The sequence below is a fragment of the Falco punctatus genome, assembly GCF_963210335.1.
Source record: "Falco punctatus genome assembly, chromosome: 2".
Classification (NCBI taxonomy): Eukaryota; Metazoa; Chordata; class Aves; order Falconiformes; family Falconidae; genus Falco; species Falco punctatus.
This window is the reverse complement of record NC_137581.1, coordinates 92707101-92851279: the sequence shown is the minus strand read 5'-3', so window position 1 is coordinate 92851279 and position 144179 is coordinate 92707101. Positions and strand designations below refer to the sequence as shown.

Below are 144179 nucleotides of genomic sequence, written 5' to 3'. Positions count from 1 at the left end.
CAGTTACATGTTCCTTCATACTGAAGGAAACCCATATATTCTCTTAGCAGAAAACTCAAAGTGTTTCTGATAATTTGCATGGTGAAAAATACTTATTAACATGCAGAAACTGCAATGTATAAAATTACTACTTTTAATTGAAAGCTGGCATTGATACAACTATGTTTCTGGAAAGAGAAATATGGTTTGTGATACTAGCAGTGCTGAAACCCGCAGTGGGCTGTTATTTGTTAATGTTTTTGTACATACAAAGAATACACCCATTAGCAAACCACTTCAGTGAATAAGTGGGGTACAACTGTAGTTAACAATTATTGCAGCTGAGCTCATACTGAATACAGGCTCTTCTCATCTGCACACAGACATACACTTTCCCCTTTAGGCTTGATGCTTACACTTACATGTGAAAAAATGGGTGCTCTCTTTTTTATGTGAGTTGCCTTTCTACATTATCTGCAGAATACAAGAATAGCAGCAGGGCTGAAACCCTCTGACATGACTCAGAGTAGCTAAGAAAAGCCACCAGCCACCCTTGCTAATGCAATGAGAACTGGTGTGCAGAGCTACTAACTGCTTCCCTGCAAAAAGCTTCCCCCATGCTAATCTATCTCTGCTCGCCGTCGCGATATCATTACTTCCATACATACGCGCACATGGTGGGGGTGAGCATGGTGCAAAACAAGTGGCCTCGGTGAAGTCAACCGTAATACTCCTGCCGAGTTAAACAGGGACAAGAGTTTGCCTCAGGTCTTGAAGTCAATGAGCCTGTGTAAAATTACATCTAAACTGTGGGCTTGATCATAGTGTGGGTCATTTGCAATTTGGTTTACCCTGGAGGAAACCCCAGGAAAGTCAGTGTGTCAAAAGTTTGACAGTCTCCATACATCACCAGTCTCCCGGCTGAGGCATGAAGGATGTGCCCCCACCACACTGCTGTGATGTATGGCCAGCCTGCACTCCCTGAGTACTGCATCCCAGCCTTTAACGCAGCACCCCCCAGCATCAGCTCACCTTCTAACCCCAATTACTGCTAGACCCCTCTTAAGGGAAAAGTAAAATCATATTTATTGTTACAGAAGACAGGGGTAATGTAATGTATTTATGGAATTGGGAACAAAATTATATAAAAAAAGAAAAACTAATGATAACAGACACCTGAAGTGTTTCTCTGTCCTCATCTGCTCTGTCAGGATTTGCTTGCAGATGTTACTGCCATGGATAAATTCTCACAAGCTAATACCCATCAGGGTGTTATTTTGGAGACCCTGCCTCCTCCTCTGCTCACAGTACCCTGTTTATCTTCTTTCTTAAAAAAAAGTCTCAAAATATTTATGAACCTTCAAAATTTGTTCTCTCTCTCCAGTATTCCCCTTTTCAGCTATTGTCAGTTTACACTGTATTTCGGCTTCATTTCTCTTTTTCCCTTTTACTGGCCAGCGCAGACAGGTCCCTCGAGGGCGGTTTGGTGTGTCACTAGTGCTGTGCCTGCTGCCCAGAGCAGCTAGCCACATCCCAGCTGATGTTTAACCACTGAGGTAAATGCAGCGAAGTAGGTCATTTTACTGAACTGCAACTTTTCCAGTAGTTTCCACTGCTGGTTCAGCCAGTCTCGTGTTTCATTGCAAAACTTCAAACATCATCTCTTTATTGTTCCTTAAGATATAGTAGCAGTTCACCAACTCTTAGTTCAACAGGTTTCCCCCCTGCAGATAGCAACACCCAAACACGTTCCATAACAGGGACAGAAAGCAGAGCGGAGTCGAAAGCTACAAGTCTGTCATCTCAGGCTCAGTGCAATCTGCTCTGGGTAAGCACTTTGCTCCAGGTGAGGCTGAAAAGCAGTAGTAACATCCAGAAAAACTAGGCTTGCACTTGGCTGTGTGTGTTCACGTTCACTACCAGAGTTGCCTGTGCCCTGCGGACCCCCACATGCCCCTGCAAAATCCAGCCCTGAAAATGGGGAGCTCTGGCACAGAAAGTCTTAGTACCCACTTCCCAGTGTCCTGGGTGAAACCTCAGCCTCGAGCACCCAGTGGGACAATGGGAGATCGTGTTGCCCCTCCATGCCCAGGAATAAAACACTGTAATACCGTTTCAGCAGTCCTTCAGGGATGCTTGTGCAGTCCGGCCATTCGGCAGTACCTGATGCCTTCCCCTCCACACTGGTTTTTTGCTCACAGTGTAAAAACAAAACCCGTTACTGACCAGCAAAACACAGCAGATCAAAAGCCAACCCTTACTGCAGGGAGTATGTGTTTGTCTAATTAGGGCACCTTCCCAACATCTCTGGTTTTAAGTGCTATGGTAACAGGCAGTATGAGCATCAACAAATCGAGTGGAATGGGAGGGGAGGCTCTGAAACAAAGAGCAAGACCACATTACATAAGTGGACTGTGCAAAGTGACACAAAAGCCAGCGAGGCTAGAATTGATTTAGTAAGTGCTATGCAACAGGTACAAATTTCTTGTCCATGAAAAACAGAGCAAGAGGTATAAAGACTTCTCAGCTGAATCCTGGTAAATTGTAGCCCCTATAATTATCTTGACATCTTGAAGCGCAGATGCATTGGTTGAAGTAACCAGCATTTTTTATCTACAACAAACCCAAGCAACTACTCTACAGTGTAAAAATGTCCTTAAAGCAAATTCAGGGCAGTGCAGCAGTGGTTTCTGTTTCTCGTGACTGCAGTGCTTTCCTGAAGGAGCTGTAATGTCTGGTTGCATTCATCTACCAGGACTGGCACCTCATGCACCCCAAGGGGTGCAAGAGGGCAAATACGGGCACTGCAGAAGTCGTTCTAAAGCAGGAGAAAATTAAATACCGTTCTTAATCTGCACTTGGAGAGAAACGCAAAAATCAAAATAATGGAAGGCAAGTGTATCTGAAGAGAAAGGGACTGTAATATGAGATACTATACTGGAACAATATACTTAAGACATGACATGTGGTTCCTATTCTCCTTACTTCTCATTTCTATATGGGAATCCAGTTGACCTTTATCCCTCTTTACAGGCAAGCCCTTATTTTTGCACTGTGTTGGGACTACCACAAAATAAGTGAAAACAAGACTTTGTGAAGGGACAAACCCAGTGATTTCTTACATCACCTCATCAACTGCAGAGACATTTCTCTGACTTTTCCAAGTTCTTTTTAACATGTATGTACATTAAATTCATATACATACAGAGCATGATGCAACCAAATCAAGACAAAGCAAAGTTGATTTCTCCTAGAATATAACCGAGAAAATAAACACAGGGTAATTAATACTGAGGATTCTTTAATGCTGGAGTGCTGCTCACCCACTACTATTACTTGCTATGTACCTATTTATAGGTATAGAAATATAGCTAACTAGTTGCACTAGTTACTAGGAGCCATAAACACAGTCATCACGTGAATGGGTATCAAACCCTATCAGACTGTCTGTCCATCAAGCAATCTCTAGGAAAACCTTCAGGGGTCAAACCACATTTATTCCTTAACAGGTGATTATTCCTTCCTCTCAAACCTCGAAAAGAAAATATAAATTAGCAAGGTCTCTGATGCAGGTCTGCATGTTCCTGAGGGTGCACAGCACCTAGCACAGCTGAGCTCAGACCCATTGGAGTTTGCAGACACTAATAATTAGTCAGTTGAAAGCTACCATATTGAAAGAATACATATTAATTTTTAAAAATCCAGAAAGAAAAAAAAAAAAAAAAGACATTAGCTTTGAAGTGAAACAGCCTGCACATCTGGCCAAGAGTGCCAGAGGCTGTCAGGATCTTCCAGGCATTCACCTTTCTCTGGGGGGTCACAGGACCACAGCTAAAAATGAGCTGCCTCCTCCTTCACACCACTGCCAGCTCCCAAGTGCACCTATCACCGGAGCTCCGTCACTGCTCCTTGCTTTCTGCTCGCCAGAGATCCACAAACTCCTCGTAAGCCATCAAAGCAGAACCTTAACTTCAGGAAATTACTTTGCTCTTCGAGCAACTTGTCATATAATTGGCTTGAGTTGGAAATAAGCAGTAAGCAGTGGTTTTGCTAGAAATGTTCTCACAGTACCTGCAAATGTTCACGACAAGGTGAAGATGTCTATGATCTCTTTTATTGGTTTCAACACTGAAATTTGGTCTTCCCTACCAAACATGCTAAGTCCTCACATTGCTGAATAATATTTAGTGTACTGCTCAGAAAAGGAGTTTTGCTCTTTAGAGCTTTAAATTCCTACCACATGTCTGTGAAAGGCAAGGTTTGAATACCTATGGATTCAAATATGTTCCGTTTTCTTTTCCAAGTGTATGAATCCTATGCTCAAGCAGTTCGCTATATATAGTTTTCTAAATCCCTTTTAACAGATATAAATAACCTTATTTTTAGTTCACAGTGTTCCAAGTTTTATCTGTAGAATACTGTCTCTCACACACCTTTCCAAAGTCCAAACACAAACACAGGTTGAAAATAAACTCTGCTTACTTGGCTAGCCCTTCTTACTGGAACATTCTTGCCTACTTTTTTATCTCTAAGCACTGCTGTGTACTTATGGATTAGAGTATATATAGCATGAAAAGGAAGGCACGTGGGTTTTCTAAACACCTTCTGTAAAGACCACTCCCAAAGAAAGCTCGGGGAAAGGCTGGCCTTGCCACAGGTTTGCCTGTTCATCTGCTGTAGCTGCACAGTGGAACCACTTTTTAAAGGTGGAAAAGATATGTTGGACAAGGGGAGCTAACTTCTGCGGGTGGCATGTGGGGTTTCCTTTCCTCATGGGTGAAGTAAGCCAAGCACTCTGCTATGCTTCATCTAGCTTCCTCCAGAAATCTCGGAACTTCTCGAGAAGATGCTGTGAGGTGTGCTAACAAACAAATCAGCATGTGCTGTGCAGGACTGCACATGCAGGTAATCCCAAGGAGGGCTGCTTTTGAATCAGGGCAGAAAGAGGAGCTGCCCCTTTGCCAGGTACCTGCTGCCAGTGCAGCAGATGCAAGGAAGAACCTCCTGTGTCCTGCAGAGTGGGGCTACACGGAGGGGCTGAAATGTTTAAAGACAAAAAAAGCTCGACGTTAGAGTGAGCTACAGCCCTCTGGAGGTCATGAACTTCAGCTCTCCAGAGCTGAGAGATGACTGGAAAATTGTCTTGAGAAACCTGGCCCCCAAAGATGACCACTGAAAGAATCTTCTGTTGAGCAAGTTATACATATAGTTTACCCATTCATACTTTCAGATGCAAAAGTGCGTACTCCCCAGACATAAGGGCTTATAAATGCTCGGGTCCATACAGATCTAGGAGAAAAGCTTGATCTAGCTGAGGAAGCTAGACCTGTGGCTGAAGAGGGAGCAAGGTACAGGAGAAGAACAAGGTCAGAAGAATGACATGGACTTTCTAAATTGTACCTGTACCCTGCAGGGCTTTGCAATGCCCCAGGAGGGGGTATTCTGTGGTTCCCACTTTGCCTCATCCCTTTCCCTAGGGTTTGTTGGATAACTAATCTACAGCAAGCTCTGTTCAGTTCTGCCACGTTTTGGCCCTTAATTCATCCTTCTTATAGCAAACTTTGGCTTTGGTGATTACTGATTTCCTCATGATTCCCAAAACAGTACAGAGGGCTCCTTGGAGTCTTCAGGATACAAAAGCAGCTGGACCAATGATTTAGAAGTGAAATAGGGATAGGCAGTTTCTGGGAGATTGTGAAGAAGTAACAATCTTTGGGCTAAAAAGGGAAAAGCCTTTCTTATTCCACCAGCTGCTTTTCTGATCTCAACAGTTGTTCCTGACTGCCCACAAAGTTAATAAAATTACATTTTGCTCTGCAGTTTACTCACTTCTACTTGGCAAAGCACTTCATTGTGCTGTAGCTGTCCCCACCAAGGGAGTGCAGCCCCACGCTGGTGGTTCGTGACCTGCTCTCCCTGAGCCCCCCCGGTCCTTCTTCAGAGGAGCAAGGGGAAGTCACACCTCTTGCAGCTTTGAGCTAAAAGCAAAACAGGTTTCCAGGCTTTCTCTTCCACACTTCCCACTTCAGGCGAAACTTCCCATTTAACACACCTCAGCCTTCATTCTCCTGAAACAACCCATTTTCCCCAGGCAGTGGCTGAATGAGTGGGCAAAGATGGTTCCACACTGCAAGCTTGCTTTCATGCTGAGGGCCACAGGCTCCTGGCGATCGCTGGAGTGTTTGCTGGCTGCTTGCAGACAGATAACTCTTCCCATGGGAGTGCCTCCTCATTTCCATTTTCAAACAGTTTCAAGTGATGAAAACAAATGCCCAAAACCAATTTCTGAACACTACTTGAGAAGCCAAGCCAGGGCCTCGGGATGGTGGGGTGATCTGGCAGTGTGGGGAAAGGTGGGCTCAGGGCAGCCTCACTGAAAGGTGATGCTGCACAGCAAGGGTGACAAGGAGTCTGGGTCAGAAAAAAGTCAGCTGTTTTATAGAGGCCTGACTCCAGGAAAGGCAGTATAGCTTTAAACATGCCAAACTTGTGGGGAGAAACAGGGCCAGCCTGTAGGAAAGCACTGCCCACAGCTTTGCGGGGCGGGAGGGAGCGCTGGTACAGCGCTGTGCCCCAGGGGAGGGGAGAAGTGCAGGAACCAGAACAGCTGAGAGCCAGGGCATTTGCTAACTTATCTTCCCGCTACAAAAAATCACAATGATGGCAGGTATCATCTTGATAAAACAGACATTCTCCGCAAAAGTCCAAAGGCCTTTCACTGGAAAGAAGCCAAAATGGGCCTAGAGAAGATTTTTTTCACTCTGTTAAATTCTGCACGCTTTATGGTAGTTTCTGTTGAACTTTATTTTCCCTGTAGTTTTAAAACATATCCTCCAGAATTCTGTAGTTGCAGATTGTCTTTCTTTTAAAGAGATAAATTGGTTGGAAAATAATTTTCAAATATGATTTTCTATAAAGATTATTTAGGGACCACCCAGCAAATCTATGCAGACAGAAACTTCAATTACATAAGCAGCAGACATGGATATTTTATGGACATGTATCCATACGTACTAACTCATACTGTGCAGGTTTCCCAAGTCAAACAGTGCATGGGAGGGAACAGAGAAGTTATTTTCTTTATCAAATGTGGTATTTTCATTTCTTTTGGCAAATAGAAAGTAAACATCTTAATACACGTCATTTGTTCTTTGTAAATACAGAAGTGACATATTTTCTACATATTCCGCGTACCATTCATTATCATTAGATCCTGGCACCTCATACCACTTGATTTATTAATTTATAAGCAGCCAAAGGGAATGGATTTAAATAATACCTTGATATATAATTGATGAGCTCATTGTTGCAGATGCCTTTGAATCAAATAGCTGGACCAAGCTACTCCAGCCTGACTTAAGAGGTTTTTAGTGAAATGTCACAAAAATGTGTGGTAAGTTATTGCCCATCAGCACTGTATATTGGTTGGCCCACTGGCTGAACAAAGGCACATTGCCTGCAGCTGTTGCGAGTCCTCCGTACTTCCAGCTTTTAACATGGTGCTATTTCTGTAGGTGCTGATTTTCAATAGATTGCAGTGAATTATGTTGTCCCAGCTGTGACGTTTACAAAGTCACCAAAAAAAAAAATCCATTTTCCATTATTAAGAAATAGGTTGGGCTTTGTTACACTCATTAGATTCATTGCCTAGACTCATGCCTAAGGTTTTTCCAAACTTTCTTTTCAAAAGATCCTGAAGGCCCTGACAGTTTCTTGCACTCTTAAAAGGTATGAAGTCCCCCAGGTTTTTATTATCAAAGAGAGTGAAGGGAAAGAACAGAGGAAAGAAATGGAGAGGGGCTTTTTACAAGAGTGTGTAGTGTTAGGGTAAGGGGTAATGGTTTTAAACTGAAAAAGGGTAGAATTAGATTAGATATAGGAAGGAATTCTTTACTGTGAAGGTGGTGAACCACTGGCACAAGTTGCCCAGAGAAGCTGTGAATGCCCCATGCCTGCAAATGTTCGAGGACAGGTTGGATGGAGATTTCAGCAACCTGGTGTAGCGGAAGGTGTCCCTGTCCATGGCAGAGGGGTGATGATCCTTAAAGGTCCTTCCAACACAAACCATTCTATGATTCTATGATTCTGTGAAATCTTTTCTTCCTACCCCTTCCTCCCTTTCCTCCAAGCTCTCCCTATCTCCCCTGAAGTTTGAAAATCAGATGCAGCTGCTGCAGCTGTGGAGGTGGGTAGGAACAGAGATGGTGTCTGAAGAGGTTTTGATGTCTTCTGACTCTTTATTCCACCTACGCCCTTCAACGCACAGTAGAAGTGGGTGCACATCCTCTAGTCTCTCCAGTGCAGACAAGGAATGGCTGATCATTTATAGGTCCAGCTCATGGCTCCCACTCCCTGTGGTGCTGGCCCCGAGGCAGCAGGACAGGGCACGGACGCTCAAAGTTGCCAGCATGCTGAGCTTCACATGGGCAGAGGAGTTCAGGGGCTTGCCTAGTGGTGGTGGTCCTCACCATCAGTCAAAAATTCTCTATCCTGTCCATTATTGGGAGCAGGAGAAGAGAACTAGCACACCTGAGACATTTCCAGCATCACTGGCCAGACTGTACAGGGAAATATTTTTCCACCGGCAGATCTTGACTGCATTTGCTATAATGTAGCATGGCACAGAATAAATGTTACACCCCTGGATGGCCTAGAAGAGAAAATAAGGTGAAATTTCTGTGTGGACTGTAAGATCTCTCTTGTGGAAATGAAGGCCATGACTGTGGATTCAAGCTGTGCTTAAAAGACCTTTAGCTAGCACATTAGAAACATTTTCCTAATATCAGCAACACCCTTTCCAATTCCTCTGCCAGTTTCCTTCCTATGGAGCCTGACATTTAGCTACCACAGAGCAACATAGACACTCTCCTTCACAGTCGCAAGTTGGGGTTCATTTTTTTATTTATACTTGGGTCCCATTGTCAGTAGTCATACAGAGAAAAAGGCACATTTTATTTTTCCAGGCCACGTGCATCACTGCTGGGTGTAACACAGGCCAGGTGCAGCCCTTTCATAAAGAAACAAATTCAAGTTGAAACAAATGGTGCTAGGGAAAATCACGTAAGACACTCCACACCACTTAAGTTGGTCACTTTTCTTGGGTAGGGAAAAGAAGACACCAAGGGGGGACAGAAAGCTCTACCTTACCCCTGTTGGCTCAGTTTGGCCTGACTAGTGCCATTTAAAGAAATTGCTCTATATTAGCCCAGGGAAAGTCTATTAAGGTTACCAGGAACTGTCGATTTCATGGTGTCGCGGATCATAGCCACATTCATTAAGCTTCAGTGGTCCCCACTTACTCTGTCCTCTCCAAGCAGTGTTTGCTCTCGCCCTGCCCTGCCCCCTAACAGCCAAAAGTCAGTAGAAAGCCTCCTGTGTTTATCCATCTTTAGAACTTTCTCTTACTTCCACTGGCAGAATAAAACATCGTCTGGGAGTTGTTTGCCCTAATATCAGTGTGGAATATGTGAATACGTTTTTGTCAGCACTATAGGAACAAACTCTGACAATGACTTGGCTTTGATTTGGAAGCGTGATGATTGTATCAGTGAGCGTAAATGGATGTTTTAATTTTCATCTGTATCAAGATTTGTTCTGAAGAGTTAAAATACATTCCAACACGTGCACACACATATACATGCACACACACCATATCTACAAAATTTAGTCTGTTTAATTCAAAGCATATTAGAACATTTTGCCCTTGGGTCTACAGACAGTTCGCCCCTGAGGGAATCAATATGCAGTATGTAGTAGAGAGGATTAAATGTGAAAATACCTGTACATTAGACAAGAAGAGGAACCGATACTGTAAACAGCTAAGTAAGAAACTACTTCCCTTTGTAGGAGCATCAGGGACATGATTATTCTTTCTTTGTGATATCTGCCTCTTTTTAGGATCCTATACATTCAGTTCACTTGGAGCTGTTTCATTCCAGCAGTGGGTGTCACACAACTTGTCACACAGCTGTTGTCAATTAATAATAATGGGATAACATAATAAAACAAATAGCCTATTAGTTCATATCCTGGTTTATTTTCACGCCTCACTCTCAAAGAAACCAACAGGCAGCTGCTCTGTGACTTTAAACTGGTCCCTATTCATTTCCTACGGGGTGTGCCTGGACACTGAAATGTATTATGCATACACACCAACACAAAGGAGACTCATTCTTGCTTCGAGCATGTGAAAATAATACATTGGATGTGATGGTTATATAAATAGTAGTAATTATGCAAAAAACAGCCCACGTTCCCTTGGTAATGGCACCTCATTCATTTTGCTGAAACCTCCCTAAATTATAGCAATGAATTCTGCTGTCAGGTTTTGGGTTGGTTTTTTTTGTTTGTTTGTTTTTCCCTTTCATGGGCAAATTGTGCCATAGAAAAGTACGACGGGAACATTTCTGCTGGGTTGCAGTGGACAAATTGCCTATCAGATAAAACAGCAGTGGCAGAGAAGAGCAGCGGTGATGGATAGTATACACTAAAATTGTGCTTGCTAACAACTGTAGAGTAAGTATTACTTTGACAAAAAATTTTAAGAAGTACTTGCAGAAGCCTTAAGAAGTACTTGCAGAATTGGAGTCCAGTTTCCAATGGATTTGTGGCTCATGGGTAGCTGAAATGCATGAAGGCTGCAGTATGAACTCACCATGTCAGGAGACATGAGACAATCCCCTGAGGAGAAAAAAACAACATGAATTTTAAGAAAAAAATGCAATTAGCCAAGGTGGGGGTCTTTATGAGTGAAAATGCAGTAAATCTGGTCAAAACTGAACCACAAGTTCGAAAGTTATTGGGAAGGGAGCTGACGGTGGACATACCTGTGCAGCAGTGGAGAATGAGCTAGTTTCATTGGAAACCAGGTTAATAAAGAGATACACTTTCATTGTTGTCACCTTTGTGCTTCCCAGGTCTAGCTGATAATAGTCACCGAGCTGATGCCCTCTACATGCAAAAGTCTACATGTATGCCTCTCAACCTCTCTGTCTTTGGAGGTCCAGGCCGTTAACACATGTATTTCTTTTCGATGGACAAACACTAGAGACGTAGCCTTCCACTGCCTAAAACTATCACGTAACTTTTCACATGGAAAACTCCTCCAACTCAATGGGTAGAAGGAGTGACCAACATCAGGACAAGACACCGTTGACAGGTACTGAGATCAGTTCGCTTGTGTGCTGAAATAGTCAATGAAAATGCAGCCCTGTGTAGGTGGCCATTGTTCACGGTGCAGCCTGGGAGCAGGAGGTCACAGATTTCTCCTCATGCATGGAGTTGGAGCAAGCAGCTACTGTGCCAGTGATGTTGAACTCGAAGAGCTTTAGCACTTTCCAAAATCAATTATTTCAAAACGTAATTATTTCAGTCTTTATTCCCACTTTCAAAACACTATGAAGAAGGTTCTTCAAAGACTGAGAAGACACTCAAAGCTATTTTGATTCCATTTAGAGAATATTAGCTGGATAACTAACTGCTAACAAATACTCCACATATTACAGGGGCGTGTGACATTTTGTCCCTTATTGCTCTTTGTGAAGTCCCCAAAAGGGTTTCCTTTGGTTTGCATTTGGAAGGAGGGGAATTGTTATTATAGACCCTCCTATACAAAATAACGTTGTCAAGTGAAGTGTTTCTAATGCATTTCATTTTATTCTCTATGCTACTGGATGCAGTAATAGGAACAGCTAATCGGGTTAATTCACCATTGTTGCCCTGTTGCCAGCAGAGAAGCATACAGATTCAACTGCCATTTCTTAAGTTTGCAACTTCGGTTAGTTATCAGTATGCTTCTTATGGTTTTTTTCCCCAGTCCTTTGTTAATTTTACCTCATCTAACCTTATTACTCCTGGTGATCAAAGTTCCCAAAGAATCACAAGAATCGGTTATTTCATGAATTTCCTTCACCCTCAGCTATGTCCCAGCTTTTACCCTGTCTGGTTCTCATAGCTGAAAGTGTTGATGAATGCTTTAGTATTCATGTATGCCGTGTTTTTCCATCTTTTGTCCTCTGCAAGCTGTGGCTACACAGTGTCACTGTTTTATTTCATTCTCGCTTATTCATTCCTTTCATAAGGAAATAATATGTTTTCCCAAACACTTCTCAACCAATATGACTGTGCTAAAGAATCTCGATACACCAAATGGTTAATAAAAATGTAAAAGCAAGTATTAAAATATCATCTGAAAAAATCTGTGTAGATGAAGTAATGGGCATGAGTATGTCGTATTTCTAAAAACGCCAGTGAGAAGGCTGGAGAGCACTAGGGAAACCCCTGGGCTAGTTCTCCTTTCTATTGCATTGCTAGAAGTGTACTCCTTATTATAGCCAACACACCTGCACAACCAGGTCATCCCTTTTAAACTCAGTCTGACATTTAGAAATATTGAGTATATACAGACTGTTGACTAGGTAGGAGTTCTTAGTGACTGTAAAAGATAGTGTTTTCTAAATTAAATCCCCAAGTGGCAAAGATATCAGTCAATGCCTTTCTTACTAGCTGTTTCAAATTATTCTCCTGTTTCATTGTGTTGGGTTTACATGGCAAGGTTTTTGTAGCAGGTGGACTGCAGGGGTGGCTCCTGTGAGAAGACACCAGAGGCTGTCCCCATGTTGAACAGAGACAGTTCCAGATGGTTCCAAGAGGGACCCGCTGCTGGCCAAAGCGGAGCCCATCAGCAACATTGGTGGTGCCCCTGTAATAACATATTTCAGAAAGGGTAAAAAAACAGGAGTGAGTGGGAAAATTTGAGAAAAACAGCCCTGTAGACACACAGTGAAGAAGGAGGGGGAGGAGACGCTGCTGGCACTGGAGCAGAGATCTCCCTGCAGCCCGTGGCGAAGACTGCGGTGAGTCAGGCTGTGCCCCTCAGCCCATGGAGGTCCATGGTGGAGCAAATATCCAGCTGCAGCTCATGGAGGACCCCACGCCAGGGCAAGTGAATGTTCCCTGAAGGAAGCTGCAGCCTGTGGAAAGTCCACACTGGAGAAGGTTCCTGGCAGGACCTCCAGCCTGTGGAGAGCAGCCCACACAGGAGCAGGATTTCTGACAAGACCTGTGAGCCTATGGTGGCCACAGGTGACCCATGCTGGAGCAGTCCATTCCTAAAGGACTGGACACTATGGAAAGGACCCATGCTGGAGCAGTTCATGAAGGACTGTATCCCATGGGAGGAACACCACAATGGAGCCAGGGAAGAGAATCAGTTTGTCCCACATCGCCTCTGCTGTAGCCCCCATTCCCAGTCCCCCTGTGCCGCTCAGGAGGCAGAGTGAGGCGTGAAGCTGAGCCTGGGAAGGAGGTGGGTTTATTTCTCACTATCCTAGTTTTTTACAATTAACTGGCAATAAATTAAATTATTTTTCCCAAGTAGAGTCTGTTTTATCCATGATATCAATAGGTAAGTGATCTCCCTTTATCTTGACCCATGGGTTTTACTCGTATTTTCTCCCCCTGTCCTGTAGATGGAGAGGACTGGTGAGCATCTGGCAGCCAGTCAAGGTAAGCCCACCACATCCATTTATATAACGTTTATTCTTTTTCAAAAGTTCTTCTGTATCTATTTACTCTGTTAGTCTCCTTGTCTGATATGCCTTATTTTCTCTCTCTTCTGTTGTGGTGTTTCTTATGTACATACATAATCACCCATGTTGTTACTAAACTTTAGTTACAAAAACAGCTTTAGTTTTGTTCACAAGTTGTGCTACTTAATAATTTTATTTCATTTTGCTTGGCCTTTTGAAGTTCATGTTCAGTCTTTACTGGTGCAACACATTACTCATTCAGTTCCTGAGGTGCACAGAGTACTTTTGACAAATGCAACAGTAGTCTGTCCTCTAACAAGCTTACAGCTAAAATTATAGATGACAGAAGCCTGAGCTGGGGGCAATCAAGGGATGATAAGATTTGCACAGTATACACTTGAGAATGAATTGACCACAGGATATATAGAGATCATCACAACCTTGATGGCATGTAACAGTGTAATCAGGGTCTGGTAAAGGCTTCAAGACATCAAAGCAATGAGGTTTTAGAACAATCTTCTTGTTAGAGTTGTGGGGACAAAAAAATAAGTCATCCTTAAGCTGGAGCCCGGTGTGTTTCTGGAAAGGACTGTGTGATGCTGGTGCCTGCAGCACCAGAGAGTGGAATCTTTTTTTATTAATTCATTTTACTTTTTTTTTCTACAGTCTTTTTGTATTTGCTTGTTGTGAACAGGGAGGGAAAGGGGATTGTTAGAGTGTAGGTTTGCAGAAGGTGAATGTCAAAGCTGCATGCATGAGGGACAGCACTCAGGGAACAGCACCTTGTGAATGAATGAAGAAGTGCTAGCACAAGATCTAGCAAGAAAGCAGGCTTATTAAATGGCTTTCCAGTGGCTTTACCATCTGCTTCTCCAGTAGCTCCTCTCCATGCCCAAAAGGTGAAAGTATTTGGTTTATTGCACAAAAGATGGACATTATGCATTAGGCAGAGTATTGCTGCAGAGCAGCCAATTGCTGACTGACCCAGCAACAGCTGTCAATGTGCCATGCAGAGCTGTCGGCACATGGCACCAGCCCTGCTGACTTGCCAAACTGCGTGAAAATAAACCAAAAAGTGTTTTCCATGTAAGCAGTTGCTCTAGCTTTTGGAGAGTTAATAAAGGCAGGGAGGAGAAGGAAGGAGGTCTGCTGGGTGAGGAAGAGGAGGGGGGTCATGGCCAGAAAACAACCTCGCAATTGACTGTGATCTGGTTTTACAAAACAGTTTCTACTCCATCTACAAACAACATATGTCATAATAAATGGCACTGCTGGTAGAGTGGCCAGACGTTTTACGAAAAAATTAAATCGTTTATTTGATTATACAAGGATAAAGCATTTGTGCAGGCAAAGTAATTAAATACCAAGCTCTCTACAGCCCGCAGAACATTACTGCAAGGTGAAGGTACTGTCTTTTTCCCTTGTGCACTGGTTGTTTTTTGCCCATACCACGCACTCTCCAATCTGTCAGCTTGCTGGATTTGCTTGTTTTTTTCCTGATTTGAAGTAGCCTTCTACTGGAGAAAATAATTTTATACCACTACTGGTAGCTTCCCGAATACTGGTAGCATTCAGGAAGCAATGACATGGAATGGCTTATTCAGCCTATATTTCCGTCACCAATTGTACCTACAGACCGAATCCTGTTTGAAATACAACTTTATTTCCTAACTGACTGTTTGTCTAGAAAAACAGATGTCTGAATGAAAATGGCTAACTTAGAGGGAAGGTGGGGTGTGATCGCAGCCTTTAAGTTTTTTATTGGATTTCAAGTAGGAATAATTTTTCTACAGTGCTATATGACAGAGAAGTCCAGGAGTTTCTGAACAGCATCTGCTTGGTGGCTTCAAAGCCCCAGGTGCCAGGAGCCATGCTGGCATGCAGTCAGGCTGCTTTCTCCCTGGTTTCTTCCGTGCCTGAGCTATCTCCACTGAATGCTTAATTTTCTGTCACTCCGCAGAAACCAGGCAACGCTGTTTCGCTGGAATTTTTTAAGCATCTCTAGGTGCTCTGGCACATAACTATTTCTACTAAAACCTTCTTTAGCTCATTCATTCTCTGCCTACTTCACTCGCCTCCGCAAGTCCCCTTTTGCTGTGCGGCTGCTGAAACCTTGACGCAGCAAAGGTACGTGCTGTTTCTGCAGTTGCTGTCTGCCTCCCTGGTGTCCGCCCGTGCCTACCCATGGAAGCTCGTCAGCTGATCACATTGCCCAGTGTGGGGCAAGGACGGTCTTTGGCCAGCACCCAGCATGCAGCGATCCTGCTCTGGGCAAGCATTCCTGAGCACACCACCACATATCGACAAAATAGTACTTGGAATAGAAATAGAACTCTGCCACAAACAATTTCAGGAGCTCCTTTCCCCTCTTTGTTGTTGTGAGAACAGGAGTCTGATCTCTCTCCATGCACCATCTTCACAAAATGCCTTTTGCAGCACACCAAGAGGATCAGTGGGCCTGCGTAATTTTAAACCAAAGCAGCTGCCTTTAAGAGCATTCCTCTCGGAATGTGTATCTTGAATGCAGACATAAAAGTAACATCTCCCCCTTGATTTTCTTGAAGTTTTGTTATTGCATTTCATACTGTTCTGACTTGCTCTCTGTTATTTATTCTTAGCTGTCTTTCTGGCAACAAAGATGTATTTTCCTTCATGAAAGAGCAGAGAGTGCTTATTTGCTCAGCTCTATAGATCTGCTTCACCTTACTCCACCTCTTTCAGGACAAGCCATCACTAGCAGGTCTGGGGAACACATAGTGCATTGAACTTTCTGAAGTGAGGCAGGAGCAAAAAAATCTTGGTTGTGATGGTTCATTCATGGGGTGTCACAACACTTTGCCATGGTCCTGTTGAGGGAAAGGAGAATTCAGCAGTCCTCACTGCTGAGGTAGTCAGAGACACTTCTTGACTCAGATCTGGGGGTGGCACCAACAACCTGTTCTCCAGAGGACCACTGATGGTTTCAGGCATGTTGAGCTATGGCATATGCCTCTTAATTCTTGAGGAAAAGTGCCCAAGGCCCTTGTGTAGAGTTGTAACATTCCAAACTCCCTGAAGGGAAGGAGAAATGGGGGTAAAATGCAGGATGGGAGAGGAAGTGAGAGGACCAGGCGGGACACCCATCCTGCCAGCAAGGAGTACGGTCAGTGAAAGGCTCTGCAGAACGTGGGGCTACACCATTGCCCTGGGCAGCAAACCACCTTGTTGTTAACCAGATTTTTTGGCAGTCAGTTCTGTGGGCAGGTTTTGTCCTGGAAACTGCTTACTCATTACCCCACGTCTGGAATAAAAGCAGACAGCCTGAGAGAAGTTTCAGGTTATAACCTGACACCTTCAAAAAGCTTCTCAGAAAGCGTGATTGTAGGTGTCATCAAAGTTCTCCATGTCCAGCCTTTGTCTGGAAACCCAGCTTCTCTCTTGTCACTCCAGTCAACTTCATTTCAGTCACCTAAAATAGATAATGCATTATTCATTCATGTTCATATACGGTTAAAGGCCCAGAAGGTGCAGGCACTGTAATAGCTCCAATTTGTTTCCAGCTCAGATTTCTTTTAAAAATTATTGTGGTTTCAGATTAAGCCAAGCTTCACTTGTCCTGAGTAGGGACTTTGTACCAACCAAAGTTATGTGTAAGCTATTTGTAAGGCTGGTTTTGAACCTTCCTATAAGAAAAAGGCCTGTTTGGATACAGACCTGTGTCACCTACCTTGATATGAACTGAAATGATCACTAATATCTTGAATCTAAATCATATTTTATACTTTTTGAATCTGAAAACAACGGAACAAACAAAGGTTTTGTTGACAGCTGCTGAAGAGATAAGCAAGAAGACATCAAAACATGTGCTAAAACTGAGTTTCTTCAGCACTATCCCAGAGTCTTCAAATCTCTCTTCATTTAGTAAAAATTTGAGATATTAGGAAAACTGATTCACACTGTTACTCTATGCAATTAAAGAAGTATTATCATGTTTTCACACTGCTTAAATTCCTGGCTTTCAGTTACTGAAGCATCTTAAACCATATGTGGTTCACTGTAGTTCTAACAACATTTGTAGTTTCCTTGGGAATACTTCACTTGTCAGAAATTAAAATTCATTATCACTAATGAGATATTCTGATCTCAGATTGTCATTTCCGATTCTAAATATAGAGGTAATTACCAGCACATATGACCCCCCTAATGAAACAATTTTATCATCATTCCCGGGAGTAACATCAATACTTTTATTGCTTCTTGTAAATGAAAAATCTTTACCATAATGACCCCCTGACAGTCAAGTAGAAGCCACTACATAGGTACAAAGGAATTAAATAATTGCATTAGCGATTTAGCAACATTTTCTGCTTACACGATCAAGAAATAAATACAAAAGGGCAGTTCTTTATTATGTACAATTTTATAATGCAGATTTTGGTTTTGTTTCCAAATTCATGGAAAAAATTACCCAAAATATGCAGTTGAGTCTCCGAAAACTGCAGCAACACCAGGCAGCAAAGAGAAGTTGGTGCTACTTGTAAATGCCAATAAAGAAATGACCTTTCATTTCATCATACCAATATGTCACTTGGCAAACTCTACAGCTATTCACAAGAGGCTTTTTAAAATGCAAGTGGCAGATTCATACACAAGTAGGATTTCAGGGATAACTTAGTCAAGTGAAAACATCTGTGTCCTGCAGTACCTCTCCTTTTTCAGCAGAACTTTTGCAGTAGGCAAATCTTGCTGTTAATGTCACTACCTATCTTATGATTTGGCCCTATCAGTTCTGTATGCTTTATACTGGATGTCCTGTGTTTGATATAGAATATCACAAGACGTCTAAGGGAGTCACACAAGTACATACACATTTATAGACTCTCTCTTCACCTAGAACTCATAGTTAAGATCTAAATAATCGCTGCATCCTTATACGTGTTCCTATTCTGTAATTGCATTCAATATCCCTGGGCATGTCTATACATTGTAACACACCTCTATATAGCACCATCCATGTTTTATAAGTTAGATTTTTTGATAAGTAATATTGAATATATTAAGAATGGTGATATGATTCATGTGTTTACCAAGAACATTTCTTCATTGCTTACTACTTGTTACTGAGAAACCGTTCTTTGTACAAACTGTTACGGTTTATTCTAATAGGAAAGTTTTTCCTATTAAGTGCCATACTGCGTATCTGCTGAGATCAGTACTTAGACATTAACTAAGTCCCTTTTTCCCATTCCCATTTCAAGCCCATTTGAAAGACATGATGACTTGGTGGACTTTTACACAAATATTTCTCCTTATCCTGAGGAAAAGACCATAGGAGGAGACTGATGAAGAAAAGAAGAGAGGAAGAATCTTCTTGGATCATCAGATCTAGTCTTCTGTCATCTTGATTAGCCATGTCACACACATTTTTTCGCAAAGAGACAAGTACATAACTTTTTTCTTTTTCCTCCTATCAGAAATCAGCTGTTGGTTAGGAACATGGGTTTCATTTCCACTTTGAAATTTTTCTTGCCCGTGTTTGTTTCCAGTTGTTCTTGTATCAGTATTTAGGTCAGTTAAATGCTGCAAGGTCCTTTGGTTAACGGCCAGAAGATGGGTTTTCCTTTTCTTCTGATCCTCCTCTCCCTCTTGCCCCCATTCTTATTCCTCTTCAGAAAGGATGGATCATCACGACTGTGCTCAGTGTTTTGGGTGGGAACTCACCAGTGGTTTGCACAGGGTAAATCAGACTGTCCTGGTCTCTGCAGGACGTACTCAGCCTGATCCCACCACAGGCCCCTTGCTGGCGCTCCCTCAGTTGCATGTCAAACTGGTCACCCTACAGCTGCTTAGCGTAACAAGGTCTCGTTCCTTCCTCCTTTGTTTCCAGCTGATGAATTCCAGCTTACAGCAGGAATTTTCGCTACTTAGAAACCTTGTAATTTTTACTTTTACAATTTCATTATTTCTCTAATATGTCAAGATTTAAGGTCACCCTCTTGTTTCTGTACTCTGCCTACATCCCAGGTGTTACCATCAAGAGTTCACCAGCGTGTTCCTACTTTTTCTGCCAAATGTCTCTAAGACATTTCTGAGTCCTGCGTCCAGTCCCCGAGTAGTTCAGGTTTTCTCTTTCCTGCTACTGATTAGCTCCACTGCAAGCCTATTGCTATCTGCTTATCGGACATCTCCTTAGCTATCATACACTAACACACAAATCTCCAGATCAATTAATCATTTCCAATAAGGAAATGTTTTACTGAAGTCCAGACAGATTGGAGCTATTTCACTTCCCTAGTATCAGAAATTAATTGACTCATGAGAGATAAATATTAGGTTAGAGTGGCACAATATACTGGCAGGAGATTGTAAATCTGTGTTGTGTTTTAGACCATTCCCCATGTAGTTCCTTACCTTTAATTACTCTCTCACACTTCTGAGATGAATATTGCCTGACTTTCTAGTTTGACTGTATTCAGCACTCTGAATTCAAATTTGGTTGTAGGAATTGTCATGTTTTATCCTCAAGTTCAGAATTACTGCATTCAGTTGAAAATATGGTAACATTTAATTATTCATGAGGACACCTTTCAATTACGAAATATGTCTGTTTGGGCATCTATACCGCTGAAGAAACTTTTCTTATTTGCTTTAAAGTGCATTGCGAAGTCTAAATGAGTGCCATTTGTCTGCAGTTCTGACTTCGGTCATAATCTTGATTTCCAAATTGTCATTTTTTTTTATTGATCTGCCCTTTCTTTTATTTTTTGCTGATCAGTCTGGCAAGCACCTGTCTCTCTATACAGGTTCTAAAGAGATTCTCAGTTGCTCAAATGTACCAAGCCTTCATCAGCATTGCAGATGGGTGAAGCCAGGAAAAATAAAAACCAGCTGAGGAGTCTTTCAAAATAAACTAACTAATTCAGTTACTTTATAACAGAATAGAATATAATAGAATGGAATAGAATAGAATAGAAAGAATAGAATAGAATAGAATAGAATAGAATAGAATAGAATAGAATAGAATAGAATAGAATAGAATAGAATAGAATAGGAGTAACTAATTGTAACTAATTCAGAAGTTATGGACTTGACACATAATGTAAGGTTCAGAGGCCTGTGTTGTGAAAATCACGTATATGATGCTAATAGTCCCGGTGGATTTTTTTGTAGGTAATTAATGATGTGGCTTGTCACTAACCTCATCCAGAAAAATTGTATCCCACTGTTATTACCATGGTTCTTCATTTTTCACCTGAGAAGGTAGTTTCCTCATTCATGTTGCAATTCTTAACATGTTTTCAACATGGAGAAGTACTCAAATATTAATGTATTCAAATGCATTCACACAAGCAAGCACAGAGACAATGGGGAAAAAGTCAAAGATGTGTGTGCAATAATTCTGCAGCACACAGTACAGTAGCACATTTGATTTAGTAAAAGTAGCAGAAAAAACCCTTCTCATTACCATTCTTACTAGCATCTGTAACCACCTGAAGTGTTTAGCTTCACACATATTTCTGGTGTAGTAACAGAACTAGAGGATTTTACATAGCTGTTAGATTTAAGAGAAACAAGATGGACAAAGGAAGAAACTGGAGGTTTTGAAGGGAGGATGTTGCCAGGGTTACAGGAATTCACTCATGCAGTGCTGTCCACCACACTCACACTATCCAAGGGATGTTTCTTGGGCCCACACACTGAATAAAGTGTGTACGCACAGGTCTTAAGAATGTAATTTCTAGATGACAGGAAATAAAAGTGTCCAACATTGCTTTCAGCTCATTTTGTTCCTTATTCCTTATCAAATCAAATACTCGATGTCAAAAAAAAAAACCCAAACAATGAGGTGACCTTGGTTTGAGGAAGTCAGTTGGATTGTCAAGATGTTTCAGTACTGTTCCCAGAGTCACATCATTTAAGTAGACTCTTAACATCTCATAATGGACTTCATGGTAGTACTGAAGAGTTTCAGAAAATCAAACCTACTTTTTAAGTCTGCATTGACTTATTTAGCTTATCAGCATCTGACCAAAACAAAATATTTGTTACAAAACAGTACGCTGCAAAAGCCCCTCAGAGAAAGCTAAGTGTTGAGATTTGAAATGCGTAAACCAGGAGCTTCCCTGGCCCTTGCCCCTGCCTGAGCTATGCTGCAGGTCCCTGTCCCCTGTGGCATCCCTTACCAACTGGGCATCCTGGTCATCGTCGTGTTCCCAGTCCTGCCTGGACCTGCCTCCCGCATGAACCTCAAACCCACATCACAGCAACATCTCTGCTGCTGCCAGCTGGACTCCGGACCTGACTCACAACTTTGCTTCATCTGGGACTGTCAGTGGATCCTGTAACCAACCCCCGGCTCAGATCCTTCAGGACAGCGTCTTATTTGGGAGGGCAAAACAAACCCGAGCTCCAAAGGCCGCAGGGCTGACAACTCAGTGCAAAGAAAGCAGGAGGTGTATGGGAGCTGTGATGAGAATGAGCCTTCCCTGCTCTTTGGTTCTTCTAGACTGCTCTGACTTTCCAGGCCAAGAATCAGTCCCGCTGGGCACAGCCTGGCTGACACCCACCTATGCAGCTGCTACAGCTCTTCTTTTGGACTACACTTTGCACAGAGGATTACAGTAGCTTGTGCATTAGTTAGCTTTGCATGCCAGTGGAGGGTTTTCTTCTGCCTGAGAAGGTCTTTCTCTTGCCATGTTACACCCACCATACCATAGCAGCTACCAACTGCATTCTCTAAGGTCCCCTGGGGAGCCACGGGCACCCAGGAGAAGCCAGCCATATGTGGAGCTGGATTTCATCTCAGAAATACCCAGCTAGCTCTCTGAATGTTGGTTGCCACAGATTCTTACCATGCCACAGGATGTTAGAAACTAATCTTGGTTTCCATGACTGCTCTGTAAAGCCATCCTTTCCTTCTCAGATTGTGCCGCTCGTTCTAGTCCTTGCTTTGTTTTTCATGGTTAGTCACTAATTATCCTGTTGATTGATGCAGAAGGCTTCGAGGTTAGGTTGCTTTTGACATCAAAGAACTTTTTTTAAAAAAAACAAACTTCTTTAAGGAAAGTTGGAGATGAAGTTTGTCTGAGGCCCATATGGGTAGAGTCAAAAGACCTGTTAGATTCATAAATAAAACTGAGGCCAGAATGAACTCATGGGCTATATTTTCATTAATAAAATGTCCCCCCAGCAAAGGGTTAACATCATTCAAGCATGTCTTAGCTGTTTTTTTGTGAAAACACTTAGTGCACTTCTCAGCACGTCTTAGGCTTTGAAGTACTCTGCCTTCATGCAGAAGGGGGGCAGGAACAGGTTCAGCCTGCTAGCGAGCAGTCTGGCATCACGAGTGAATTATGGTGTTACACAAGTGTAATACCAGCAGTCCCAACATTGTTCAGGCACGTACGCATAAATAAAATGCAGCGTGTTCAGAACAGAGGCATTATGCCCTGCCTTGCATCACAGCACGCAGCCCAGCCCAGCCCAGCTACCTTTTGTGCAACCTGGCCCCAGAGCCTCCTAATTCCTGACTCCACAAGCAGCTCCTAGTGCTCAGCAGCAGGGAAGAAGGGCAGAAGGCAAGTTGTGCGTTCCTCACCCGCTCCTAAAGGCAGCTCTCCCGGCTCCCAGCCCTGCCTTAGAGAGGAGCAGCATTCCTGTGGGGTGTAGAGGAGGGTCTCTGAACCTGGAGTGAAGAGCTGGGACAGGAGAAGAGAACTGGTCATACGACCTTGAACAGCAGTGCTCACTGTGGAGACGCATCCCAGGCTTGTCACCTCTCCTTTGTTCCCGCTCCAGCTGAGCACTCAATGTACCAGTTCTCTCCTATCCAGCATCACCCTTTGTGAGCTTCACAGGAAGTTTCCCATTTTCTAGATACAGCAAAATAACACCTTGATTAAATTTCCTCCCTGGAGAGAGGCAGAGGGAGAAAGATCTTCTTCCATCTCTGCCCTTATACTGAGCCTTTTAGTGCAGCGTCATCCACACTACTCAGAAACAAATTTAGCTTGCTGCCTCCAGAACTGAAAAACAGGGCAATCAAGAATAGCACAAGATCTGTGCCGTCTCTGCTTTCAAATGCCCTTTAACTGACAGCTCTTAAACCCGGCATCAGAACAGAGGCATGCCCGGGCAGTGAATGACTTAAGATGCAGTGTGACAAGGTTACAAAACCTAAACTCCTCCATCTCATTTGTTCTAAAGTTCATCTCCATAGCCTTTGACTCGCTTAGTAACTGTAAATGCCCACTGCAGCTCGTTTGTCTTCTTAAAGCGAGGGCCTGGTACTGTGTGACTCTCAGCTCTAGAAGAACAATGGCTAAAATACCTTAGTTGGATAGGGGTCGTATGTGCCTGCAAGACAATAAATACATCTTTACAAGCAACTCCCATTGGGAGTTTTGGAAATCATGCAGCGTGGTTACTTAAACCTGGCTTACCTACTGCAAAGAGATAACATTCAGATAGGAAAAGACAGTATCAGTTCATGGAAACTTTATTCCATAGTTTAATGGTGCTTGGGGCAACATAAGAGAAGCTCTGCATGAAACAAGAAAGCAGGCAAGTGGGCAGTGGTCCTGGCAAAGGGCATATTCTAATTAACAGAATTAAATTACAGGAGTCAGACAAACTGTCTTTCTACAACCAGCCAATAAAATCAATACCAAGGATCAGTCATAGCAGATTTAGTAGTGTTGTCTGTTATGAAGGTGGCTGGACATTTCCTATCAGAAGAACTTCTTTTGAGCTAATTATTCCTTGCAAAACTTCATCTATCTGAACTGAAATTTTCTGTATGTGATATCTAAATTTGACTGATCCTTCTGGAAAATTTTATCAAGAAGAGTCCAACCATTTCCAAGAATGAAAATAGTGAATAGGATGCTGCTTGGCCGTGTTACCCTCCAGGACCTTTCTTTCCACCTTACCCTTTACTTTGAAGGAGGGATTCGAAATGCAGTAGAACTAGCATCAGGGATCGGAATTGTGCCTCTCCATAGGGTCTAACCAAGCTCAGCTAAGCTTCACAGTCTTCAAACACACCACAGATGCTCTGGAGAGTTTGAATAGCTGTGATGCCCAGAGGTCCAGCCCTCCCTGAGGGCACTGTGCCCAGCTCCCTCACTGACACAACCCAGAGGATCACTCGACATGCAGGAGCGGTGGCAAACTCCCCTGAACAACTGCCCGCAGCCATTCTGGCCCTACCTGATAAACAAAGAATCTGTACTTAACTGTACCTTCGGTGACACCCTAGCAACCTGAGGAAAGGACCAGTCCCACTTGGAATAAGGAAGGGATGCAAATCAAAATACCAAGAAAGAAAAAGACTGTTCAGCTACAGCAGATTCAGACCTTATCCTGGGAGAGGAAGAAAATGAGGCTGTGGCAAGAGGAGCAAAAGGACCACAGACTCAAAAAGTGGGCCCATGTGAACCTCATGGTGTTTAACAAGGCCAAGTGCAAGGTCCTGCACCTGAATTGGGGCAACCCTGGTACCAATACAGGCTGGGGGATGAAGCGATCAAAAGCAGCCCTGCAGAGGAGGACTTGGGGGTTCTGGTGGTTGAAGAGCTCAACATGAACCAGCAATGTGTGGTCACAGCCCAGAAAGCCGACTATATCCTGAGCTGCATCAGAAGTGTGGCCAGCAGGTCAAGGGGGGTGATTCTACTCCTCTGCTCTGCTCTGGTGAGACCCCACCCAGAGTACTGCATTCAGCGCTGAAGTCCTCAGCACGGGGAGGACATGGATCGGTCGGAGCAGGTCCAGAGGAGGCCATAAAAATGATCAGAGGTCTGCAACACCTCTCCTATGAAGACAGACTGAAGGAGTTGGGGTTGTTCAGCCTGGAGAAGAGAAGGCTCCAGGCAGATATTATTACAGCCTTTCGGTACTTAAAGGGGGCTTGTAAGAAAGATGGGCACAAACTTTTAGCAAGGCTTGTTGCAACAGGACAAAGTGTAATAGTTTTGAAGTAAAAGAAGGTAGGTTCAGATTAGATATAAGGGAGGAAAATTTTTACACTGAGGGTGGTGAAACACTGGAGCTGGAGCATATTGCCCAGAGAGGTGGTAGGTGCCCCATCCATGGAAACATTCAAGGTCAGGTTGGAAAGAGCTCTCTGTAACCTGATCTAGTTGAAGATGTCCCTGTTTATTGCAGAGGGGGTGAGCTAGATGACCTTTAAAGGTCCCTTCCAACCCAAACTATTCTATGATTCTGTGATTCTGTGTTGAGACAGGCACCCAGGTGATGGCCCAAGTCCATACTCTTTGGAGGCCCTCACACATATCAGCATCCTCTCCAAGGTGGTTTCCATGGGGAGAAAGCTCCCTGGGTGCAAGCCAGACAGAAGCTTCACTGCAGTTGCTGACTCAGTGTGACGAGGAAAGCCAGGACAAGGGGAGGAAGGAGGAACGGAAGGAAGCAGAGGGTAGGGCACATCACTAGGCAGGAGAGAATACTGCTGTGAGTGACAGAAAAAAAGAAAAATCTTTCTTATAAAAGCAAAGTTCTAATCAACAAACATTAAAAAGACAGTAAGGCAAAATTAACACATTAATAGTTATTAATCCTTTTGCTCTTCTAGCAGGTGTACTGATTATTTCTGGCCCACAACACAAGAGGTAACTAAGCATTATCCAACCACACAACAGAGCCATCAATAACTCTGTCACTAGGATGCCTAAGGGAATTCTCTCTTAACCTGTTTAAGTCCCAGTGAGCTTGGGAGTAGCTGTCAGAAAAAACTTTGACGATCTTTTCTAATCATCTCTTCAGGCCACCGGGGAGGAAATAAAACAGAACATTTTATTATCTGACTTGCCATGGGTTTGAGATTTTTTTTTTTTTCATTTCTTATCTGAGAAATTCAACCTTCCAAGGACTGCCTCCAAAAACTTCGTACACACCTCCTTGGGCTGGGGCTTCAGAGGCTAATCTAACTGTGGTCAGATGTGCTCTGCAGAAATGACTGCTGATCCATACGTTATCGTTGCCCTGCTGGAGGTGAACACTTCTCCATCTGAATCAGGAGAATCAGTTGTTGGAGTTCTTCTTAATCGGTCCTGTGCCAGCTGCTAGGTTGATTTAATATTCACAAGCAGTTTACCCTACCCTGGCTTACTTTGCCCTGAGGCGGACAAAGAGACCTTATATTTCCTCCACCTGGGGGAGCAATCACCCCTGAAATCATCACCGGTATTCCAGCAGGAACCATCAGCCTCCAACCCTAAACTTACCTTGTGCAAATGCTCAGCACAAATTTATGTCCCAGAGCATCTGTTTGCTGCCGCAGTTTAGCCCACACAATGCTGAAAAAGAGAAAAGTGAGGACAACCCAAATGCCACTGTATTTCAGCAGTTGACAAACATTTGGGTTGGAGGTGTTGGCAGGGTGGCATACAAACACCTATAGATAAGCAAAGTAATCTCCACTTTTTATTCATATTAGGTTTTCCTGTGGTGTCTCTCTGGCATGGGAGAAGGCTGGCCTATTCCCTGTATCTCCTCTCCTGTGAATCTGAATTCTGAAAATGCGTGCAGAAAAACAAAGGCAATTCAAGTATGCAATAGGTCACGCTTTGTAAAAAAAATGACATAAATTTGCATGGTATTGACAAAAAAGGCCACAGGGAAAGCATTTGAATGCGGCACACAGACGGGAAAATCTCTCTCTGATTTTCCCATCTGATTTCTCGCAAAATAACGTGGCTTCAGTATTCTTAAAAAGCAGGTGTCGTACAATACTGAATCAGACATGCAGAGCTGTGACTGCTGAGATCAGCCAGCAGTCCAGCCTGGCATTTCTGCTCTTTTGCTTCATCAGACAGAGGCACCGATGTGACTGCTACCTGTCTGTAGCATCACGGAGACAGCAGGGTGGTCTTGTATTATGTCATCTCCATTCATCTTCCCTATTCACACTGGTGGGAAAGGAGATATGAAACAAATGGCAACACTCTTAGCTCTTAGGTTTCCAATTCTTTCTTCACTAAATAGGTTGAAAACCTGACATTTTGTTTTAATCTATGCTAGCTATCAGATATCCTGGTTTTTTTCAGGGCAGCTTTTGAACTGACGGGTGTTTTGTGGGAAAACCGTGGTGCAAGAACCATTCCCCAGCCACCTTTAGAAAGCTGTCACTGTGGTTCCAGCCACAGCAAAGGACTAATCCCACTTCAGGCGAATGTAAGGAGAGGGAAAGAAGAATAAAAACCCACTTTCCTCTCTTAATCTCAAGTTGCAGCATTTCATGGTGTCAGCAGAGAAGTTTTCAAGTCTGTCCAGGAACCCTTCACATAGGTTGTTCCATGGAGAAGGAGGAAACTCAGGAGGTAAAAGCCTACATAGGCATCATGCCTGTGATCTCCTTCCCTTGGCAGGCACATCTGGCTTTAGAGAGTGTATGGGTCTCCCTAAGGAGACTACAGCAAGAAGTTTTAAGTGTTAATAACTCTCCTTCCCCTGCACTAATGTATTAAAGAATTGCTGACAATTTTTTTATTTGGGACATTGTTATAATATTTTGATACAAGAAATTAATTACTCATCAGAGCTGGCAATTACCTACTGCAGAGATGACAAAAAAAAAAAAAAAAAAAAAAAGGAAACAATAAAATGCTGGTTATGGTGCAGCCCATTACCTTGATGCCTTCTGGTGCTAAAATTCTCCTCGGCCTTCATTTTGTTTTACTTTAGTTGCTGCAACTTATCTCTGTGTGGCCTTCTATGTTTCCCGCGCCCTTGCATCCAAAAGGCGTATATTAAACCTCAGAACTGTGTTAGGCTATTTTTCCCCATGAACAATTGCCAAAAAAAGGAGAAATACAACAAATTGCCAACTTTTTGATATCTGTGCATAACCTTACCCTCTGGCCTATGATACTTCCAGCCCCAAATGCCTGCTATTCATGTAAGGATCAAACAAATAATATTCTTGTTTTCATACAGTGTGTCTTCTTGGTCTTATTCCAACATGAATTTGTTGTCATCCTTGTAGAAATAAAACATGCAGCTGTTCATAAAAAGAACATGATGTTTTAGCAGAAAAATACCTCATGGGGCTCATATTTCTCTGTTCCCTCCAGTCCTAGTTTCTTCCTTTCATCTATGAGAACAGAGACAATTTGGCCATTTGAAGGATATTACAACCTTATCTTTTTGAACTCCACGTTGTTAAACTTCCCAGTTGATGCCTTAAGCCTTCCTTGCAGCTGCCTTGATGCTGGCTCTCTCCATAGGACTGGTTTGCTGGTGATAAGACAGCCCTGTGCTCTTCACCACCCCCTGGAAAAAAGCAAGCAAAACCAGTGCACGTATTCGGATCTTTAAGCAGCTCATCCTCCCTTACCCTGAACCCTGTCAAGAATGAGGAAGTTTAAATGCCAGGCACTCACAGCCTCATACCTACGGTGTCATGAACTGTATCACTTTGATAAGCTGCATTAGTGCATCTTTGTCTCTCACAGCTACAGCCAGCCTTGATCTAAGGACCCAGCTACTGTTTTGGTGACACCTGTGCCCCGATTTTCACAGTGTGCTAAATTCTTTGAAACACATGGTTCCATTTACATCAAAGAGAAGATCTGGCCTCTTAATGAGTGTATCACAGTGAGACTAGAGGAAGTCTAATGAAATCCATGCTGGGATATTTCATTATCTTGCAGGCAATAAAGCCATCAAAACAAAGCCATTCATTATCTTTCCTATTAGGGAAGAAAACAAGTGATCTATATCATTTAGATTATCTCGTTGTCCTCCCTGGTCAAAAATGATAGTGGTATAACAAACAGTAAGGAAAGCAATGTATATTATTCACTTGTTTGTTTCCACAGTAGGGAAGCAGTGCCTTGGAAGTAAGAATAAGCTTGAGGGCTCAGCTGCATAAAAATTGTCTATTTTACAGCTCATTGCATTAAGTAACATCACAGTGAAATTTGGGGTTAGGGATGTAGTTTTACATAGGGTAGGCTAGCACTTGCAGATTTTCCTTTAATGTCCCATTTCCCCAAATATGTTACACATAACAAAATTCAATATTTTGATTTTTAAATCTGCACTAAATGGAAATGACTATGAGCATACATGACAGCAGGCAGCTTTTGGACTCCAATTCTGAAAACGTAACTGTTTCTAAAGTGATATATTAAACACGTTGGAATTGCTTGTCTCTGTTGTCTATCTTGTTAAAAGAGATTATAAGGTCTTTATGGTAAGAGCTCTGTCACATCAACATGACATAAGGCTGTGATTGTAATAAGAGATTTAGGATGTTTTAAAAATACAATTATAATAATAATTTTTGTCCTGTTTCACAAGAGAGACTTCTGTGACCGCACAATTTTTCCCCATCTCTTCCTCAGTCTGTCAGTGAGCTTCTCATAACTTTTGGGAAATTTTCAGTCAAGTGCAACAAGAAATAAGGGTGTCGGAAATGTTAAGTTCCTCCAAGCTTTGTGGAAACAGAAATAGCTCGGTAACAGGCAGTTACTACTGCCAAAAAGCACCAGGGAGGCAGGCAAATGCATCAGCTGGGTGCAGGCTGGGCTGACCTGCATTGCTACCAAGGCAAACCCTACCAGGAGCTCTTCTGGTCTGGAGCCACAGCCAACTGCTCTTGCTCTGGGGCTTACCCTCTCATCTCTGATGGTAACAAGCATGGTCAAACATGGTACACTGTGCTCCAAAATACACGTCTTTCAAAGCTGTCTAGAACATGGGGGGCAAATAAACATGGCACCTCAGCTGTTCCAATGCTTATTAGCCAAGTTCTGCTTAAGCAGCAGAAGAAAATATACTAGAGAGGCATTCTCCCAGTTTATACCTTTCCCTGACACTTACTGCAAGACAAAATTACATGTATGGAACTTTTATTCTTGCTTTATTCATCCATATAAATATCTGATCAGATAACACTGTATTGTGCTAAAAAGCCATACTACTTTAAAAAGACCTGTTTTTCAGGTCACCCTCTAAAAAAGGCCTGGCCATGTCCAAAGTAGTACCTCTAGCCAACCACTAGATCCCAACATGCAAAATACGTCTAGGCTGAGACAAATAGCTCTCAGCTTTCTAAGCTTAAAACAGAAGGAACAGGGGGATCTTCACCACAGCAGAATCCCCACTGGTTGCATGCAGAAGACACTCAGTATAGACAGTGTATTTAATGATGATTACAACCAGAAGCAGACCAGGCCAACTGTGCAGTAGGTTTATCCTGTATTGTGATTTGACAAGACTAGGACTTTACATGTAGGGACTGCTTCTGCACAGTTTCCATGGCATTTTTATTTCAGTTAAGCCACAATGAGATTCTAGTCTCCTTGGCTGTGGGAAGTAATGTGAAGCCAAAATATATGGCTTGGAGGCAGTAACTGAAATCAAAGGGAAATGCAAAAGAATCTGTCATTATGATATTGCCCATCTCTCCATGACTAAAGAAAACACCATCTAAATGAGCAGCAGCACATATTTCACTTTCAGACTGGAGTCTTCTGCAAATAAATGGCAAAAAAAAGCCCTGTTAGTAGTAAAGACAATCAAACTGTGTGAAAGCAAGAATGCTCTTTCTTCCCCCTAATAAGGAATTTCCCTACAAAGAATATGACTAGCATACATCATTTCTTAAAAGTTCATTTGTAATAAGATTTTTTTAAATTTAGTAGAATAAATTAAAACTAGGAAGAAAGTAGTGATATTTCATTTCATGAGGGGAGGGGAAATTTGGTATTATGTTCTGGAATTGGATTCTTAATAAAAAAACTCATTATTAAATGACTATTCATTCAGGCAACTAAAGTCGTTGTCCTGTGCTAGTGCCTCAGTTCTGTACTATTAAATATATAGAATAAATAGATAGAAGGCTATTTTTCAAAGTTGGACTTTCATTTTCAGACTCACCATAATGCACAAATCTTTAATTATAGGTCGGCACCGGAATATCCTTTGCAGTAATTTAGCTTTAAAGCAATGAAGTTCTTAATGTCACTGTAACATAATTTTTTCCTATCATTTTCAGCTTAGCTGAAAGGAGAGGGCCAAATGTTGCCTTTGGGCACATTAATATAAGTTACATAGAGAGATGAATGAACTGCATTTGGTATTTGAAGTTATAAATTCTCATTCGAATCCAGAAGAGCTAGATCTGGCTCCGAAGCCATTATCTAAAATATATCCCAGCTTAGGTCATAATGTATGAAACCATAATCTTTTTTAAATTAATTTTCATCTCAACAAATATTACATATTTGCTTCCACCCACAATGCTTTCCAAAGGACATCCATTTGGGTAAGCTGAGGCATGCATTAACAAATCCGTTTACCCAAGGTCGTGTTGTGAGGAATAAACCCCCTTCTCTCAGTCCTCACTTCTGGACTCCAGCAAGAAGGCATCTTCTCCAGATCCTAAACTAGATATGATCATATATGAACATATATCTACTCTCCAAACTACAATACAGGTCAGAGATACTAAAGCTACCTTTGAAAAAGACATCTCAGAAACTGCTTAGTCATGGCAATAAGAAGCAGAATATAGAGTTCAGCTGAATTACCAGTTTCACAGAACTATGAATAAAAAGGTATCATTTTCTTCACTGTAGGTTGCAGTTTCATAAATACAGCTAAGAAGAGATGGGGCCCCTCTGAGAAACATGGAACAAAGCATACTAGACATCCTGCTGCTGATTCATCAAAGAGGACTTCAAATTCATTGTGGAGGGAATTACAGCTAAAAGCCCCTGGGTATGAGAAATGAGAAACAACATATAAATAACTAAGCCCCCAGAATGAGCCGGTCAAAAGTCTGCAATGAGGAGTGAGGAAAGCCAGCAAGAATATTTTGCCAAAAGCAATTTTTATCTGTCCAAACACAAAGGCTTCTTTCTTTAAAGTTCTCCTTGGGACTCTCACTTATCCAGTGATGGTGAGAGCTGAGATACCTGAAGTGCATGACGTGTGGCAAAATAAGGAAAGGATGGCATAAATAGGCTGCATTACAGTGCAGCCTTCTGGGAAGTAAAGGCCCTCCAAGTCAAAAATTTGAAAACTCTGTGGGGAAGGACATAAAGTAAAAGAATGTTTTGTCTAATATTGGGTTATTTTTAATCTTCATAAAAGGTAGCCCGGGAGACTCTGTAGAGTGCCCTTCTCTGTTCTGTTGTGAGTCAAAAGATGAAGAAGAGCGTGGCAAGCCTCAGGGTGAAAAAAGCACCCATAGAGTTGGACTTCACATCACTGAGGCAGTTCTTAAAATCTAACCTGAGCAGCAGCAAAAAACTCAGCTTAATTACAAGGCAAAAATTCTGTTTCAGACATGAAAAATGTCTGTGCCTTTCAGGGTAAAGTATCACGCCACCTTGTTGTTCCAAACCCAGAACATCCATTCTGTTGAAAATAATTATGGACATTTACTGGGAGGTGCTTAGCAGTCCTTGAGTTAAGGATTCATTTTCAGTGATTATTTTGTGGCAATAATAATTCAAATCATTTTCTGGCCAAAAACCTGTAATATTCAACTGCAACAACAAGTGCAAATATTTAGCTTATTAAGGGAGTGTCGCAGAAATATGATGTCCTGGTTTGCCCCTGGCTGGATGCCAAGTGCCCACCAAAGCCACTCTATTACTCCCTTCCTCAGCTGGACAGGGGCAAAAATATATAACAAAAGGTTCATGGGACAGGATAAGGACAGGGAGATCACTCAGCAATCATGCTCACGGGCAAGACAGACTCAGAACTTGGGGAAAAAAATATTAATTTATTACCTATCAATTCAGAGTAGGATAATAAGAAATAAAAACAGATCTTAAAAAAAACTACCTTCCTCCCACCCCTCCCTTCTTCCTGGGATCAACTTTATTCCTGAACTCTCTGCCTCCTTCCCACGGTGGTGGAGGGGGACGGGAATGGGGCCGTGGTCAGTTCATCACACACTGTCTCTGCTGCTCCTTCCTCCTCAGGGGGAAGCTCCTCACACTCTTCCCCTGCTCTGGTGTGGGGTCCTTCATATGGGAAGTCCTCCATGAACTTCTCCAATGTCACTGCTTCCCGTGGGCTGCAGTTCTTCATGAACTGTTCCAGCATGGGTCCCTTCCGCAGGGTGCAGTCTGGCCAGCAAACCTGCTCCAGCGTGGGCTCCTCTCTCCATGGGGCCACAGGTCCTGCCAGGAGCCTGCTGCAGCATGACAGGGTCACAGTCACCTCCTTTGGGCATCCACCTGCTCTGGTGTGGAGTTCTTCACAGGCTGCAGGTGGGTATCTGCTCCACCATGGGCCTCCATGGGCTGAGGGGCACCGCCTGACTCACCATGGTCATTGCCACGGGCTGCAGGGAGATCTCTGCTCCAGCGCCTGGAGCCCCTCCTGCCGCCTTCTGCACTGACCCTGGTGTCTGCAGACAGTTGCTGCTCTCACATAGTCTCACGTCCCTCGCCAGCTGCAGTTGGTCTTGCAGTCTTTTTCCCCTTCTTAAATATGCTATCCCAGAGGTGCTGCCACTGCTGCTGGTGGGCTCGGCCTTGGCCAGTGGTGGGTCCATCTGGGAGCCGGCTGGCATTGGCTCTATCAAACACAAGGGAAGCTTCTGGCAGCTTCTCACAGAAGCCACCCCTGTAGCCCCCCACTACCAAGACCTTTCCATGCAAACCCAGTACCTGAATGAGAAACTGATGATAGTCTTTTTATACTTAAGTATCTAAAAACCTTTAAAAATCTGATTACTTCTTTAAAGCATAAAAAATAGGTGACAGCATCACAAACCACCCTAGAGTAGAGAGAGAGAAATACAGTGGGAAAATCCTGCGAAATTGTTACCAGATTGTTGTCACAGCAATGATGGACCAAGGATAAAGTGAGGCACAATATTAGATCAAGTTTTATTGTTGGGAAGAACCAAACTAAATTTCAGGTACACGAGCTCTCCCACAGATGACCCAAAAGCTTGTCAAAACTCTTCTAGATAAATCTTCTCATTTCATAAAGCTTGTTGTTACATCTGCCTTCAAGTCTGCTTCTCCTCTCCAACTTCACAGTCAAAGTGTTAACCAACGTGTCAAAGAAGTCAGCAAAGCACGAGGTATTAGCCCAGGCAGCCGTAGCCACCTGTTCTTTTATCAGGCTCACGCTGCTGAACACTGCAGTAAATATGTGTAATTCTGTAGATGGTTTAGTGATGGCCTTGGCCGTCTTGGGTTAACAGCTGGACTTGATGATCTCAAAGGTCTTTCAGACCCTAATTGATTCTATGAGATTCTATGACATCAATTAGCACCCTTGTAAATTAAGGCCTTTTACTGTTAAAGAACAAAGGAAGCAAGCAAGCTGACTGGGTAACAGTCTTCTACCCCTTTCGCACTCGCATATTCCTCTGCCTCGCACAACCAGATGACAACAGATGTTGACATCTTTGAAAAAGCAGTTTCAGACAACTGCCATTGACACATTTGATTTTGCACCTAGATTTTTACTTTACACAGTTGTATTTTAAGCTATGCATAGGCTTTTGGTTGAACTTTTACATTTGCATCACTGCAATATTAAATTTAAAAGCACATAAACTTAAACTTTTTGTGATTAATCTAACTGCTCTAGTAAGCCTTCTGTCAAGTCTCAACTAAAACAATCCCAGGACTTCTACACACCTCTCAATTTAACAAGCAATCACATCTTTGCTCCCCAGTGAACTCAGAGTTGCATTTACCCTGGGTAAAAAGCAGATCATTACATGTATAATCTCATCCTTAATTCACTTAGTTATGCAAGTAGCAAGTCTCCTAATCTGTGCCCCTCAGGAGGTCTGATTCTCTCCTGCTCACAATATCGTGCTACCATCTAACTTCACACAGCCAGGAGAGCTTTCTATCTTCAATTAGTTGGAGAGAACTGTTCGTTGGTCAAAACCTTTCTTTCTTAAACGTTGTTTAAAGATGATGTTTCTGATAGTGGTACCCTTGTCAGTCTGTATACACAAGTCTGGCAATAATAATGATGTCAGCAGTAAGACAGCATACACAGATGTAACTCTAAATTGGAAACCTGCTTTATACTCCACTACAAACTAGCACTGACCAAACTTTGTAAAAGATGTCACATTATGCTCCCAAGACTAAACACAGGGAAAGTACATTAGCCAGCCAGAAGCCTTAGAAGTAAATGTTTTGGTTGTTCAAAATTTTGGATGCTTATTCAATTTCTCAAACCTTGAGACTCAACCAAGGCATATTATTAGACAGGTATGTTAACAGAAGTTCAAGTTCTTCCAGGTAGTGCCTGCATTGGAACTATGCTGAGACATTTTCTTTTATGTTTACAAGCTTCCTTCTACTCCTTTTGGAATAAACTAATTAAAATCCTGGGTATGACAGATGAATGAGTAGCACATCCAGCAGAGGAAAAGATAGTAAGCATTCCCCAGCCTGAGGCTGGCACTAGCAGAAGCAGAATCTGGCACAGGCTCTTATGAACCAGCAGGGATAATAACTGGATGGACAGAGCAGCGATGCAGCAAGTTCCAGCCATTAGGGAGAAAAAAAGAGGTGCTGTCACTTCTTTCTGCTGAATCTATGCCACTCCAGAGAACAGGGTTCAAGACTTAGTTGGCCAAAACGAGAAAGCAAGGCAGGTCTTTAAGCTATTTATTATGGCACTGGTTTAGCAAACAGGAGCCCTGTGTTCTGGCTCCTTTGCCAACCACTGTTTCTGTCTTTTGTTCAATAACTACTTAAACCACATAGTCTGAAGACCTGGGCTCAGGTGCTCTCCCTGCCTCCCAAGGAACCTCCCGTTGCCTCACCTACAGAAGCATATATTTGTTGTTTCTCCAACATAGGACCAGTGGGGTGGTTTTGCAGATTGCCATTGTTAGGACAGCAACAAACACTGGCACTGAGAACTCACTTTAATCTTGTTGAGCGGGCAGGCCCCAAAGGAGAGGGGACCTGGCCACCTCTGAAACTCAGGAGGAAATTGGCCACACATCCTTAAATCCCAGGGGAAGTTGCTCTGGAAAACAGATTATTATTCAGCACAGGAGGGAGGCACACTACACAATAACACAGGACCGTAGATGCTGCTGGTGTTGCATATTGCATGGAGCTGCACCCAGCAAGGTCACCCAGAGCATGCTCACCTGAGCCCCTGTGCTGGGGAGACCCTGGTACAGGGTCCTGGCTGGGCTTCGGTAAGAAAGGGTTGCCATACTTGAGGCCTTGACAAACACAGAAACGGTTTGAGGACCATGGGAAGGATGAATGTGCTGCAACACAAACAATCAGGCTGCAACAAGGCTTTTACTTTTTACAGTCATATCCTACTTTCCATACTGTTACTCCTTCCTCCAGAAATCTAATCTAATCTAATCTAATCTAATCTAATCTAATCTAATCTAATCTAATCTAATCTAATATCCCCCTCCCCCACCATCATCCCATAACCCTCAGGGCTATTTAACCACGTATTGGGAACGAGCTGCAGCTGCACATGGTCCATGTCAATCAACTCACTGCCTCTGAGGCAAGGCCACAGCTGTACGTTATCAATGCTGATCAACCCACTGCCTTCAGTCCTCCACATGGATGTTGCATTCGGGGGGGGGGGGGTGGGGAAGCTTAAGCTACCCAGGGGTGAGTCTACTTACATGAGTCCCCGAAAACAGGGGATCCAGTTCAATCTAGCTGATTAGAAACAATGAGCTGATGGTAGCAACTAATCCCCACTCCAGCACCTACACATCAGGAATAGGATCATCCAAACATAGATAGCTGAGCCATTTGGGCCAGGCTCTTCTTTAAGGTTCATGATGAGAAAGCAGCAATACGGACAGGGGATTCACCTGATCTGCTAAGGATAACTGAAAAGCACCCGTTTATTCTGCTGATTATAAAAGGAGTCTGTGGTGAGTAGCTCACATAGAGGCATTAACATTTTGCTAAACCGATACTGTGCAGCTGCTTAGATGAGCACAGATCACCTATTTTAGAACAAGGACTGTGGTGCTGCATTTGCATGATGTCCCACCACTCAAGTAGGGCACATATCTACTTTCCTACCTACTATCAAAGAGGACCCAGATCAGGCCACCCAGGGTGGCCCAGGCACTGTGCTGCCTGGTTTCTGGTCTCATGTGGGAATACAGCCCCAGCAAATTCAGAGCAGGGTGCCTGTGTGGAAGTTTGAGGAAGCTTCCAGAAAAAAAAAAGGCCAACAGGAAGGTGAACACAACACCCATATAGGATAGGAGACATTTGTGGGTGTCATGGGAGCACTTGTTGGTTTGAGAGCCTTCTATTGGCACACACTCATTAGATGCACATTGGAGGCACCCACGGCAGTGTGTAGGTGGGTTCAGAACTGAATCACACCAGCATTTGGAGTAGATCTTCAGCTTTATTTCCTCCAAAAGGAAATGAGGTCTGGTGCACAACAATTGCTGTGGGAAACCAATTACATGTAGTAAATGGAGATGGTTTGCTTCAAAACCGCGCTATTTCTCCAAATTGCTATTTTAGATTTAGACAATGAGGAGCATGATCCAAAGGTAGTAAAAGTGATACTCAAACTAAAAGGCACCTAAGGTCATGTTTTTATTTCCCAGATTGACTCTGTGAAATCATGAGCTTATTGAAGCTGTTATTGGGTGAGTTTATGTTAGGCAGAAGCTCGGAGCAGACCACCCTAACTATTCCTTTAAATACGGGGAATTTGGGATTATGCTTTACTCCAAGACTTGAGCCAGGTTATCCAGACTATGCTACTGTTAACTTCACTAGCAGCTTCTGACTATTAAATTTCTTAAATTATTAACAGAGAGCCCACAGAGGTGGAAGAGAGAGACTAGCTTTCCAGGAGCACTCCTGAAACATGGAATGTTGTCTACACCGCAGGCAAAGCTGGTTTTCTAGGCTCTGATCCAAATCTGTGAGAGCATCTTACCAGGAGTCCTATAAGGTGACCAATTTCCTCAGCTGAACTAGGATGTTACAAGCAGAGAAAATATTTCATATACAAACAAATCATCAAAGTGCAAAGATTCAAGTACACAGTTTTAGCAAGATGAAAGTTTAACAGACATTATTCTAGCAGTAGGCCAGCAAGGTCAAACCAGGATGTTAGATCCCGCAATCCATAAGGAATTTTAAGGAACAAGGAACCAGACAGTCCCGAAGATGGCTCACTTGTATAGGAATAAAGAACAACAGAACTGGTCCACCTCTGTGGTCCATGAAAAGTTAATTCACATTAAAAAACATACATAGCTTAAAAATAAAAATTAAAAATTAAAAAAAAAAAAAAAAAAGCAGCTTAAATTTAAAAGCAAGAGGATCAACCAGAGACTGGAAAATCAGCATTTCTGGAATTGCTATTCAGAATGAACTTGCAACTGAAGCAACATAGACATTTTCTTTGGACATCTAATAGATGCTTAAGTAAATATTCTGAGTCATTTTAGGGAAATTACACAAATATGAACCTCCTACACAGTAGAAAATACATAGATTCTTTTCATATCTTATTTTAGATGAGTCCTTAATTCATTTCATCATGTCAGCACATGGTAGTTAACAATTCAGATATAGCTGAATACCTGAAAAATCTAGACAGTACTGAGAACCCGTTATAGAAAGAAATATCTGAGACACGAAGTTAATTGCCATCAAAAATATAAAGGCTGCTAAATGGGAAAATGAGTGATTTCCTTGAACAAAGCACTGATCATGTCAGCCATGAACTGGCAAAGTTCATGGGACCGGGTGAACTGGCAAGAGGAAGGGTTTGTCTGGAAGTTACACAGAGCTAACAGCTACCAATTCACTATGCTAGCAGGGAAAAACTAAGCACTATGTAGGATAAAATACTGAGGCACAGAAATACGACTTTGATGCAGATGCCCAAGTGAAGGAGTCTCCTCCTGCTTGTGTGCAAGGATAAGGTGTTATTCAGTCCTAGGTACAGAGAGGATTATATTGTTTGTTTGCTTGTTGGTACATTTAGATCAGCTATTAGGAAGGAATTTTTTACTGTGAGGGTAGTGAGGCACTAGAACAGGTTGCCCAGAGAAGCTGTGGATGCCCCATCCCTGGAAGTGTTCAACATCAGGTTAGATGGGGCTTGGAGCAACCTGGTCCAGTGGAAGGTGCCCCTGCCCATGGTGGGGGGGTTGGAACTAGCTGATCTTTTAAGGTCCCTTCCAACCCAAACCACGCTGTGATTCTATGAGTCCCTGGCACGTTGCAGTGAGTGAGTTCCCCAGGATGCTGGCGGAGGCCACGTGCTATCCCAAGGGCAGTATTATTCTGATTCCCTCCTTGATCCACCTTACTCCCTTTCTCAGCAAATTGTAGTCACGTCACATATACAGACAGTGAATTTGGGGGGAAATGAGCTTCAGACAGCCCCTGTTCACTTCCACGCTGATCTGGCTTCACTGCCAGCTGTAGCCAAGCTGACTCAGAAGTCATCTGTGCTGTAATTACATTCCTTACTGTCCCTAAGACACACATAGAGTTTGGGGAGAACCTTTCATTTGCATTGCTATGGCAACTGCAACATAGCTCCCATGAGGAGGTCAGCTCAGGTTGGTAAGTCATTTGTTGCTTGATCCTCCCGTAACCTCTTCCGCACCCATCTGGGCAGCCAGCCCATGCCGCTGCGGTCATTGCCAATCTGCCTTTTCTTTACTGAACACTTCCTTTCGCTCGGGGCTGCAGTTCCTCCTAACGCAGGTTCTTGCAGAGAACTCAGCCTTCGCTTTCAGGCTGTTGTCAAAACCTCCAGTGTCTTCCTGGCAAGCTAGGGCTTAGATGCCTGCAGAGGAATTTAGGAGAACCATGCCTGAGTTCCACGAATCCCAGGTGACAGTAAGACCTTTGGCACCACCCTGTAACCAACAAAGTCACATTTTATGTGACACAAATGTGGCATCACTTCAGTGGCGTCAGAAAAACAGCAAGCTAGTGCAGGACATGGCCCACCCTTCCACAAGTACTCCCTAATGAGAGTCCGGTAAGCCAAGCAAACCCTCCTCAGTGTCTCAGGAAAACTTAAGATACATGACTCAGAATGTGGCCCCCTTCTTTGGAGGTGAGTTTCACAGAATCACAGAATAGTTAAGGTTGGCAGGGACCTCTGGAGATTGTCCAGTTCCACCACTGGCTGAGAGCAGGGCCAGCTACAGCATTTTTTTCAGGGCTGTGCACGGTTGGGTTTTCAGCATCTCCAGTGACAGAGACTCCATCACTTTTCTGGGCAACCTGTTCCAGTGTTCAAGCACCTGCACCATAAAAAAGTTCTCTCTTACCTTTAAGTAGAATTTCCTGTGTTTCAGTTCCTTCCCAGTGCCCCTTCTGTCAGTAGGCACCGCTGAGAAGAGTCTGGCTCTGTCTTCTTTAATCCTCTCATATCAGCTATTAATAAACATCGATAAGAGCCCCCTTGAGCCGTTTCTTCTCCAGACTAAACACCACTAGGTCTCTCAGCCTTTCACCATATGATGGATGCTCTGTCTCCGTGGTCCTTCACTGGACTCACTCCAGTATACCCATGAAAGCTTAGCTGTGTGGAAGCAACTCAACCACTGTAGTTGGGTTCAAAAGAGACTATTGCCCCTGCCCTAACTTACTATTACAAACACGGTCCTTGAACCTAAGCAACAGCCATCTGAGCTAACGCAGGACGGAAAATACAGATTTCATATCTTGCTGTGCTCCAAATATATGCTATGCTAAAGAGGAGTTGTAACCAGCGGTACTGTCCTGGACAGTTTAATACGTTAGGCTACCTGCTCAGCAGTTCATGCTTCCCACGGAGGACAAATAAGTCCAAGTCTACCAAGACACGATCATTCAACATATAGATGCAGATCAATGATGTGAGAGTAAATACATCTTTCTTTCTGTATCTTTTTCACTACATACCCAGTTTCTGAATGGAAACCCACAACGGCTTTATTTCATTGTTATCCCTCACAAGAATCCAAATTCCATTATCCACACGCGAATGAAAAACATACAAGCAAGCTCACTTTGTTTAAAATTTGGCGTGTATTTCTGCATTAGCAGGCAGCCTTTCTTGTCCTGCCACAGCCCCAACAAAATACTGCTCTCTGCTAGATTGCTGTGTCAGGTGTAAATATAAAAATGGAAATGAATACATTTCCACTGAAGGTCCTTACTCGAACAGGATGAGAGGTCTGAAATAATGCAAAAGCATGCTTCCAAACATTTTGTTTCAGAAGGCTGAGTCAACCTTGCAACTTTGCGCTCTGTCCATGCTTAGGAATTATGTCTTCAGATTTTAGACAGTGTATGTAAGTTTGGCTTTTTCACATCCTCCTCTCTTCAGTGAGACTGCTCAAGCAGGGCCACTTAGAGCCAGTTGCCCAGGACCATTATTCAGGCAGCTTTTGAGTATCTCCAAGGACGGAGACTCCACAGCTTCCCTGAGCAAGCTGTGCTAGTGCACGGCCACCCTCACAGCGGGGAAAGATTTTCCTGCTGTTCAGATGGAGCCTCCTGTGTTTCAGTTTGTGCCCACTACCTCTGCTCCAGTCACTGGGCACCTCTGAGAAGAGCCTGGCTCCATCCAGTTTGTACTCTCCCTTCAGCTATTTATACACATGGATGAGACTTCCCCCATCCCCCCTCGAGCCTTCTCTTCCCTAGGCTGAACAGCCCCAGCTCTGGCAGGCAGCTGTTCCGCCACTTCCAGGAGAGCAGGGCTTCCTCACATGTAACTGCGGCTTGGGAAGACAAATGCCGTATCTCCAAACATCCCCCTCTTCCTCCTTCTTCCCCAGGCTTTTGTTGCTGAGCATGATGCCATACGGTACGGAATATCCCTTTGGTCAGTCGGGGTCAGCTGTCCCCGCTGTGCCCCCTCCCAGCTCCCTGTGCACCCCCAGCCTGCTCGCTGGTGGGGTGGGGTGAGGGGCAGAAAGGCCCTGGCTCTGTGTAAGATGTGTATCAATGCTGTTTTCAGCACAAATCCAAAATGTAGCCCCATACGAGCTACTATGAAGAAAACTAACTCTATTCCAGCCAAAACCGGTACACTCTCAGCCTTTCCTCACAGGAGGGATGCTCCAGTCCTCTAATCACTTTAGTGGCCCTTCACTGCACTCCCTACAGTATGCCTATGTCTCTGTTGTACTGGGCAGCCCAGAGCTGGACACAGCACTCCAGGGGTGGCCTCAGCAGGACTGAATAGAGGAGAAGGATCACCTCAGCCCGCTGCCAACGCTCCTAACGAAGCCCAGGATTTGGCTGGAAAAGGCTTGTTTTCTGCCTTCCATTTTGGAAATGGCATGCTGCTGCTTCTGTCAGCTCAAATAGCAGATGGATCCCTTGTGGCAGTGGTGTTTGTCCCCAGGATACTGCTTTGTATAGCACAATTAGCAGAAAGAGGACTGGTAAGGGTGCTGGGAGGTTAAGGTGCTGTTTCCAGCTTCACTCCAGGTTGTATGTCTTTTTGTCCCCCCATTTTTGGGGGTAAATCACAGCATCTCACCCACAGTACAACTGGGACATGACTAAATGAAAAATTCCTTCGGTGACCCCACAGTTCACAACTGGCATTCTTTAACACAGCATCTACACATTTCTGACAATTTAATATATTTGAAAACACATTTGTACATTACAGACAATCTTGGGAAATGCTTCACCCCTCACAAACCAGTGGCCAGTGTCTCTCATTGGGGAAGACATACAGTGACACCGACTCTGTCAAGCTGTTTGAGGCACACATTTGCAAACCACTCTAGAAAAACACTGCCATAGGAATACATTTTATTTGTCATTACCATTAAAGCTTCTTTTACTGAAGAGATCAATTGGCTGTGTAACCTGAGATTTTCTAAAGCAATGTAAAGCTCTCAAACTTAGTTTTACAAAGCTGTAATAAGGGACACAGTGCTTTTTATTTTTGTACATTTTTTTACAAATTTGAACAGATATTTACCTTTTGATGAATTAAAAAAGTCACTTTGCCCAAAACAAAACAAAAAACCAACCCAAAGCTCAAAATTTGGAAGATTTCTTTATAGGAAAGGGTGCCCCAGGCATGTGGAGCCCATCAGTTACATGGTGCAGGTCCAACTTCTGTGACAGGTCTGGTGATGTCACATTGCTAATGGGATCCAGCCTTATACACAGTACAGGACCCCTCGCCTTCCCCTTCTGTCTCAGCGATGCAGGCTGCATTCCTGGCTTTGCAGGGCTGCCTCAATTGTCATGCAGTGGAATAACTTGTGATTCATAATTTAAAATATAACTTTCTATACTATTGCGAAAAGAGTGCCATGACCGTGGATTGGTCACTGGATAAAGGAAAACAAGGGTGAACCTTAATTCACCTTTGTACTCATTTACTGAAATTAACTGAGTGTTGCACGGCTGGAGCCCAGATAATGCTCCAGATTTATTACCGGTTCTTCTACAACTTTCATACAGGTGTTAAATTACATTTTAACAGGTAAGCGTATTTCCTCACTCTCTTACAAAATACAAATACAAAACCACCTTCTAATATCGCTTCTGTAATTTTGTAGGTCAGAATTACGTTCAGTATTACCAGACTTTCAGGAGAAATAGAGCAAATAAATTTGAAGTTTTGTAAAAGTGAAATCACTTATAAAAGCAAAGTGAAAAGATGTGCATTAAACATCAATTATTATAATCACAAAGAGTTGAAATACAGCAACAATTTCTCATTTGTACATATTGAGCAGCAAAAAAGTAAAAATAAAATAAAATACAACAAGCTTCATAGGGAAACAGACCTGAAACAGTTCTCTGCTGCTCATGGATAAGACAACTTTACCTTAAATTCTTTAGTGCATTCCCTCTCATTCACAAGAACTAATGATTATATCTTCCTGTTCTAAGACAAATCGAAAACAATCAAATCTTCAAATCAAGAACAGCTGTGAACTGGTGAATTAATACATATTCACTTGAGATCACTCTGAAATGTAGGACAAGGTCAATCATGACAAACAGCTAAGGTGCACAACCATTCCGCCATTTTTAAGAGGAAACACCATTTACACAGAACAGTTTTTGCTACAGAACAGTAAAACTGCCACCTGTAAAGAGCATTACTGAAAACAGTATAGGAGCAGACACTGTGAGGACTGTAAGCAGCTTACTCTTCTTTCTTCTATTCAGTATTGTTCCGTTCCTGACTTTCTGTAACATAAAAAGAGGGAGGGGAAGGAAGAATAAATGGGAAAAAATGATTAAAAATACTTCTTCTGTAACTCAGTTTTTTTCATGCTTATGTCAGTTTCTCTCAAACCTGTTGACTGACTTCAAAGTAGTTTTATGGTAAATACTACAAGTAGATGCATTTCATTTAGGTCAAGCAGCATAAAGCAAAACCACAAAGCTAAATATAGACTACATGTGTATCCAGCTCTGATTAATGGGCAGAATTAACCCTGAGATAAAATAAATGAGCCAGTACTTCTATCTTCCTTTTGTATCTGGAATTAGTTATTTAATCCATTCTAGAGTAATTCTGTTGAATACAATTGGTATCCGCTAGTGACACGTCCAAACAAAATCAGCTTGACTACCGGGAACTACTTCAAAGCACCACAAAAGTCCACTCATGCAAGCACTGAAACAGTTACATCTGCAAGGGTAAACAGAATCACCGTTCATAAATGTCATTGAGGAAAGCAAGGCCAAGCTAAAGGGGCTGTCCTGTACTATGTGTTGGTCTCGAGAAACAGAGCCATAGTGATGTTTCCAAGTGTGAAGGCTCCAGGTGAGACTGAAAAGGAATATTTTGGTCACTCTAGGACATGCATCAGTACTGTATCTGCATGCACCAGATCATTAAATCATTTAACATTCTGTTCTCCACTCACATGACTTGGGGGTGTATTATTATCTTTAAAGTGGTACATGAGAAGGAAAAAGAAATTTATTAGAAATCACAGAAGAAACGCATGCTGCAGCTAAGGACTAAACTCCTTCTAGCATCTCATGCCAGTATTTTTATCAGGAGACCATCAGGCAGAAATGCATCATTCATATGCACAGCTGCTTTGTGAGCACAGCATGTGAAAGGAATAAAATCGGAGGGGAAAGTTGTGTCCTGCTTACAGAATTGCTCAGAAATACTGGAAAGCATGAATGTACACACGTATCAGAGTACCATACCAGCTGCAACTCTAACGAATCAGTGTAGGGAAAATGAAGAGAGACTAAGATTCAGACCCAGATCTGCAGAGATCAGGTGTCTCAGGAAATACAACCTCCAAATTGAAAGGAAATCTATGGCTACCATGTTTACAGGTGAAAAAACAACAATCCAACATCTCTTTGGCAAAGCCTAAGGCAAGCAAATATTAATGCAAAATAAAAAGTCATGTCAACATAGTGTACTCAAAGTGATCCAACCTTGCAAACAGAAGTAACAAAAAAATCTCGACATAATTTTAAAACGTATTTGTATTGTATCTTCCAACACTAAACTCAATTTTGTACAGCATCCTACATGTAAGCTGTGCCCAAAACACTTAGCAGACTTTAATAAATTGCAGAGTTAGGCAGCAGAAGAGGAAAACAATTAAGTGCTGCAGGCAAGGAAGAAAATAGAAGCTCTCAGATGGGATTTGAAACAAAAGGGAGAATCCAGATAACTTTGTCTCCTGTTTTAAGTCTCGAAGAAATAAATGTCATAAAGCAACATCAAAATTATTTACCTTAATAGCATCATCCGTTTCTGTGCTCTCACACAATCATTTCAGCCTGTTTCTGAATCAGGAAACTCTTTTTCTGGAGAGCTGTCATCACTGAGGTCACTATAGCTGTCACTATTAGAAGCAATGCACAGTCAGAAGGATCTAAACCAAATACTTTATTCAAACCCTCCAACCCAGACGATGCATATGACCAACACTTTCCTCAAATGCAACCCATTTCCAGAAAACTACTTTAAGCCCATGCTCAATTTTAGTATTTTAGAACACCTTCCTCTACAGGAATGGGTTTAAGTTTGAGTCTAAGATCTGATGAGAAAAAATATCCTACCTGATAAACAGTATGTTCAATTTCTTTTTGCTTGGCCCCTGGTACCTTCATTCTACAGTTTGCTGGTGCTGTGTGCCTATTACTGCGATTAACAACATGGAGTGCAACAGCTATTCAGAGCAAGACTAAAAGGAATTTCTCCTTTGTGATAAAGAAAATTATTGTTTTAACCAAAGAGAAAATTAGGACAACTTCATTTACTCAGAATGCTACAATTTATACTTAAATTACAATTCTTGCTCTTCGAGTCAGAACACAAGTCATCTTCAGTGCACCAAGCAATATCCTGACTTTTTTCCTGAGGTTTTATCCCCTTCTGCAGTTTCCCGAGAGAAGCAGACTGGTTTTTACTGAACAAACTGCCATGCAAATGATGGTTTTATAAAGTGGCCAGAACAAGGAAACAGTGAAGAACAGGAATCACCACAGTGACCGAGAGAAAGAAGTGTCCACAAATCACATTTTCAGTCAGCTGTGATCTCTACTGGGTCTCCAGTTTTATCTTAACTCTAAATACACGTCTTCAGAAGAACCTCCAGCCTTAACCTCTCCCTACTACACTTCACTTCTACAGTCTGATTTCTGGATGCTTGAATTTCCCCAAGATCAGAAACCAGCAAAGGAAGCGCAGGGAACTGACAAGTGCATTTCAGCAGCAATAATTCTGGTCAGTTCCGTGATACTTCGGAGCACATGTTGCGGTTAACATGGTGGGGGATCTCAGACCTCATTTATGCGAGTACAGCAGCGTCAGCCTTGGGTACCAACTCTACTCCAGCCACTGTACACGTCACATCTCGCTCTTACCACATACACCTTCACCCTCCAGCCAACAGGACCCCAGTCACGTCACACTCCCCACCTCTGGCAGTGATCCCTTACTGAGACATCAAGCGCATAACCAGCCCATGACCCACCTAGACACAGCTTTACCAGCTGGCCCACAGTGACTGCCTGCTGTGTAATGATTTAAGGGGAACTATGTAACCCCGCAGCTGGAGATCTTTCATCTAGACTGCAATGTGGAACAGTGAACAAACTGCACTCTGCTATATTGGTGCTTCTTACTGAGCACTGCTTTGTAGCCTGATTTTCACCCTCTCTTCTTTGCAAAAATAAAATAGTAATCAAAGATTAGATATAAACACAGTCATTTTAATAGAGTCGGACAGGAGGAATGGCACCAACAGTCGTCTCGTTTAATTTCTACCTCTGACTGTTAGGAAAGCCTCCCACAGTTCCAGCAAATCACTGTACCAAATTCTTTACAAAACCAGCTTAGATATTCCGACTGTTCTAACATTAAGACTTTGCCTACAGCATGTTGTTGATGCAGTTCTTATAAAGACTGTGTCATATTGGGCTAGTGAGAAATGCTCAATTTGATCATTTCACCAGCTGGCAAACAATTACACAGTTCAAGTGAGGAAAGTATTGTTAACAGTATGATCAAGCATGCCAGATGCACACAGACAAACACATCACCAACATTGTACTTACTTCTTTCTGAAAGTACCCATGGAAACATGGAATAAAAATTCAGTATTATTAAAACAGTTTTGCATATTCACATCACAGCAAAATAGCACAAACTGTCCACAGAACAGAGGGTAAAACTGTGATGGCAGAGAGCTGCATAATCTTACGATAGTCCTGGTTTAAATCCAGCATCTTCAGAGAACTTTTTTTTTCTTTTTTTTTTCAATAGGCTCTGCTGCCCAGTGGCAGTCACAGCCAAAAAACATATGCCAGAGCATCGTATACAACACAGTATGGGAGACAGATGCTTAAGTAAAAATGCTCAGTGACCAATGAGGTGAGAGAACTGCCCAGCTTCATCTCTTGAAGAACAGTTAGGTGCTGATCCCCACCCAGCACTCTCATAATAGGTCCTCCCTCACTCAATGGGTCTCAAAAGCTGTAACAATCGTTCGTTTCAAACAGCCACAGCCTGTACTAACGTAAGTACATTTGTCTTTCATTTGCATTGAGGAAGAAATGCACTTAGCTTGGCTCCTGCCTTTGCAGGGAATAGCATTACTGTAACAACTGTTTAAATTGCATACATTTCTGGAAAAGGACCTTTTTGTCAATTATATGTTAAAAAAGGATGAAAAAAAAACCCCTCTGAAACTGTGTCAAACACTTCATTTCTAAAGAATGTTGATCTGAATTTTCCAAACGAAACCAACAGAACATTCAAGGAACACCCATTTTACAGTTGCCTATATTTCTTAATAAAAACATTAAAAGCGGGTGTTTTGGTCCTTTTGAGAGGCTGTTTGAGAAACACAGGTTTAAAATTGGTCTGCAGTCTTAATTCCAATGACTATACAACTGAGATTGGCTGCTGAGGAGGTGCACTGCAACTTCATGCCGTGTTTCCCCAGCTATCGGCTGCATTCCACACCATACCGATAGAGAACCTTCTCAGCTTGCCTCCTTTTGTGCTTTAGACAAATATAGCAGAGTTATGATGATGCCTTTGTCAGCAGAACAGAGACATCTGAAACTGGCATGAATTTGGTAATAATGGAGCACATGCAAGGGGGAAGATCTTTTCATTACTTACATCTTGAGAAAACAGGGATCTGAAGATGACTGGACATTAAAGCAAAACAAAATCCCATAATGTGATTTCTCAACAGAGGATGTTTTCCTTGCTCGCGAAAATGTGTTGCAGTTCATTGCAAAGTGAAACGCCAGACAGGTGCTGTTAGGTTCAGGTTGCAGCTAACTGCGAAGTGAAATACCAGGTACTGGTTGATATTTCACTTTGCAGTGAGCATATTTCCATTAACTACAGGTAGATTAGATGCAAGGATCAAAGTGACCAAAATTCTTTATCTTGCAGACTGAAGTGACTGCCCAGATGCAGTGACACTGCATACTCTGAGTTTAGTCCTGCTTTTATCTTGGCCACATCTTTATACTCCAGCTACCATTAAAAAAAAAAGATGGAATAGAACTGTGGTGGCCTTGGATTTGCTCACTAGCTCCTTTTTGTTGGAGTCCACGTTGTAAGAATCATTACAAACAAGATTAAGTGGGTGTCAGGTTCTTGCCTTATTCTTATTTATCCCCACCCCCCAAAAAAGGCGGATGATTGAAATTATTATAGTCATTAAGAAAATATTTAAAATATTTTATTTCTTGTGCAGTGGTTATAATTGCAGTCACTCATACTTCTCAATGTGGATTTTTATGATTTTTATAATTAAAATGATCATATACCATTTATTATGATCGCCATCATTACATGATCCTACGCTTCCTTGAAACATCATTTCATTAAAGAATCCTTCAGCACTACCCAAGACTCCCCAAGTCCAAGCTGCCAGACATTTGCACTCCATAAGTGGACCTAGGGTAACAGTTTTATTAGGAGCCAGCACTACAAAAATCACAACCAAGATGGCAGAACATATCTGGGTGTTACAAAAACTCTCTGCCAAGTCTCATGCATGGGATTCAATTAATTCAGCTTTGACATCTTCATCTGAGACAGCTGGCATCAGCTTCTTGCAATCAATGGAGAGAAACAGGCACTTGTAGGGTACAATGCTTCTGAGCCACTTAACCATTATCATGAGCTGTCTGGCTCCCTTAAAGTGCATATTCACTTAGCAACTACAGAAAAAGACTTGGGGTGATTAGCTCAGAAGTGTCTTCACTGTAAACATCTAACATTAAAATATCAAAGTAACTGTCATAACCACCATTACTCAGTTCACTACTAAATACCACTAATGGTTGAGAAAGGATTTCCTTTAAAACTTTTTCTCTAGTTTTCTGTAAGAGCTCTGAGGGTACCAACAAGTCTTAGCTGCCCTGGCCATCCTCACCTGGGGCCTCCACTGACGGAGCCAGGAGCCTTGGCTCCCAATCCTTGCCTGCACTATGTTGCAGACATGCCTGTACCCATCTCTGAGTTCTGTAGTCACCAGCTGACTGGACTACCTGGATTGACCTCAGACCTAACTCATCACTTTGCGCTTCTGCACTGGACTGTCTGTAAGACACGGTAACTGTCACTGCAGCCAGCCTGCTTGCCACCTTTGGCAACAGCGGTACCGACTGCTGCTGGTGAGGACACTACCCCTACCAGTACAGATGCCACCCCTGGCTCCTGGATTGTTTTCTTTGGTGGAGCAGCCCCTACCTCTCTTGCCACTGCCTTGACGGTTTTCAAATCTCAAGATCGCCCTCACTTTCCTCTGAAATGTCTGGATTTGGCCAATGGCAGAAATATGATGCTGTGCCAGACGTGTTTTGGTTGAGACAATGTACAGGGGATTATCAGAGATAGCCCTGATCATACCTTCTTTGTCCCTCATACATCAGAACATGTTTCATAGGCTGTTTCCTGTTCTGCTTATAGGTGCTTGCCCAAGTCTTCCTACAAGGCTGATTTGGGAGATAGCTGGACCATGTTAGTGCAGTAAGCACCCTATGGGCAAAACTCCTGAGATTTTTTTTCTTTATGCACAACTCCTCCTGTCCTCTGGCCATTTTTGTTCCTTGTCTCTGAATGCAACTCATAAGTCATCTGCTATTAATAATCTGCCCAGAACTTAACATAGTACTCTGTGACTGGATGGCATTGGATTAGTGCCTCACATCAGCATATTCACTAACGCTTTGCAAAAATATATTTTGGCAGTAGTCCTAGTTACCCACACTTTCTCACCTATGAACATCTCTCACTTCCTACATTTCCTCCCATCTACTGGACATTTCTGTTTATTTATGTTTAGCTTGTGACCTTTAGCTTCCTCAAAAAAACCCAAAACCAAACCAACGCACAGTCATAGAATGGTTTGGGTTGGAAGGGACCTTAAAGATCACTTAGTTTCACCCCCCCTATCATGGGCAAGGACACCTTCCACTAGACCAGGATGCAGATCTCATTATTTCCAGCACAGGTTTCTCAATTGCCTATATATTTTCACGTTATTTCTTTGTTCTGAACAGTGCTTTCAGCTCTTATTTAAATGACATTACTTGCAAATATCATTAATGCACTGTGACCGACTCTTGCAGGCTATTAATAAAAGATGTTAACTGAGGGAAAGAAGAAATAAAGCCTGCTGATGCTAAACTTGCTATGGGGAAAAAAGAAACCAGCAACATGGCTTTATGGTACATCAGTGGTTTTGCAATCCATATGACACTGTTCCCAAAGATAAGCCAGTTTTTATTACTTTTCCCAAATGAAACTGTAAGACTCTGTCAAAGGCAACAACATTACAAGTGAAGTTCCCCTCTTCATCCACTAGTTTTCTATTAAACAATTTTGTTTTCTTTCAAAAAGCAGTGTATTTGTGGGTATTGTACACATTCTGAGAGTCTCCTGTGGTTCTGGTTTTCTCTGTCCTTTAAAATGAGACATTTAAACCGGCAGCTTCTCACCTTCCTCAGCTCCGTGTGAAATGGTAACCTCAGTATTTCCAAGGAAAGATTTAGAAAAAATCATGATTTAAAAGCATTCACAAGGACGTGCATCACTTTGTCTGATGGTTAGGCACTCATGCCATAAAGCACGAGAGGCTGAAACCACAAGGGCAATTTAGATGCCCAAGTACCACTTCAGGTAACTAATGATTCATCAGTGAGTTACTCTCATCCTTTGCTCAGTTCTTGACTGTCTCTGTACGCATCAAAGCTTCTGGAAACTAAGTTTACCCCAGAGGATGCATTTCAGTCTCAAGCTGGGTATGCTCCTGCCTATGTGTAAGCATTCTCAGACTGTCTATCATACTATGCCTCACAAAAATTTAAGGGAAGTTTATTCACTTTGATTTATTTAAAGCACTCTCCTGGGAGGTGTGATACATCTTTAAATTTACTATTTGTTCTGCTTAGAAGCTAGGGCTTCCGCCCAGATACCAGATGTTCTAAAATCACATTCTAATTTATGGGGCTGTTAAATATTCTGTGGTAATAATTTCCTGTTAAGAATCTCATACTGAAATATCTATTTCCTTTTGTCTCAGAACTTCATCATTAACTCTCTTTTTAGTGTTTTTAACAGCCTAGTTTAGGTAATCTGCTCAACTTGCTGGCCTCCACAAATTCTCTTTCAGGTTACATCTTTGTTCTAGTCAACAGTATGGCTACAGTTCATAGAATCACAGAATGGGGGGGTTGGAAGGGACCTTAAAGATCATCTCATTCCAACCCCCTTGCCACAGGCAGGGACACCTTCCACTAGACCAGGTTGCTCAAAGCCCCTTCCAGCCTGGCCTTGAACACTTCAAACATTTTCAGGGATTTATGTGGGCAGTGTTGGATGAGGTGTGCAGAAAATCCTATTCTCAGATTTTTTTCAGTGTTGTTATGACATGCCTTAGCTTTACTACTCAATGAAATCATTAGCATTCTGGGGTTTAAAGGTTTAAATTGGAAATCCTTTCCACTCAGCAGGTGGATATGTTAATATGAGTAGGTGTGCTGTAATTAGCACCGAAATTCCCTCCTGAACGTTCTTCCCTGAAAAGTGTTCCTCTTTTAGTCTCCAAATGTTTTTCTGTTCCAATGTTCTTTCCCAAGACAGAGGAGTTTGCTTGATTGCTGTGTAACTAGGTAAATGGTAAAATTTTTATTTTTCTATATAAAGTTTTGGGGTATGAACTTTTGCCTTTGCTAAATGTTTAAGTGTTGATTGCAGTTTTCTGTATAAACATGAAGAAAAAGAGTTGGGTATACTATTTTATTGATTATTTCAAGTAAGTAAGTGTGGCACATTCAATTAATTGCTGAAACTTAAAGTCAGGGTTAGAAAACATATTTACTATAATGCTAAGGGATTAAAATTTAAATTAGCAGAAGATATGCAGATCACTCATTCAAAAAAAGTATTTTTTCTTTATCTCAGAGAGATGAGTATGTATATTTATGGGAGGAAACAGTAAAAGAAAGGATATTGGGATCTGGGAAACAAGATGAACTGTGAGGCAGAGTGCCCACAAGAGGAAAAGACTGAAGATCACTGTGCCTGAAGACTCCCTCCTGCCAAGCACCACAAAAATCTGGCTTGTGTAATGCACTGGCACAAATTTTAAAAGGTAGATAATGTTATGACCACTAATAACAGTGACAGGTTAAGGTAGTAGGAGTATTTCAATCAAGCTATACTAGTTCGCAGATCAGAAAGATATTCTCTCTGCATGTACACCATTGCACATTTGGCCAGGGTGAGCAAAGATGAACAACATTTATGAAAAATAACTGATAACCATAAGGAGCAGGGTACCAAAACAGACTGATCTGGTCTGGCTTGGCTATTTTCCATTACTAATGAAACCTGAATAAAATTTCTAATTCTCGCTTAAGAAAAGGACATTTTAACAGAAAGAAATGCTAAAAAAAAACCGGAAAAACACAACAACCAAAAAGCCCTAAAACCCCCACAAAATTAGTAAGTTTGGTGCCTTGTTTAGAGGAAAAGCCAGTAAGCCAGAGTTGGATCTGTTCTGTGTTACTATTCAGCCATTCTGTGATTTATTTTTTTTAAATTATTTTTGTTATTGTACCCTAGGCTTCCCTCTGACCTCTTTATGACTGCTATTGTAATGAAATTGTAACTGTTAATATCATTGAAATAAACAAGAATGAGTTAACACCAGCTAAAAAACTGTTGCTACATTCAATAAACCAAAAACTCTGTGTCCAAGGGAACTGGTACAAGATTTTGGTTTGGCCAAACCATCCAGTTTTGATCTAGATCCAAACCCTTCCGTAAGTCTAAAGATACCCCAAAATGTTTTGTTTCAGGCCTGCCTCTGCTAGATGGTATTATTTAGTTACTGCAAATAAAATCAGTGTTTTCTTTTTTCTTGATCCTCTAAGTAAATTTCTTTCCCTGTGAAACTACTGTTAATGAATGAATGTTAACACAGGAGACCACTGACTTAACGTGAATTTGCTAAAGGTTTTTTGCTTCTTTCTGGTTATAATGTATGGATTTGGCTTTAGCCTTAACAGCCTCTGAAAATGAGGAAGTCAGGAACTATGCTTACGGCTTACAAATACTTTTACACCAGGGTTTATGTCAGGCATGCACAGGAACAAATAAATCAATCCATGAAGAACTCTTCCTCTTCTGGACTTCTGAATTGAAGGACAGGATAGTCCCTCCAAAAATGTGACTGTTAAACTGCAGGCAAGTAAGAAAGAAAGGTTACCTTGGAGACAATTTACATCCACGTTGCAGGTATGCACTGAGTGTCCCAGTTGCTGCTAGCAACAGTCCAAGGTATGGAGGTGAAGGTTTCATAGGTCTTGAGGAAAACTCTGGGTGGAATTGAACTCCCACAAAATATGGGTGATCTGTAAGATCGATATCAAAGAAAACTGTAAGATGTAGGAAGGAGATAGTAGAAAAACTGTTAGGAAATAAGTTTATTGAAGATTTTGCATAGGAGTCCAGAAGTCAGATCAGCTTGTGTGAATTTAAGGGCGAGGCAGCAGGAACCTTAACTTTTTCCATGAAGAGCAATTGACAACAGAGGCAGAAGGTTAGTAAGGCAAATTAAGGAAAAATCACCCTGTGATTCAACCTTAACGTGCACAATGATGTAATTAAAAACTGAATAATAAACCTGTACTGACATGTGAGGTGGGGGGAACAACCACGAAGTCTGCATTTATCATGTTATTTTCATAGTATTTTGGTTTCCCATATATATATATATATATGCACATATATTCAGAACATGCACCTTAACATATCTGAGGGAGAAATAAAACAGTTCCTAAAAGACCAAACATTACCATACAGCAACTATTTACACACTAAGATAGATATGAAAGCAACATCCAGAGAAAATGGGGGAAAACAAGCTTCAAATAATTGGGCATGGAAGGGATCTCCTGCAACATTAAGTCCAGTCTCCTGTTACTGAATGCAGCTACATCGTGTAGTCTCATGCACAAAGGGTCAAGGGTCTGCTGTAACACTACTTAGGGTTTTTTGCTCCCACTAGAAAGCTCTTTTGATACTCTCTCCTTTTGCTTAGAAACCTTTTCCTGTCACAGGCCATCTTCATTACAACCAACTTACATCTATTTCTTGTGGTGCTCTTCTTTCCTGATGTTTGGCCTGTGTGATTAAGGATGACAACATCACCATCATTCAACTCTGCCTGCTAAGCTAAACAAGCCATGCTGCTTCACCTTCTCTTAAATCTTCAGTGCCCTGTTTCCCAATCAAAGCACCTCTTAACTACTGCTTTTGCTTCCCTTCTGTCTTCTTTGAAAGGATAAGGAAGGAAAAATGTTTTCATACTCTTCCATACTGTGCACCAGTTCCTTTTCTGAACATTGTTTTAAAGGAGCTAACATTAACCATTTCTAGTACCAGGACACTGGACAAAATTAACCACAGATCTCTTCTGGTTTGACAATTTCCACAACAATCCCAAACATTCAAGGAATATCTCTGCAGTACAGAGTAAGTGATAAGAAAATTGGGGTTTTCTTCTGTGAAGATAAACTACATGATATAGTCTACTGCTCTTCTCTCTGCTGCTGTCTTAAAGAGAACCTCAATCCTAAATTTATGCCGTAATTTCTTTCTCTTTATTATGCAATTTAGTTCTTTTAAAGCGTTAAAATAAAACAATGACAAAGCATCAAAAATTTCCTGTGGGGATATTTTGCTTAAAAGCTTAGCCTAAGCTATCTGGTTTACTGTTATTTCTATGCTTCTACTCCAATCCATCGTCCTCCCTATGATGACTGTTTTTCTTTAGTAATCAAGAGTCTCCTTGCAGCTCACTGTGAAAGAATCCCAGGTTTTACTGCTGCTTTTATTCTTTTCACAGTAACATGCAATTTTAAAATTCCACCTGATTTATTTCACAATGCTCTCTATAGAAGTTGTTTCATGCAGGGCAGACAAAATAGCATTCCAACACCAGCACGCATAACAGAGGTAATCTATCAGGAACAAACTATGCAAAGAACACTATGACAACTAGTACTTTATGAATTCACATGTATCTTTGGCTCTCCGATTACTCTCTATGGTGCAGTTGCTTGACATTATAAGTACCATGGAGTATATAAAATCAATTCTCAGGAGCATCATGTCACAAGTAGCACTCCATAGGATGATAATGGATTCCTATGATAAATTTCTGTTTCTATGCATGCAGTTTATCTTAATCAATGTCAACTAGGGGCCACAGAAAGGAAAAGAAATGAAAAGAAACAAAACGAAATGAAAAAAATATATCTTGTAAGGTAGCCTGCATCTTCAGGTGCCTGACACTCATCTAGCCAACAGTGACTTAACAGCAAGGAGTCAATCAAAGAATCAAGCAAAATCAAAGGGATTGTTTCCAAGAGCTACTCTGTATAGCATTCAACAAAAATGCAGTGTATCTCCTTTTTATTTCAGAACCTTTTAGAAAAGACATCAAGTCTTACTTGGTAAAGTAGTCCAAACCTACCAGATTTCCACAATATGAAACCCTCATCTATCTGAATCACCTCTGTGAAAGGAAGGAGCTTGCTTTCTATTTGATTTTTATACTTTTTTCTATGATTCTAAACATAAGGTAACTCAAGGAAACACAGATTGGAAGGCAGGCACCTTGGGAGGTCTCTAGTCCCACCTCCTGCTCAAAGCAGGGTCAAGTTCAAAGCTAAATCAGGTTGCTGACAGCTTTGTCTAGTCAAGTTTTGAAGGTCTCTACCTGCAAGGATGAAGATTTCACAGCCTCTCTAGGTAACATATTCCAGTGATGTTTTACGCTTTAGCTATATTGCATGTATATGTATTTCATATACTCAAGCAAACTGAACCTGTATTAATTATTGGGACATGAATAAGAATATTTCGTGGTGTTAGGGAGCAGGCCAATGTCATGAAGCTGGATTTTATCTTTCAAAGCCCAAGGCTACCATGAGAGGTCCCTGATGACTGGAAAAAGGCAGTCACCATGCCCTTCTTCAAGACAAAAAGAATACAAGGAAGCACAGGACAGTCAGCCTAACCTCAGTTTATGGCAAGATTATGAAACAAATCCTCCTCCAAGGCATTTCCAGACACATGAAGGACAGGAAGGCAATTGGGCACAACAAACTTGGGAACAATCAGTCCTTGGAAGCAGGGAGAGCAGTAGCCTTCCTTCATCCTGACTTTGGTTTCCTAGCATTCAAGTTGGGAGCTATGGACTATGGGAAGACTACAAGGTGTGTTAAAAAATGGCTGGACTGCTGGGTTCAAAGAGTAATGGTGAGTGGCTTGAAGTCCAACCAAGAGCATACAGAGAGGTACTCAAAACCTGACTGACACGGGTCTCAACAACCTGATCTATATTTGAAGGCAGTTCTGTGTTGAGGTCAGACTAGATAAAATCCCAAATCACTCTATGATTCTACATAGCCAAATCCCACTGCGCTAGAATTATGACCTTTAGGAAAAGGAGCATGTCTTTTCCTGATAATCAAATACATGCACAACCCTTGAGACATCTAAGACTTCTCCTAGCATCCTCTGAATCTTTACCCGCTGTAATACACAGGTGGAGTCAGCAGTATCCCCCAACATGATCCTGGCTATTATGACAGCTAAATATTGTGCCATTTAACTACATGCCATTTAACAACCTATAATTCACACGGGTTTAATAGATGCGGAAAGTACTACAGACAAGAAAGACACTCACTCTCCAGTTCAATAATTTCCATTCTGTTCCCTTCCGTATCATGGCCAACAAATTTCAAACCTTTCTCTTCAAAGCAGTGAGTCAATTCTGGGTTCACCTGAAATATTGAAAGTAATAATAATTGTAGTTCTATTTATTTTTTTAACAAACAGTAGTGGTTAATTATAATGTTTTTAGTATACATACAGGAAAGAAAGGAATTGAGAAAAGAGTTGGGAAGTTTTGCTTTCTTAACAACTCTCTGGTATAAATTTGTAAAAATGGGCATGCTTATTTAGTAAGAGATGAGTCAGTAATTTTAAAACTTACTACATAGCATTCAAAAGATTAAAGCCAGGGTCCCTTCTGCTTACTGCCCTCCCCATTCTGAGCAGCTTGCATTCCTTGTTTCTCAAACAGCCCATTACAGCAGGTACAGACCGACCTTTTCTCTTTGAACACTGCATTTCAGTGGTTATGACACGAACTCTGGTTCAGCTCCTCCTTCAGACTGAGTTGCTCTGCAGTGAGTTGTTTCATTTCCTTGGTGATGTTCTAACCACTCAGTTAATATTCAAACTCTGAGCACTTTTACCACCACTACATTCTCCATCCAGCTTCTGAAGGAAACCTAACATTGTCTGAATCAGTTTGTAGCATGCACACATCTCACAGCCTGGGCCCCTCTGGAGATACTGATGGAGTCAGGTCCCTTCTGAACTATTTTAGAGAGAACTCTAGGAGTCCAGCTCTTGCCTGTCTCCTTGAATGATGGTATTTTGAATGTACACAGGCACTTCTGCTCAGATGTTCTCAAACAGAGGAGCGGAACTATACAAGGAGCATACAGAGTTGCATGTGGAAAGCAAGTGATCTTAATTAGCCTCCAAGTTGTAGATGCCTGAAGTCTGCCCGTATTTACATTATGAAAGAACACGCACTGCCTGAACATAATCTAAGCCTTTAAATAAACCAAATCGGCCAAGGAGTGATGCACTTAAGGATTGTAAGCCTTTACCTTTCAAATACTTCACAGGAAGTTGAAGTCAGGTGATCTCTGACATCACTCTCCAAGATCCTTTGGCTAAGACACTGCACCTTCTCTACCACAGAAACAGTACACTACATTGTTGCCCTCTGTTGAACACTTGTAAGAACACCTCTGTGATACTGTGTCTAGTTTCAGGCTCCTAAGTACAAGAAAGACTGACAAAATGTTGCAAGTCCATAGGAAGTCCAACCAGGGTGGTTAGGAGGTTGGACAACATGCAACACAGGAGGAGAAAGCAGATTTGTTCAGCCTGGAGAAGAGAAGGAAACTATCTAATGGGATGGTATAAAGAAGACTCAGCCAGACCTTGCTCAGAAATGTACAGCACAAGACTGAGAGATGAAAGACAAACTGCCCAAGGAGATCCCCTATTAGATATAAGGGAAAAGGAATCAACAATGAAGTGGTTAAGCACTGGAACAGATTCGAAAGATGTGGAATCTTTCTCTTCAGAAAGATTCAAAACTAGATGGGACAAAATCCTGAGCGGTCTGCTCTGACTGAAGTTGGCTCAGCTCCAAACAGGGAGTTTGACCAGACACTTACAGAGGTCCCTTTCAATCTAAATTATACTATCTAACCATTACTAAATTTTGGGTTATGTTTATGTAAGAATTCTCCCATTGGCTTTAAAAAGAATTGTGCCTAGCAAGAGAAACACAGTTTGCCTAAGCTTTAACTTCTGAGCACAAAGTACATTAGCAGTGCTTACCTCATATCGATGCCTGTGTCGCTCCTCTACAAACATTTCATCACCATAAAGTTTCCCTGAATATTCAACAAAAGAGAAATTATTGTTAATGTGTTGCTTTAATAGTTGTTGCAACTATTTCTTGTAATTTAAACCTCAAAAAAGTTTCACATGTAAAACGTAACAGGACACTATTCATCTCACTCCAGCTTTCTGTTTTTCTGAGTGATGACTAGTTTCTTTTAATTTACTGTTACCTGAGTTTATTCAGGATTCATATTTGACATTCCTTGACCAGAAATAGCTTAAGTAGACTACAGTCTATAGGCCACGCTTAAACTAATTTAAATTTTAAAGCCCAAAATAAAATAAAAAAATGTTTGAGTGAACAAGCAACATAAAATCCCTTCAGGGTTTTACAACAGTTATATGCAAAAGGTGCAGCGAAGGAACCCTGTTAGTAGCATCAGTTCCATTTTAATAGAATAGAATATGCATGGTAGCTAGCATAAGGCCTCCAATGGCAAAGAGATAATATTGTTTTTTTCTGTTTTCCTGATCTCATTACCCAAACGACACTTTCAGTCCTCTGAACCTAATATGGAACACTCTACATTCCAGAGCAACAAGGAATAAGTTAGAGGTATGCAGGTAAGCCAGAATTTAATCATATCTCTAACTTACAGTCACAGCTCAAACTTTGCTCTCAATTTATCCTAGTGTCATTAGAATTACTATCTCGCTTAAAGGTTGCTACAAGAACTAGACTGCCCAGAAGATCTCCTAAAATTGTAGAATGACAGTACTGCAATTTTACAGAAAGTGGTATACATGTTAATCTTAAGGTACCACCTTTTCAAAATGATTATTTTCCTTCAAGTTGTAAAGCATCAGAAATAGGAATCAGATTTCCTGAGTAAACTACATCAGCTTTCTATGTGTCTTTGATAAATACAGTCATCTAAACAACTCACAATATTGGTCAAGAATTACAACACGTGTTAATTGTTATTAACTTAAGTGTTTAGGTCACAGAAATACTTGTACATTTTTATATGCATACCTATATCACACCTAGGCAAAGCATCACCCAGATCAGTGAGATCACTAGCACAGGCATTCTCTAGAAAGGCAGATTTTTCATTAAATATGCATATGTATCACACTTTGATCTCCTGCTGAAGTAGATGTAATTTTTAAAGGATCAGAAGGGTACATTCCGCAAGTTCAACATAGCTAAATATAGTAATAGCTCAATGTCAGTGGCAGAGCAATATAAGAAATATGCCCATATTTAACCGATGGGCAAGAAACCAGTTTTTACACATTTACAGCATCACTTTATTACTCCTGTATAATAGGAGGCAAGTATTACTTCAATTTTAAAATACATATTGATCAAATTGAGTCATTTGTTCTATATTCTGGTTGCTTTTGTTTTGCATTCTGAAGCATCTTGAATCATTTTCCTTTCCCGCAACAAATAATTTGCTTTCTCAAAACCAGACTGTTTCCAGGGACGAGCTAGGCCTAAGGCATTGCTGGATCAGAGACCGGAGTTAAGCAGGGCCTGGCTTATTAGGATACAAACAACGTGAGGACTAAGGCAGTGAGGCCAGGTGACGTTTAAGGCTGAGGTGTACAGGCAACTCTAGGGAATGACAACCAGCGTTTAGGTCAGGCAAGAGCACAAAGGGTAGGAGTTCGGGTTAGTTCTACCAAAAAGCTTCAAGGGTAGAACAAGAAGCCCTGGTTCACACATCCTGTCAAGTCAGAAAGAAAATAGGAAGAAAACTCTCTGATATTCCCAAGAAAATAATGAATTAAACTACTATAAGATGCATTTCAATTATCTCAACAGTCATTGTTTATTTAAAGCCTTGGACTCTAATTGACCTTTTCACTGCAACTTTCAGATGTCTCTCATTTCTTTCTTTACATTCCAATCCTGGGTAAATGTATATGGGAACAGGATCAGAGTGAATGAACTCGGGGAAACTGTCACCCAACTGCTTGCCTGAGGTTACAGTCCTTTAACAAAACATGCTCTGGTGTTTTTGCTTTGCCATGTACAGAGTTCCTATCCAAAAGGCAAGTCATAAGAGCAGAAGTGTAACTTACTTAAAACAGAATTCTGTGTTTTGAAAACAGTCCTCCTCTTCCCCAGTCTCATTGTTCCACCCATATCTCCAGGATTGTGTTCTGGCATGTCAATAACCTGTACAGAAAAATTGTTCAAATACTGTTTCATACAACAAAGAAAAGAAAGAAGAAAGCAACAATTGCATAACAGGCTGCATTGATTTATAAATGGTAACATTATTTTTCCTCCAAGCATTGCCAGTTATCACTTCTCTTTAGTTTTTCTAATGCTTTGTTCTCAGTATTGAGACTGTAATAGACTGAGGATATTAACTAACTGGTACAAGTTTTTTTCATTTATTGTTAAGATCAACAACAACAATTTACTAATTCCTTAATTTAATTTTTTGGGTGGAAAAAACTTCTCTTTTAAAAAAAAGATACCAAACATTAGCAATAGGGTAATTCTGCCAAAAGCTATTCTTGGTCCTGTAAGAGTACACAGATTTTAAAAAAACTGATGAATGCCTAAAAAAAATATAATAATCTACCAAGTGATAAAGACACCACCTCTGAAAAAGCAAGTCCTTGAACACAGAGTGACAGAGGTTGAAAGATTACCCTAGGCAAATATTCCTGTACACTAGGCCCTTTCTTATACCGTTCTGTATACACGATACTCTTTCTTATGCTAAGAGGCAGAAACAGCTGTCTTAGCAAGACAACCAAAGTCCTCTTTTTTTGGAAGTGGGAAGAAGAGGAGAGCATGGAGCAGCAGAGTGAAAAGAGGGCACCTGTAACAAGACTATATGCTAATGTTGTAAAAGCAGAGTACTGTAAGAGGTGACTCCAACGTGTGTGTGCTATTTCAGATCATACATGTAACTAACTTATCACAGGGAGAAAATGGAACAACAGTCCCCCCTAATTCACCTTTACTACAGGGTTTCTCAGGTTGCCCAAGAACCCACAAAATACCGGGTTTCCTTGCATGAAGAATATGCTATTTAACGTAATATTTAAAGAAAAGAATATACAAATACCGGGTCTGAGGACTGAAGTGGAGGGGGTCAAATGGCTGCTATGTAAGTCAAGTGGAATCCAGGATGGTGGGATTTAAGGAATGTGAGAAACCACAATCTAGTGGAAGGAGTGCGTTTTGTTTTGCTCAGTTTGAAAAATCCTGCTGGGTCTCACAATTGAGTTTAGAAGAAGTCTGTCTCAGAGAGGTAAACCAGTACAAAATTTGTAGAAACACACGAGCTGAAATGATGACCTACATACCTGTATTCACATATATACAGTCTGTGAGGAATGTAATTGACAAAGAAAGGTCCTAAATATACAAATATTCACACATATGGGTAATCTGGAATTGGATTTTTATTAACCTTAATTTGGCCTCTGGGAATAATGAAAACAATTTCTGATGATATACTTCATAAAGTGAAGTTATTCAATTTAGAAGGGATGGTGGAAAGTGCTTAGCCTTTGGCCTTGTGCCAATGCATTTCAGCTGTGTAATTATCTCTGTATAACCTTATACCTTCAAAATGTTATTTATAAGCTATATACTCGCTAGAAAATGTCACGAGCAGGAGTTGTGATCAAACCAGTCGGATAATACAAATCCTCTAATGACCCCTCAAATCATGAAGGTGAGGACTACACAGCACGTTCAGCTAAAAAAACCCCACATACTTAAAAAGAAGCTATTAATTGAATCCTTATTACTTCAAGAAACATGAGATTGTCTGCTTTTCCTTTATTTCCTTCCATTTACTTTTACTTTTTTTTCCTGAAATAGTGGCCACAAAAACCATGGGACATCCGAAGCGATTAGAACATACACAGCAGGCTGTGTGTATGCGTCAAACACGCTGACCCTCTGAAATCAAGCCCAAGTTTTCCATGAGGTGTTACTGTACTTGCCTACACCCATACTACAGCTAACCTTAAAGTTGTGCTCATGACTCTTGTTGAAGGGAGACGAAGCGGTAACTAGCAGCTATCAAGTACTTCAAGTACATGCTGCTCTTCCAACTATAAAAAAATCACTTTATTAGCTGTTTAACTATATTATATGCAGCTGATAAGAAAAAGAATGCACGTAATCTCAGCTTTAGATCTTTCTTCCTAAAAATTTGGGGCAGGACGTTTTGGTCTAACTTTGCTAACTGAATCACGGTAATACCCATATTTTCTGCCAACGTGACAGCTGTATTGCGTATCAACATCAAGAGTTTACTGCATGTGTTCATGTTTTGTTATTGATTATGCGCATTATAAACCAGGTCTCCACCTTCCCCAAGATTTTTAGGTTTATGATAGTAAGAAAATAGACAAGGCTTCAAACGTTAACTTTTGTAGTCAGCTGAGGAAAGGAGCTACTTATGAAGTAATACCTCGGAGCTACTTTGACTCTGGATCTTCCTTTTTGACATGGCTTGTAGCTCTGATCAACCTCAGCAACTATCACAGCACAACCCTCGACGTTTAGATAAGACATGAGTTTCTCTGCAACAAAGTTTGTGCAAGAAACTTTCAAAAGCAAAGTGGCACTGCTGCCCTACAGCTCGAGGACAGTAGTAAGCATTGGAAAAGTAACTCATATTATGGAACATTTTGATATATTTTACATAATTTATTTGATCAGATAAAAGATGAACCTTCAAATGGTGGTTATTTTGAACAACTGTGCAACTGAATAGATTCTTCAAAGAGCTTATGCTTCCTGCTATAGAATAAATCAGCTCTTACTATGCATTAGTTCCTTGAAAAGCAGAGAACAGCACAGAACAACAGGCACCACAAGCAACAAAAAAGCATCAGCTGGCAGGGTCCAAGAAGAGATAAGGCTTTAATTAGCTCTTTCTTACCCAGATCTCTGAAAACTCCCAACAGTACAGAGATTTCACAGAGATCACATACTGCACATCAGACAACCAACATGAAATAAATAATGGATCACTCTGCCATAACACAAAGCACATTCAATATATAAAGCAGTCTGATCAGTATTAAATCATGCCACTGATGAACAGGGACTTCAACTACCCATGAACTGCAATCTTCTTTCAGAAATCTACTACCTGGATCATTTCATCGTAGTTAGGAAACATATAAAAGCTAATGAAAAAACCCCTCAAGCCCTAATGCTAAGCATAGACCAGGGGTCCTCAAACTCTTTAACCAGGGGGCCGGCGCGCGGATGCAGTGGCAGGCCGTCATCTGCGGCTGCTTGGTTCCCCCCCAACCCCCGGTGGAGGGGTCTGTAAATACCGGGGGCTGGATTGAGGACCCTGGGGGGCCGTATCTGGCCCGCGGGCCGTAGTTTGAGGACCCCTGGCATAGAGCAACCACAGCCCTGAAAACCCGACATCCATCATTTTAGTAATCGCCCCAGGACCATTACGTTTTGTCTTTGCTTTGCCTCATGTCAGGCAATGCCATTTGACAAATACATCTACTGTGGTTACCTTTGGGGGGTGCTGGTGGGGTGTGAGGTGTGTCTGTTTGGGTTTTGTTTGGGGGTTTGTTCTTTTGTGGGGAGAGAGGGAAAGGAACATTATTTGATTTGAACAACTCATTGGTAAGTCAGCTTTGGAAGGAGGTTTTTAGGTTTTTTGCCTTTTTATCCTGTCCTTGTCTGGTGAGCAAATGATTTCTCACTGCTGAAATAAATTGCTATACATGTAAGTGCTGATCAAAGCATCAGGAGAAGCCCAGATCCTAAAGACTAATTGAACACTGAAAAGAGGCTCTAAGACACTCAGCACACAAGATCTGCAGAGGGAAAGCTGACAGAAGCAGGGAATAGTGACAAGTACTGATCAATATTAATCCCTGCTGAACACAGCTATGAAAAAAAACAACCCAAACATCAACACAAACTGACAACGACTCAACCCAAACTAGAGGAACCCTTTCTTTTATTGACTCTTTCAGAATTTCTCTGCAGGACTAGTTAATACTTGCTAGATTCGATCTGATCGGTTTCAGTCATGTGGCATGAATAAACAGACCCAGCCACCTATAAACTATTTATTGTTTAGAAACAATAGTACAAACATCTTAAAGAAAAAATAGACACATGCAACACTAAGAATGGTACTGACAGCTTCCAGCTTGGCAAGGAAACCAAAGAGACACTATTCCCCATTCATTCAAAACCAGGTTTTAATATCTTCAATTACTGAAAGAGGGTGCAAGGATCATGTATCTGCCAGAATCCCTTCCTCCCTTGTCCCCCAAAGATATCCTAGTTCCAAGCAAACCCCACCATTGCCCGTCCATCTAAAGCACTCAGCCACTCAGCCCTCCACAATGGAACTAGTTCCATAAAGCCACTTGCAGATTTCAGACTACTCTGTGCTCCATTACTCTGACTGAAGTAACATTTGCCTTCATAAAGATGCCCATCATCATATGTAAGATCAAAGCAGAAATTATCCACAGCTAATTCATGCAGCTACATAGTCATAGGAGTAACCAGCTTGAAAAATCCTGTCCTTTCTTCACTAAACTACAGCACATTATCCAAATATTCCAACAAATATCAGCTTAAATTTCCTAAATTCTTAAAAGTCCCATAACATCTTACTGTCAACCATTTCCCAGTTTGGGCAATCCAGTTTTCCAGAGATCTGTTGTTTCCTATTTTAGAATTAAGTAATTGCCTTAAAGCATTTATTTAATTAAGGCCTAAAAGCTCTCTAAGGATTCTTCCTGAATATGCAGAAATTCTGGTACAGAAGGTTTTGTAACATTTTCTTCAGAAAAAGTCATAAAGGGTGTAGCTTCTTTAATTTTAAACAGTGCTTACTCATAAGCATAGTGCAGTGAACTGAGAAAGTCAATGGAGCTGCTGATATGCAAAGCCCATACAGATATTGCTTAACAGCATTTTAGAACTCATTCTAGTTATTCCAACCACATGTCCCAGAGTCAGCTTAAAGACTTAATCAAGCAGAAATTTTCAGACTGTTAGTGTTAGCAGAAGTAACAGGGTCAAATAGTGCTGGCTATAGAAATACACTGGAGTGCCAGTCATGCCATGCCAGAAGTGCAGGATTTACCACAGACTTGAATAACCAAAAGAAAATGTAAGAGTGTTTTCAAGCTTTGGGATGGTCCATCTTGCGTTACAGTTAATGACCAAATACTCATTAATTTAATTTCAGAAAGATCAGCATGTCTGTAGCTAAGAGAAATCCTTCCCTTCCTACCACATACATCTATTAAAAAATCAGAACTCTGTCAGTGCCTTTGAGAGGGACTTTTCCAGCTGAAACTGCTAGTACTAGGTGAAATTTTGCCATTACCAAATTCACTGAAATCCACATGAGGTACCAGGAGGAGGAAGGCATGAAACAAGTCTGTGTCTGAGCATTCTAAAGCAGAGGGAAGAACCTAGAGAGGGAGACAGAGCCTGGTGCTCCCTTCATCAAACACCCCAGCCACAAAGATGAGACAGAGATAATCAAACACTTGCAGCCTGAGATTGTTTAAGCAGTAGTATGCTTGATGGCTGCTGACTCAGAGCAGGATTATATCCTACAGGCAACTGCCAGGGAAGACTTGGCCACAGACAAGCCCCACATGCTAAGCTATGCAAAGCAGCCAAGGAGACATGAAATTGTCCTTAGCAGAGACAAAACACAGCACGTTTTACCCTCAAAACTCTCCACCATATTCTGTATTTCCTCTACCCTGAGTTATCCCACACGAGCAAGCATTCATTCCGCTTATTTCTCATTCATTAACAAGGTAACATGTGTTAGAATCACTTCATTATCAGTTATCTCTGCCTTCAGCAAGCAAGGCAGAAGGAAAATTGCTTACTTCAAGGAAAGTAAGGCAGGAGGATTGCCTGCTTCAGGTGCTCACTACTCCAGACATTCGCTGAGGAGAATTTTTGTTATCAGTTTCCAGGCAATGCTCAGTACCAAGACCTGTGCTACCTTAGTATTATTTGAAGAAATTCCATTCATGCCATAAAATCAATATCCTCATAGGGAAGACAAGGAGAACTAACAACTGTTTTCCATCCCATTTCCCTAACATAATCAGACCACTTTCAGACCTGTGAGTGAGTAAGACTGCCTGGACTCCAACCACTGACCCTTCCCACAGAACGGTATCACCAATCATCCTGATATCCTGCCCATCTTCCACATCTGCCTGGTGGTGATTTGGTACTTGATGATCAGGGATGCAAAAATTGAGTCATTTCTTTTAGAAAGGAAGTGAGTGGGCAGCAAGTAGAAAATCATAGATTGCCCTCATTTAATTTTTATTCTTGTTGGAAGGTACTTTTGTTGTGGTGCTTCCCTGCTAACTTCATTGCTGAGAAAAAATCCCTGGAAAGCTCCTGGATCAGTTGAAAGATTTCCTCTGAGTAACTGCTCTCAAATGCTAATCAGAACAGCAAGCCACAGCCACTTATTTCTAATTATTTTTTGTAAGCTCTCCTCCTTTTTCAGGCCTGCCAAGACAGATATGGAGGCATGTCTGTCACAAATTTATTGAAATTTATTCACTGTGCACATGCTAAAATGTAACAGTTGTTGCAATTGAAAATAAATTTATTTTATAAAATAAAAATATGTATCAATTATAAAATACATGTGGACTATTTCTTTCATTTATTGGAGATGGAAAAGCATTCTATCGAAAGGATAGCTATTTGAATAGGAAAAGAAGTAAGGTAATGGTATAATACTGTACTCTGAAATTGAAAAAGCGACTAAGAGTTCTACTCCCAGAAGAAAGAAACGTAAACACTATCTAGAGCTTGAAATCTATGTCAGTTATGAAAACATAAACCTAAACATAGCTGTATTTGTTGTGGTTTAACTTGTGTTTTAAGAGAAATGGCTTTATTCTGTCTGTGATTCAGCCTGATAAATCATTTTTACATGATCTGACAGCACATGCGTGACTAAGATTAACAACTTCATGCAGTTTAAAATGTTTTCACCAACTAGATTTAGCTACTGTACATTTGATTAGTATATCATTAAACTGAGGTTTTAAACAGAAGGAAAAACAATATACTACCACATTGCTTGATATGGCCACACGAAAATGGCTTACTTAGAATCTGGAGTAAATGAATGAAACAGAAATAAAGGATTCCAGCTCCATAAGGTTTTCTGTGTTACAGGTATGTAGGAAGCAGCCCAGTACCACTCTTTCCAATTAGAATAACATGCTTCATATCATAGCCAAAGATCAGTAGCAGACCATGAGCTTTAACAATTGATTGATCACCCTTTGAAACAGATACTAGAATTTGAAACCTGACATTTCTACATCAAAAAGAAAATACTAGCTGAGCTAAATTAGTATCTGATAGTTGGACTTTGTATGAAAATCAGCCGAACAGAAAAGAATACACTTACTCAGAAAAAATTCCACAATGTTTAACTCTTAACTTCTAAGAACAAAAAACCACAATACGATCCAAAATCCCAAGTAAATGTAAAGTAGTGACAGAGTATCTTAAAATGTTTTAAAGACACTCCTAAGCAAACATGTTAAACTTCTACAAGGTATTTGGCAGGCTGTATATCTTTGCAAAAAAAATCCCACTAAAGTTGTAGACAACTGCAGGCAGGTGTGAAAGTAAATGCTACTCTATTCCCAGTGCCAAAATCTTGTGCCAACCTAATTCATTTAACAAGCAGCTCAGCTGAGTCCACTCTGCAAAACCACACAAAACCAGCTCATGCCAACCACTGTAACTTTTAATTGAAGCAATTAGTTCTGATGAGCAAGTCTATTTTCTTTTTGACTCTTCTTTTACATTTAAGCTGTAACTTTTTGGAAATGAAGGTAGATGTAGATAATGAAGAAATGTAGATAATGAAAGCTAGAGTAGTTCTCATACTAATTTAGAGTAGTTACGCTTCTTCCTACCTTCTATCCCCTTGTTTTCATTTCTGCATTTTGAAATGGCATCTCACAAAGGATCACAACCAGGACCAACACTGTGCAAGCTAAAGTAACTGGTTTTGGAATGCAAGCAGGATCATTTTTACTGTTTAAACAGAGATTCACATCTACTATGTAAATATCCTGAAATATTTTATATGTGGTTTTGTATTGCCCTCCTCCTCTTTTCCTCTTAGGAAGCTTCTGGTTTGGTTTAACTCCTGTTTAAATGTTATGCCAGTTCCCCCGCCTCTACTCCCTGGTAACATGCTGCTCCCCATAACAAAAGCATACACAATGAAAGGACCTATAGAACTGAAGTTGGCCACCCCACTACTTAGTGGTCCTCCCACTTAATTTACTAAAGACATTCTAGTAATGATCATCTTATAGACTAATAGCAGAACAGACATGTAACAGGGAAATTCTAGGCAGAAAGCCTCTGGTACAATCACTGTAATTTTAGCTACTATTGTCCTCCACGGCATGCCCAAGATACCTTGGCCTATCTAGTCTTTCATGCCTGTAACTCTTCCTAAACTACAGAAAATAATCTGAATGCTGGATATCTCATTAGGCATACAGAATGGACATCTAGTCCTCTAGAAAGCTCTCCAGCAATGAATAATTGGATTTTCTTTCCCCCACAAAGTCAATAGTAGTAGTGGAGATTACTTCCACAAGTTGTTAGCCCTCTCCCACACATACATCATAGCATTTCTCATTCCAGCTGGAAAACTGGAAGAACTAAAGCAAGTGCTGGATATCACATAACGGTAATCAAGGCACTGATTTTTAATTCTAGGATTTCCTAAGAATACTGTAAACGATATTAGAACAAAAAAAGGAAGACAGCATAGGGAGATAATTACAATCATACAACTTTAACCAGTTAAGATTATCTTGCAAAAAAGTACCATGGCATTTTCATTACTGTCTATCCAATAACAGTACACATCTCATCAGCTTCAGAAAACAAAAAGGAATGATATATATTAATATCATAGGAGAGATTAATTACCTTAATCACCTCTGCCAGCCATTTCAGGGATGCTTTGAGTCATAAGCTCTACATTACATTTAATAGTTTCCTGTTTCCTTTCAGCAAAGCTTCAGCTGGCCAAAGATCATCTTGCCAGGAAGAATCTGAATTCTGGTAGAAGACTTATGACCTACAATCCAAATCTTTTTTATTTCACGCAGAAACCATGATGTCTTCCTTCTGAGCAGGATCTTTCCTGTCTTGCTTTGTCTGTTATGCCTCCTTCAAAAAACTGATAAACGTCACTGTCCAGATCCTGATTTAATTTTGCATTCCTTGTGATTCACCCCTACCTACCACATTAACTCTATCCCCTTCAACATCAAATGACAAGGATTCTTTGGAATTTGCTTTCCTTAATTGTGCTTAAAAAGGTATCGGGGTCAAGTTCAGACTGTGTTTAAAAAGACAAGTGGCTTGACCACTTGCATCCATGTCACCCACATCAGCAGAACTCAAACATTAATCACCTCCTCCCCCAACACGGCACCCGTGAGCACCACTAGGATGCTTGGATTCAACTGCAAGGTCCAGAGTTAACATGACAGTATACAGACATACCTGTGCAGTTCTTGTTTGCTAATGGATCATAAAACCAGACTTGCAAGACTACATATTCATTTTTAGAGATTAATGTGTAGAAGCTTTTAAAACATAATCAGATAGGAAGAGACGTGTCTGAGGAAGTAAGAACAGAGACACAGAGAAGATGTGTGTATGCCTGTGGAGGACCATTAGCAAAAAGGCCAGAGAGGAGCAGAAATGGATCTTCAGATCATTTCTTATTTGGCAACAAGACAGTGAAATCCTACAGGAAATATTTTACCAGTATTGTTTCTAAGAAAGTAACATTTATAGAATAACGTCACCTTTATACTAACACAAATCAAGTAGCCATTTAATTAGCATGACATCAGATGAGCACACCCAGCATAATTCAGACATCTTCTGTGAAAAGTGTGGGTGGCCAGGCACAGATCAATTCAACAGATAATGCAATGATCCACTCAAATGCTACAAATGTTTACCAAGCAACCAGCAAAAGATATTGCAACACAGCACAAGTTCTAGTCTCTGTCACCAGCCAGCACAGTATCACACAACATGCAGCCAGCACAGCAGCGAGCTCTCATACGAATCAACACAGAACAGTGACAACCTTGCAAAGTAATCAGTTATTTAATAGTGCACATACAAAAATCATTTTTATCCTTTACCTGCACCTCTAATAGTTCATGTCAATGGCACAATGAGAAGTCAGCATAAGAAACAATTTTTAGCTAAAAGGCACATGTCTACAGTGAATCACTGTTGAATACATTGCAAATGCAGTTCTGCTGTTCAACATCTAACTTCACAGTATGGAATATCTTATCACCAAATACAAGTCAAGGATAGGAGGCAAATAAATACAGAATTAAGAAAATAGAAAACCTCATTTAATAAAAAAGTATTCCTTTTGGGGAAACCTTTGTATTATTCATCTACCTCACTTTCAACAGACAATTTAATAGGAGGGCTGAATGTATATTAAAAATAAAACTTTGGCTAATTGTTTTTCTTTGGTTTTAATTAAATTACATAGCTCAGAACATAATGAACAAGCCTCTCACAGCTCATTAAATACAGCCCCCAATACAGCTGTGCAACTGATCCGAATTCCTTAGGTTTTTCTGGCCCATGCACACTTGGCCACACACTCAATTCCAGTTCTCGCTCCTGACTGTCTACAGGGCTGTTGTGAAAAAGGTTGAAGTCCTCAACTGCTGCACAGATGTTTCCTTTGCAGGTATCAAGCCACTTTACAAAGGTAAGTGTGTTTCATTACCTCCATTTGGTATGAGAAAAATAAGGCAGATTAAGTGATCTATTTGACCTAGCAGAACCAGGACTTCTGTGATACTTAATCTTATTCCTACACTTGAGAAACAAGGCAGCTAACGATACAGAAACTCACACATTCCCAGGCGAGCATCTAACAAGGAGAGTGTCTTAATGTGACTTCGTCAGTTATCTAGGTACAAGAAACTTCTATGGAAGTGGCATTCAGAATATTGGAGGTGATTTCATGTAGCTTTCAACATGTGAACTGCAGTATACAGATAATCTATCTCATGTTTCCTAATTTTTATATTTTTTTAAATACATAACTTCTGCAAGCTTGTTTGTGTGGGTGTATTTTTGGGGCCAGGGGGGTAGAAGATGTGTTTGAGAGGTGTTATATTCAGTGATATCATCACAATATTAAGGGATCTGGACAACGTCTTTCCACATCTGCTGTATTTCATTGATCAGTACTGCATTTTTAAGTTGCCAAACAGGACACCTGTGAGGAACCAGTTTACCACAGCACTTTCGAGTTAGTTCCTGTGTGTGGGACTCACCTCACATAACTTTGGCTGCATAACTTTCAGATAGATAATTTAAGGGAGCCACCTAAGCGCTTCTCTCTGGGGGGGGCAGAGGACATCCACAGGCCAATACATTCCAGCCGGAGAATCACTGCAAAGCATGTGGCAACCTGAAATCTTCATCTAAGCCATAAAGCAAGCAGTGCTGCTCTGCCCTAACACATACAACCTGCTTGCACATAACGGTTTTGGAAATGGCCCCTTCCACTTCCATACTTTGTCAACACTATATACACCACCCCAGAGCATCCACAGTCCATACTGAAGTGACACACTATTCAAATATATTGTAACACTACCGAGACAGACTTGGGCATACAGTCTTCCACAAAAGAAATGTTCTCTGCTTGTTGAATCAGCCACTGATAGCTACTCACCTATGCCCACTTCAGCCCAAAAATTGTTTTGTACATAGCATAAATGTCCCTATTTGCTTTACAATCTGTTACACATCATTCCTTATGTAAGTACTGAGAAGGTCAAAGACTTTCTGAAAATGCAACATGCAACTATATTTAGGAAAATCCTTCTTATGAAGAAAACCCTAAGAAAGGAAGAAAGTGGGAGATCATTAACAGCAAGAAGGCATCCTTCACAAAAACTAAATCTATGTCCAAATGCAGATAAACACAAATATTTTTAAGTTAAATATATAAATACCAAATCATTATTCCCCCCAAAAAAATCATGAAGCAACTAGTAAGAGATACCGATAACTAAGAGTAAATTATTTCCATTCATTTCTATTTAAGAATAAAAGTCTTCCTGTAAAGCTAATCAATTATCAGAATTTTAAAAAATAAAATAAAACTCATGCTTAAAGAAGTTAGGACCATGGCATTAAAAAAGTCAGCATTTTGCTTCTGTGCACTGTCAAAGAGTTTGAAGGACATTCTCACACTAAAAACCTTAATAGGAGACTGATGTGCCCGTCTCAAATAGAAGTTAAAAGAAGTGGTTACAAAACTTCTTTTATATATACATATATATATATATAAAAATAAATGTTACAATAGACAAAATAGTAAGAAATCACTGGAACTGGATGGGACTCACTCAATTTTGAAGCAACTGAAGGGTGAAAAGCTGATCTAGTAACCGTGGTGAATAACCTTTCATCAGCCTCGTCAGCCTTGTCACCCAAAGACTCCAAACTGGCAAATGCTTCAGAGGAGATACAGAGATCTACAGTCTGAAACACCTGATGTCCATGTCAGGCAACCCAACAGAACCTTTAACAAAAATGTAGAAGTAGGCAGCATCTGAGCCGCTTTAACAGGTTGGGACACTGCCAACAAAGATTTTTGTAAAGAGAGGTTGTCTGTCTGTCACCTAGCTGTTGAAGTTCTTCAGAGGAAGAGTATGTGAATAAAGGAGATTTGGTTAATAATCAAAGTCCACTTTGATTTCTAACAGATATTAGAAAGATATGTAAGACGTATCATCAAAAACTTATAAAAAAACTAAGCAGCTATGGGATTAACACACGCACACAAAATACAGTTAAAAGTACAAGGGTAGAAGAAAACGCAATTTTTCACAGTGGAGGAAAGTCACTAGTAGAGTTGAACGAGGCTCTAGGAATAGTACATTCAACATAATTGATAAAAAGAAATAAGAACGAACAGTAGGTGACAGCCTGCTGATGATAGCTAATTCACTGAGGGTAATAGGGACGAAGTCTTACTACAAAGAATCGCAAAAGGTCCTTGTGAAATTTAGTGATCAAAATGCCAGGTTAAATTCAGCAGAATTAAATACAGTCACGCACAGGGGATAAAAGAAGCTTAATTTGACAGCACAGTTACAGGCTTTAAGCTTATCACGGCCCCTCAGGAGCAGGACCTTGAGACTACAATAGATAGTTTTATGAAGATGTCAGTTCCACACTCGGTAACAGTCAAAAGCTAGTCAATATTATAAGCAATTATGAAAGGAAGACAGACCACAACTGAGGAGATCATTGTAAAACTGATGTCTGTGCTGGCCACAGTTTATACTGTGCAGTTTAGGCCTTCCAGTCTTCTCCGTCTTGAAAACATCTGAGCTGTAAGTTGTAGGAAATGAGAAAATATACTGGAGAAGCATCATTCTATACCTGTTCTACTATATTTTTCCACAGATTACTCATAGATGACAACGGTGACAGGTGATGGGCCAAATGGGCCTTTGGTCTAGATGGAGCTGTAGTCAACCCAGTATGCTTTTCTTCAGTAAAGCTGATACCATCAAATGCACTGGAGAACACTAAACTCATTGCCTACCTGTGGTATAACCATAGGTGTGTGCAGCTCACAAATACATTGCATCAGTTCCATCTGGGTTCTATGAGGACTGCAGGGATCTTTCCTTTTAATTCATTATCTCCAATAAAGGTCCTCCCTGTGCTACTTGTCACTCAAACTTCAGGTTTTGCTGAGTTTGCAAGGATGTGGTAGAATGAAGAAATAAAATTCACTGATGAAAGAACTTTTAGAAACTTTTTCAGTTGTGTGCTTAAGTACTGGCTCTCTAAATGCCCCCAAGAAGACAGAGACAATTAAATGTGTCTTGTCACTTAAGTTGCAGCTCAGAAATCACAGGTAAAAAGCAGTTAAGTTGGGTGAGAAGTTGCCAATATAAATATATTCACCAAGTAATGGTGCTACCAATATTGAATTTCAAAAACGGTAATTTATTTGGTGTTACAGAATTCATATTGTTTCTGTATACCATCACTCACAATTCCACATTTGAAGTGAGAGAAACAACAAGACAACACAGACCTTGCAAGAACTCTTAATTAGCTTACTTTAAATTAATTATTCTGAGAAAGTCTAGAATATTCTTTTACCCCAAGACAAAAAAGTTTTGCCCAGAGTCAAGCTGTGCAAGAAAGCAATGGTTGCTGATCTGTGTTGTTTGCAGACACAGCATGTCTGATGTGATTTGTCAAAACTTATTTTTCAGTTTACAGATTGAGCAATTCTGAGGCTTTGGTATTTTTCCAGGCTCTTGGGCAACTGTTGGGCTTCCTCCTCATAGTGAAGACCAATGTTAACAGTTTCATGGCAAGTTATCTCTGATCGCTACACAGGCTCTCTATAATTAACCAGGCCAAGCAATAATCCCAATGGAAGCCACCGCTAATTAAATCTATATTATCTTTTAACCACAATGCAAAAATCACCAAGTGTTTTTATACATATATCTTCATTATTTTAAAATGTATAATTCCAGATTCTTCATAGCTAGATATTAGGGCTTGTTAATCCTAGCCTGTGATGTACAACAGAAGGTGAATGTGCAGAGGTGACAGGCAAAACTCAACTTCAGTAATGTCTCAGAGGAAAACTGATGTTTCTTCTTTTTTGATGTTTTGACAGTTCTGACATACAAAGGACACATAGCATGCACAGGTGTCTTGGGGTGACACAGGTCTGCTTCAAACTGATGCTAGCTTTAAGGCTGAGGTCCACATGGCACCTGGCAGACAATCTTACAAGCCAAAGACACTTAAAACTTTCCTATAAAATCTTCTCCACTCTGGGTTCTAAGTCCTAAGAAACTTCTTAAAGCTGAATTTGTTAAAGCTTAGCTGTGAAGTTCTGTGTCTTACAAGAAAAAAAGAAAGAAATGAAAAGCCTTTCTGTGTTGAAGGCAAGATTAGTCACTAACCTAAAACAAATGAAACTGGCTCTAAGGTTGAATCTTAAATTAAACTTAATTGATAGTCAGGTTCCTCACTAGCACAACTAAGAAACAAGGTATGACTGACATGGATAATTTGTTAATTTTGGTTTATAACAAAATGCAAATCTACTTCTTTGAAGTTGTGTTTTACAGTTGTTTTATAAACTGCTCGTTTGATTCATTAGTGTAAACTGAGACCTTCTAAACTACTACTGCTGTTACTTATTGAATTTGTTATAATTTGGGTTTGATTTAGTACTCACATTTGGTAATTAGAAAATCTAAAATTAAGCTAGGTACACAAGCACTACCTACTCTTTCTTGACTCCAGTTTTTGTTAAGTAGCAGTAAGTTCATTTCTTTCAGTAGGCCATAACCACACATAAAATATTTAGACAACTGATTATTACAGTTAGACAACAGTTACTTTTCTTGCAAGCCTGATTAGTTCCTTCTGATTTAATCTTTGGTTTTCCCTTATATTCCAAGGTAAGTCCTGACTTTGTCAAAAGAGAGGGTGGGGGGAAGACTTCTCTAGCAGCATTTTGCTTCCATCGTCCCAGATTTTTGTATCAGAGAGAACTGAAATGAAGTTGTTCATGGTAATTTTGACAGTCTTCATTTGGAAAGAATTTGGCAAATATCCGTTATATCTACAAATCAACACATCAAAGAGCTAACAGATGAGGGATTTGTACACCAAAGGCAAAGCCATTACTTCATAACATCACTTTTGTTATGTTTCACATTGATAATAAATTATATCCCAGAATACAACTAATAATCTGATTTTACATGGCATAGCATGCTTGCAGACTTCTGAGAATTAGCAACTGCTGGAGCTCAACCATCTCGCATAAGCACCTCCTTCTCTGACTCAAAAGGAGAGCTCCAAGGTGTTTACCGCTATGCTATTTATTTCTTTGCCTCCATATTTTGTGCTGCTGAGTCTGATCGGGCCAGCAAGACTTTTTATAGACTGCTGAAGGTAAAAAAAATGAACAGAGAAATTCAGTGGTTGCTACCAAGGAAGTCTTGCAAAATGACCTCCATTTCTTTCTCCCTAAGAGCACCTCTCATGGGTGCTGCTGGTTTCCCCAAACTCACCTGTTCCTGGAGGAAAGCAGGTGGTCATTAGCTAGCACAAACACCTTTGCTCAGTATTGTGGCACTGCCTCAATAATTCCCCGCTACTTCAGCAGCAAGGCCAGCCCAGCTGCACCAGGGTCACAGTGACCTAGAGGGTCACTGCAGCACACTTCTGGTAAAAGACCTCAGTGCCTGATTTCTAGGGGTTGGAGCGTTGCAACTCTGCTGAGGGCCCACTGTCCCTACCCAGTGCACAGACATCCACACAACAGCCCACATTGGTCCATGTGGTCAAAAATTCAGAACACTCATTCTCCCAGCTCCTGCTCTTTAATGGAAAAGGCAAAACTTAGAGAAGCCAAAACCCAGGATTCCCCACCTTCCCCACATGCACACAAGGCAAATCAAGAGTATGCTATCATACCACAATACCATCTCAAGCTGTAGGCTTGCCTTAAAAGAGTCACTACCTCACATTGTATCTGGCCCCTTTCTATCAAATCATATTAAATAAATTGTAAGAATACATAGTAGATAGGCCTTCCCAGGATTAAGATGACCAGATGTGTCATTTCAGACTCACTAGTAGGATTATTACATTGACAGACAGTAGTGCTGGACTTGCACGAAAACAGATTATAGATATTTCTAGGCAAGAAAAACCTGGGCAAAGTAGTGTCTAACGTGTATTTTCACACTCTGGGATTTAGGCATCTCAGTGCACAGTAATTCCTATATTATATGCCCATGTGGTTTACTAGGTGCACTTCTAGACCTCTTTTGAACAGTCTGTCAGGTTTGCATTCTTGAAAGCAGCAACAAAGCTTTGAAAATAAACAACAAAACCCAATTCTCTCTCTCTCTTCATCAGTTTTGTTTTCAGGATGAAGGGATCTTAGATAGAGCTGAGACATCTAGAGAGTCCAGGCACCTCCAGGGTCAGAGGACAGCAAAGAGAAGACTTAATCCTGCCACAGAAATAATGAACTTGCTAGTACCCCTTGTACATCATTACCTCACCTATACGTACTCTGCCCTACCTGAAACTCAGCAAGCTGTCAGTCCTCCATAAATCCATATGTGCTTTGCTGGAATGGAGATTTATGCATTTTTGATCACTCTTAAGAATTCCCAAAATCAAATCCAAGTTTAGGAAGGAAAAAAAAGTTTTAGGGTTTTAGCAATTACACTAACTGTAAATTTCAACTGTGGCAGTAACAACCTTATTGCACTGCTGCATGAGCCAATGTTCATATAGTGGAGGGATAAAATCTCTTCTTGAAACATATTCTCCCTCAAAATTGTCTCCTGTAACAGAGAATATCTACATCGGGGGAAGTTTCAGCAATATAATAGTTTGTCTGTCAGATGTGTACATATGACAGCAAAAGCTGACACATATAGCTACAATGAGTAACAACACATCACCAATTTAAAGCCGACTGCAAACAATGCATCATATTAAATCATTCATCCCTGTAGCAGCCGCACCCAGTCCTGTTTAAGACGACACCTTCATCGTCTCATTAGGTGTATGTCACAAGGGAGGGCCTGGAAGAAACTCTTGTCAGGATAACCCATATAGTTCAAATTTAATTTCTGAGATGAGTCAACCCTTTTACACGTCACCACTGCAGGTTTTACAAACAGTAGCAATTTTAACATAAGGAATGCATCACCTGTGACACACAAAGGATTTTACAAGCCATCCTCACCTTCCATCTAACAGTTCCGTACCTCAAAGCAATGCCAGGTTCTCTACAATGGTGCAGTCTGCTGAACCTCTTACCCATAATTACTCAATCTTTTTCAGAAAATTTGTTAACTAGATGTTCCTTCTCTCTCAGTCTGTCCTTTGTCTCCTCCTAGCCTGACCCATGACACTGAACCCATGGCACTTGCAACATTGAAACGTATCATAACTCCCTTATTTGCACTAGAAAGTTCCCACATCTGCCAACATACACCTTGAAAAAGGTCCCATGTAGTAGACTGACTATCAGTATCCCAACTTTAAAGACTTTTCCTCTCTGCAGATGGTGAAGAATATCTGAAGATGACTGCACTTGCAGGACTGTTCTCTGCAGAACTCACCAGAACCCTTATAGCCAAAATGGACACACATCGTGGTAGCAGCAGACATCTGCATCTCTATGGCTTTCCTTTTATTATTTGCAAATTATCTACAGTACAACTATTCCAAAAAATGTATTCCTACTGATCTATTACTGTGCATATCCCATATTTAACTTCAGATGCAGCATGGGGATTGATAATTTACAACTGGCACAGGTACATGTACATACTTCATACTAGCATTACTTCTATATAAATACTGCTCTGCTTCTTTACTCAATAGGAAATCAAATTTGTTTGACACCTGTACAATATTTCTTTGCAAATCAGGTAAGGAATCATATACTCCAGATAGTCCCTAATCCTGCCCAATTTACTTACATTGTCCCATCATCTTTCTCCACTTCCACTTCAGAAAGTAACCAGAGTTAACAAAGGGCTTTGATCTAGTGACTGACGTCTGGAAGCTAAATACGATGCACAAGCAGTATACACATACAAAAACGTGAATGAATACTAGGCACAAAACCACCTCCTGCTCTTTCTTTCCAAATGCACAACATCCACACAAAATATATGTTCTCAATTACAGCCAACTCCACCTTGACAGCAGACATTCCTATACTGCAGTCAGGCTGTAACATAAGTCTCACAGAGATTCCTCAACTAGCTTTAAAGTAGTTCTAGCTTTAAAGTAGTTGGGCTCACATACAAGTAACAGTGGTGCTGCTACAATAAAATACACTGAAGATGATGGAAAACTACTGGAGGGTTAGGGTGTTAACCCATCAGCAGAGGATTAAACGGGATGACCGAGATAGCTGCTGCCCTCAGGTGACAGCCCCACCCTGTGGAAGGTGCCCTGTCCCTTCCAACAGCATCAGCGAATGGCACAGAAATCCATGCGTAGACCAACCCAATTTATAGTCCAGCACATTAAGGTAAACAAGGAGCACAGATTCACATACCATTCAGCCATCAATGGTGGCAGGAAGGATGTGACAAAGGCAAAAGAGATAGCACCTGAGTTACCATCCCACTTAATCCATCGCTAAACATGCACAGAGACCATGTGACCACGATGCCATAAGCCTCACCACTCCTACCACTAGCAGTGGTGCCCAAACTTTAGTCATCCTTGCAGCTTGTATTCTCTTATTCTCCATTGTAATTGGAATTGCTTGCACCAAATGCCAGCGAACCAGTTTGCTAGGGCAATACACAGAAATAGCCAATTTTGAGTGAATATTGAATCTCCAGACACCACCACTGAAAGAAAATGACACACAAACATCACAGGGACATCTGTGTGATGTGCATTCCTAAAAAGACTTACACATAATCAACTTGGTTCTTTTTTTGCTAATGGGTTTGTATCTAAGCTACAATGAAAATGTCAATTCCAGAAGGATACAGTGCTTACTAACATGATTTCTTTAGCCCAGGGCAAACCCAACTGAATTATGTCATAAACTGCAGGAGGAATATATATTCACACATCCAAGAAAGAGCAGCAAAACACTGTAACCAAAGCTGGACTGTTGCTTCTACACTGGAAGTCAGACTGCACTGACATCAAAGCTTGGTAACAAGTGCTGCTCCTCAGCATAGATAAATGCTGCTATCTACTAGTCACACATCATCTAATAGTGGCAATATATTGTCTTTCCTTACTTTTGTTTAAACTCTTTGTCAGCGACCAGAATTCCTTACCCGTGGGTATCATTCTGCCATTGCTGGGTTGTGCTGGACAAACTGTACTTATTTTAGAATAGCACTTATGTCCTACAAAGGGGTCTTCTGGCAAAGACAATATACTGCAGCCTGTCAAATTGAGCTCTGTTGCTCACTGCAATAGAGTTCAGAGATGCCACACAAATTACTGGAGGAGGGCACCGTGGTCTAAATAAGAGAGGACAAAGAGCTAAGAAATCAAACAACAAATCCCAACTCTATCAGTCTCTCATTCAGATGGCCTCTTACAGATTACAGTGTCTTGTGAATAAAGCTGATCTGAGGAGACTGGATTCATCCCCAGATTTGGCATGCAACCGTTGAGCAGGTCACCTAAATTTCTAGGCATTGGTCTCTCACTTCCTTGGGAAGATGTTTCAGTAAAACTGGTTATGCTATTTTGCAATTAGGTGGTGCTCCTTAATGAACCCTTAACAAATTAATAAGGCTAATGTGCTGAATTCCTTGAGTTGCGATCCCTTGAAATGCAATTCTTCTTCCATACTACTAAGCATCTTACTACTACGTTTTCAAGAAAGAGAGGTGCCTTTGGTACAAGTAATTTGAATACTTAAAAAAATGTTTTAAAAATACTGTAATATGAACAACACACATCAGGCACAACAGCTTCCTGACACTGCTTCCAAAAGGTAGAAAGCAGTAAGTGTGGTGAGGCTACCATAGGCAGGAGCTGTAGGCAAGAAGAATTAGCAGATGGAGAGCAGACACCTTAGCAGTTCACCTGGTCATGCACTACTACTAAAATCTCACTTTCTACCAAAGGTGGAAAACAGGATGGAAGCAGAAAGAGACAGATGTTTGGTTTCATTTTATTTGCTGAAAGAAGAGGAAGAGAAAAGGACTTATTATCTTACTGACATGAATGACCAGAATTCATGCCCCAGCTTGGTGTATGGGACTTGCCATAACCCACAGAATGCATCCTAGACCAGGACTTCCAAACTAGCTTGCAGTGCTACCACCATCTATTATAGCAGCCGTAGAGGTTCTGCTAGTGATCACAGTAGCCGCTCTTGACTTTCTGTTGAGCCAAAAGCAAACACAGGGGAAAGCATGTTTCCAGCTTCATCCTCTCAGTTGGACTGGACAAAGATTTGGGGATGCTTGACCCCATTTCTCTGACCCTCAAGCTAATGCCAAGCTTTTGTGCTTATTTGAAATCAGTGTATTTGTCCTCCCCACAACAAGCTTGACATAAAGTGTTAAGAAACTTGACAGTCTTTCACTATTAAAGACCCGTAGCCTGCCACCTTCCTGTAAAATGACATAGAGGTTCTCCTCACCACCCATGTGCTTCAGGCACTGTTCAAAACTGCAACACCATCAGCTCTCAGAGTGGTGAACTAGCTGTATAGCTTTGGACATCATATCTCAAGCAAGATGGGAACCAACTGCAGAAAGTCAATAAAAGATGAGTAGATCCAAGAAGCAGCACTCCAAAAGGAAGACTAAACTGGCAAGGATTTCTGAACGAAAAAAAGGAAGACTGTGGATTTCTCCAATATGTTAAAGGCCATTTTAAGAAGGAAGATGCTAGGTCTGTTACCAGTGTCTGTGGAGACAAGAGAAGGGCTTAAGTGCAGCAAGGAATGTGGACATCTAGTAATACTGTCTTATAGTGAGATAAGAAACCACAAGGAATGGACCAGGTAAGGAGACTGTGGAGCCACCATTACTTAAGAGACTTAAGAAAACATCAAGCAGACATTCAACATAAATACCAGTGATCCCATTCCAGGGCAAAGGGAAGAATTAATTACATGATCACTGAAGGACTCTTCTAATACTCCTCTCCCTGACACTTTGGGAAGTGAGTATAAGCACATGCAAGCAGGCTGCTAAAGCAAGGTGTATATCTACATGATACATCTAGCAAAGCTTGCCTTGTCTTCTCAGGAAACTTCCTGCTTCCCTGTCATGGGACCATAGACCCATACACCTGCAGTTCCAAAAACACCCTTTCCAATCCATCCATCTCCTACAGACTCACAAAGCTCTCGGCTCAGTTATAAGTGATGCAATGATGATTGAGTCTCAGTAAGTGATGCACAGGGTGGAAGATCTAGTAAGTGATTCTGGAACTAAGCATCAAAAACCTGACAACAGCAGACATCAGACAGATTAGAAACCACATATAGAAACCATAGCCAGAGCCAGCAACACAGCAGATACAAAACAAGCAGTGCTGGGTCATGAAGCATCAACCACACTCAAAAATGCCCCACAGATCATGAACAGAACATGATTTCAGAACCTGCAGAACACAACACTCAGTTATGAAGGTGTTCCCAAGAAGGAAAGTTTTTTCAGAACCTTAGGTTCACCTTTCCCATTTAGAATGCTTCAGTCTTCTTCCATTCACATCATGGAATGTCTTAATTCTTTATAGTAGCAATCAGAATTTTATCCCAGAGGAAATTCATCAGTCTCCTGTGCTAAGAAATAGCAAAATTTGGAGAAGTGGCTTTGGCATTGGTGATTACCAACTCACACAAAGAGCAAGTAGCTTCTTCATATTTTATTTACTTAGCTCCATCTTTTTAAAACAAATCTGTATTTACCATTTTCAAAAAGTCCATTATAATAGAAAATGTGATATATATCCCCATAAGAGCCTTTTTCAGGCTTCTTCGGGTGTGGTACATCTTGAAGTATAACATACACAAATTTAAGAAAGAAAACCTCTCCAGGATGGCCTATGAAGAACATGTAAACCTAGATCAATACTGGAAACGCAACAAAACTAGCACACCGACTCAATGACAAATGCTGGTTTCATAATTAGGGTGGAGCATGCAAGCCACTATAAAGGTTGCCTCAATCTGAGACTCTCACTTCTGCTGGATACATTTGAAAGCTCCAAATTTTGAGTGAGGTAAGCATAACCTATAAACGTATTGGGTGTTTCAAATCTTTGAACCTAACTTAGATTATTATGTTTTTGGGGGGACAGTTGATCTAGTTTTACAGAAAAAAGAAAAAAACCCAAATCTTTTCATCTAGCTTAAGCATTAATCATGTTGCATGGTTAGTAAAGCAATGAACAGGGTGTCAGACATATTTCAAAATTCTGAGGTACAGAATTGTTATTGTCTGCTTGGTTTGCAGTTATTCATCAAGACAACATCTGAGAAACATGGAACATTTACTCAATGATAACCTTCTGAAGTATTTTACCCAGTATGCTTTAATGGAGGGCAGCACCAGTGCACTGTCCATTGGTGGGCTGAAAAATCTACTTCAGAATCAATTTGCACAGTACCTGAAGGTAAGTTTCACTCTTATTATATTCACTGTGAATATTGCTATGAATGTATAGGAAAACGTAAATAAATGTAACTATGTTGCAAGGCAGATTATTGTGCTCAGGTGTTTTCACTGACTCCATAAATCACCCTTGAATAAGGGTTGGCTTATAAACTTCATTCACATTAATGAAAAGTAGCTCCAAACAGATATCTGAGTAGGCAGTTTATTACAAAGCCTTGTGAAATAAAATGCAAGAGTCTAAGAAACTCTTTTGTTTGGGATTTTTTATGTAATCCAAATTTCACCTAGATTATTGCATCTGAGTCTTATATTCTTTGTTTCCGTCTAAATAATAAGTCTTGAATCTAGAAACTATATAGAAAAATCTTTAAACCAAGTAAATTGGTAGAACAAATTTAAAAGAGATACGAGCCAACTTCTATCTAGATTAAGTTCCCATCACTACAAAATAAAAGAAGTTTTCCAGAAAGATGCCAAGTAAAGAGATTCCATCAAGCTAGAGAGAGAAATACCCATTTCCTATAGCTGGAAAAAAATCTAGGTTCTGATTTCAGATATATATTCTCCGTCAGACCTTTCCTGAACTGCATTGATTCTTTTGCTAGTCAAATCCTTAAATACTGTATTTTGGATAGCTGACAAAAGCAATTTTTGCTAAAGGTCTGAAAGAAGTTGCACCTCAATAGAAAAATCCAGTATTTTGAAAACTACGGTAATCCAATTTAGTCATTATGAAATCATGTGACTGAACATGACACATGAAGTGGCTAATTACAAACAAACTAATAAAACAAAGTTTTTTTCTTTTAAAAAACTTGTGTAGAAATTAATTGCAAAAAATGAGTAAGAAATGTGATGGCAAATCCAAAAATATAATGCTTTTTATATTAGCTGTACACAATTTAGCACCATACCCATTTTCTCAGACATATGGAAATAGAAGTGTCCAGGAAAAACAATACTGATGTTTTCTGTCTGGACATCAGACATTTTCAAGCACCTAGTCTGTTTGCAGAAATATATGGCACTATAATAAACCAACATAAAAGCAAGACAGGACATTGAAAAACATGTATAGGCATAAAATATGAAGAAATACAATATTTGAAAAATCTGAATTGTAAATCAAACCCAGGTTTATATTACTTAACTAGTCTGATCAGGGATGTTATCAGAATACTCACTGCATTTGGGGTTTTAGATGCACTCTTACCAGACACAACAAATAAAAGGAGCTAATAATCTAAACTAGATTTAATTCATTAGCAAGAATTCTTCAATAGTAAATACGGTATTCCTAGCAAAGAGGGGAAAAGGGGAGGGAAAGAGACTCTTAAGTCCTAGTCCAAAGTCTAATGAAAGGAGCAACATGTTTTCAAATAGAGTATTCACAGCCTAGATTAGTATCTAATTAAGCAGTAGGTGGTATGTATATTAATTTTTACTGGTGACTATGTATATGCTGCAGCTATTCCACCTGCTCCATTTCCTAAATTCCAAGTTTACCTACAAGACTGAACTAATCTGTCTCAGCAAAACTTGATACTTCTGAAATGGTTATCATATCTATCTTAACATTTTTGGCAGGTGACAGCAGGCACTGTATTTCTAGTTTAACCAGTAAAACTGGTAAATACACCACTACCAGTAACACCTTCAAGTAACACCAGCTGTTGACTGCATCACTTCTTGCCAATATTCCTTAGAGGAAAACAGTTGTGGCAATCTATTAATTTCATTCTCTCTTTTTTTTTTTTTTCCCTATAAAAACAGGATTCATTCTCACTTGATAACATAATTAAATCGTTGGACAAAAATAATGATGGAAGTATCAGCTTTGATGAGTTTGTGATGCTTATAAAAAAGATAACTGGTACAGGACAGTAGAGGCATCTGCAATAATGAATATCACCGCTTTGAAGAAGAGCTTGGCATTTGCATACACTATATGTACACCTAAACCCACAGATGTTATGATTTTAAAACATACAGAATAAAGATTTGACATATAACAAAGTTCATCTTGTATTGTGTTTCCTGCATATTCACTAGCCACACTTTCCAGCTAAGCTGCCTCACAATTAGTTCAGAACTACCTGTTCCTATTCCACACTACATTTAGAAAGCAGTGTTTAACAAACCCTGCTTTACTACAGCTATTATTTGGGCCTCTAGAGCAACTCAAACGAAATGGTTTCTAAAACACACAAAAGGAAACAATGTAGCATTCCATTTGAAGAGTGTCTCCTAGTGCACACTATCCAATACTTCTCCCGGTTCAGTTTCTTCATTCACATAAGAGGATGCTTCCATATGGTAAACAGTTGAAATTTTTAAAACACAAAGTACTTATTTACAATAACAATGTAACAATAGTAAGTATGACGACTGTAACATTACATGTTCATTTTCAATTATATTTACCCAAGTTTTGGGGTTTTTTTTGTCATGACTTGTAAATGGAGATACATAAGTATATATAGGAACTGAGTGATTGCTGTGGCCGTTAAAACATTCATTGCATTTATTTGGTGCAGTTTTAACCTCTTCATTGCATGATCCCCTGTGACATGTATTTTCACACATGTAATTCATGAGCTTTATTATTTACTTTAAGAGGAAATTAGTGGAAAAGAAGATAAATGAGAAGAATGGAAATTTTGAAGACAAGTAATTCAGTAGATTAGGCACTAATCCTACTAGAGAATTTGGAATTTTGGACTGAATTTTAACACCAACATCATCCATTATCCTGATAAATCAGTTACATTTCAGTTACTTAAGGACTTAAAGACTCAACTTAATTGCAAAGCCTATCAAGTGCTTTTAAGATCCTATACTACAGTGGTTCCTATTCCTGAATTTCCCCTCCATGAAATGAGGAATAAAGTACTCCACACCAGTGATGCATAAATAGAAGCCTCAAAAATTATGATATTTAAAACATTATATGAATGTTCTAACAGGCTCCTGGGCCATTCTTTTACACAAACCCTTCAGCTGTTAAAATGTGTTATGCTTCTTGGAAGAAAATAAAAGCATAATGTTTATTATTTTTTCTGGCTTATAAAAAAAAATATTATTGTAAATTAACAATAAGCTTTGATTTCAAAATTAAATATACCATACACACATTTGCTTACCAAGCTACATTAGCTACTTTACATGCATAAGTAAAATCACAGAATTTTAAGAGGTGCATTTGCATGAGTGGGGCATACATTCCTTTTCATCTCTTAGACAACCTGAAAAATTTTTTAATTCAATCAGGCTACTGACATCCCGAATAGGAAAATCGGGCATCAATAAACAAACATGTTACAAGAGTGTCACCTACTGGCAAAATCTATTTCCGCACAATTTCTTGAGTTTATAGAAAATATACTTATTTTACCCAGTCCAATATTTGAAGTTGCATGCTCCTACACAAGATGCAATAGGTCATGAAGAACAACAGTCACAATTAAAATTAGCTTTTTTAAATTTAAAATAAAAAAAAGCATTAGAAATATTTCTGGGGGCTTTTTCCCCCTAGAACAGTATTAGAGGTAGTTGCAATTAAATTGACAAAAGGACATAATTAAAAGCCTCATCCCCCCAAAAAATCTACGTTTAATAGTAGAGGAAGAAGAGAGAAATGGAATAGAACAGTGACAGTTTTGCCACCCAGTGAATCCAGTTCATTAGCAGTTCACAGACTATACCATTTCCCTTTAAAGGAGTTCATTTTAAAATTATAATTTGCAACAGAAAACTCATATGAAGCACTACTCTCAAGCAAATGCATTACTTTTCTGAACAGCTATCTTCCTGCAAAGAAAAACAGTAATTTACCCATCATTATTATCCAAAAGGCTAAAAAGTAAAGCAGCTTAAGTATATATAATGGGAACATGACCTTCAAATAATCAACCAAGATGAGATCAAGAACTTAAGGGACTGTGATCAGTGCTCATGTACCTTCCTCATTTTCCCTACTGAAATGAAACGTGTTAAAGAGGAATTGAAAAGAAAACCTTAAGGTGGTATTTTGATACTGTAAATGGTATGGTCTAGTGAACACAGGTAATTGCCATATCAGAGCTTTTGGGGTTTTTTTCTTCAGTTTACATTTTTAATTTAAGCCTAAATGAAAATATCTAATAGCAACTTCAACTATCTCAAACACAGCTCATAAATCACAGCTTATTCATATTTTCAGTTTCTAGGTCTCATTTCCTTTAAGTTTTCATCACACAGATATTAAACTTGGGGATTATCCTTTTTCCCCTAGCCTATTTTAAAAACACAATTTTAGCTGTTTCACATTATTAAGTCATTAACTTCTATATTTTGTATGCAGAGACTACCATTTTTTTCAAGGTATTTGAAATCTTAATTCTACAATACTTGCAGTCATTTACACACCAATATAATTTATATCAATATTCCCCAAAACAAGCAATACAGAATTATACAGCGTTTCCCTCCTACATAATGTTACTCATGGGTGCTTCTGCAGAACCCAGGTTAAGCAGTATTGTTGTAATGATAGTCAGTAGAAATAGATGAACAGCTAAAAGGAAACAAATATTCAGCATTGCAGGCAATTCTCAATTTGCACATTTAGTTGTAAATTTGTTATTGCTCAAAACAGAACAAGTCACAATTGCCTCATCACATACAAACACTTTTTTATGATGCTCAAAACTCTTTAGTCATGCAAGCAATGCTCTTCTAATAGTACAATAACTTATGTTACTTTAATTGAGAGTTGCCAGTAATATTATTTCTCATTATTTCAGACACTTATTTTTCCATTGAAAGCCTAACTCTGAGTTACACAATTACATGACAATCTGTTTTTCTTTCTAATAAAAAAGGTTCAAATTTCCAAAGATGCAGACAAAAGGGAAGCAAAGTAGACCATGATACTTTGTATGTACTTCAGAAGGAACTATCAGCTTTGGTGAGTACAGTTCTGAGTATCTGAATGCTTAACAAATTAAGAAGGGATGTAAGTAGCTGCATAATTTACAGTTGCCCCCGAACTCCCCTGCTGAACTACATATTTGACCCTCTGTCTTTTTTCCTTTTTCTTAAAAATAAAAGGAAATCAAACGACTGCCTCATCAGTGCCTTTCTTCACCCTCTCCCATTTCCAAAGGATCAGGTACACTGTTTACACAAAAGAAAAGTACACTGCTTTGGTCCTACGTTAGCACTCAGCTGAATTACAGTGGCATCACAAGATATTATCAGTGCTGATACTGTGTTTCCAATTAACTCTCTTGGATAATGAAACTTCTACATCAGTTTGGTAATTCACAAGCTTCGCTAACCTGCTGCTCTTCCAATCATTTTTATTGATTTGTTATTATACAGAATATATAAGCAGGTTTTAGCACAAGATGGACTCTGCTAAGACAAATTATTTAACAGTTATAATTATTGATAGTGCAAATTTCCCCCTTGGAATGATTTACATCTCTTTCTTGCCTAGAACTGAGATGTCAAAGATCAGATTAAGATGCTGAAATATGACTGGTAACAACTAATTTCAGAACCTTAATGTAGCTTAGAAAAAAAAGAATATCCATTTATGTACTGAGGCATACTGCTTCAATTGTAAACACTGTATTAATCCTCTATGACACTTACATTCACTCCATTATTTTCTTACGTCCACATAATTTTCTCTTTAACATATATACCTTACTTGCCCTTGAATACAAACTGCAAATCACTCAATTTCTTGTGGGATAAAATTTTATCCTAGATATATTATACTAATACACAGTACAATTTCTGTCCTGGGAGAAACTGCCTGTACAGCTGCAGCAGACAAGCATCTGTGCTTCTGACTTCATCTAAGCGTGGAGCTCTGCATCTGGGCCAGCTACTGTGAACAACCCTTTGCATAACAGAAAGAAACCAACCATTCCAAAGGGTGACTCACCCCCTCCTGATGATCTGACTGCATCCTGAAAAGGTACACAGGTGACTAGCTGAAGTTTATTCATGAGAAGTTATATAAAACTGGCACTAAAAAGCCCTAGAAACAGATGCCCCAGAATCAGTCTTCCATACTATCCCTCTTGCTTCCCAAAAAATCTACAGTAAGCTTCCAACATCTTCCACATTCTACAATACGCTGGTATTATGAAATTGACCCCTCCAGTTAAGGGTATGTCTTCGCATACACTCAAAGAAGGGTGAAGAAAAAATCCTCTTACAATGACAAGCCCACAAATTTGATGCCAAATGCAACATTTAACTTTGTTCACCTGAGGACATTTCCAAACGCCAACAAGTTTTAGCAGTCTCACAGTGAGAGACCTACAGAGGTTGTCTCTCACTTACCTTCAAAAGTTCAGAGTAGATTCTCTCTCCTATGTATATAAACAACCTTGACAAACAGGTCAAATGCTTTAAAAACCTATTTGTATGTTTCAGACTAAGCAGATGTGGAAAAAAATGTATTTTACTTAAAAATCCTAACAAGACTCTTTCGAAGGAAATTGATAGAGATACAGTAAGTCACTATGAGCAATGCACTTAATTCATCACTAGAACAGATGTTTACATTTTACACCAAGATGCTATTTTTTTCTCACATGTATCTCTGTTCCTTTTTGTCTTTAAAAAAAAACTCTCTTACTGATCATTTTTAAGTTTTACTTTTATGACAATGTGATACCATACTCTCCCGAAGTAGGAAGCACTCCACTCTAAAATTCTACCATTGGCATATAATAATACAGAGCGTCCTGTGGTATCTACAGCACTGAAATTTTTCTCAAAAGGAGGACTGGTGAGGGGGGGATGTCTAGTGGTTATTTTTATTATTTATATACAGGAAAGAGAAGAATTTTTCAACAACTTTCCATACAATCTTTACCTTTTTATATAAATTTATATTTTTATAATAGCTTTGTGCTACACTTTCCAGCTTCCCTTCATATTTTACTCTCTAGTAAAGCCAACCTAATCATTACTGTCTACTCCCAGCATCAGTCTACAGCCAAGGAAACAATCAGAAAAATTACAAAAATAAAGCTAAAGCAAATCACAGAAGCAAGCAGGTGAAGGTAAGGGACTATTAAAAGAAAATACCTTTTTAAATAATACTGAATAGGGACAGCAGACAACTCTTCATGTCCTACCATGTAAAAATATAGACAGATCTTAACTTACAGAGAGGTAACTCCCTTTTTAGTAAAAGATGTATGTTCCCAAAACATATGCAGGAAAAAAAAAATCAGTACTTACTACAGGGGTTTTTGTGTCTGGGTCAAATTCTGTAGAATTTGCATCTGGAACAGAAGTTCAAAACAAACACAGTACATACCTGTTGTTCTACATGTACTACAAACTCATAACTGTTTTGTGGCATCTGGGGGTTTGTCTGCATTTAAGCTACAATCTCACATGTTGAAATACATACTGCACCCTTTTGAAGCAACCACAGGAAACATATAGCCTGTTACACACACTACCTTTCCTACTTCCCAAAACTTTTTCCTTTCAGCTGTTGGTGGTAGAAATTCATCGGTGGTTTGCTGACTGACTGGATACCAAGCAAAAATGAATTCCAAATCAAATGTAAGAATAAATGCAGTTTATTATATTACAATATAGTACAAGAAAATAGCATGCAATATGATAAAAGGAAACAGTACTAGTTATTATGCACAATGTGATAAAAAAGCAATAGGGTCAAAACATCGAATCATTACTGCAAACTGTTACAGAGACTACATCGCCAATTACCACCTTAACATCATCCAGGCCCACACTTTGGCTGGGAAGCCCCATTGCAGCTGGTGCCAGGAGTCTCTCAATAAGTGGGAAAATTTCTATGTAGTGCATCCACCTGTAGGTGAGGCTTCTGGGCCAGTCCCAGAGCCTGCCCACCTTTATACTCAGTGAAAAACAAAAATAGTGTACATACTTAGTGTATGTAAACTTCTAAGTTTACACTAAGTGCAGGCGTGCACTGTCTCATGGTTCATAAGGTTCACACACGCCAGGGACATTGGCCAGAGTGTGGTGGAGTTACCATCATGACAGAAGTGCACACAGTATTTTTTGTCTGATGGTCCTGCTCATATCTTGCTTGTTTAGGGGGCTCAGGACAAACACCACCTGCTCATTAAAGTTGTCCTTGCACTCCCTGAGCTCACTGTCCAAGTTAAATAATTCCTAATTAAGACAAAGACTTTTTCATAAGCAGTAATCAATTTAGTAAATTTTCATCACAATCAGTGAACTAAATCTCTTCATACTACTATGGCTATGGCTACGGTTTGGCTACTGCAACTAATGAAAGCAAGTGAGAAGACCACTTCTCATTATCTGCTCCTCACCATCTGTACACTCCAGAAAGAGACTACAGGGGTGAACTACAAGCACACTTTCTCCTACACTTGTTAGATCAAGAAGCCGGTTTCAAGCAATCTGCATAATAAGAGTTCCTACTGCCTTGCACAGAAAGGTAGCACAGGGTGCTTAGCTGAAAATGATCATGTTGGAAGAGCTAAGTACCTAACAATCATAGGATCTATATAATAGTTCTAATAATAGATACATGTTGCACATTTAGAAAAAAAATTCTGCTAAGCAAATCTAATTCACACTAACATACTGAGCTCACCTTTCCAATTCAAACAGTTTCTTGCAAATTCCACAACTGCCAATTGCATTCCCAGGCAAACTCCTAGAAGAGAAAACAAAAACCTCAGAATTCAACAGCACAAAGAGCAGGACTGACAAAGTACTCACTGTTCTGTCTTGACTGCTTAGAAATCTTGGTACCCAGTTGCATATATACAGACTTATAAAAAAGCTAAAACAAAAATGGATGCTCAGCATAAAACTCACTCTTCAAACCTGGCACACTGTAAATACACATGACACAATTATGTGCTTTAAGCCCTTTCAAAAATTTTTTTTTTCTTTCCGTGATTTTATCAATAATTACTGTAAAGACAAACAGAAGTTGAAAGTCTGGGTATATCCAGATTCAAATTTTGCTTTGGCAACTAGTCAAAGTAGTCACTTACAAAATTCTAAGAAATGTGGAGTAGGAACCAAAGTTTCAGAGGCACTTACACAAAACAGCACTTATGTTATAGGCCAGATGGCATCTTTAGACTTTTCCATAATAAAATACACCAGTAAATCAATAAAAATTATTTAATATAGCAAATGTGTACAAAGACATCTAAGTTTTCTGCACATTGATTAGTATCTATAAGATGCTACGCAAAGATGGAGAACAAAGACTCCCCACTTAACGTGAATATAGCAAATAAAACCTTTGAAGTAGGGACAGTCTTCTCGTTCCTTCCTTATACACTAGATGTACTATGTGACTATGACCCTGACATTATTTACAAGACAAATACAACAGCACAAATACTTCCCTAAGACATGATCCTTCTATAGCAGGGGTCCTCAAACTACGGCCCGCGGGCAGGATACGGCCCCCCAGGGTCCTCAATCCGGCCCCTGGTATTTACAGACCCCCCCACGGGGGGTTGGGGGGGGAAACCAAGCAGCCGCAGATGTCAGCCTGCCACTGCATCCGCGCGCCGGCCCCCTGCTTAAAGGGTTTGAGGACCCATGTTCTATAGTATGTGTTTGTCTGGGGTTTTTTAAATCAAATCAATTAGCTTGCTATACACCTTCAAAACACAGTAATTTCTGACTCTAATGATCTTACCAAGAAAAGGCTTTTTCTTTGTTCTTGCCCAGGAGATAGCTTGGAGTTTGCCTTCTGTTCCCCTAATTCCAAACCCTCCTGGGACCAGAATGCCACTGTAATGACAGCCATATATAAAGAAACCAACATGTAGAATCAAGCCAGCAAAGGAAGCCCATACAAACTGAAGAAAGACTTCTGAAGTTATAACAATGCAAGCACAATGCACAAAAGGCATGTTTTGTATGACATGTATTCAGAATACACAGAATTTAACTCTAAATTTGGAGATTTGTCTCATCCATCCACCCCAATTCTCATCTGACCAACCTCATGCTTCAGAGTGAAGTTCCCACTGCTTAAATACATATTACTTAAACTAGCTACACTTTCACTACTCTAGGACCCTAACACCAAAACTTTATGCCTACTAAGTAATAGTGAAGAAACAAAATGCATTTTGAAAACAAACAACATCCCATTAAAAATACAGATTGAAATCCCAACAATGATTCTTAACATAGATATTTGCAGTGTCACCAGCATTTACTAAGCTTTTATCTAACTACCTTTCACGAAGATGCACGTTGAAAAGAAAAATCTTTGACAACTGACCTGCACTGTAAAAAAAGTCCAGCTGTAAAAAAAACCACCACCCCTCAAAAAAGCCCAACCAAACATCTGCAACTTGTCTAAAGAGATTAAAGCAGAGTTTGAGCATATAAGTTGATAGTATAATTTTCTATATCTGAAGCTAGTCACCAGCCACACACATCTATCCCTTTATGTAAGTAACAGAAGTTTGGATGCAGTGAGAAATGCTTTACTGAAGAATTTTTCATTACATGAAATAAATATCATGGTCTGCATTTGGGATACAGAATACCCAATGCCACTTACTCTGCTTTGCACAGTTTGTGCCATGCCTGGTGATATTTCACTGAGTTCTCCGCTTCTGTAGAACGTTCGAGTTCTGTTGAATCTATGTACTAATAAAGAAAAATACGCAATTAAATAGTCTTTTCTTCCACAGGAAGAGCAGCACACACTGTATAAGCAACTTTTCAATAGCATTACGTCAAACTATTAGTTTCAAGTGAATTTCCCAATAAAACTCTAAGAACTTTACTGAAGACCCAGTATTTGCTCTTGTTCCAGCAATCCATGTCCCCTTCTTTGCCTGTAGCTCCAAAGTTCTGCATGCCTTCAGTCCTCATTTTGCTATCCTCCAGGTAAGCAGACTTCCTAGAATGTTTCATAACTGTGTACCCAGGTTTTCTTCCTGTGGAAATCAGGGCACCAGTCAAGGGGTGGTGCTGACCTTATCCTGACATCCAAATGAGATGTGGCCAGGGTGTTCACTTCCTTAGCTTTTGGGTGCCACAGTTTACCTCATCTTATCATAAGACTGGATAAACCTGCATTGTCTAGAGTGTGAGAAAGGCACTCCAGGGGACTGTTGTGAAAACATCAACTGTAGAGAGGGAGGCAGACCCATGATCGATGTCCTACTAGAAATACTGCATTAGAATCTCTACTGCATGGCTCCTGAGGTACCACTAGAGCAAGTGAGTGCAGTGGCTACGCACTGTACTGGGGACATAAAACGTCAGAGTTTGATTCTTGGTTTTTTCAGTCTTTTCCACAGAATAACATAATTAATAGCACCCCACTCTAGAGTCCATCCCCCATGAAAACGAGATCACCTGAAATGACAGAACTTATCTGTGTGCAGACAAATGAAACCAACAGGAAGACTTCTGCAAATTTTCCAGATTGGATTGCCTTCTAGCAAACATTTTCTACTTCTTCCACACACCAGAAGGCATCAAAAATACAACAGAAAAATAACTACTCTACAAATGCTGTTATTCCATACCAGTAGGACACTATAGGATCAACTAAAAGTACACTTTACCATGCTAGGAGGTTGGAAAAAGAAACTAATTACAATTTAAGTTAATCATGGTTTCCTTGCCAAACATTTTGAGCCAGCACATTTAGCACTTCAAGTAGCATCAACATTCCATCATTCAGGCATGTGGATGCTAGGTTATGAGCTGGACGCCACACGCAATATTAAGCAGTTCATTCAGAACACAGGATTATACAGACAGCCTTTGGACAAAACCACTAAAAAGGAGGTTAGCACATGCAGGCAATTACAGTAAGAGCACTTGTCTGTTAAGATTTCAACACCACACTGGAGTTCCAGCCATCATCGATTCACATGCTTCTTAATGCAAAAGCCCCACCAAACTTAAGACCAGCTGCACACAAAGCTAACCATGCATTTTCAGACTTGGTACTTTTCACTTTTTATCTAAAAGTAGAGTTATTTTAATTATCATAAAAACATCCCACTACACAGCTGTTGGTAGAAAAGACTACAGTGACACAATCACATAGACCAGAAAGGGCCTTTGGAGGTCTCTAGCCCAATCCCCTGCTCAAAGCAGGTCAAATTAGAGCAGGCGGCTCAGGGCCATTTCCAGACAAAATCTGAAAATCTCCAGAGATTATTTCTGGCTGTTCCCACTTTCTTTTTCTCCATGCACCCAGAAACAACTTTTTGGAGTGTTTCCTCCATAATCTTCCCAGGGAATGAGGTGAGGCTGACCACCTGCCATGTCCACAGATTGTCCTTTCTGCTTTTTTTGAGGACTGGTGCAACACTTCCCTTCTCTAGTCATAGAATCATAGAAGCATTTCAGTTGGAAAAGACCTTCAAGATCATTGAGTGCAACCATTAACGTAGCACTGCCAAGTCCACCACTATACCACATCTACACATCTGTGAAATACCTCCAGGGATGGTGACTCACCCACTTCCCTGGGCAGCCTGTTCCAATGCCTGACCACCCTTTCAGTGAAGAAATTTTTTCCAATCTAATCTAAACCTCCAACGGTGCAACTTGAGGCTATTTCCTCTAGTCCTATCACTTGTTACTTGGGAAAAGACTGGCACCCATCTCACTACAACCTCCTTCTAAGTAGTTGTAGAGCGAGGCGGTCTCCCCTCTTTCCACCTTCAAATCTAGTTTAAAGCTCTTTCATTGAGCCCTGCCAACTCCTGTGCAAAGACCCTTTTCCCCCTTTGAGACAGGTGTACTCCGCCTGTTGCCAGCGGGGCTGCTGCCGTGCAAACTGACCCAGGATCAAACAACACAAAATTCTGCCGGCGACACCAGGCTCGCAGCCAGGTGTGGATCTGCTGGCTCTTCCTGCGGCTTCCCTCATGGCTCCCTGCACCTGGAAGGATCCAGGAGAGCACTGCTTGTGCTCCTGATCCCTTAACCAGTTGTCCCAAGGCCCTGGAGTGTCCCTTGGTTGCCCTCGGACTTCTTGTTGCAACTTCATCGCTGCCTACCTGAAAAACCAGCAATGGGCAATAACCTGAGGGCCGTACTGGGGCGGGCAGCTTTCTCCTCACGTCTTTAACCCAGGCCCCAGGGAGGCGGCACCTTCGCTAAGGAGTGGGTCCGCTCTGCGTGTCGGGCCTTCTGTTCCCCTCAGGAGAGAGTCTCCTATGACAATGACCAGTCTTTTTTTATGGAAGGTTTTGATACAGGGCATAGGCCGACTTAACCTTGGTAACACCTCTAAGCTAGACAAACCACCACCCTAATTATTGTCTGGTTCTACTTGCAGAGCCTCATCCCTGTTAGGCAAAGGCAGCTGGGAAGGCAGGGTAGTCACAGAGGTGACCTGCCTGCTGCGGCCATGTCCCAATTTCATCTGAAATAGACTGGTACAGTGCTGCGTTTTGGGTTTGGTGTGAGAACAATGGTTAATAAAGCATTGATGGTTTTAGTTGTTGCTAAGTAATGGTTACATGAAGTCAAGGACCTTTCAGTTTCTCAGCCCCTGCCAGCCAGAGGGCTGAAGGGGCACAAGAAATTGGGAGGGGACACAGCTGGGACAGGTGACCTGAACTAGGCAGAGGGATATTCCATACCACAGAACGTCATGCTCGTTACTGGGGGGAGCTGGCCCGGGCCTGCTGGTCACTGCTGGGGGACTGGCCGGGCATCAGTCAGCAGGTGGTGAGCAGTTGTATTGTGCATCACTTGGGGGTTATTTTTCCCCTTCCCTTTGGCTTTTATTAGTCTCCCCTTTCTCTCTCCTTTTCATTACAATTGTTGGGGTTTTTTTGTTTGAGTAATTAAAGTGTTCTTCTCTCAACCCCCGAGTTTTACCTCTTTGCCCATTCTCTTCCCCATGCCTCTGGGGGGTGGGAGAGTGAGCGAGCGGCTGCCCAGTACTTAGCTGCCAGCTAGGGCTAAACCACAACAGCCGGGCAGGAGCTGGCCACCGCTGCCCCTGTCCCTTGAGTCACTGTGTTCAGCCAGGCAGAGAGAGGAGAGGGAATCGCCCTGTCTGCCTGTCGGGCCTGTCTCAGGGAAGGCAGCGTGCGATTCCAGCAGTCAGCCTCGCTCTCTCTCGCACTCCCCAATACTCCTTAACCTACTCACCTCCTCACACAGCTCTGCCATTAAGCAGAGGAGACCCTCTGTCTGGGTAAACCTCCCACAGGAGCACTCACTGCCACTGTCTACCCAGTACTGGTACGAGCCGGGCACAGCCTGCAGCCTGGCACCTGCGTGGCAGCATGTCTGGGCAGCTGCATCCATCGTGGTGGGTGCAAAGTTTAAGAGAGGCCATGGCTTTCTGCCAGGTGGATACCATTGCTCCCTGGTCAAGCTGGCAGGGCTTCAGCACCCACCCTGCTGCACAAACTACTGCACCACACCTGGTTGTCATGCCCCTGGTCTCTGGTGCTCCCAGGGGCTTCTTCTATAGGTAGGGGTGGGCTCAGCCAAGTCCCACCACGTGGTGTAAGCTGGGGGCTCCCTGTAGCTCCCTCTGCTCCCCCAGAGGTTTCTCTGGTTCAGGAAACCACGCTGCACACAATGCTGGAGCGCTCTGCTACAGATCCTGCCAGCAGCAGAGCCGAGGTGCTCACCTTGGGGGAAGTTCTCTCAGTTGCCAGTTGCCATGACCCTTCAAAGCTAATGGGAGAGTAGCATGACAATGACACCAGCCAGCTCCCTCAGCACTCTGGGATGCATTCTGTCTGGTCCCATGGACTTGCACACGTCCAGCTGGTGTGAGGTCTTCCCAACTATATGTGTATGTATATTGTGGAACAAAACTTATGCTGGAGGAAAGCTTATCTATTTCCTACAAATACAGTGATTTTACTTTTTTACTTCCACAATACATCTTTCACTTTCTCTTCAAGAAAAGAGGACAGCTTAAGCCTTAAAACATAAGCTATTTCTTCCCTAAGCCTAGTTTCTGGTAGAGTTTTTGATTTGGGTGGGTTTTTTTGTATTTTCCATGATATCTACCAACTGGCTTCTTAGTGACATGAACATATAACGTTTACTTGATGTGGAGAATTGGTTAGCTGAACAAGGGCACTTTAACATCGGAATGTTGAGACATCAAGATCTTAAGAAGTATCGAAGACAGCTTACGTGAAGACTAATGGTTCACAAAGACACTCTATCCTTGTTATCTTTGGTGAAAGTAAGAACAAGGACCTTATGGTTAAAGAAATGAGAACTATGCCCAGAAACAAAGAGTGCTGACGAAGGTTGACCTTTTAGGTGGCCAGCCAATGAGGAGCTTAACTTTTGCAATATGTATGACCTAATTATAACTGCTATAAAATATGTAACCGTAGCTTAATAAATGGAGTATGCTGATCTCTCATATTGAGCGACTGCTTCTTCCCTCCGTTCCGGCAAATGGCAACAAATTGGCGCCCGAACAGGGACTAGGAACGGGACCAGAGGACATAGGACCGGCGACCCGATAGCGGAGTCCGGACCCGGCGACCCGATAGCGGAGTCCGGGAGCCACGGTCGGCGGAGAATTTGAGTGCGGTCCTGTAAGCAGCGCAGGAGGCGGAAGGGATATCTTCCCCGCGCCCGGGAGCACCTATAGAGGCTGTCCCGCCTGCTACGCGCCGCCGAAGTCTGCAAAGGCTGCAATTGCGCGCAAATTGAGGTATGAACAGACAAGCGGCGTATAATTTGCTCGAATGCTTTTTAGAAAAGCGGGGCACTGAGGGGATAGATCTGAAAAAGGAACTTCCTGACTTATTAAGCTATGGCGTGGTCAGGGGATTTTTTGCAGATCCTAATACAGTTTTTGAGGAAAGCGAGTGGCGAAAGCTAGGGGATAAATTATTCGATGCTGTTATAAGTGAGGAAAAAACAGCAAAGAAATTAATGAAGCCGTGGCGGGCAGTTATAAATACTATCACTATGCATAAAGCTGAACAAAAAGTTGCTGCTGCTGCAGCTGAGAGGCTAGACGGTACGGCTTCTACCAGAGTGCCCTCTGTGCAGCAAGCAAGTGCTACTCCTTCGCCTGACTGCCCTTTGCCCCCTTCCGTGCGCACCTTGGTTGTCCCACAGAACCCTAGTGGACCTTGGGATCTATCCCATTTAAGTTCCACTTTAGGAAATGGGTCGACAAGCTCACATCAAGCTGACGGGGTAGCTCTAAGGGAGATGCTCACGGCTCCTCCTGCCTCCACAGCAATAATCGACACTAGTGAGGCAGAACAACCGGTGCTAGGTACTGTCGCACCAGCCTCTGGACGAGGAAATAATCCCTTTTTGGGCCGTGGTGTGTCAAACCTTGCTTCAGAACGTCAGCGATGTTGGCAAAAGGTCGCGGAGGCGGCTATGAGCTCAGGCGATCAAGAAGCTGCAGCTAATCTCATAACTGAAACATCTGCATTTCCAGTCATGTATCAGCCAGATGGCCAAGGTAACCTAATGGCCACAATTCAGAATTTAGATTGGAAACTACTTACTCAGTTACGAGCCACAGTTAATGATTCAGGTATTAAGGGAGAGCCTACACGCCAGATGTTAGACTACCTTTGGGGAACTAACATCTTGCTTCCAGGGGATATACGAAGTATAATGAAGTTAATTCTTACACAACATCAACAACTATTGTTTAATGCACACTGGCAAGCAGCCTGTATGAGGTCCGTAGCCGAAGTGAGACAACCAGGCGACCCTTTGCACAGGGTTACACTTGATGAGCTTATGGGACTTGGCCCCTATTTACGTCTTGAAGCTCAGGCGTTAATAGGTCCAGATAAAGCTAAGGAGGCAATGTTACTTGCTCGACAAGCTTTTGATCAGCTTAAAGAGCCTGGGGGAATTCCTTCCTACATGGGAATTAAACAAGGAAGGGAAGAGCCTTTTGGATTGTTCATTGACAGGGTGGCCAGCGCTATACAAGCGGCAGGCGTTCCCGACTATCTGAAAGGTTCCATTTTAAAGCAATGCGCAATCCAAAACTCTAATCCTGCTACTCGAAACATTTTAGCCACCCTTCCCGCCACTTGGTCAATCGAGGAGGGTTTAGAGCGGATGGCACAGGTACCAGTGGGACCACAAGCTATGCTAGTGGAAGCTGTGAAAGAGTTAGGGAAAAACTTACAAGAGCATGCCCGCTCATCGCACAGCCAAATTATGGCAGCTCTTGCACCTTTGCAAACTCCGGTAACTCGTCCGGCGCCCCGTGGATCAGTTCGTCCCCGGTGTTACCGTTGCGGAGTAATCGGACATATGAGAAGAGAATGCAACGCAGGTCCAGTCTGGTGTAAATGATGCAATTCTGACTCGCATGCTGAAACAACTTGTAAACAAAGAAGGTCGGGAAACGGGACGACCAGCGGGGGGAACCGCCCCGCGTCGACACAAAATGCGGCCGCTTATCCAGCATCCACCAACAACAACCCTTTTCTCTCCAACCCGCCACCAGCGGAAGCCTTGGGCTGGACCTGGCAACAGCAGTAAATTGCACCCTAATAGACTCTAACACCACGCGAATTGCTACGGGTGTACAAGGACCTGTTCGAGTAAATGGCCAAGCCGTTGGAGCATTATTAATAGGTCGCTCCTCAGCCACTATGGAGGGTCTCACTGTGTTAACGGGCCTGATTGATAAAGACTATCAAGGTACACTCTGGGTCCCTAGCCGATGGGTGAAGCCGGTAGTAGAAGAGAATAATAAAAATAGTCCCGAAGAGCAGCAAAAAACAGTACGAAATACTGCTCCCGTCCGTGACGAGACGTAGTACCACGTCAGATGCTATCACAGGGGAAGGCTCACGTGTGAGCGAACTGAAAGAACTATCTGTTACCGTAATAATTTGTATTATATGCTATTATTATGATCCTTAGGTTTTATGTAGATGTTACACTTACGGAAAAGAGTAGTGGTGTTGTAAAAAGCTTGCAAATTGCTAGTGTGAGAGTTGCTTAAACGAACAGTTTATATTAACTAAGCTGTTGCTTGCTACAGGGCATGAATTGTTAAACAGTGACTAATATTTCTACTACCAAACCCACTGGGTCGAATTGATAATTGAGCTGACAAAAAGATTATTGGTTGGCGGTCTCGAGTACAGTAAGACTAATCTAATGCTGGATATTTGGCCTGTCTCCAAAGAAGATCAACGGTTTGTTTGAAAATTAAGTAAGACCAAGTGAAAAACATCTTTGAAACAGTGATTTATCTTTTAGGTCCACATTATTAAAAAAAAAAAAAAAAAAAAAAAAGGTTTTGAGTCTCATATCATACAACATTAGTGTAAACATAGATGATGGCACTGTTTTTGGGGATTAGTCTATTAAATGTGGTTGTTGTTTTTGCTTTACATAGAATAGACCCTAGACAAAATATGTGGGTTACATGGGCAAATCAATCAGGAGTTACAGATTTTTGTCTTTCCCTGCAGAAAGCAAGTGATCCTTTCCGAACATGTCTAATTGGTTACCCTTATATACATTGGCCTGATTTTGAACCTTTGGGAGTAAATTATACAACCATAGATCAATCATACTTAACCTGGTTAAACCGGAAGTATAATGACATGAATTTTGGCTTTGGTGATAACTGTACCTGGTGGAATAGTACACTTGTTAAAAATACGTATTTTTTACAACAGTTGATTTACCATTTAAATAAATCAATCCATTTACCTCAGCAAGAATTAGACCTATGGGGTTCTTTTCCAGCTGCTGGGCCTTTAGTAAATGTTAGTCAAAAGCTTAATTGTACCAGAGTTTACCCCCTATTTCGACCTATCAATGGCTCAGGTGCTATCATGTTTGGAGATGAATGGAAACGCATCATGCACCGTGATAATGTAATACAATTTTACTTAGGATATCAGAATGTATCAGGGAATTCTAACCATTGGAACACCTCAAAATATGCCGGTGAATTTGATGTGGAAAGTGTTACGGCGAAATTATTACCGGAAGGATATTTTCTAATATGTGGAGACAGAGCGTGGCCTGCCATACCATTTCGTCCCGTGGGAGGACCCTGTTATATAGGCAAGTTAACCATGTTTGCACCCACCATGCGTGACTTGGTAAGACAAGCGAATAGAGCAAAACGCAGTCTTAATGATATAAAGCCAGATTGTAATGATAATGTAAATCTTGGCACAGTGGCTGGAACTGTAGCTCTTTCATTTTTTCTTCCTGGTGGCGCAGCAGCTGCGAATTGGGCTAAAATAAAAACTCTAGCTTGCTGGGCAGTGAAACAATTTAATTCTACAACTGACATTTTATCAGGTCTTGCCACTGATGTTGATAGCTTACGCCACGCAATCTTGCAAAATAGAGCTGCTATAGATTTTTTGCTTTTAGCAAATGGGCATGGATGTCAGGATTTTGAAGGCATGTGTTGCCTAAATCTTTCTGATCATTCACAAAGTATTCATCGACAGCTAGAAGAGTTAAGAAATCGTATGCATCATGTCAAAGAAGGTTCATCAGGCATAGATTCTTGGTTTGCTTCTTTAGGCATAAATGGATGGTTAAGAGACTTGTTAAAACAGGGTTTATCTGTATTGCTGTTTATTGCTTTATTATTGCTTTTGTTACCTTGTATTCTTTCTTGTATCCGAAAATTATTTGAACGTGTTACCCAATCCTTCCTTGTCCAAAAAGAAAACGGGGGAATTGTGGAGAATTGGTTAGCTGAACAAGGGCACTTTAACATCGGAATGTTGAGACATCAAGATCTTAAGAAGTATCGAAGACAGCTTACGTGAAGACTAATGGTTCACAAAGACACTCTATCCTTGTTATCTTTGGTGAAAGTAAGAACAAGGACCTTATGGTTAAAGAAATGAGAACTATGCCCAGAAACAAAGAGTGCTGACGAAGGTTGACCTTTTAGGTGGCCAGCCAATGAGGAGCTTAACTTTTGCAATATGTATGACCTAATTATAACTGCTATAAAATATGTAACCGTAGCTTAATAAATGGAGTATGCTGATCTCTCATATTGAGCGACTGCTTCTTCCCTCCGTTCCGGCAAATGGCAACAACTTGAATTCTGCTTAGTCCTTGTAATTCCAGAGACACTTTTCAGTGGTGAATGTTATGTGTAAGTTCCTTACTATGTAAAAAATATTTCCTCTTATTAAACATGAAGTTACTTTCTTTTCTGGAGTGGCTCCCTAGCTGTATTACATGATAGGTAGCAACCAGTTCTCTGTCTCTATACTATTCAACGTTCAGGATACTTTACAGAGGACAAGTAGAAGGACACTAAGATAAGCAGTTTCTGGAGATTTTTTTCTTTTCTCTTAATAGGAAGGGCCTCTTCCCCCTCCCCAGAAAATAAACCAACCCACTTGTCTCAGTAAAGAAGTCCTACAGAAAAAATAGTTCAGATTTGCTTTTGTTTGTGCATCTCTGCATCCCTCCCCTTACTTGAAAAGGTTCTGGGATGACATCAACAATGAGAAGCAAAAGATGGAAGGATTTGCAGCCAATTGATGTGCCTGACAAGCAGCACACTGATACTGTGAAAGAACAACAGGGTGATTTCAGAGCTCACAACAGCACAAGCCACAGTGAAGTGAAAAGTAAATTCTATATCATCACAAGTTGCTGCAACTGCTTCACCATCTGATTAACAGTCCATCAGAACCAAGCAGTGATGGGAGGGTACAAAACATAATCGGTTGTCTTGGTACAGGGCTAGTCACCTTCTCCACCAAGTCACTGAAAAGAAAACACCTCGGGTGATACGTTCCTGGTGAGTTCTCAAGCAAACAGAAGTATGTTACCAGGTTTCTGATATGAGAAGCTCTTTCTTTAGTACTCGGTGTTCATGGTTTAGGGCACTTCTCCCCAAAAGATTCTGGAACTATCACTGTAAACAGGACTCCCATGTATTCATTACAGTACATACGCACCCCCATTTGTTGTAGGTGCTCTCATAGCTTCCTTCTGGGGTACATGGACAGAGACAACAGAATAGCCTTTGGCCTTCTGCCTTTAGCAACCCGTTAAGCCATCCTGGATATTAATGACCTTCCTTGTCAAAAAGTGGTTACTTCCAGTAAGAAACTTTCTAGAGCCAAGTGGAAACATCCTGCTTTCCTTGCACGAACAACCATGAATAGCTTTTGACCACCCTGAAACTTTCACTCTAATGTCTTCTAGTTTTTATGCCATGAAAAAGGGAATGATTAAAAAAGGTCACAGGGTTCAGGAATTTTCAGCAGTTACCGAAGTGCATACACACACAAACCTGCTTCCATCAGAGACAGGCAGAGACCAAAACCTACTGAGTGCAATACAGCCTTCAACGGCCCACTGTGATCAGTTTATCTCTTATCATTTAATGACTCACTATAAAGTAGCGTGTCATTGGTGACACTTTGCAACCATTTATTACTATTTTGCTACTGCAAGTTGCTAAAATGTCCTCTGTACCCATTAAGTGAAAATAATACACACTTCCACGCTGCTTCTCTGCCCCAGACTTGTCAACCCTAGCAACAAAACTCAGCAACGGAAACTATTAGTTCCACCAGTGAGAAAGCTGATAACAGTTTTCCCCTGTGTAGTTCAACTTTGTATCATTAAAATGAGACAAATTAGATACCTAAATAGTCCTTTATTTGAGGAACTACTATCTTGGAGAAACTAAGTTTATGTCTCAATTCTGGTATCATCAGAATTCTGAAGATATAATGAATGGCCCTCAGAATATTAACTGAAATGAAGAGCAACAGCTCCTGGAACCCGGTTTTAAAAAAGAAACTAAACAGCTTTCCAATTTACCCACCTTCTCCTGTCTTTAAGCTAATCTCATTAACATGATAAACAGTCTCATGAGAACAAGTGAAAACTACCTTTGACAGTAAATATAAATTTGCAGGTAAAGTCTGCTTTTTCATCAGATCCAGTCCAGGGTAATTGCAGTGTTGAATTTAGGTAAGTTTATTTCCAAATAAAATAATCAAATCTGTAAACACTTCTTAAAAAAAAAAAAGAAAAAAAAGAGAGAGAGATGTTTGGCCAGTCTGTATTTATCTGCACGATCCATTTTCTAATTTCCACATGAATTTAAACTGCCTCACATGATGGGAACTAGTAGAGCACATACAAAGTATTCCTGAAAACAAAATCCAGAAATATCCTCACCATTAAATCCAGTTTGTGATTAATTGCCAGCGCAGAGTGTTCCAGAGCCTTGAAAACAGATGCATAGCAATCACTTAGTTTTGTGTACTTGCCAACGAGAGCTATGGAACACACCTTCAGCAGCCTTTCGTACCTGACAAAAACAAGTTTTTCAGTTGTTACACCAATTTTCACAGAGAAAACATTTTAACAGTGTTTGCTTTTTCTTTAACTTCACAAAACATCATTTAAAAATCTCAAAACTGACGAAGTTTTTAAACCAGACCATTCACAGGTGCTGATCAGCAGCATGCTACTGACCCCAGCCCAGCAGCTAAAAGCCTAACTTGAACTAGAACACTTCTAGAAAAAGCAGCAGGAGTTAGAATACCTGTCAGCCATTTTCTTCCATTTCATTAGAAGATCACTTGGTTGGTCATCAATAGGTAAATTTAACCTCTGTTTAAAATACTTAATGATGCCTTGCTCCTCCAACAGGATTGGTACTCGGTAAGTGGAAGAAACATCATGGATAAATATCACCTAACAAAAACAAGCATAACATAAAACTTATCTAAAAAAATTTCATTGAAAACATACATTCTATTTTTTATATACTACATGTGCTGTCCTGGTGGACACCAAGTTGAATATGAGTCAACCAACAGTATCATGGATTGCATTAGGAGAAGTGTTGCCAGCAGGTCAAGAGTGGCAATCCTTCCCCTCCACCCAGCACTGGTGAGGCCACATCTGGAGTACTGGGTCCAGTTCTGGGCTCCCCAGTAAAAGAGAGACATGGACATAAAGGAAAGAGTCCATGGCCCAAAGTCCCATAAAGGTGATTAAGGGAGTGGAACACCTCTCCTAAGAGGAAAGGCTGAGCAAGCTGGGACTGCTCAGCCTGGAAAAGAAAAGGCTTGGGGGTTGGGGGTGGAAAACTTCCTCTCAGGTATTTCTGTACATTGATAAGGATGCAAAGAAGATAGTGCCCGGCTCTCTTCAGTGGTGCCCTGTAACAGGACAAGAGGCAACGAGCACAAACAGAAACACAGAAGGTTCCCTCTGAACATGTAGAAACACTTTTTCACTGTGAGAGTGACCAAGCCCTGGCACACATTGCCCAAGGTTGTTGTGGAGTCTCCATCCTTGGAGATAGTCAAAAGCTGTTCGAATAATGGTCCTGGGCAACTGGCTGCAAGTGGCCCTGCTCGAGCAGGGGAGTGGGACCTCCCTTCGAATCTCAACTACTCAGTGATTCTACAACAGCAAATAAACGGGAAAGGTGTACTGAAAAGACTGATTCCCTTGAGATTGTAAACCACTGATCTAGACACAAAATAACCGTAGCTTCTTCTCTAATGGCATTGCACATAGCTCCAGGAAAAAGCCTGATGATGCATCTAATTCTTCAGTTCACAAGAAACCGAGGATTATTCTAGGGATTACATTGACATGTGACCAGTGAGATCTAGAAGTGATTCATTAATTTTAAGACATACAGGGGAAATTAAGAATGGCTTTGCAGAATTCTGACGAATACAGTTATGAAAAGTAAAAAAAAAAAAAAAAAAGGATAAAGAAAAAAATAAGGCTGCTACATACAATGGCACCTAGCAGCACCCCAGTTCAGTCCACTGGATCTAACTACCAGGGACACACCTATACTACACATTCCAGTGCAGTGGATGGACATCTGAGCTAGTCAGAACAGCGCAAGAAGAGTGCAGCACTCTGCCTGGGATCATATACTCAGCTTCTCATGAAAGCTGTGACTGGTACAACTACTCAGCTTCTACCCTAAAAGGCAGAACTTTGGGGAAAAAAAACAGTGCCATGAAGACAGGTCCCTCCCTGCCAGGGAGCTCTTATGGAAGTGCAGTTACACATGGGACTCTTGGTCCAGGTAGACTGGTGGGTGGTGTAACTGCAGTTGGAATCTGAGTATGTATATGCTTACATAAAAAGCACACACCATTTCTGTTTGATTAAACTGCCAGTTGCTTCTCTCTGGCTGGAGAACCACAAAGGCATTTCTGAAGGATCTTCCAGATGCTAACTCAAGGATCTTGTCTTCCAGAGACAGTAAGATGAAAGGGGCCAGGTGGGGGGGGGAGGGTGGCGGGGGGAGGAGGGAGTAATGGCCACACTGCCCTCTCTGTCCTTATCTGGACTTATACTCAGAAAAAGCTTTTTCTTACACACATGCAGAGAGAGAAGTCAACACTGATACATATTTGAAATCTATTATCCCTTTAATATTATCCATTACATAGAAAAGTCAAATGCTCTCACATGCAAAAATATTAAAGAGTATTTGATTTACCAAAATAACTATTTGAACACCAGTTAATCACAAACTATTAAGGCCAAAATCATCACACTTTAATTATAAAGGGATATATAACTACACAGTAGAGTTTTTAAGCATGTTAAAGGACATGAATAACCTATTACATATTATCACAGTAAGAGTGTTCATCATGTGGCTGTGATGACTTATGGACATAAGCAAAACCCCTAGCTTTAACCACATTTTGTTCATCCATTACTATGTTTATAGTAATAATAAATAACAATAATAATAATAATAATAAAATAATGATGAATAAAATATTAATGTACTGACCTGCTCAGGCTCCACATGGCAAAACATGGAAATCTTTTCCTTCACTGCCATTTCTATAGGTTTTGCACTTCTGCAAACAATCTGTCATAACAGAAGGAAAATCTTAAATATTTACTAGGCAAACCAATAGAATATCCTCAATACTGTTCATGGATAAATCTCCTTTGGAAGCACAGCACAAACAAACGTGCCTTTTTTTCATTGTCCCCTCTTTTGGAGTTCTAAAATATATCATAGCTCACAAAGATCTGCTGCCAAGGCAGAAGTGAATCAGTCATCTGCCCATACTGACTCACTTTTATTAATCTTTCTTTGGCATTTTCTGCAAACCTGCTTCCTCATGTTCTCCTTTCTTGTAGCTACTATTGGGTACTGTTTGAAGATATAATTCATAGACTTTGACAGTATAAGCACATGATTAAACCCACTTTGAAATCTATCATCCATCTGGCTGAGACAAATTTAAAGTTAATGCAGTCACAGAAATCAAAAACATCAGAATCAACATGAAAATATAAAAGTACAGTAACAGTGGCAGAGATGCATCTCAAAGAAATATAATACAAAGAGGAGGAACATTTCAAGTGAATAGGCAAGTGTATAATCAGTTTTCAAAATGCTGTTAACACAGTCCATCATATCTGCAGACACAGCGTATTCATTAAGCACTTAGCACACCCCATAGAGAATAGAAAGGCTCCTTTTACATAAACAGCTGAGACTGGCCCAGCATGCTACCTCAGGGAAGCCTGGGACAGACAGTGGGGTATCGGGTATTAAGAACAGGTCTAGCCAAGTTTAGATCAGGCAGCCTGGCAGCACAGTTTATAAAGGACGCCCTCCTGACTGCTGTTATAGGAGCTTCCCCATGTACTGTCTTGGCCTTGGGCTCCTGCCCAAGAGAACAACCATTTAAAGATTTCTTGAAGCAGTACCCAAGCAACTTTATAACAGCGCCAAGAGGCTGTGCTCAAAGTGTAATCTCTATGTTTTAGTGGTCAACAGCAGGCATTTGAAAAAAAACCATATATATATATATATACTGGCTTCTGGCAGTCCTGGAACTGCCCCAGACAAGAACTCAAGATGTGAGAAAGTGACTAGATTAGTCGGTTCTCTTTTTACTACATACACAATTAACAGGCTTTAAAAAATGAATGTGGGGGCCCAGGGAAGGGGGTAGGCAGCAGGGCACGTGTCAGGCACTGGCAATTATCTTAAGGGCCTTCCAAATTTAGGCCCTGAAGCTTGGAATATACAGCAACATTGCATTAAGTCTTTCCGTCCACAAGCTGATTACAGTTACCAGGTCACAACAATCTGAAGCTACCTAACACATTCTTCACATATCCCATTTATAAAGGCATTGGTTTTGTAGTTATAAACATCCTTTTTGATAAATGTAAAAAAAAAAAAGTTTAAAAAAAATCAGAAAGAAGCACAACAAAATTTAGTTATGTGACTATCCTTTTAAGAATATTTTTTCCTTTTTGAGGATATAACTAGTATACAGAAGCTGTGACTATTCTTCTACTTTTTCATTTCTGAGAAAGGCTAAGAAGCTTTTTCTCCCAGTGGACTTTATGGGAATGGAAAGTGCTCAACAACTTCCAGAATCAAGTAAGAAAAATATTGACTTAAGAAGCAGCCTCACACCAAAGAGCAAAAATGTCCTTTTCTGTTCCTGAAGCAGACCTGAAAACAGTGTGTCTACAGCAGCACCAGCTTCCTAAGCTCAGGAAGATACAAGCATAAGTTTGAATTGGGGCTGTACTGGCATCTGAAGCTGTGCTGCCCTGGTTTCACTGCTATCAACGCTTGACCAAGCAGATTAACATCAACGACAGCCAGGTATCACAACAGGGAGCTGCAATCTGCTCATGTGCTCCCAAAGGAAAAGTATCAGGGAGGCAAACACTGCGTCCAGAGAATAAGCACATACCATTACTAGAGCACTGGGGAGAAAGAACAGGAGAAGTTGAGCATTTGTCATCATTTGCCAACCAGCATGAGGCAAAACTTGTTGGCTTTATGTTCACTATAGTATGTGGTGCAAGAAGGAGTTGAGAGCAGTCCAGCAGAGAAGGACTTTAAAGTTCTGGTGGAATAAAAGCTCAACATGACCCAGCAGTGTAGCAAGCATAGCCAGCAGGTCAAGGGGGGTGATTCTGCCCCTCTGCTCCACTCTGGTGAGACCCCACCTGCAGTGCTGTGTTCAGCTCTGGGGTCCTCAGCACAGCAAAGACATGGACCTGTTGGAGCAGGTCCTGAGGAGGCCACAAAAACAATCAGAGGGCTGGAGCAGCTCTCCTGTGAAGAAAGACTGAGGGTGCTGGGGTTTGTTCAGACTGGAGAAGAGAAGGCTCCAGGCAGATTTTATCATGGCCTTTCAGTACTTAAAGGGGCTTTATAAAAAAGATGGAGAAAAACTTTTTAGTAAGGTCTGTTGTGATAGGACAAGGTGTAATAGTTTTAAAGTAAAAGAAGGTAGATTCAGACTAGATGTAAGGGGAGGAAATTTTTTACCAGGAGGGTGGTGAAACACTGGAGCAGGTTGCCCAGAGAGGTGGTAGATGCCCCAGGCCCTGGGAACATTCAAGGTCAGGCTGGATGGGGCTTCTAAGCATCCTGATCTAGTTGAAGATGTCCCTGCTCATTGCAGAGGGGTTGGGCTGGATGACCTTTAAAGGTCCCTTCCAACCCAAACTATTCTATGATTCCACGAAAGAAACTGAGGAACCTTCCTTGGAAGATTCATCCACGTTTCATATTTCCAAGCAGGAATATTTTTAAAGGAACTTCAAAGGTAGGATTGCTTCTTCTCAATCATGCATAAAGAAATTTGTGACAATGTTAGAATCTAAAAGCATTCTAGGTTTTCCCACAAATTGAACTGAAACTTTATTTTTAGCAGTGCAGAATGATTTTTATCTAAAGATCCGTTTAGAAGAACACCACAGCTACAGAAGATATTGCAAGGAGTTAGCTGAATTCTGTTGACTTAAGAATGAATTTGAGTATTTTGATTTCCTGGGGCTTTAATGAAGCAGTGCAGCACGTATTTTGCATTTCTTCTAAAATTCTTGTTGCTCATGGGGGACTAAGGCTTACTCTTTGAACACAGGTTATGCAAGGACACTTCTAGATGTCCCATAAATAAAAATCTGTATTTATTGACTCACCAAATCTGGAGACAAGCCTAGACCCCTCAGAGCTCGAACGCTGTTCTGTGTTGGTTTTGTCTTCTGCTCGCCAGTGGCATTAGGCTGGAAAGACATATTTTGAAAGCTCAAATAGCAATTAACATCTACTAACAGAACAGTTACAGGTTAAAAGAGAAAAGTTACTGCAAGTAATAACACTTGCAGGAAGTAAACATTGAAATAGAGCCATAATATGCCAGAAACAGTACCACTGTTACTATGTATGTAAGAAATTCTGTCAAGAAACCACATGGCCCTAATTCAGGTCAGGTTTATTTTAGGATTTTGGGGCTGGTGGGTTTTTTTTTTTGGTTTGGAGGTTTTTTCTACCCTTAGAGAAGAAGTTTCAATATAATTGACTCAGGTAGAAAAATAATATTCTAAAAGTTGCATTTTGCTAATACGTACAGAATGTCCAACATAACACAAAGCCTTCAGTGACTGTCCTTGGAAATAATCAGATGTAGTAAATAATTCTGTTCTCAAATACACAGAATCAATCCTACCAATTGCTGATCAATCCCCTAATCCATAGCTGCAGTGGTTAATAATTCTCTTTTTATTTGTACAAGGTGCAATCGTATCATAATTGCCAACCTTTGCTTATGAAAATCTCCCCAGTGAATACTTACCTCTTAAAACAGTAAGAAAACCTATTTGTAAAGTAAAACACAGATTTCAAATGGAAACATGCTTTCATCCCTGCACAAAAAGTTGTAGTGGTCTTGACTGGAAGACCATTGTACATTGAAGAGTTGATGATCCTCATCAGAGATCACCTGAGAAAGCCCAGGCCACAGGACAAACTCAGCCAGCTGGTTGTAACAGAGGTGCCTAGAGGCAGCTCCCACCCAGCACCCCCAATCACATCAGCTGCCTGGCCTTGCCTTTATCTAGGGATGCAGCAAGAAGTTCTGTTGAGAACATCCTTTCTGTTTGACAGTAAAAAATGACACAGTTGATTCCTTGTAAGAAAATGATCTATTAGCTCAAATGATCGAAAGGGGAGAATCTCTTCTAAAGACGTGGTCTGCCCAGCGTGCTGCACATCAGGACCATTCAATGCTACTCCACCTGAGGTTCCCATACCTAAAGCAATGTAAGGTCATTTATACTGGTTTTTCTGTAAGTGTTTGCTCTAACAAATTTAATTTTAAACAATACCTAGAGAGTCTGAGTGACTTTCTTACAGGGTTCATAATGTACCAGCACCTTCACGTAAAAAGCAAAACTATGTTTACCACTCTAGATATATTAGTGTTGATAACAGAGGTTTTTTAGTAACTTAGAACATTAAAACAGATTTTTACATCAATACAAGTAATTATCAAGGCTTATATTTACCACCACGTGGGGTAAATCTTCCCGCATGAAAGGGTTAATGGGAGAAGTAAACAAATCTAAAGCCCAATACAGAGCAAAATCTATTTCATTAACTTTAATAACTTACCTGTGGTACTAGACTAACATGTATATTACAGAAGTTCTCCCTTTTTGCTTTGAACTGAAACTGTCTAAACGCTTCAACAAATGGCATTCCTTCAATATCTCCAATGGTTCCACCCAGCTGAAAAAGAAAGCCTGGATATGTCAGAGTGGCAGAAAGCAAAAACAAAAGGGAAAACAAAAAAAAGTCTACCTCTTACAGACTCAACAGCTTTTCTGAAATTCTTATCTTAAAAAAAACGCTGACAATTGAAACTTGCAGGCATACTCTGCAAAGAACCTTCTTCAAAGAACCTATTCTGCACATTTTACGCCCTGTGGAGAACAAAATAATTTTCCAGTTTTGTTATATTCACTTTGCACCAAACACATAAGCTTCCCACGGGAAGATATGTGTTGCTACTGAATAACACATGCTTTCATGCTGCCTTCAAAGTGGTGAACAAGTAACCAACACTTAAGCTGATATAAAGGTTTTTGTACAGAAAACCCCTATTTTCCTGCCTGTAACAGTTGTGACCAAAAAGACACAGGCATCTAACAATATTATCACAGGTTTCCAACATCAATAAATGTCATATGGACAATAGGAAATAGTATTTACAATTATAAATGACTTGAAATACTTATTACCAAACCAAAACCCAAAACAAAGTCCATCACAAAACTTATTTATAAGACAGAAGTTAGGTGTCTTTCAATGACACAGAGCTGTAGTAGACTAAGCACTAAATAAAGCAGTGTTTAGCACAGTCTTTTGTAGTTGTATTTCAGGATGATCTTTCTGTGCCACCAAGTGGCTTTTGACAAAACTGCATACTTGTGTTCTCCCAGTACCAGAAAAACTTCTGAAAACTACATTTTTATATGACACACATATTCGGTTTAACTGCTTCAGGATTTTGTCATGAAAAAACATTACAATTATTCTTAGTCCTAAAGAAAAATATTTTTGTCAGGCTGGAGCTGTAGCAAGAAAAAAAAACAAACTCCTCCAAAAACACCCCCACACCTTACATGGAGGTGTAAGAGAAAATTAAGCTTGAAGTTAAAGGACTGATAAGCCCATCACTTATTAATGTCCTTGTGCAACTTCTATATTTAATGTTTTTACAGTTGTTTTAATTTAAATGTTTGACTCTTACAGCACACATGATAAAAAAATCTACAGCTATATCAATAAGTCTGTTTTAATCCAGGCAAATTCTTCTGCATAAGAAATATTAAGCAATCTGCAGCCTAGATCACAAAGTTTATCACACTACTGATTATGGTGGTCACTTCTGGCATTAAATCTATGTCATGTTCTGTCAAATTCTCGGTTACAATCTTTTCCTGTATTTTCCACTGTAACAGCAATACCAGCAGTTACTGACTGCCTTTCCTCCAGTTGTCTCAATGCCCTACTGAGGATGAGTAAAACTCATTGTTTTCATTCTGCAGAACATCAGCAGGTTAAGTGATTAACAAAGTTACCTACAAAGATCTTAAAAATAGCACCAGAAAGTGGGAAACTAACTTACACAGTGTTTAGATATATTCCTTTAAACACAACCACAAGGAACGAGATGAACATTTGAAGTCATATGAAAAGCTAGAATGTTATAGGCCCTCCTACTGACCATAGGAGATTTCAAGCAGTACACAAGTTTTCTTCAAGTCTGTAGCTTGGAATATATGCTTCATATTACAGTAATTGGCTGTATTAATAAACCCTACAGCAGCTCAGTTTCAGCAGTATTCTAGAAGGGATTTAGCCAAGTAAACAGAAGCTGTAGGGATAAGACCACACCTATCATTCTCAGAACAAACCAAAGAATATAAAACTTCTGTCTTTGCATTGCTGCTCTCCATAAAACTTCAATCTGACCTTTTTACAGTAAGTAGCGAAGAGAAAGCAAGCTAGTTCTTTGCAGTCACTGCAGATACATATCCTAAAAGGTTCCATACTTGCCTCAATTACACAAATTTGTGGCTCTTTTCTGTCATCATCCACCGGAACTTTAGCCTGATTCATTACCCATTCCTGAACTGCATCAGTGATGTGTGGAACAACTACAAGACAAAAAAAGCGGCAAGCATATCTTACTTTAGGCCCATATACCAGTTTTTGCATGCAAAAGGAGGAATATGAGCAGAAAGTCAAAACAGAACTACTAGCTCCTTTTTCTATTCCTCCTTTCCTTGAAGCCAGAAGCCCAGCGTTATGGGAATATGCCCATATCTCTTGGGAAGGAGAAAGGAATAAGGTGACGCAGCCAGGAGCTGATCACTCTTTTGTGAAGACTGAATGGAATAGTATCCTACAGAATTAAAAATATCACCTTGAACAGTTTTTCCCAGGTAATCACCATGTCTTTCTTTATTAATTACATGCTGATATATCTTTCCAGTGGTGATGTTGTTATCTTTATAGAGACTGATGTCCAAAAATCTCTCATAATTTCCTAAGTCTAAGTCAACTTCCCCACCATCGTTCAATACAAAAACTTCACCTGAAAAAAAATTAAGTGAAAAGACAGAAAAGCAATAAAACAATCAGAAATTATTAAGCACACAGCAAGAATACCACAAACTTATCTTAGAACTGAAGAAATGTTTTTTAAAATGACATATTACAACAACATATTGATACAGCACACGCTGCAACTCAATCTGCATTGTCATTCTGTGTGACAATATCTGTCATTACTTTCACATTAAGTATCTATCCCTCAATCATGTATAGTTTTGCAAATAAATTTAAGTTATACTGACAAAATATTTAACCAACTTAAATTTATTTAACCAGCATTTCAACAGCATGCTACAATCCTTGATTAGAAGAAAACAATCTCCAGAAATCATAAATCAGCAACAAATAAAATATTAATTTACATGTGGGAGCCAAAACCTGTGCTTTTATAAGCATGAGTTATTACACATGTTCAAAGTGTTCCACTATAAATTCTTGTTGTTTGGATCTATTTTAATGATTAGGGCTTGGATCAGGAGTAAAGTTATGATGCTTCTTCAAACATGATCATTGTTTCTTATTCAGTTGTTTCATCTTGTATATTTGGTTCACTATGTCCCCAGCTAGGGTTACTTCTGACCCTGAAAAATCTAATTAAAATATCCTTCAGGTTCAGACCTTTCTTAGACCTCTAAAGAGTCTCTACTAAAGGTGCTAGATCTTGAGGTAAAGCTGGAAAGCTCTTCAGAAAAAACATAAAATATTTTGCTATGACCCAATGAATTATGGGACTAATGCACAAGAGAAAAAGAAAAAAAAAAAAAAAAGCAGCAATTCTCCTGAAGGAACAGTGTGGTCTACAGAAATATATATCCCGTCAAGATACAACACTCCATTTCAAAGAACAGTTTAAACAAAACCACCACAATATGTACAACACAGTGGAAGATTTATGCCTGACCCTGTGAGGCCCGAGTACCTCCTCTGTACTAAGAGATCATTTAAGCCAACAGACAAGAGTGGAACCAATATCTCTCATAAACATGCCTTGGACATATTATTAAAAAAAACCAAACAAACTCTTTAGTTAACTGGAAATCACTAAATTAAACAATCACATTTCTGCCAAACCATTAACAAAAGAGGCTTGCTATTACCCAGTAAGGCAACGTTTCTTAACAATCAATGAGAAACTTTTAAGTGAACAGAGAAGAAAACAAAAAATAATCATTTGGGAATTACATGCCATAGTGTCGCCTCTCCTCTGTACCTGATCCAGGGGAGGAATATATCCTCACAATCTTAAGTCATCACATGAGTCTTACCATCCAAGGAAGACAGAACTTTCCCAGTCAACTGCCTTATTAGCACCAGATGCACATCTGAAAGTGCAGGGCTACTGGATTGGGGAAACTTGGCTTATTGAGAAAGGTCTGAAAGTGCTGTGCTCTTCCTCCACTTAAAAAGCAAAGTGATCTTTTTTCAGTTCAGGAGATAAACACATTCATCTCTATATCCAAGAGTTTTGGTCTAGACTAAAAGCAAGCCGACAAAATCTGACAAGTTAAAAGAATTTGAAATGTCTACTGGCTGAAGGTACTTTGGAACTCTGAAAGCCATATTTTTTTAATAAATGTATGAGTAACAACCCTGACAGCTGAAGGAACATTCAACATTATAAACACGTCAGACTGTCTTACAGCTCATCAGCAATGCAGTCAATACAACCAATGTGGCTTAGAGAACTAACCAACAAAACTAAGTATCTAGTTTAAAATGATATCATTAGTTGGTTCTCTAAGCTTCACTGATGGTTTTGACTAGATGCTCATTGACTAAAATGAGAACTTAATCTAACTCACGTGAAGACACACTAGAAAGCACTGACACCTGACATCCAGGTAACAGCATACATTCACTAACTATCGAGGACTTCAGTTTCAAATAAATTTTATAGTACTATTTAAAAAAATAAAAATTGGAATAAAGTTGAACTGAAGATAGCATTAACTGAACAAGGTCTACAGCTAGGATTTTCCCAACAAAGTGGTATTTTAAGCATCTACTCATAAAAGTGTCTTCAACAAACAAGCTTCTCCTCTCTTTACTTAAAGCAGGCAATGCCCTTAAGAACGCATAGTAAGGAAAACATACAAAAATAGATTGCAAAATTGATTGCAAAATAGATCATAAAATGACTAATAACTACCATACTATTGGATTTATAAAAAAAAAAACCAACAAACAACCCAACCAAAACACCACAGTACTGTGAACAAAAATATTTATGCAAAAAGGAACAGCACTGTCCTTCATACCATGTTCATATGGTGAAAAGGTTCCAGCATCTATGTTTATGTAAGGATCAATTTTGATTGCAGTGACACGTAGACCACACGATTTCAGGATGGTGCCAATGCTGCTTGCAATGATTCCTTTGCCGATGCCTGAGATGACACCACCAGTTACCAGGATGTACTTCATTGGCAAATCAGCACAAGCACACAGATACCGAGCTGGAAACCTAAAATGACAGAGACATACATCTGACAAATGTAAAATCATGTCAGGGAAGAACAGCCTCAGTATGCAAAGAATCTAAGTTTAAATAACCTCCAGAAACTGGCAAAAAAATTACCATTTTTTAATCTGGAGTAGGATTCATCTGTCCCAGTTTATACACCAATACATAAGTACCTAATCCCCACAGATGGTGGAAAAACAGACGCCGTTTTGACATAATGCCCTGTATACCTGAGGCAGAGTTCATACAACATATTCCTCCCCCATGACAGAAAAAGCCAACTAACTTTCAGAACTGTAAGTTAGGCAAGATGGATCTCACCCTGGATTCTGTCTAAATTAAAGTGGTTAATAATTTCACATGTAAATGTTTTAAGTTTCAGATTTAGAGAAACCACCTGATGTTACCTTAGAGCACTCATTACTATCACGCATTCAGAACAGCAACCCTGGACAGAGTACCTCTGAGATCCCTGCCATGGCCAACCTGCCAGTCTCTGCTACCCTGTCTAGACTGCAAAATAAATGATTCTTCGCAAAACTATGAGCACTCACAAACACTATACCGTGAAGATAGAAACACGATAATTAATGCATATTATGGTGCTGAAGCCTTGATAAGATACAACACCGTATTTCACAGTGCTCTACAACACTACTAGCAGAAGCAAAAACAACTATTCAGACACAGAAACTTCCTCTCTTAAAAATTTGGTTCTTTATAAGAAGTCCAGATAATTAAAACTGAAAAAAAAAGGACATGCTATGAACTAAAAGATCGAAATACCATACTAGGTAAATCGTATGATTGGGGGGACGGGGGGATAATCTAATAGATGCTAACATGTCTCTGCCACCTTGCACTGTGTATGAGTACGAATGGTAAGGGAACCAGAATCACTAAAAAAAGATTATGAGACCACCCCATACAAATTCAGGTAATTACTACTCACTAAAAATTCTTCATCACCCTTTTTGTTGTTACAGTGTGCTGTTCTCGTTGACTACAGGATGATGATGTGTGTATCTCATCCGTAACCGTATTCGCATTACATTCAGGCAGCTGTGGAGGCTAATCACTGGAATAACTTTTGAATAATGACAGCACGGCTCACCCCAGAGCAAAAATTCTAGGGCCAAGAAAATCTTTCCTTATTTAAGTACCTAACTAATCCAAAACAACATGCAACAGTACATAATCAAACTGCACTCAGTATAAACCAAAGCAGTATGGTTCTTCAGCTGCTGGTATTAAGCAGCAACTAGCAATCGAACATTGTAATTCTTCCTTTTATGATATTGAAGTAACATAAATAAGGCCTGGATCTTCAGGAGACAAGTTCAAGAATGTAACAACGCTTATTATCAATGCACTTATATTTCTTGGTAATAGGAATTAATAAACCATTATTTCCTTGTCAATACGGCCAAAAGGAAGACCACAGCCACGAAAAGTATTTAACTCAGAAGAAAAGGATCCTTGCGAATTAACTTCTCCCTGCCATTTGATTTTAATACGCAATTTTTTTAATACCATAGATTTTAAAATTTTGAGCCTACCTCCTGTTTCAGACTCTTCCTTAATAAATCAGCTAATGTAATGTCAACATTTCATAATCATCAAAGCTACTTTCAGGAAAAGGAAGGAGGGGAGAAATTATTTCAACAGGTATAAATCTTAAGTATGTGCCACTGCAAAGATTTTAAACTCTATCACCTCGCTCACAGGAACCAAAGTAAAAAGCTCGCTGTGGTTTTTGGCAAGAACAGCAATTTCCCAGCAGCTGAAGGAAACACAAAGTTTACTTGCAAAAGACATAAAGGCTTCCACGTGGGAAGTCACTTGTAGGAGGAGAAGGAAATAGTGAAGGGCAAGCAAAAAGAGAACACTGGCAGGAAACATTTTGCCGGGAACTGGAAACCGGCACAAGCAGGACGCGAATCGCTCCGTTTGGTGCGATGGAGCCCCGTGCCAACAGGGCTCGCTGCGCTCAGCGGGGACTGCGGAGCCTCCGCACCGGCCGTGCCGCGCACCAGCCGCAGCCGAGCCGGGGAGCGGGGCCGCCCCCGCCCCGCCGCAGCAGCCGGGCCGGCCGTTACCTCAGGGCGGCGGCGGGCGGCCCAGGTGCGGGCGGGAAGGGCCGGCGGAGGGCGGCCGCCAAGCGCGGGCCGGGGGCCGGGCGGCGCAGAGCGCGGCGGGCCACCCCCCCCGAGTGAGGGCCAGCCGCCAGCCGGTGACTTACCGCCCCGCGCCGCCGGCCCGGTTCTAAGGGCGGGCACCCCCGCCCGCAGCCCCACAGCGAAGGCCAGGTGCGGCCGCTGCCCCGTACCGGCTGCGGGAGCACCCCCGGGTGGAGCGGGCGGCGCCCCCCGGCCGCGGGCGGAACGCGGGCGAGCCCAGCCCGCCGCCCCCCCTCAGGGTGCGACAAGCCAGGGGGAGCCGCCCCGGCGCGGGCAGAGCAGCCAGGCGGGCGCGGGCGCTCGGCGGCGGCCCCGCGAGCCAGGAGCGCCAGGCCCCGCGCGCGTCCCGCCCCGCCGCCGGCGGCGCTCTCCCCACCTCGCGCGCCAGCTCCGCCGCCCCGCCTGCCCCGCCCCCGGCGGCCGCGCGAGAGGGAGGCGAGCGGAGGGCGCCGCCCTTCCCCGCGACGGGCGGAAGTGGCGTATGCGGAAGTAGCGGGGCGCCCCGGCTTCCGCGTACGGAGCCGCCGGCCCTTCGGCGCTGGGAGTGCCCGCTAACGGCCGAGCGCGGCTCCCGCCGCTCCTGCGCCATGTTACGCGGTCTGGGCAGCTGGTTGGGGCTGGAGCGGGCGGGCGAGGAGAGGCTGCTGCCGCCCGAGGAGAGGAGCAGCTCGGCCGAAGAGGAGGAGGAGGCGGAGGCGGGCGGGGAGCCGGCCGTGCAGGGCTCGGAGCAGGCGGAGCTGCAGGTGGACTCGGAGGCGCTGCTCAGCCAGGCCAAGGGGCTCGGCAGTGAGTGTCCCGCCGGGAGCGCGGGGCGGGGGCGGCCCGGCACCCTCAGCCCCGGGGCAGCCACGAGTAGCGCAGGGCAGCGACGGGGGAGGGGGGACTGGCTCGGCTAACGCACGTTTGGAGGTCAGAGTAGTTGCTAATGCTTATCGCTGGCGCTTAAACCGAAGCTGTAGTTGAGCTAAACAGTTACGGGTAGGTTGTAAGATGAGTTGAGCGTGTTTATTCCCAGTTCAACGGACGCAAAAGAACACCCGTTTTTTATCTAGATAGCAGCAGCTCCGATGTGGCTCGTACGGTGATGCAAAATGGGGAGCACAAGTTTATGAGGTGACCTAAGACTTTAAAAAAAGAAAAAAACCCAAACCTGATGCGTATCTTTTCAGATGTAAACGATAATTCAGCTTAGGTTAGCTGCTACAAAAGATTATCTCAGTGAAAAGTTTTAAAAGTTAGTGTTTCCTACCCTTTTCTGTTTTCACATGTCTTTGTTTTGCATCTCTTAAATCTTGTCTGTTAACTGCAGGCTATGGCATGCATAACTGCTGTGTATTTCACAAGATGGAGATCTTCATACAGATTGCACAGTCTTTTCCCCAGTTCTGAAACAATCCTACACAACTGATAAAGCTGGAGTTTTGGAAGTGACCTAATTCTCTAATTTCGTCTTCATTTCTCTGCAATTCACTGATTTGTTTTAAATAGCAGTTACTGGCAATGAGAAATGTTTGCTCAAGCTGCCAACAATTCTGTGTACTATTAAAGCATATTGCCTCACTGGAAATCAAAAAACATTTTAGAAGAACTTGGGAGTATAAAATATGAACCAACTAAATAGCTGAAAAGTGTTTCTTTCCGTTATCATCTTTTTCAGAATTATTACTAAAGGAACACCATTCCTTTGAGTATCTGTTTGGTTGTCACGGTGGGAGAAGTGATGTGTACATTTAGAGTAGGGTACTTCATGAATTGCTGTGGGGTTTCTGTGATTTATTTTTTTCATAGGAAGGTAATGGAGTTTGATTTTTGCTGAGCTCCTCTGTAATGAGGCAAGGCTGTAATTTGCTATAGGTAAAAATTCATTCTGGTTTACTTTAGTGAAATCTTAGATAAGAATTAATCCAAAGTACAGCTCCATACTAGTTGCTAGTGTTGTTTTTGGTTTTGGTTAATTTTACTGATGCTCTGAAATACTGGACCAATATCATCTGAAAGGTTATTCTGAGATGGTTCTTTACTATGGTTTGCCTTAGGCTATCCGGGCTGCAGCAGTTTATCTGTGTAGTTTCCTCAAATGTATGGTTGTTGTAAATAGATCCTAATCTGGTAGTCACTTTGATTGTTGAGGAGGGAAAAAGGACTTTGAATTTCAGGGGGAGAATAAATATTGACTGTTACAGATGTAAAGGTCCATCCCATAATTTGCTCTGGAAATGAGAATTTGGTTTAGTGATCCATGGATTCATTGTCTGTGACACCAGAGAAGATTGTGGTGGAAAGGCTTTTTTAATAAGGATTTGGACATCACTGTTTTAACACATGATAACTCTAGAAACTTCTGCGTGACTAGCAACCAGGGTGGCTGTGTGGAAAGACTTCCCTAGCACATAAAAAAGATTACTGGTAAAAACGAAGCCTGATATAATGTTATTTTTTGCTCATTATCACATTATTACAAAGTTCAGGAAAGTTTTTCATTGTGAACTACTAACAGAAGTATTGCTAGATACATATTCTTAGTACAGGCATAGATTTGTAAGAGAGAGGAAAAATTCCTTGGTCATTTGAAAGTGGAAGTGTTGTTTTCCACCACTATTTTTCTAAGGCTAAGTACCACCTCTTACTGAGGTTTTGTAAGTACCTTAGTTTGGAAGAATATTTGCCTGTGATGGGAATGAAAAGCATTTTTCTCTTCAAAGTGGTTACAGGACTGTCCAAAACCACTTTGCTTAACAATACCAAAATGCTGCTGGACAGCAAATGTTTTGGCAACTTTTGCACTTAAAACAATTGCATATGAGAAAGTTTCTGGGGATACATAAAATGACCAATAAAAGCTGGTAGGGAGGAAACAATCCAGTGGACTACTGCTTCCCCTACTGTCATAAGGGGGACAGTGTATGTGTCTATAGCTAAAGTGTAAAAAAGATCAGCATTTTTTTATTCAATGTGAAGCATGTGGTGGGTTGTAAAGCCTGATAACAAATGAAAGATACTAACAAGTAGTTGAAGAAAGTTTCATTGCCACTGTTCTGTGGCTTATACGTGGAAGTTACATATAAACTGGCTCGCTTAAGGGCTGGCTAGACCTCTGCATATTTTGGTACTGATTTAGTGATACCATAAAGAGGACAGTCAGTTTTTTCCAAAAGGTTACATGAGTGTTCCAGTGTAACTCATTCTACCAGTGACTAGCAACTGTGTGTTAAAACACTAACTTTTTTTGGTTTTGCTTGCTAAGGTTATTTCTTACATGTCTAACCCATAAGGAAACTGGAATTTTTGTGAGATGTTGAGAATGAAAGCGGTTTTTGTCTGTTTGAAACAGAAGTTCTGGGTTTTATTGAAACTCCCTTGTATAAAAGTCAGTTGATTTTTCTGGAATAACTGAAATATTCTTACCATCCCATATGCTTTGCATTCTTTCTAATGCCTCAAATATATCTTTGATAGTTACTATGCAGTTTAGATTCGCCATTACTACTTCTAACCCTAGAATTAAAATGGACTGTTTCAGTTGTGTGGGTCCTATAGGGGTCATCAACTCCAGCTGCCTGACCACTTCAGGGCTGACCAAAAGTTAAAGCATGTTGTTAACAGACTACTCTAATGCCGCATAAACACTTGACAGGCACGGGGCATCGACCACCTCTCTAGGAAGCCTGTGCCAAGGTTTGACCACCCTCTCAATACAGAAACATTTCCTAAGTCCAGTCTAAACCTCCCCTGGGGCAGCTATGAGCCATTCCCACATGTCCTACCACTGGATATCAGGGAGAAGAGGTTGCTTCTCAGCCTCCTTTTCTCCAAACTAGACAAGCCCAAATTCCTTAGCCACTTCTCACAGGACATGCTTTCCAGCCCTTTCACCAGCTTTGTTGTCTTCCTCTGGATGATTTGAGGACTTTTACATCCTTCATAAATTGTAGGGCCCAGAATACCCAAGGTGAGGCAGCACCAACACTGAATACATCGGGATAATCACCTCTTTTGACCAGCTAGTTATGCTGTGTTTGATGTACCCCAGGGTGTGGTTTGCTCTCTTGGCTGGCGGGACACGCTGCTGACTCATACTGAGCCTTGCTGTTGACCAGCAACCCCAGATCCCTTTCTGCAGGGCTACTGTCCAGTCACTCCTCTCCTAATTTATACTTCTGTCCAGCATTATGCTCTCCCTGGAGCAGAATCTGGCATTTATTCTTGTTAAATTTCATGCCATTGATGATTGCCCAATGCTCCCATCTATCTAGATGCCTCTGCAGTTAATATTATTCTATTTACTATGGCACTTAGCAACATTTTATCGTTGTGTATACTGTAACTGATATTACAGTCATAATACAACTCTTCAAGTGTATTAAAGTGCTTGTGACATCATATCATCTGAGAAATAAACGATCCCAATGTTGTTTTAAGATCCTTTGTCAATAAAGTGATACTTGATATTTCTAAAGGTTTGTGATATACATCTAAGATTGTTCTCCTTAATTAAAAATGAACAGCATGGTGCAACTGCCCATGCTATGTGGTTTTTTTCCTTGGCCACCTTTCTTCACTTCAGCACTGTTAATATAAAAAAATGCTAGTTAGTCTTTAGAAATACTTGTTACTGCTGTTCTGATACTGAACATATTCATCAAAATAAGCAATCGGGCCACAGTGCTTCTTATGGAGCTAAAAAAAAACACAATGCAAAATAGAACAGGACAGACATCACGAGCAAGCTTCTATCTTAAGACTATTGAAGGATTCTCAAATGTTACTTGCCTGAAATTTTTCACGCGCTTGCACCTTACTTCATGAGGCCTTATTGTGCATGTTGGTTTTCTTAAAAAAAAAAAAAAAAAAAAAGGTTCTTTTTAATACTGTTGCTAAAGTTACTTTCTTGCTTAATGTCTCAAAAATACTTAAATGAAATTAGGAAAGACACATTGCTTCAGAAAATTCATTGGAAAGCAATATTTCAAGGACCATTAGGAACGTTTAGTAAACAACGTTTGTGTATAGGTTTGAATTACAGAAAGTTGTGATCAAACATACAGTTTGATCACCATCACTAAAGAATATGAACTAGAAAGAGATAAATAGGATTTTAGGAGTTCTTTTTACGCCAGAAGCTGTGTTAAGTGATTTTGAAGACAGCTTTCAAGTAGGTATGCAAATCTATGAAGAGAAAGGAAAATAGATCTAGTAAGAGAACTGGATGTAAAGAGATCTTTTTTCTCTTCTCATCTGTGAAAGGTTACCTCTTCAATTTTGCCACTGCTGCCACAAAAAAGATATCGGAATCCGTTGCCGAAACAGCACAGACGATAAAGAAATCCGTAGAAGAAGGAAAAATTGACAGTATCATTGATAAGGTATTTTATTTCTAGATACTTCATCTGAAAGATCTGTTTGCTTACTGTTGTTGCAGTGTGGCAAATCTGGCATATAACATTTCTTTAAGCTGGCTTTAGGAATTACATATTTCAAGAGAAAGTATCTCCTGTCACGATAAATGATGTGACTGAAATGTTTATTCATGGTAGACACACCATAAATGGTCGCTCTGCTTTAGTCAGTACTGCACCTGTTTTCTGTTCCTTCATGATGTAGATACACGGGAGAAAAGCCAGAAGAGAGTATGAATAGAGTGCTGGCGTAGGAGTAAAGGCTGGAAAGATTACTAGAGACGGGCAGTTGGGGGATGCTGGGAGATGTGTGGGTTGAGTTTTTCCCCCAGTTTATTTAGGTGGAAAGAGGAATGCTATAGTTTGCATCTTACATGCATCTCTAAAGCAAGATTCAGGATTAGGTCAGCTTTGTAGATATTATGTACTAAGACCCTGAAAGCTATACAGGTACGGTTTCATAAGACCAGGTGAGTTAATGGAACTGCATACTACTGTGCTGTTCTTTCCCTCACCCTGACCCTGCCTCTTGTCCTCCCTGTTGCTGGCTGCCAGGTCCAGTTGAATAACTTCTGGAACAAGTGTTATTCCGGTGTTTTAAGTCACGAACTTGGCAGAAAGTAAAAATTAAAAAAAAAAAAAAAAAAAGGCAGCAATAAGTGCTATGTAGTGTTCTGTGTCTGTTGGCAAGCATAGCTTGGAAGGGGAAGGGAAAGGGAACTGGCCAAAAACAGCCCAGCTGTAGTGGGCCTGTGCATCCAGGAGCATCAGCCATGGGAGATGCAGCCAGACCCCTCTTCCTGCTTCTGTCTCTCAGACACCTTCAGGGGAGCTAGTGTTGCCTTTTTTTGTTCGTTTTAATACAATGAGATTCAATTTCTTGATATACTTAAATGTTCATGTTGTCTGCCAAATTAATCGTCGAATGGCACTTCCAAGTTTTTGTTATGATCAAATTTTCTCTCCAGATTTCATTAAATTTTTAGTGACAACTATCTATATATAATAGCAGAGTTACATCTCCTACAGTATATTAGAGCCTAATATAATTTTGATCCACATCAAAAAGCAAAAATCAAGAAAGAAGGTTATTTGGTATATTAAAGCTTTTTTCTTACACCATATGACTTACTTTATACCATAAATACTGAAATTCACATAACTTACAACCAGGAGGAACCACAATGATCTATTTGTATAACAGGCACGACAGTAGTTCTCTCACTGATGTTCATCTTAAACTGAAAAAGTGGCTTGTTGAAGGAAAATGTTGAAGGAAAAATAATGATTAGGAATTTATTAGGATTTAGCTTGAAGACTTGAATGCTTTTTGTTAACTTGTTAAGCCATAGACCTCACTGCTGTAAGTGGTTTATTCATTTCTAGCTTCATGCGGTTTTGCCTCTGCTTTCGACTGCAGAACATTTGCCATTGTTACTTCTAGATTATGGCATGCCAACTTCCGAGGCAGTTCTCAATTTGTCAATTCTAAATTCAATACAGGATCTTTCTGAACATAATTTTTGATGAAATTTTGTCAACAAAATAAATGGCAAAATTATTTTATTTCAGCTAAGTAGACATTCTGAATCATGCTTAAAAATTTGACAAATCCAGTTTACTGCAATGGATATATTTCTTGGGCTACTCTTGAAACATATTGTACGGCCAAGGGTATCTTTAAGCATTCAATGCTGTAATTTTTTTTAAGTGTTTAAATAAGTCTAAACAGTCAGTGTTGTCTGTATTTGATATGGTAAGGTGATAAGTGTATATGCATGGTAAGCTGATGATCAAATTATCAGCTAGGATTTTCCTTTTTTCTTTTTTTTTGGTCCCCTGAACTTGATAAAACTATAAATATAAGTTTGAAAGCATACACAATAGTTTAAACTTTTAAGGCAAAATCAAATGCTTCAGTAAAGGAAAAATGTGTGATTTACATTAAATGTCTTTAATTAACTTACAGAAAGGGCCACCAGGGATATAAGAATATGATTCCACAGTGTATTTGAAAGCATCTTTTGAGTGAACATGAAACAGTAAGAGTGAATTTTTGTTTATTGTGGTTCCCTAATTTTTATTTTAGACAATTATCGGAGATTTTCAGAAGGAACAGAAAAAATTTGTCCAAGAGCAGCAAACAAAAAAATCAGGTAATGTATGCTCTTTTTTTTGACAGTGCATACACTGCATAAGCTGAAACTTCCTGGAAACTGAGCTGTATCTAAACCTAATCTTTCAATAGTCTGTTTAATGAAACACATTATGGAAAAAATTAACATGTATTTTGGAACAGGAAGATATTTTTAAGTGAGGTTAGTGTTACATTATCTAGTTGGTTTAGATTTGTTTTTTTTAACCAAATTCAGCTTTATGAAATTAACTCAAAGGTCACAGTGCTAGCAAAGCTGATCTCTTATTGTCGTTTCGAATCTTAAGCCTGTATATTTATTGGAAACAGGCATGCTGATTTCTTCTGAGCTTTAGCAATTGTCACATTTTTGTAATGAAATGAAAAATGTGGGTTAGTGTTTGTACTATAGTATTTAATTAGTTGCTGTAGGAGTTGCTCTACTTACATTAGAGGCATAATTGCTCTTTTGCTTTCCCGTAAATCATTTGCTTTGTAATTATCTCTGATATAACTTTGAGTTCTCCACCCATGTGCTATTGACATCAGTGGATCTGTTTAGGACTTGAAAATAATCACTTGGGTTTTTATGTTGCCTTTCATGATTGGCTTTTATTTCTTTTAATGTGTTGCCTGAATGCAATAATTTCTGACAGTGAATAATGAGTGGCTCTATTGTTAATCTTGAAAATTAGCTGGTTTTAAATGGATCATGATGAAATTTTTCGTACTCTCTGCAGTTAGTATGTTAGTCTGGTTTCTTCTTGCAAGACTGCTGATGTGATTGCATTGTCTGTATTTCTGTCTTTATTTCTCTGTTAGTAAACTTTAGCATCTGTTAGTATATTTGTACAAGTTTCATGAAAATAGGTAGCTAGATTGAAGAAAGAAGTAACAGATGGCCCATTAGCATCAGATGTGAATCCATGTTAGTGAAAGATCCTGCTGATGTCAGGTGGATAGCCAAATAAGCATTGTTTGTTAGAGTGCACAAGAATTATTTGTTAACTGTTACAGATGCAGCATAATGTCTCTGTAGGCTGAATTTGCATTGGCGGTGAAGAGATTAATAGATTTCTATACATCAGCAATATTTCATTTTCCTCTATGTACAGCCTATGGAACTATTTTGGAAGTATTTGTAAATATATAAATCAGCTGAACTTAAGTATGCTTATTCAGTGTATAATGTCTTGTAATTTATAATAAATTTATAACTTATTTTTCTCTTCATTAAAGAATTAGTGCCTTCAGGGTGTTAGAAAATTAACACATTAGTAAATTATTTTGAAAACTTAATTTAGACAAAGTTTACATGTTTAAAGTGAATCTAGAAATTTCTATTTGCAGGCAGCTTAACCAGTTATACAGCATTACTTCAGTAACTAAACTAAGAGGCATGACATTTTGACTGGTGCACACTGCAAAGAAATCCCCACACGTTTCGTTTTACAATAACAGAGATCAGCAACTTTTTTTTTTTTTTTTTTTTGTTAAAACCTCTGATAAACAAACATCCACTCCTAGAGTTTCTCTCTTAAGCCATGAGCTTAGTTTAGGGAAAAGGAACAATAGGTTTACTGATGTAAGTCTGCTTATTTCTATGACATTATATGATACTTTATGTAAGGTGTTCGTTGTTGGGGTTTTTTATAAAAAAAACTAATATGCATGCAATTATTTTCCTCCTTTCAATAACAGAATTAGCAGTGCCTCCCTGGGTAGACAGCAATGAAGAAGAGACAATTCAGCAACAAATACTGGCCTTATCAGCAGTAAGCATTTAGTTTCTTGTAGATTTGAATTTTTTCTGTTGGAGATGTTAAAATTTCCTTCTTTTCCCCCAAAGTAAGTTTGGCTGGCATTATTATATATTTTCAATATACTTTTTTAGTGTGCCTGTCACTGCACTGATCCTGTGCAAAAGTAGCTCTTCCATTATCAACTTGAGCCAAAATAGATCTCCAATACCTTTTTCCTTTTTATAAAGGCTTTACAGCTTTGTGGGAGGTGGAATTGTCTTGCTGGTCTTGTGTGTGAAATAAGATATCTTTTTTCCATAAATGTGTTCTTCAAAGGATAGACGAAATTTTCTGCGGGATCCTCCAGCAGGTGTGCAGTTTAATTTTGACTTTGATCAAATGTACCCTGTTGCAATGGTGATGTTACAAGAAGATGAACTTCTTAATAGGATGAGGTTTGATCTTGTTCCCAAACAGTAAGTAATTTCTGCAGGTAACTTATGTATCATTGTACTTTCAATATAGCTGTAAATATTTGTAAATCACTCCTTTTTCTTTCACATGCTTCAATTCCTTTATATACTCCTCTGTATGTATTTTGTATCTGCTAATTTCGAGTGCATGAAATGTGGCATGTGCATTGCAGTTTAGCAGTTGGAAGAGATAACAGCAGTAGATGTTAGACATTCAGAACTAATAAGGACCTGTTGACTTAAGTATGGGAAAGGCCTTACGTTTTTCCATGTCCAGCATGCTAAATTACTTGAAAATCTTTTTCCCAAACAAAGGTAAATGCAGCAACAAAAATGTTCAGAGTTGTTGGTGTAACTGACACCTCAAAAAGGTTATCGGAGATGGTCAGAGCCCGCCACTTCCCCCGCCCCCTGGAGAAACAGTAAAAGAATGGATCATGAAACAGCAATGATGCAAGCAAGAAAAACTGATTTTGGACAGGCAATGGGAAAAGCTCATGTGTTGTGACTGCCTTCCTTCTAGTGGACCTAATTAAAAGGTCCATAAGGTCTTTGTCCCAGCAGTTATGGCCTGTTCCAGCATGGCTTCTTGATCCCAGCTTTATTCCAGTGCTATTCTCCTTTGTTGTCCAGTCCCAGACTCTGCTCCTAAAGCTTAAGATTCTCATTAAGTAGGAGGTCCCAAATTAGTCCTCCTTTTCTACACATGGAAACAAGAAAGAAAACATCTTTCTTGGTGATTTTTTTTCTCTCTCAAATTTCCTCCTTTTATTAATGTTCCCAGCTCCTCATTTTATTTACCCTCTTTCATGCTGTTCTTTGCTGCTGTCAGTCCTAAAGCTCTGTGTGTATTCTACGTCTTCATCAGATCTGTCTCTGATGCTCTGTCTTCAGCCTTTGGTCAAGCTGTCCTTGCCTGTTGTACCACATTGCTTAATAGGGTTGGGGTTTTTTCCTGTTCCTGGTCTCAGTAGTCACGGTTTTGCCTGAAGGGGCAAGAAGGTAACTTCACTCTCTTACTTTGTTCCTTCCTTCTTGACCTATACACCCTCCTTCTCATGGGTCTTGCCATTTCTGTCTTCTGTTACCTCTGGGTTAAAGTTAGGTCTTTTCTTGTTTGCTGGGGAATTACCAGGGGGAAATGCTACCTAAGAAATGGAATAGTCTCCCACTTATAAAAGCTGGTTGTTTCCAAAATGGCAGTTTATAGTTACTAAAGGTCTTGTAGACATGCTGAAAGGTGTGTGCGGATAGTGAAACAGTTCTGCTGTATTCTGCCTATAGATCAAAGATGTTCCATTTCCACCTTGAGGTCTAGGGAAGATGTAGATGAATGTAGTTTGATAATGATAGACTGTTGGGTTTAGAGAGGAAGTGAACAGGGTTATTTGGCTTGTTTGGTTTGTTTACGTGATTTGGCAAGAGAGATGGAACAGCATAATACTTTCCCAAGTTATGTATTGCTGCATGCTGTCAAGCTTTTTCTAAAGTCACAATATTATTATTATATATTCAGGTCTATTATAACTGTCTTGTAATAGATCAAGAACTTCTACAATGATGGATTTTTTTAAACTGTTGTTACTATCGCAAATTTCTTTTTAAGTTTTTATGTAAATGGCAGCTATGTCTACTCCTTCCCTCTGCATATTTAATTTCACTTCATTGCTAGATGGTAAAAGGAACCATATTTCCAAATGTAGTAATCAAAATCTGTTCTCTCTAGCATAAAAGAGGAGGTGTTCTGGAGAAATTATTTCTACAGGGTGTCCCTAATTAAACAGTCTGCACAGCTCACCGCACTTGCAGCTCAACAGCAAGCAGTAGGAAAAGAAGAGAACAAAGGCAGAGAAGAGGATAGTCAACTGAAAGGTATGGAAAGGATTTGTTTTAGCACAGCTCATGAAGTTAGTGTCATACATACTGACTGTATACATCAGATTACATCAAAATTTCATCCTGGATTTCCTATTAAATCAGGGCTTCTCTCACCATACTTGGTGTTTGACCAGGTTGGGGAAGAGGAGGCTCCTAGTGTTTTTAAGCCATTTTCCAATTCCTGCCAACTTTGTCAGAAGAGTGGAGATGTCAAGAGATGATATTTTTTACTTGGTTTATAACAACTCAAGATCCCTGGTTGCCTCTGGTGTGCTTTTTTGACTTGTCAGAAAGAAGTAGGAGGTACCTTTCGTTAACCTGATAAGACAACAGGTACTAGCCAGCCCACCCAGCTGGCATATGGTTTGCTCTTGCTTTTGCTTAGGCCTCAGACCAAACGGAAGTCGGTGAGTGATATGGGTGTAGAATTACTGTAGTGGTGGAGGCACACACACATGCAGGACATGGAAAGGCCCTCAATGTGTTATAGAAATGGAGGAAGATGGGGACCAGGAGACTACTTGGGATTCAACTTTGAGATGAAAAACTGCTTCAATGTAGGTACCTTCAGTTGTATTTATCAGTTTATATAGATGGTTCTTGCTGACCCTCTTAGCAATCATGAGTGTCTTTATCTGCATGGAAACAAATTCTGCAAGCAGGAATTTATGGAGCTTAAAGAGTATAAAGCAGTTACTGGCAAAGACACAGAAGATAACTAGTAGCTCATTAAATCTTAGTTTAAGCTAGGTACACTCACCAACCCCTGGTAAGACACCTGAAGAATCTTGGCAGGCTGGGTACACATTAGGCAGAAGGAGAAAGCTTTTGCTGCACCTGGGAACAGATTCTCATACCCCCAGCACCAATAAATCGTCATCATCTATGAAATCCATTAATGCTCATGTCCTGTTGACACTGCTGGCCTGACTGACAGCCAACTGATCATTGCCAAGCTAGCTTCTTTTTCCCCCCTTCAAATATAATATCTTTCCATACTGGTATTTTTCCTCTTGAGTCCTTGCACTGCTAGTGATCCCATCTTTCTAATCCTACCTCAGTTTCTACTTTCACCTTTCTTATCTTTTTACAGACTTTCTCACAAGTCTCTTGCGCAATTTGGTAATTTTCTGCACAGTCTAAGCTAAGGTTACTCAGCTGGACCTTGGCTTGTTGAACACAGGCAGCTGATCCTTGGGGTGAAGGGGAAGTTACAAAGGGAATTTGAGAGCCAGGCTTGCATGTTGCATAGATGTTACCTTTTCACAAGGACTGTAGTAGTTTTGTGGGTATTTTTTTTTTTTGCATGTGCCTTTGCTGTCAGTTTGTCTCATACAGAGCGCACGTGTGTTAGCATGGGCAAGGTCCCCATCTAGAATGAGCAAAGTAGTTTTCTCTGAGTTAAAAATCCAAGGAATGCTGACAGGACAGGTCACTACAGAATGTACTGCAGACCAAGAGGCACCAATTCTGATATCTTTTATCCGGGACAGTTGTCTGCTGTCCCAATGGGCTATATAGAAGTCAAACGCTGCAGCATGTCCTCGTGTTGAAGAGCATGCTGTCAATCATAGAAACACTATTCATGCTATTTCAGGCTTTGTAAACTTAAAAAAAATTTAAAAATCAAGGCCTCACTTGAGGATATGATGTGGAGCACAGAGGAGATCTAGGCCAAATCTATGCAAAATGACCACAGGCCACATGTACTCCAGAGGATGCTAACCTCTGAGGAGAGTAACTACTGCCAGCACACACCTGGTCTGTAGGGAGCGAGGTTCCCTCCCTGGGAAGACTGATAATGACAGTATGGAAATAGCCCCATGTGTTTACTGTAAGGATGTAATTCTTTTGCTCATAGTATAAAATATGTGGAGGTTAAAAATGACAGTTTTGAGAACTACATGATAGTGCATCTTTCTACTGTATTTGTAGTTTTGTAAGCATGTTCTTTTCTCTCCATAGAAACAGAAAAGCAATAAAGAAAATGTTGATTATATGAGGAAACAACTGATTGGTTCTATGGAAACTGAGACTTAATTGGGTTTTTTCTCATATGAAAAAGCTACTCTTAAATGCCCTGCACTAACTGTTTCATCATAACAGAAAGCTTTTATCTGTACCTTTCAGTATAGACTGTATTTAGTCTCATTTGTTCATGTCATAGCACTTCTACACTCCCACCATATTCAGCTCCCATTTTTGTCATTTTCTGTGAGCAGATTGTTTACTGTTACCCTGTGCAGGTGCCATCAACTCACGAGATTTTCATAATTTCATAAACTTTTGCACCTAACTGGCATCTAAATGCATTTATCTCATTTTATTTATTTATTTATTGTTGTGATTTTTTTAATCATTCTTGGATTTCTGGATTATTTTTTTTTTAATTACACCAACTGATAGGATTTTATTATAGACTATTACAAGCAGGGACTGTCTTCTCTGTTTTCTGTAGTGGCTCACAATAGAACTTTGAGTATTGGATCCTTTCATTTGCTACTGCATTTAGTCCTTTGTATAGAGGAAAAGGTTGCATTTGGAAAGATTAAAAATATACATTTTGCCAAAAGATATTTTCTTCGCTGTTGTTTATAAGCATAATTTCTGAGAAGTCTGTTTACTATCAGTATGCTTCCCCTTTCCACTGAACTTTTTATTTGATTTCTGTTTCTGCACTTCATTGCTTCAGTAAACCAATTTCAGAAAAAAAAGAAAGCTGCTGCTGTTGTGGCTGACTGGCTAGTCAAATAGAAGTTACTCTATCATTAATTACAGTGCTGAAGGTTTCCTTTATGCAAGCTAAACATGTAGTTAAATAGGCAGTCTTAAACTGTAAGTTCCTAGAGCAACCTCCTTTTTTTTTTTTTTTTTTCCTAACAGTAGAGTACTCACATTTTCGAAACTGTGGCTGCTTGAATTGAAGTGTCTCAATGCTACAGGTGGCAGCTGACCCTTTTTAACACCAAACCTATTATCTTTGAGTCATCCAAACCCTTGAAAATTGCAGAAGAGAAACTTGCTGTGTAATACCCAAAGAGTTATTCTAGTAGAATTACCATTCTGACTGAAAACAAAACATTTTAATTTAATAAACAAAAACAAAACAAAAAAGCAGCACTCTCTTTAGATGTGTTATGGATCTCAGACAATTCAGAAGACCAGTATAGGTTATGCAGGTAGATTTACTTCCTAATGACTGTGGATTTTGTAACAGCAAAGATACATTTACCTAACTGTAGACAATACGGTTTTTGTTTGATTTGAAAATGGCATAGATTGGGAAGCTTTGGATCGTCTGTGTTATTTTTTATTTAAATAACCTTTTTGAAGGTTGGATTCCCTAATTGGAAGCGAAAACGGGAAGTAATTGCCTGTTGGTTACTCTTCATAATGTCCAGAGTTTCTTCTTAAAGCTGACTATCTATAAAACAGAATTAATTACCTTCCATTTTTATCTCTCTGTCTCCTCCTTTTCTGTTTCAGAATGTTAGTGTGTTTGATGTTGTGTTAAAGGGAATGGAGTAATTTAGCAGAAAATACACCCACCCCCCACCTTCCAGCTGTCCTCACCAGTGTGGGAGGTTGTGTGCAGCTAGCTTTAAATTGTAGGTGATGTCCAATTTACCACTATCAGTCCAGTCACATTTAATATGTATATTAAACTACCACAGGTCTGGATACACCGATGGCAGTCGGCACTGCCAGGCCCGCCGTGCTAATGCGCTAGCATGGCCACACTCTAGGGCAGGGGTCCTCAAACTCTTTAACCAGGGGGCCGGCGCGCGGATGCAGTGGCAGGCCGACATCTGCGGCTGCTTGGTTCCCCCCCCCAACCCCCGGTGGGGGGGTCTGTAAATACCAGGGGCCGGATTGAGGACCCTGGGGGGCCGTATCCTGCCCGCGGGCCGTAGTTTGAGGACCTCTGCTCTAGGGTTTGGTCACATTCAATGAGAAACTGCGGTGACCAGCTACTTAACAGTGCAGTTTTATTTGTGCAACAGATATACAGGTTCTTGGATTGCAGGTGATGGTGACTGTTTGCAAAAAGGCACATGCAAAGAAAATGTTATAAAGTATAAAACATGTGGAAAAGTTAAAAGCAATATAGCCTGGCTACAAATATTAAAAAGTAACTCTCTAGAGAGATTTCTAAGTCTCCCGAAGAAGTACTTAGTTTAAGTCTCACCCAAGGTGTCCAGGGTGGGGGAAGAAAGGCTCAGCCCGTCAGCTGGTCCCAGGAGTCTGTCTCGGTGGTGTCTTCCCCACTTGTCGCCTCATTCATTCACTCTTTATACTTCTCTTTACTCCCAGGTGGAGCTTGAGTGACTCTAATCATACATTCCTTTATTATGATTGGTGTAAAGTTCTCTCGCTTTCATTTAAAGAGACAGTTAATTTTAAATTCACTACGCATGCTCCCCAAGCGGGGGATCCGCTCTCTTCGGGGGGGCCATTTGAGTAGGAGGTCACGATCTCCCACTACCACAATTATTTTACCCTGGCATCCTTGAGCTTTATCTCTTCAGCAGTTTGTTTTCTTTTAGCAGTTAGCATGTCCTTGCCTGAAGGCTTTGAAGCGCTGAGCGGGCCTAGTTCCCAACCTCCTCTCACAGATAATGAGGCTCTTGCTTGGTCTTCGCCGCAGTTGTTGACCCAGCAACAGGCATCTTCTCGTATATCTTCCATTTAGCAGCCGCTATGCAGCTTATCAGCTGTGTGTGCCATCAAGTTCCCATTCCTGCAGGGAGCACAACAGAGCCTGGCCGTGGGGTCTCCACTCCACCCTCCACTGCTCGTCCAGGATAGCGGGTTGTGTGGCTTAGGGAGCTGTGGTGATGCAGATTCTGTGCATGCCAACCGTCCTGAAGGTGATAGCTGTGTTTTACCCTGAAACGCTTTCTGTAATACTACGCTTCTGTTAGGACCCAATTTTTCTCTAATTACCCATCCCCCCACCCCCCCCACCCCGCCCCCAAGGTGATTTTCCCACAGATGTGAAAGGAGAAAAGGAACAAATGGAAAACGTTCCATGTTAGAGTGTAGAGATTGTATAAGATCTGTAACAAAATGCCAAATTCTAGTCCTCTTCAAGGTATTAGTAGCTATTTACTTGGGAATGAAGTTACCTCGGGGGCAGAGAGCACACTAGCAGTAGAGGAGATGATGCCAGGCTAGATCCAGAACAGTGCTTATGGCATGCTGGTCACCTCAGACTGGTGCACGGCCCAGTGCAGAGCTGCAATGCTGCTGCTGCATGACAGCAGCAGATGGAGCTTGAGGCACCTCTGTTGCGTGGTGCTTTGGGCGCTCAGTGCTGAACAGCAAAGAGTTGGTGCTATGTTCTACAGCCTTCCAGAGCAGGGAGGGAGTGCTGGAGCCTCTGGCTGTGGTGCTGGGTGTAGTAACAGATCCTCTGAAGATCGGGAAGTGGAAGGAAGAGAGATGGGACAGAGCAGTAAGCATTGAGTAGATAAGCTGTATAAGCAGTGACAGCTACCCGTTAGGGAATTCTTTTAATTGGAACTGATCTTAATTTTAAAAAATTAAACCTGAAAAAATTCCCCTTCCAGAAATTGCTGAGTAAACAAGAGAGGTCCACCTGGGCGTACTGCAGTAAGCAGAGCTGCAAGCTCAGAGCTGCTTTGCATGTTTGAACAAATAGAACTGCTAAGCAAGCACTCCGTCACTACCACAACATGCCCTGTATATTAATTGTTCTTGCAGCCACCTGACTTTTCATTGTGACTCCTCAACCCTGCTAGCTGGACGAGGAAGAAAGCTGAGCTATTCCTTTACCTGCCAAGGAAAAGATCTGTCCTTGCTTGTAAACAATTGTCTTCCTAGCACCATGCTACTAAATACAGAGTGCACAGCGATTTTTCTTAGGAAGTTGAGAACAGCTTCTAGGGTTTTATGTTATTCAGTGACTTCCTTTGCCTGTGTGAAAGAAGCTGCGAAGCACTTCTTGGGTGTGTTTAGGGGTGTGTGTACAGGTGTAGTCTGATATACCAAAGAGCTAACTAGTGGCAATGTCAGTAGTAGTTGGGTACAACCAGGGAAGTCTGGAACTTCTGTGATAGGCAGTAACTAGATTTCATGACCCAAGTCTACACTTCTGTAACCTTAAAGATCTTGTGACGTGCTGCAATCTGTAAGTGTTTTATAGAAGACGTTCTTTCAGGTATCTAGCTGTTCCTATTTACATAGTTCTTTGGATCGTTTTGAGGGGCAGAGGTGTTCTTGTGATTTAACTTTGGAGTCATAATGAGGAAATTATTTGCTAGATTTACCTTACTTAAGAATAGAAAATTGTTTCTCTTCTGTTTTGTTGTTGCAAATGCTTTACTGTGGCTGAATTGAGCCTTTAACTACCAGACTCCTTAAAATATAATACTTCCTTCTACATGTAATAGCTATGCAGATTAAATGAGACCTTTATGTATTTAAATGTAACCTAACTCTTATTTCCTTCTTGATAGAAACAGTACGGCCAAAAACACCACCTGTTACAATAAAGCCTCAAATAAAATCTCAAGAGGTAAAAACGCTGTTATATTTTATCTGGTATTTAGTATGTGAAACTTTTACTTAAAGAGGTAGTTGTGTATCCTTTTGCGTAAGCTGTGCTATGAAACCATAATAATATAATAACTGACAGTTCTAACCTGCTGCTCTACTGCTGTTATATTAATTTTCAGTGCATACACTTTAAACTCATTTTCAGTAGAAGAAACAGTAGTTTATCTGAAGAATACTTTCAGTAGTATCCTGCACATTATCAGAAAACGTTTTTACTCTGAGGAGTGACATTTCCAAAATGTTTGGAGTAGAAGGTTTGCATTGTATTTAGATACGAGGGTTACCCTCATAAAAAAATATTCATGTGCCATGTTCTGTCCAACTCTTCAGCAATTGACAGGATTAAGTATAGGAACTCTAAATGATGCATTGCAATAGCAACGTTATTTTATTGCAACGGCAAGAATTCTCCTTGATACTGTAAAAACCTGTAACTTAGACACGTGATGACCCTTGTTCGTTTCTGGATTGTGAAATCAGTGCCAGAGAACACTCTTGGCAGACACAGAGCTGTGCATTTATTTGCCAGTAGCAGTGGAGCAAAGCTAGAAAGATTTCCAAAGAACAGTCCTCTTTTAATCTCATTTGTGTGTAGAAAACTGTTACTGAATTGTGGTCAAAATTTAATATTAGTCTCAGGTACTGTTCTAAACTACTTAGGAGTTTATTATTGTTTCTGAAGATTACAAAAACAGAATTAAAGTTTTTAAGAGAGCACAAAAAGGAGCCTAGGATGAAAAGCAGGTCATTTTTCAGCACAGCTATCTTAACAGTTTTGTCTGTAGAAAAATTGTCTTAAAGAAAAATAACCCATAAAGAAAAGTAATTGTCAGAGTAATGCATTTGGTTTGGGTTTTTGCTGACTATTTAAAAGGCAGGCAGTCACATGAGTGGAAGTGGTGGCATTTTTTTCCCCCTTTTTGGATATGCTTATACAAAACTGTCTTACTGCAGGATGAGGAAGAGATTTCCACAAGTCCAGGTGTATCAGAATTCGTGAGTGATGCTTTTGATGCCTGTAATCTGAATCAGGAAGACCTAAGGAAAGAAATGGAACAACTGGTGCTAGACAAAAAGAAAGAAGAGACTTCAGTAGTAGAAGGTAAAGCTATTATTACTGTGTCTTAAATACAGCAATTCTAAGATAGGTTGATTGAAAAAAAAATTAATTCAATTTAGGAAAGTAGATTTGTGATAGTTTTACAAAGCGTATGAAGTGACCTGCAATGAAATGCTGCAGAAGTTAATGATAATTCTCATCACAGTAAAACACATCTTGTACACAATGGTAGCTATGAGGAGTTTAAATCCAAAGAACCTAACAGTTTTTAGGTGGCTCTCACTCTCTTATGAAACTGACAGTGGAGTATTTTTTTTCTACCTCCTCCTTTGCCTGCCTTCTCTTTCATAGTTCTTTATGTGTACAAATTTTTCTTTGTTTAATTGAAAAGTACATTATTTGAAAGTCAGGCTACATTTTCTTTTTGTGACACCAGCTAGAAAGGCAGTATTCGCATCAGACTCCGAGCTTCCAAATGCCTCTGCTGTAAAAAGTTTACATGCATTTGAACAGTTAAAATTTAACAAATAGCTTTGAGGATGATGAGAAGAATTAAAGTAGGGCTTACACTTAAACTAATTCAAAAGAACTAATACCAGTGTAAAAAGCATAAAAACAATCTGTGATGATGTGACTCTGGCTATACACAATGAACAATTTACTGTGAAGCCACTTGTATATGTAGGTGCTTCTCATAATTTATTTTACAATGTGTTTTGCATGTTGCTGAATCCTTGTTTTCTGAAATTGTTATTGTTTTTCCAATACATAGCCAAACTTGAGGAATTCTAATATATAATATCAGTTCTTTGCATCTAGCTTTTTGATAGAAGTGTTTCAGTAAGTCATTAACGTGTAATTTGTTCAGAAAAATCTCAGCTGGCCTTAGTGACTTAGACTATGGAATTACATCTTCATATCCAGGCTGAAGTGCTAACCAACATGTAACACATCAAACACCCGTCTCCTCCCACATACTCTTGCATATGATAGGTAGAGCTAATTAAAACAGAGATTAACACAGGAATGCCTTCTGACTAATTCTTTGCCCTGAAGCATGAAATATGATTACCTTTAACACTGATTAAATGAGCTTGCCTAGATAGAAATGTCAGTGAGGAGAATACCTGCTGCTTTTTTTAAATTATCCATGGTATTTGGTCTTGATATCTCCCCACCCACCCCAGTATATCCAACAAACTTATGAACTTCATATTTTTCCAGAAATCTAAAAGTAAAAAGGGAGATTCAGTTGATTGTAGATGGAAAGACTGCAGGAAATGAGCTTGCAAAGTGATGCTTGTTACAACTAAGCTGCATATTTGCTTTTTATATTGTAGTACACACATAAGATTATAGTCATATATTAATTCCTATCTGTGGTCAACAAGAATATGAATTCTGATCCTGAAGTTTCTTTAGTGTTTAAGGAGAATCGTCCATAAAGTTTTGGGGATATAAGAGAGATTCTGTGCAAATTCATCTAGTTTTATAACAATACGCAGCATTCTACATTACTAAGTTTGTTCCTACACACTATCATTTATCTTTTGTAGAAGAAACTGCTGATTGGGAAAAGGAATTACAACAAGAGCTTCAAGAGTATGAGGTGGTGACAGAGTCAGAAAAACGTGATGAAAACTGGGATAAAGAAATAGAAGAAATGCTGCAGGAAGAAAATTAAGCATTTTCAAAATCACTATAACCCTAAGTTTTTTCTGAGGACTGACATGGATTTCTGCTTTCATATTTTGCTTACAAAAGATCTTCAAAAGACATAAAAAAATCTAAAATCATTATAATTCCATATCGGGATACAACCAGTATTTCTGTTCTTTATATGAGCAGTTTCTGAACTTCTACATTCTTCAAAAGAAGAAAAAAAAAAAAAAAGACAGACACTGCAGTTTATATATCATAATTAAAAGTGATAACATTATTATATGAAGCAGCAGTTTAGTTTGAGGCTTTTTTGGATGGTCAAGAAGCTCTACAAAGAGATTCTAAATCTAAAATCTCAGTTTGTATTGTCTACAACTTTGGGATGTAAAAATGGATGTTGTAAGTAACTTAGTCCTTAAAAATAACTCATCACATTTGCACTCTGATCCCTGTATAATCTGTAAATGTGTACTATTAAGGTACTTGTAGCTAGTATCTTTCATGTGTATTTAATTTCCTTAATGTATGTAGCCAAAGAATTTTTAGAAACCCCTATTGAATAACTGCTGATAATTTGTTAAAAAAATAGTCAATCAGACTTCAAAAGAATTACTGATTAATTATTGGTCAGATATGATTAACTGACAAACATTAAAACATTTAAATAAGAACAGTTATTAACTGTTTGAATTAAACTGTTGGTTTTGTTAAATCATCAAGATGCTGCCTTTCCGTTTAATTTTGCTGAGTAAGAGTAAATTAAAAGTTTCTCTTTCCTTTAAGTGCTGAAACATTTATGTAAAATCTTTGACTGGTTTGGTTATCTTTATTAAATACTGTAGATATGTATAAAACTGGCTCATTTATTTGGCAGGAGGGCAGAGTGAGGGGCAAACGTATTTCAGACTTACACAGATTTCTGAAATATACTTTGTCATTGTGCTTAAGACATGGAATTTAAATAAAAGTTTTCTTTAATTTTTTTTTTATTCTTCTTATGCATCTGGATGTTTCCTGTAGTTCTAGCATTAAGTCAGTATCCTTATGTATATAAATGAAAATTTGATGTTCTGTTTGTCATCTATTTCATAAACTTCTGTGACAAAACATACGTGAAATTCCAAATACGAAGGAAAACTGGTAAAATGAAGTAGGTAGGAGCCATTAAGCACAATTGAATTATAGGCATGTTACATACAGTAAGATCTGTCTTAATGACATAATTTTGCAGAAGACTTTTGTAAGGAGACTGAAAAGATTATAGCTGTAATTACTGAGCCAGTGTTCATCCTGTAGGAACTGAAAAGAAGTAAGTAGTTTTAACTGCTGTTACTGTAAGAAAGGACTATTTAAAATTGTCTCTACTAGGAACTTGGACAGAAACCC

At 40.6% G+C, this 144179-nt stretch overlaps 3 protein-coding genes across 5 annotated transcripts; 2 read left to right on the top strand and 1 right to left on the bottom strand.

Moving 5' to 3' along the window:
• Positions 1–43079: 43079 nt before the first annotated feature.
• Positions 43080–122236, bottom strand: CTPS2 (CTP synthase 2). Of its 3 annotated transcripts, none has more exons than XM_080377159.1 (19): positions 121929–122236; positions 119481–119686; positions 117032–117202; positions 116662–116762; positions 114712–114828; positions 113241–113324; positions 110059–110139; positions 107821–107972; positions 107451–107583; positions 95851–95939; positions 94972–95066; positions 93901–93963; positions 92517–92560; positions 62052–62148; positions 59952–60007; positions 58210–58306; positions 54718–54862; positions 46204–46314; positions 43080–44677 (listed from the first exon to the last, which is right to left on the bottom strand). In XM_080377159.1, the coding sequence occupies exons 2-18, from the start codon at positions 119644–119646 to the stop codon at positions 46245–46247; spliced, it is 1761 nt and encodes a 586-aa protein (XP_080233285.1). In that variant the 5' UTR covers positions 119647–119686; positions 121929–122236; the 3' UTR covers positions 43080–44677; positions 46204–46244. The 3 variants fall into 3 exon arrangements, with proteins under 3 accessions (XP_080233285.1, XP_080233286.1, XP_080233284.1); XM_080377160.1 differs by lacking the exon at positions 121929–122236 and adding an exon at positions 120639–121228; XM_080377158.1 differs by lacking the exon at positions 121929–122236 and having other exon boundaries at positions 119481–121228.
• On the top strand, positions 62157–92510 carry S100G (S100 calcium binding protein G). Its single transcript, XM_080377164.1, has 2 exons — positions 62157–85263; positions 87039–92510. Exons 1-2 carry the CDS (start codon positions 85132–85134, stop codon positions 87150–87152), a joined length of 246 nt encoding a protein of 81 aa, XP_080233290.1. The 5' UTR covers positions 62157–85131; the 3' UTR covers positions 87153–92510.
• Positions 122237–122340: 104 nt separating the features above from the next.
• Positions 122341–143782, top strand: SYAP1 (synapse associated protein 1). The gene is made up of 9 exons (XM_080377163.1): positions 122341–122652; positions 127111–127229; positions 129352–129418; positions 131098–131171; positions 131475–131614; positions 133338–133483; positions 139972–140030; positions 141026–141173; positions 142688–143782. The coding sequence occupies exons 1-9, from the start codon at positions 122454–122456 to the stop codon at positions 142813–142815; spliced, it is 1080 nt and encodes a 359-aa protein (XP_080233289.1). The 5' UTR covers positions 122341–122453; the 3' UTR covers positions 142816–143782.
• The last annotated feature ends 397 nt before the right edge of the window (positions 143783–144179 follow it).

What these genes read in the sequence shown, in the direction of transcription:
- S100G (XM_080377164.1), top strand. Translation starts at nt 85,132, where the DNA reads ATGGAACATTTACTCAATGATAACCTTCTGAAGTATTTTACCCAGTAT. An exon ending in AATTTGCACAGTACCTGAAG is followed by an intron (nt 85,264 to 87,038) that starts GTAAGTTTCACT and finishes CTATAAAAACAG; the next exon opens with GATTCATTCTCACTTGATAA.
- CTPS2 (XM_080377158.1), bottom strand. Translation starts at nt 119,727, where the DNA reads ATGATTTTACATTTGTCAGATGTATGTCTCTGTCATTTTAGGTTTCCA. An exon ending in AAAGAAAAAGCCTTTTCTTG is followed by an intron (nt 93,964 to 94,971) that starts GTAAGATCATTA and finishes TTTCTCTTCTAG; the next exon opens with GAGTTTGCCTGGGAATGCAA. An exon ending in AACACAGAATTCTGTTTTAA is followed by an intron (nt 60,008 to 62,051) that starts GTAAGTTACACT and finishes TTGAATATTCAG; the next exon opens with GGAAACTTTATGGTGATGAA.
- SYAP1 (XM_080377163.1), top strand. Translation starts at nt 122,454, where the DNA reads ATGTTACGCGGTCTGGGCAGCTGGTTGGGGCTGGAGCGGGCGGGCGAG. An exon ending in AAATACTGGCCTTATCAGCA is followed by an intron (nt 131,172 to 131,474) that starts GTAAGCATTTAG and finishes TGTTCTTCAAAG; the next exon opens with GATAGACGAAATTTTCTGCG. An exon ending in CTCAAATAAAATCTCAAGAG is followed by an intron (nt 140,031 to 141,025) that starts GTAAAAACGCTG and finishes GTCTTACTGCAG; the next exon opens with GATGAGGAAGAGATTTCCAC.